Source organism: Nelumbo nucifera, chromosome 3 (assembly GCF_055504915.1).
Source record: "Nelumbo nucifera cultivar China Antique chromosome 3, China Antique-T2T, whole genome shotgun sequence".
Lineage (NCBI taxonomy): Eukaryota > Viridiplantae > Streptophyta > Magnoliopsida > Proteales > Nelumbonaceae > Nelumbo > Nelumbo nucifera.
The window spans coordinates 82,246,438-82,390,616 of record NC_142651.1 but is presented as its reverse complement, the minus strand read 5'-3'; positions in this window follow the sequence as shown (position 1 = coordinate 82,390,616).

Genomic DNA, 144,179 nt, shown 5'->3' with positions numbered 1-144,179 from the left:
ACTCTCTCATGGTACCTTGGCGTCCACGAATATAATGGGTGAGCACTCACTGGGTAGAAAGGTTTACTTGAAAACGGCTCTGAACCTTGTCTGACAGAGGCCAAAGGGAAAACTCATATGATGAGTGGATATGATCCTTCACAGAAAAGTGGTGGGGTTTTGCAGCTGAAATAGTTGGCTCCATGCACCCTATGTGGTTTCCCACATTTCCAGAAACAAGTCGTTGTATCCGTCATTGAGATAGGAGGGAAATCTCAAAGATGAACAAATGGGAATGGAACATAGATTAAAAGCCATATCTATGTAATGAACATGAATCAAATTAGATTGTGGACTAATGTTTGTTGTTTTATCAGAAAATGTTAAACAGACAATTTGCAAAGCTTCTTGACGACAACAAGCTTAAGGGCCTAAACTATGCCGATTGGTACCGTAACCTCATGCCGGTCTTAACATTTGAAAAATTGGATAAGGTAGTTAAAAATCCTTCCTCGGAGCATCCGAGTGATAGGGCTTCTGAGGCCCGAAGGAGGGAATTCCAAGATTGGGAGGATAAAAACTCTCTAGCCCGCTGCTATGTCATTGCCTCCCTAGACAATTCGATACAGAGGCAGTTCAATCAGATCGAGCTTGCCAAGGACATATAGGATAGTTTAAAGACAATGTATGAAGAGCATAATCGTTCTACTCAGCAGAAGGTCTTGAAACATTTCATGACCGCTCAAATGTCCAAGGGGCAACAGGTTCACGACCATTGTCTTCGGATGATGGGTTATATCAACGAATTTGAAGCCCTTGGATCCGAGCTAGATCTTGGCACACAAGTGGATGCCATCCTTAACTCTTTGCCTCCTACCTTTAATCCGTTCATAATGAATTACAATATGAACAAGCTGAATATCAGCGTCTAGGAACTCAACAATATGTTGTAGAGGGCCGAGGATTTGATTAAGAAGGATGAGCCTATGGCTATGCTTGCTGAAGCTAGCAAATCGGACAAGAAAAAGAGGAAGGCAAAGAAGCCTCAGAAGAAAGCTGCCAAACCCAAGAAGCAGAAGAAAGATAGGGCATCGGATGCGTGTCACTTCTACAGACAGACCGACCATTGGAAGAGGAACTGTCCTTAATACCTGTAATCCAAGAAAGGTAATTTCGAATCTTGTGTCATAGAAACCAATTTATTAGTGGCTTTTGCATCCTGGTGTATTGACTCTGGGGCTTCAACTCATGTGTGTAACTCACTGTAGGGGTTCAAGGTAAGCAGAAGGCTGAATGAAGGTGAAGTGACGCTTTACTTGGGGACTTCTACAAGTGTTGCAGCTACGGCGATTAGGAACCGTAGAGTTATTTTTTAGAGAAGGATCCATTGTACTTAAAAGATTGTCGTTTTGTGCAAAATTTAAGAAGAAGTTTGATTTTTGTCTCTAAACTGTGTGCGGATGGATATTCTATCTTTTTCAGTAATACGATTACTATTAAAAGAAACAACAGATTCATTGCATATGGGGAACTAGAGAACGGTATGGTTACGTGTACAGGCACGCTTGACCTTATACATACTGATGTATGTGGTCCCCTGAGTGTTAGGACCTATAACCAGCATGCATTTACCGATGAGACATAAGTCTGAATCCTTTGAAATGTTCAAAGAGTTCAAACAAGAGGTTGAGAAACAGTTAGGGAGAGAAATTAAGTCCCTTGGATTAGATCGAGGCGGCGAGTATCTCTCTGACGAATTCAGGGACTACTTAAAGGTCAACGGGATAGTATCACAGTTGGCTCCTCCTGCTACACCCCAACTTAACGGTGTTTCAGAGAGGAGGAATAGGACCTTATTGGATATGGTCCGGTCACTTCTCGTCCATTCAGAGTTACCTACATCCTTTTGGGGATACGCATTGGAGACTGCGATATATGTGCTGAACCGGGTTCCAACCAAATCAGTTCCGAAGACTCCCTATGAGCTTTGGACCGGAAAGAAACCAAGTGTACGACACTTGAAGATTTGGGATTGTCCGACACACATTAAAAGAACGAGTCCGGAGAAATTGGAATCCAAGACCAGTCGTTCCCTATTTGTAGGCTACCCAAAAGGCTCTGTAGGTTACCTATTCTATGACCCAAGTGAGTAGAAGGTGTTCTACAGTCGAAATGCACAATTCTAGGAGAATGATTACATCCTGAACAATCATCGTCAGGAAATTGTTCTTGATGAGGAGAGCTCGGATGTAGTGGGAGGTGTCCCACAAGTTCCAGGTAGTGACCAACCTAGAAGATCTACTCGGGTATCTAGGCCACCAGTCCATTTTGGTTATGACCAGGATAGTTACCTGGTGGAAGCCTTGACTAGTGAGGAGGATCCTGTGACTTATGCGGAAGTTATGTTGGACATAGACTCTCTTAAGTGGGTAGATGCCATGAGAGCTGAGATGGACTCAATGGAGACCAATGGAGTCTGGACTCTAGTAAATCCACCCCTTGGGTTTAAAGCAATTGGTTGCAAATGGATTTATAAAAGGAAGAAGGGCCCCGATGGCAGGGTTCAGACCAACAAAGCTCGTCTGGTGGCGAAAGGGTACACTCAGGAAGAGGGCATCTGAGTGTACGCCCAAAGATTGCGGAATAAGGGGGCGAATTTCAAAAATTTTTCTCTCCCTTCAACTGGGAATCGCATTCCGTATTTAGAAAATCATATTTTCAAGGATCATTCTTGAACCATAAACTGTACCAGATCTGAACCAAAAGGAGTAGGAGAGGATTGTACCTGATCCGGAGAAATAGTATCTCCCAACGAAGGTGTTCACGCCAAAGGAAGGATCCAAAGATTGCTCTCACTGAAGATGGCGCAGTGCAGGATGGAGCAGAATCAGCAGTGTTCTTCTCCAAGAACTCTGTCCTTTGCAAGAATCAGCAGGATGGTACGTGAGCACAGCTTCCTTTCAATCCTTTCTCAAAGAACTGATGTCAAGATCCAATCTTGACTTCTCCCACAATTGGAGATCGAACTAGCAAACAGGGCGGCAAGAACAGGGAGGTGGCAAGAGAGTATTCGCAGGGTGCAGAATTCTCTCTTCTTGATTTCAGCACTGAAAAAAATCTGATGTGTGTCTCTAAAGGCTGCCGCCCCCTCCTTCTTTTGTTAACCTTGAAAGATCAGCTCCTAATCTCATTAGGAGTTGCTTATCCAAATCATATTTGGATCAGCCTTCTCTTCAGGTGATAAGGATAAACCCTTATCACCGTAGTTAACATTCCTACATCATTCCCAATGAGTAGAATGTCATCTACATACAGAACCAAGAAGGTAACCTTATCCCCACTGTACTTACACGTGTTTCTCAAATACTTTCTGTGTCAATGGCTTAGTCAATGGGTCTGCCACATTCTCCACTGATGCTACCTCTTAACATCAACTTCCGTAGGTCCAGTGTTGTCACACAACAGTGGAATGGGTGATGTGCTGAATTCAAAATTCAGGAATGAACACCTTCATTCATAAGGTAGCCTCACTTACGGCAATGTGTTCGGCTTGGGTTGTGGACTATTAATTTGCTACTTAGGACCCCTGTTTGCTGACATTCAGGAAACAACACACGATTCTATCGTGAAAACATATCTAGATGTAGATTCTCTATCATCTGGATCCGACTGGAAATCGACATCTGTATACCCTTGGATCTGTAGTGAGCTATCGTCGAATACTAGACAAAACTCTTTTGTCCTTTGAAAGTTCTTAAGTATGTTTTTCACAGCAGTCCAATGCTCCTGCCCTGGGTTGGCCTGAAATCTGCTTACTACACTCACTGCCTGAGCTATGTCAGGACGAGTGCACAGCATGGCATACATGATGCTCCCTATGGCAGAGGCATAGGGAACGTCATTCATGCCATCAATCTCCCCAATGATCTTGGGAGACATCTTCTTGGAGAGAGAGACTCCATGCCTGAAAGGAACATTTCCTTTCTTGGAGTTTTCCATGCTGTATCTTTTGACTATTTTGTCAATGTAAGCAGATTGGGATAATCCTATTATCCACCTCGATCTATCTCTATAGAGTCGAAGACCCAGTATATAGGAGGCTTCTCCAAGATATTTCATAGAGAATTGCTGTGATAGCCATACTTTCACCGTAGTTAACATTCCTACATCATTCCCAATGAGTAGAATGTCATCTACATACAGAACCAAGATCTTGGGAATCGTATTCCCTATTTAGAAAATCATATTTTCAATGATCAATCTTGAACCATAAACTGAACCAGATCTGAACCAAAAGGAGTGGGAGAGGATTATACCTGATACGGAGAAATACTATCTCCCAATGGAGGTGTTCACGCCCAAGGAAGGATCCAAAATCAGCTCCCACTGAAGATGGCGCAGTGAAGGATGGAGCAGAATCAGCAATGTTCTTCAAAAGAACTTGACCCTTCGCAAGAATCAACTGGACGGCTTGTGAGTACAGCTCCAATCAATCTTTTCCCAAAAGATTGAAATCAAGATCCGATCTTGATTGCTCCCAAGAACTAGAGATCGAACTGAAGGAATGGCAATGGCAGGAAGGTGGCGGCAGAAGAGAATTCGCAGTATGCAGGAAATTTCTTAATCTCTCTTTCTTAAAGAGAAGAATGCTATTGATGTTATTATGTTCTTCAAGGCTGCCGCCCCCTTCCCCTTTTATAATCTTAAAGGGATCAGCTCCTAATCAGATTAGGAGTTGCTAATCCAAATCATATTTGGGTTAGAAGTCCCTTAGTGATAAGGGATAATCCTTATCTTATTTGCAAATCAGATCAGCTTTCTCCTAATCTCATTAGGAGGTTTCTAGATCTGAATCACATTCAGATCTAGACTCTCAGAGTGGATAGGGTCAAGACCCTATCCTATCTGCTAATCCATCTCAGAAGTCGCCCCATTATTAACTAAATAAATAGCCCAGTTCGAAATGGGCTTAAGGCCCATTAAGGTTATGTACTCAAAAACCTTCCAAATTGCTGCCCAGTTGGGCTTCCTTGTATGGCGTGGGACCCAAGCATTGATCTACACATCAGCCACATGGGTTCAGCCCAGCCTTTGTCACAAGGCCTGGCCGAATGCACTGCTGAAGACAGTGTACCCCCTGAAACCCATCAAATGAGCTCTATGGGCCCAACACATACACTAAGTGGTCCCTGGGCCAAGCCACCTTGTAACACCCAAGGACTGTGGGCAGATGCAAGATTAGCCCATCAGGCATTATCCTCAATGGTCTTACACTTAACCTCTCAGCCCATAATGATGATACACTGCCCGACAAGAGAGGACCTCTCCCTCGGCTGCAAGGAACAGTGTTGCACTCTCCACTCATATGGATCCCGGGAATTAAAACCTTCTTGCAAACAATTTAGAAACCATATATATACTTTTATATCTTATATAAAATATATTTTGCAAAACAAATCTCAACGGTTGAAATCGGCTGCCGGCAGTCTTGGTTTCCATCAGTGAGAGTGCATCCCCGATCATTACCTTTGTCCGACAAAGGGGCTGATCCTGTCACTATGATCACCCACTCAGATGAATTCTCGGACTGTCCCAACATACCCAGGTTTTGACCCCCGCTAAGGATCTCACTAATTGGTACATCAAAGATAGCCCAACTGACACCTAGTGCAGTATCATAATCGAGTCTAGGGGTCGGGTGTAACTTTCTAGTTTTGCCCATCAATCTCCAAGGTCCAGGGCAATACTGGAAATCTGGTCCAGTTCAAAGATTCAATTAATCCTACACTGTATGTGCCTAGGGTCTCACCCTGGCAGCTGAGACAGGCCACCCCAACCGACTTGGTGGCACCACAGTGTCAGCCTTGTCAGGATAGGTCTCCCCAGAGCGACCCACCGGCTGTGAACATTCTAAACTAACACGAGTCTCATTAAGTGTCCAGTTTAAGGGTATTACACAGAAACATACCAAGGGAACTTGAATCAAATATGTATCTTTATTCATTTACAATAAACTCATAAAGCACATCATTCTGATTGAAGCTAAGGGCATACAAAACTGTCTAACAGCTCCCACATGCACTTAGGTCCAATCAGGTACTAGCCGGAGTCCCATGCTTTCCACGTGTTTCTCAAACACTTTCTGTGATAGTGGCTTTGTCAATGGGTCTGCTACATTTTCCGCTGACGCTACCTTCTGAATCAGGACGTCCCCACTACCAACAATCTCCCGCAGTACGTGGTACTTCCTCTCGATGTGCTTCGACTTCGAGTGGGCTCGTGGCTCCTTAGCCTGAGCAATGGCTCCATTGTTGTCACACAACAATGGGATGGGTGATGTGCTGGACGGAACAACTCCTAACTCATGAACGAACTTCTTCATTCACACAGCTTCTTTGGCAGCCTCACTTGCGGCAATGTATTCGGCCTCGGTCGTGGAGTCTGTAGTGGACCCCTGTTTGTTGCTTTTCCAGCAAACAGCACACGATCCTATCATGAAAACATATCCAGATGTAGACTTTCTATCATCTGGGTCTGACTGGAAATCGGCATCTGTATACCCTTGGATCTGCAGTGAGCTACCGTCGAACACCAGACAAAACTCTTTTGTCCTTCGAAGGTACTTAAGTATGTTTTTCACAGCAGTCCAATGCTCCTGCCCTGGGTTGGCCTGAAATCTGCTTACTACACTCACTGCCTGAGCAATGTCAGGACGAGTGCACAGCATGGCATACATGATGCTCCCTACAGCAGAGGCATAGGGAACGTCTTTCATGCCATCAATCTCCTCAGAAGTCTTGGGAGACATCTTCTTGGAGAGAGTGACTCCGTGCCTGAAAGGAACATTTCCTTTCTTGGAGTTTTCCATGCTGTATCTTTTGACTATTTTGTCAATGTAAGCAGATTGGGATAATCCTATTATCCGCTTCGATCTATCTCTATAGAGTCGAAGACCCAGTATATAGGAGGCCTCTCCAAGATCTTTCATGGAGAATTGCTGCGAAAGCCATACTTTCACCGTAGTTAACATTCCTACATCATTCCCAATGAGTAGAATGTCATTTACATATAGAACCAAGAAGGTAATCTTATCCCCACTGTACTTCCTGTAGACACAGGTTCATCCGGATTCTACTCGAAGTCAAACGATTTGACCGCAGAGTTAAAACGGATGTTCCAACTTCTAGAAGCTTGCTTAAGCCCATAAATGGATCTGTTAAGTTTACATACCATGTTTTCCTGACTTGCAGCAATGAAGCCTTGCGGCTGCTGCATATAGATATATTCAGTAAGATCTCCATTCAGGAATGCAGTTTTGACATCCATCTGCCAAATCTCATAATCATGGTATGCTGCTACAGCTAGCAGGATCCTATTGGATTTAAGCATGGCCACAGGCGAAAAGGTTTCCTCATAATCGATGCCTTCTTTCTGAGTGTACCCTTTCGCCACTAGACGAGCCTTGAAGGTCTCAATCCTGCCATCGGGGCCCTTCTTCCTCTTGTAAATCCATTTGCAACCGATTGCTTTTACCCAGGAGGGTGGATCTACTAGAGTCCAGACTCCATTGGCCTCCATTGAGTCCATCTCTGCTCTCATGGCCTCCACCCACTTCTGGGAATCTATGTCCAACATAGCTTCCGCGTAAGTCACGGGATCCTCCTCACTAGTCAAGGTTTCCACCAGGTAACTATCCTGGTCATAACCATAACGGACTGGTGGCCTGGATGCCCGAGTGGATCTTCTAAGTTGGTCACTACCTGGAACTTGTGGGACATCTCCCACTGCTCCTGAGCTCTCCTCATCAAGAACAACTTCCTGACGATGGGTGTCCAGGATATAGTTGGTTTCCAAGAATTGCGCATTTCGACTGCAGAACACTTTCTACTCACTTGGGTCATAGAAAAGGTAACCTACAGAGCCTTTTGGGTAGCCTACAAATAGGCAACGACTGGTTTTAGATTCCAACTTGTCTGCACTCGTTCTTTTAACGTGTGTTGGACAACCCCAAATCTTCAAGTGTCTGACACTTGGTTTCTTTCCGGTCCAAAGTTCATATGGAGTATTCGGAACCGATTTGGTTGGAACCCGATTCAGCACGTAAATCGCAGTCTCTAATGTGTAACCCCAAAAGGATGTGGGTAACTCTGAGTGTATGAGAAGCGACCGGACCATATCTAATAAGGTCCTATTCCTCCTCTCTGAAACACCGTTAAGTTGTGGTGTAGCAGGAGGAACTAATTGTGACACTATCCCATTGTCCTTTAAGTAGTCCCTGAATTCGTCAGAGAGATATTCGCCACCTCGATCTGATCGAAGGGCTTTAATTTCTCTCCCTAACTGTTTCTCGACCTCTTGTCTAAACTCTTTGAACTTTTCAAAGGATTCAGACTTGTGTCTCATTAGGTACACGTAACCATATCGTGAAAAATCATCTGTGAAGGTGATGAAATACACGTGTTGATTTCGTGTCCTAACACTTAGGGGACCACATACATCAGTATGTATTAGGTCAAGTGTGCCTGTAGATCTTTCTGGCTTACCGTTAAATGGCGGTTTCGTCATCTTGCCTTGTAGGCAAGGCTCACAGGTGGGAAGATCTTCTACAGTTAGAAAAACCAAAGGACCATCCTTTACCAACCTTGTGATTCGGTCAACACCGATGTGGCCAAGTCGGTAATGCCACAGACACGTGGGATTAACTGTATCATGGGCTCTCTTCTTGGGGATTTCAGCCGACGTAGTTTCGGTTATGTTAGTTTCTAGAGAAGGATGTAGAACATTGAGACCGTTCTCCAGTTCCCCGTATGCGATGAATCTATTGTTTCTTTTAATAGTAATCGTATTACTAAAGAAGACAGAATAACCAACTGCACACAGTTTTGAGACAGAAATCAAATTTCTTCTTAAATTTAGTACATAAAGACAATCTTTCAGTACAATTATTCCTTCTCTAAAATATAATTCCACGGTTCCTATGGCCGCGGCTGCAACAGTTGCAGTAGTCCCCAAGTAGAGTGTGACTTCTCCTTCACTCAGCCTTCTGCTTACCTTGAACCCCTGCAGTGAGTTACACGCTTGAGTTGAAGCCCCGGAGTCAATACACTAGGACGCAGAAGCTACCAATAAATTGGTTTCTATAACACAAGTTTCGAAGTTACCTTTCTTGGATTCCAGGTAGGCAGGACAATTCCTTTTCTAGTGGCCGGTCTTCTTGCAGAAGTGACAGGCATCCAATGCTTTGTCTTTCTTCTGCTTCTTGCTTTTAGTGGCATTCTTCTTAGGCTTCTTTGCCTTCCTCTTTCTCTTAACTTTCTTGCCAGCTTCAACAAGCATGGCTACAGGCTCATCCTTTTTAATCAGTTTTTTAGCTCTTTGCAACATATTGCTGAGCTCTTGTAAGCTGACATTCAGCTTGTTCATGTTATAGTTCATGATGAACGGATTAAAGGAAGGAGGCAAAGAGTTAAGGATAGCATCTATCTGGGTTGCAAGGTCCAGCCCGGATCCAAGAGCCTCCAGTTCGTTGATGTATCCCATCATCCGAAGACAATGGTCGTGAACTTGTTGACCCTTGGACATTTGTGTGGTCATGAACTGTTTCAAGACCTTTTGTCGAGTAGAACGATTCTGCTCTTCATACATTGTCCTGAGACTGTCCAATATGTCTTTGGCAAGTTCGATCTGATCGAACTGCCTCTGTATCGGATTGTCCAAGGAGGCAATGATGTAACACCGGGCAAGGGAGTTTTTCTCCTCCCATTCTTGATAGTCTCTCATTCGGGCCTCAGAAGCCCTATCTCCCGGACGCTCCGAGGCAGGATTCTTTGCCACTTTGTCAAGTTTTTCAGAAGCAAGGACCAGCATAAGGTTCCTATACCAGTCAGCATAGTTTGGGCCTTTCAACTTGTTGTCATCAAGTAGCTTTGCAAATTATCCGTTTGCCATTTTCTGATAAAAGAGCAAACATCAGTCCACGACCTAATTTTCTGATGAAGCCCCTCCCACATCGGTCTATGACGCCCCTTTCATCTTATGAAACACTTAGACAAGCCCAACAGCAAATGGATAGCCCATTTTCTAGTGCGTTTCCTCATTACTGAAGGACCCATCCTCGTGCTAATGATGGAAGGCCTTTAGAGAGTTCATCATATGAATCTCCCTATCACATGCACTCATATTATCTGGAGGGAACAGATAATTATGCCCTAGTTCTATCTTTAGGTCAAACCAAAGTGGCTCCCACTGACTTTCATAAAGCCAGATTTTGGTGGGCCTAAATCAGCTAGGGTTCCGCACGAGACCTCATGATGAGGTGTGGGGCCCACCACTGAGGGAGGTCATCCAATGACCAAAAGGGACACCATGGCAATGATGTGCATTCAGCCATGGTGTGCGAAAGAGCCACTGTCGATTGAGCATGGGCCAAGTACTTATGGCCCATGTACGTAGCACATCACACATCCATACATCACATGCAGGGATAAATTGATCCAATCAATTAATTATCTGTAAAGCCCATTCGAAGCCCATTTTAAATCCATAATATTAACCATTAATATTATCTAGGTATGTGGGCCGAATGGTTCAACCCATATAGTTTTATGTGTTAAGTGGGCTTTTAGCAGTTTTAACTATTTAAAACTGGGCCTTTACAGGTTGGGCCGAATTAACCATTTAATTAAATATCAATCCTTAGGCCCATTAGTGGGAAATTAGGGCTGACTTTCAGCCTTGATTAAACCCTAGATTTGGTCCAAACAGTTTGAACCAATCTTGGTTCGAATGGGTCTAGGGTTTGATCTTTAATTCAAGAAAATAATCTGAAATTAATTACTGATAAAAGAAAAACAACAATCAGTAAATCAAGGCTGTTCGCACAATCCATCCTGCAAAACAGAGGTTAGATCACAGAATGCAGTTTCACAAACTGCAAATCGCAGATAGCGATTCTCCCATCTACAAAATCTTCTTCTCTGCAAAATCTCCCTTTCTGCGCCGCCATCTTCGATCCAAAATTAAAATAAATAGAAATCCTATTTCTATTAATAATTACATCAGATCGAATACCTATACATTGAGTCTAGAAAAATAAAAAAAATTATTTACAGACCAAATGTAATAAATCAAGAAACTGCAAATCTTGCAGGTTCCCTGCGCAAACCAAGATTTCGATCTCCTCTTGTACGAACAACCCATAAATCAAGAAAATCATAAAGAACAATTCTAAATAATAATCAGATTTATATAAAATTAATTTCAGATTATTTGCCCATTAATTTTGGGAACAAATTTCCCAAAACCCATATCTGCGCAAATTGGGTAGAACAACTTCTGCCCAATTGCGCAGGTTCAGATCTGAAACAAACTGGTTCAAGATATGAACCATGGCTCTGACACCACTGAAGGGATGAGAGATCCATCCTATGGACGCCCAAAGATTGCGGAATAAGGGGCGAATTTCAAAAATTTTATCTCTCCCTTCAACTAGGAATCGTATTCCCTATTTAGAAAATCATATTTTCAAGGATCAATCTTGAACCATAAACTGAACCAGATCTGAACCAAAAGGAGTGGGAGAGGATTATACCTGATACGGAGAAATACTATCTCCCAATGGAGGTGTTCACGCCCAAGGAAGGATCCAAAATCAGCTCCCACTGAAGATGGCGGAGTGAAGGATGGAGCAGAATCAGCAATGCTCTTCAAAAGAACTTGACCCTTCGCAAGAATCAACTGGACAGCTTGTGAGTACAGCTCCAATCAATCTTTTCCCAAAAGATTGAAATCAAGATCCAATCTTGACTGCTCCCAAGAACTGGAGATCGAACTGAAGGAATGGCAATGGCAGGAAGGTGGTGGCAGAAGAGAATTCGCAGTATGCAGGAAATCTCTTAATCACTCTTTCTTAAAGAGAAGAATGCTATTGATGTTATTGTGTTCTTCAAGGCTGCCGCCCCCTTCCCCTTTTATAATCTTAAAGGGATCAGCTCCTAATCAGATTAGGAGTTGCTAATCCAAATCATATTTGGGTTAGAAGTCCCTTAGTGATAAGGGATAATCCTTATCTTATCTGCAGATCAGATCAGCTGTTTCCTAATCTAATTAGGAGGTTTCCAGATCTAAATCTTATTTAGATCTTGGACTCTCTGAGTGGAAAGGGTCAAAGCCCAATCCTTTTAGCTGACCCACTTCAGAATTCGCCCCCTTTAAATGACTGATCAAATCAGCCCAGTTCGAAATGGGCTTAAGGCCCATTAAGGTTATGTACTCAAAAACCTTCCAAATTGCTGCCCAGTTGGGCTTCCTTGTATGGCGTGGGACCCAAGCATTGATCTACACATCAGCCACATGGGTTCAGCCCAGCCTTTGTTACAAGGCCGGGCCGAATGCACTGCTGAAGACAGTGTACCCCCTGAAACCCATCAAATGAGCTCTATGGGCCCAACACTTACACTAAGTGGTCCCTGGGCCAAGCAACCTTGTAACACCCAGGGACTGTGGGCAGATGCAAGATTAGCCCATCAGGCATTATCCTCAATGGTCTTACACTTAACCTCTCAGCTCATAGTGATCATACACTGCCCGACAAGAGAGGACCTCTCCCGAGGCTGCAAGGAACAGTGTTGCACTCTCCACTCATATGGATCCCGGGAATTAAAACCTTCTTGCAAACATTTTAGAAACCATATATATGCTTTTATATCTTATATAAAATATATTTCGCAAAACAAATCTCAACGGTTGAAATCGGCTGCCGGCAGTCTTGGTTTCCATCAGTGAGAGTGCATCCCCGATCATTACCTTTGTCCGACAAAGGGGCTGATCCTGTCACTATGATCACCCACTTAGATGAATTCTCGGACTGTCCCAACATACCCAGGTTTTGACCCCCGCTAAGGATCTCACTGATTGGTACATCAAAGATAGCCCAATCCGACACCTAGTGCAGTATCATAATCGAGTCTAGGGGTCGGGTGTAACTTTCCAGTTTTGCCCATCAATCTCCAAGGTCCAGGGCAATACTGGAAATCTGGTCCAGTTCAAAGATTCAATTAATCCTACACTGTATGTTCCTAGGGTCTCACCCTGGCAGCTGAGACAGGCCACCCCAACCGACTTGGTGGCACCACAGTGTCAGCCTTGTCAGGATAGGTCTCCCCAGACCGACCCACCGGCTGTGAACATTCTAAACTAACACGAGTCTCATTAAGTGTCCAGTTTAAGGGTATTACACAGAAACATACCAAGGGAACATGAATCAAATATGTATCTTTATTCATTTACAATAAACTCATAAAGCACATCATTCTGAATGAAGCTAAGGGCATACAAAACTGTCTAACAAGCAGAGCTCAGGAGCAGTGGGAGATGTCCCACTAGTTCCAGGTAGTGACCAACTTAGAAGATCCACTCGGGCATCCAGGCCACCAGTCCGTTATGGTTATGACCAGGATAGTTACCTGGTGGAAACCTTGACTAGTGAGGAGGATCCCGTGACTTACGCGGAAGCTATGTTGGACATAGATTCCCAGAAGTGGGTGGAGGCCATGAGAGTAGAGATGGACTCAATGGAGGCCAATGGAGTCCGGACTCTAGTAGATCCACCCTCTGGGGTAAAAGCAATCGGTTGCAATTGGATTTACAAGAGGAAGAAGGGCCCCGATGGCAGGATTGAGACCTTCAAGGCTCGTCTAGTGGTGAAAGGGTACACTCAGAAAGAAGGCATCGATTATGAGGAAACCTTTTCACCTGTGGCCATGCTTAAATCCATTAGGATCCTGCTAGCTGTAGCAGCATACCATGATTATGAGATTTGGCAGATGGATGTCAAAACTGCATTCCTGAATGGAGATCTTACTGAATATATCTATATGCAGCAGCCGCAAGGCTTCATTGCTGCAGGTTAGGAAAACATGGTAAGTAAACTTAACAGATCCATTTATGGGCTTAAGCAAGCTTCTAGAAGTTGGAACATCCGTTTTAACTCTGCTGTCAAATCGTTTGACTTCGAGCAGAATCCGGATGAACCCTGTGTCTACAGGAAGTACAGTGAGGATAAGGTTACCTTCTTGGTTCTATATGTAGATGACATTCTACTCATTGGGAATGATGTAGGAATGTTAACTACGGTGAAAGTATGGCTTTCGCAGCAATTCTCCATGAAAGATCTTGGAGAAGCCTCCTATATACTGGGTCTTCGACTCTATAGAGATAGATCGAAGTGGATAATAGGATTATCCCAATCTGCTTACATTGACAAAATAGTCAAAAGATACAGCATGGAAAACTCCAAGAAAGGAAATGTTCCTTTCAGGCACGGAGTCACTCTCTCCAAGAAGATGTCTCCCAAGACTTCTGAGGAGATTGATGGCATGAAAGACGTTCCCTATGCCTCTGCTGTAGGGAGCATCATGTATGCCATGCTGTGAACTCGTCCTGACATTGCTCAGGCAGTGTGTGTAGTAAGCAGATTTCAGGCCAACCCAGGGCAGGAGCATTGGACTGCTGTGAAAAACATACTTCAGTACCTTCGAAGGACAAAAGAGTTTTGTCTGGTGTTCGACGGTAGCTCACTGCAGATCCAAGGGTATACAGATGCCGATTTCCAGTCAGACCTAGATGATAGAAAGTCTACATCTTGATATGTTTTCATGATAGGATCGTGTGCTGTTTGCTGGAAAAGCAGCAAACAGGGGTCCAGTGCAGACTCCACAACCGAGGCCGAATACATTGCCGCAAGTGAGGCTGCCAAAGAAGCTGTGTGGATGAAGAAGTTCGTTCACGAGTTAGGAGTTGTTCCGTCTAGCACATCACCCATCCTATTGTTGTGTGACAACAATGGAGCCATTGCTCAGGCTAAGGAGCCACGAGCCCACTCGAAGTCGAAGCACATCGAGAGGAAGTACCACGTACTGCGGGAGATTGTTGGTAGAGGGGACGTCCTGATTCAGAAGGTAGCGTCAGCGGAAAATGTAGCAGACCCATTGACAAAGCCACTATCACAGAAAGTGTTTGAGAAACACGTGGAAAGCATGGGACTCCGGCTAGTACCTGATTGGACCTAAGTGCAAGTGGGAGCTGTTAGACAGTTTTGTATGCCCTTAGCTTCAATCAGAATGATGTGCTTTATGAGTTTATTGTAAATGAATAAAGATACATATTTGATTCAGGTTTCCTTGGTATGTTTCTGTGTAATACCCTTAAACTGGACACTTAATGAGACTCGTGTTAGTTTAGAATGTTCGCAGCCGGTGGGTCGGTCTGGGGAGACCTATCCTAACAAGGCTGACACTGTGGTGCCACCAAGTCGGTTGGGGTGGCCTGTCTCAGCTGCCAGGGTGAGACCCTAGGCACATACAGTGTAGGATTAATTGAATCTTTGAACTGGACCAGATTTCCAGTATTGCCCTGGACCTTGGAGATTGATGGGCAAAACTGGAAAGTTACACCCAACCCCTAGACTCGATTATGATACTGCACTAGGTGTCGGATTGGGCTATCTTTGATGTACCAATCAGTGAGATCCTTAGCGGGGGTCAAAACCTGGGTATGTTGGGACAGTCCGAGAATTCATCTGAGTGGGTGATCATAGTGACAGGATCAGCCCCTTTGTCGGACAAAGGTAATGATCGGGGATGCACTCTCACTGATGGAAACCAAGACTGCCGGCAGCCGATTTCAACCGTTGAGATTTGTTTTGCAAAATATATTTTATATAAGATATAAAAGTATATATATGGTTTCTAAAATGTTTGCAAGAAGGTTTTAATTCCTGGGATCCATATGAGTGGAGAGTGCAACACTGTTCCTTGCAGCCGAGGGAGAGGTCATCTCTTGTCGGGCAGTGTATGATCATTATGGGCTGAGAGGTTAAGTGTAAGACCATTGAGGATAATGCCTGATGGGCTAATCTTGCATCTGCCCACAGTCCCTGGGTGTTATAAGGTGGCTTGGCCCAGGGACCACTTAGTGTAAGTGTTGGGCCCATAGAGCTCATTTGATGGGTTTCAGGGGGTACACTGTCTTCAGCAGTGCATTCGGCCAGGCCTTGTAACAAAGGCTGGGCTGAACCCATGTGGCAGATGTGTAGATCAATGCTTGGGTCCCACGCCATACAAGGAAGCCCAACTGGGCAGCAATTTGGAAGGTTTTTGAGTACATAACCTTAATGGGCCTTAAGCCCATTTCGAACTGGGCTGATTTGATCAGTCATTTAAAGGGGGCGAATTCTGAAGTGGGTTAGCTAAAAGGATTGGGCTTAGACCCTATCCACTCAGAGAGTCCAAGATCTAAATAAGATTTAGATCTGGAAACCTCCTAATTAGATTAGGAAACAGCTGATCTGATCTGCAGATAAGATAAGGATTATCCCTTATCACTAAGGGACTTCTAACCCAAATATGATTTGGATTAGCAACTCCTAATCTGATTAGGAGCTGATCCCTTTAAGATTATAAAAGGGGAAGGGGGCGGCATTCTTGAAGAACACAATAACATCAATAGCATTCTTCTCTTTAAGAAAGAGGGATTAAGAGATTTCCTGCATACTGCGAATTCTCTTCTGCCGCCACCTTCCTGCCATTGCCATTCCTTCAGTTCGTTCTCCAGTTCTTGGGAGCAATACTCACAAGCCGTCCAGTTGATTCATGCGAAGGGTCAAGTTCTTTTGAAGAACATTGCTGATTCTGCTCCATCCTTCACTGCGCCATCTTCAGTGGGAGCTGATTTTGGATCCTTCCTTGGGCATGAACACCTCCATTGGGAGATAGTATTTCTCCGTATCATGTATAATCCTCTCCCACTCCTTTTGGTTCAGATCTGGTTCAGTTTATGGTTCAAGATTGATCTTTAAAAATATGATTTTCTAAATAGGGAATACTATTCCCAAGATCTTGGTTCTGTATGTAGATGACATTCTACTCATTGGGAATGATGTAGGAATGTTAACTACGGTGAAAGTACGGCTATCACAACAATTCTCCATGAAATATCTTGGAGAAGCCTCCTATATACTGGGTCTTCGACTCTATAGAGATAGATCGAGGTGGATAATAGGATTATCCCAATCTGCTTACATTGACAAAATAGTCAAAAGATACAGCATGGAAAACTCCAAGAAAGGAAATGTTCCTTTCAGGCATGGAGTCTCTCTCTCCAAGAAGATGTCTCCCAAGATCATTGAGGAGATTGATGGCATGAATGACGTTCCCTATGCCTCTGCCATAGGGAGCATCATGTATGCCATGCTGTGCACTCGTCCTGACATAGCTCAGGCAGTGAGTGTAGTAAGCAGATTTCAGGCCAACCCAGGGCAGGAGCATTGGACTGCTGTGAAAAACATACTTAAGAACTTTCGAAGGACAAAAGAGTTTTGTCTAGTATTCGACGATAGCTCACTACAGATCCAAGGGTATACAGATGTCGATTTCCAGTCGGATCCAGATGATAGAGAATCTACATCTAGATATGTTTTCACGATAGAATCGTGTGTTGTTTCCTGAATGTCAGCAAACAGGGGTCCTAAGTAGCAAATTAATAGTCCACAACCCAAGCCGAACACATTGCCGTAAGTGAGGCTACCTTATGAATGAAGGTGTTCATTCCTGAATTTTGAATTCAGCACATCACCCATTCCACTGTTGTGTGACAACACTGGACCTACGGAAGTTGATGTTAAGAGGTAGCATCAGTGGAGAATGTGGCAGACCCATTGACTAAGCCATTGACACAGAAAGTGTTTGAGAAACACGTGGAACTACAGTGGGGATAAGGTTACCTTCTTGGTTCTGTATGTAGATGACATTCTACTCATTGGGAATGATGTAGGAATGTTAACTACGGTGATAAGGGTTTATCCTTATCACTTGAAGAGAAGGCTGATCCAAATATGATTTCGATAAGCAACTCCTAATGAGATTAGGAGCTAATCTTTCAAGGTTAACAAAAGAAGGAGGGGGCGGCAGCCTTTAGAGACACACATCAGATTTTTTTCAGTGCTGAAATCAAGAAGAGAGAATTCTGCACCCTGCGAATACTCTCTTGCCACCTCCCTGTTCTTGCCACCCTGTTTGCCAGTTCGATCTCCAATTGTGGGAGAAGTCAAGATTGGATCTTGACATCAGTTCTTTGAGAAAGGATTGAAAGGAAGCTGTGCTCAGGTACCATCCTGCTGATTCTTGCGAAGGACAGAGTTCTTGGAGAAGAACACTGCTGATTATGCTCCATCCTGCACTGCGCCATCTTCAGTGAGAGCAATCATTGGATCCTTCCTTTGGCGTGAACACCTTCGTTGGGAGATACTATTTCTCCGGATCAGGTACAATCCTCTCCTACTCCTTTTGGTGACTTCTTCTTCACCCAGCCTTCTGCTTACATTGAACCCCTGCAGTGAGTTACACGCATGAGTTGAAGCCCCGGAGTCAATACACCAGGACGCAGGAGCTACCAATAAATTGGTTTCCATAACACAAGTTTCAAAATTACCATTCTTGGATTCCAGGTAGGCAGTTCAGTTCCTTTTCCAGTGACCGGTCTTCTTGCAGAAGTGACAGGCATCTGATGCCTTGTCCTTCCTCTGTTTCTTGGGTTTGGCAGCCTTCTTCTGGGGCTTTCTCTTTGCCTTCCTTTTCTTGCCCGATTTAACAGTTTCAACGAGCATGGCAATGGGCTCATCCTTTTTAATCAATTCTTCAGCCCTCCACAACATATTGTTGAGTTCCTGCAAGCTGACGTTTAGCTTGTTCATGTTGTAGTTCATGATGAATGGATTAAAGGATGGAGGCAGAAAGTTGAGAATAGCATCGATCTGTGTTACCAGATCCAGCCCGGATCCAAGAGCCTCTAGTTCGTTGATATAGCCCATCATCCGAAGGCAATGGTCGTGAACCTATTGGCCCTTGGACATCTGTGCGGTCATGAACTATTTCAAGACCTTTTGGCATGTAGAATGATTCTACTCTTCGTACATTGTCTTCAGACTATCCAGTACGTCCTTAGCTAGTTTGATCTGATCGAACTGCCTCTGAATAGGAATGTCTAAAGAGGCAATGATATAGTAGCGGGCAAGGGAGTTTTTCTCCTCCCATTCTTGGTATTTTCTTTTTCGGGCCTCAAAAGCCCTATCTCCCAGACGATCCGGGGCAGGATTCTTGGCTACCTTATCCAACTTTTCAGAGGTTAAGACCAACATAAGGTTCTTGTACCAGTCAGCATAGTTTGGGCCCTTCAACTTGTTGTCATCAAGCAATTTTGCAAATGATCCGTTTGCCATTTTCTGATAAAAGAGCAAACATCAGTCCACAACCTAATTTGATTCATGTTCATTTCATAGATATAGATTTTAATCTACGTTCCATTTCTATTTATTCATCTCTGAGATTTCCCTCCTTTCTCAGTGACGGAGACTACGGGTTGTCTCTGGAAATGTGGGAAATCACATAGGGTGCATGGAGCCAACTGTTTTAGCTGCATAACCCCACCACCTTTCTGTGAAGGATCATATCCACTCATCATATATGAGTTTTCCCTTTGGCCTCTATCAGATAAGGTTCAGAGCCATTTTCAGGTAAACCTTTCTGTCTAGTGAGTGCTTACCCATCATATTCGTGAACGCCAAGGTACCGTGAGAGAGTTCCCATTTTCTGGTGAAGCCTCTCCCACATTAGTCTATGATGCCCCTATCTTCTTATGAAACACTCAGACAAGCCCAACAGCAAATGGATAGCCCATATTCTGGTGCGTTTCCTCATTACTGAAGGACCCATCCTCATGCTAATGATGGAAAGCCTTTAGAGAGTTCATCATATGAATCTCCCTATCACATGCACTTATATTAGCTGGAGGGAATAGTTAATTACGCCCTAGTTCTTATTTTAGGTCAAACCAAAGTGGCTCCCACTGACTTTCATGAAGCCAGATTTTGGTGGGCCTAAATCGGCTAGGGTTCTGCACGTAACCTCTTGATGAGGTGTGGGGCCCACCACTGAGGGAGGTCATCCAATGACCAAAAGGGACACCATGGCAATGATGTGCATTCAGCCATGATGTGCGCAAGAGCCACTATCGATTGAGCATGGGCCAAGTACTTGTGACCCATGTACGTTGCACATCACACATCCATACATCACATGCAGGGATAAATTGATCCAATCAATTAACCATCTGTAAAGCCCATTTGAAGCCCATTTTGAATCCATAATATTAACCATTAATATTATCTAGGTATATGGGCCGAATGGTTCAACCCATATAGCTTTAAATGTTAAGTGGGCTTTTAGCAGTTTTAACCTTTTAAAACTGGGCCTTTACAGGTTGGGCCAAATTAACCATTTAATTAAACACCAATCCTTAGGCCCATTAGTGGGAAAATTAGGGCTGACTTTCAGCCTTGATTAAACCCTAGATTTGGTCCAAACAGTTTGAACCAATCTTGGTTCGAATGGGTCTAGGGTTTGATCTTTAATTAAATCTTTAATTCAAGAAAATAATCTGAAATTAAATACTGATAAAAGAAAAACAAGAATCAGTCAATCAGGGATGTTTGCACAATCCATCCTGCAAAACAGAGGTCAGATCACAGAATGCAGTTTCACAAACTACAAATCGCAGATAGCGATTCTCCCATCTACGAAATCTCCTTCTCTACGAAAACTCCTTTTCTGCGCCGCCATCTTCGATCCAAAATAAAATAAATAGAAATCCTATTTCTATTAATAATTACATCAAATCGAATACCTATAAATTGAGTCTAGAAAAATAAAAAAAAATATTATTTATAGAACAAAAATAATTCAGAACTGCAAAATCACAGGTTCCCTGTGCAAACCAAGAATTCGTTCTCCTCTTGTACGAACAACCCACAAATCAAGAAAATAACAAAGAATAATTCTAAATCATAACCAGATTTATGTAAAATTAATTTCAGATTATTCGCCCTTTAATTTTGGGAACAAATTTCCCAAAACCCATATCTACGCAAATCGGGTAGAACACCTTCTGCCCATTTGTGCAGGTTCAGATCGGAAACAAACTGGTTCAAGATTTGAACCTGGCTCTGATACCACTGAAGGGATGAGAGATCCATCCCATGGACGCCCAAAGATTGGGGAATAAGGGGGCCAATTTCAAAAATTTTTCTCTCCCTTCAACTGGGAATCGCATTCCGTATTTAGAAAATCATATTTTCAAGGATCATTCTTGAACCATAAACTATACCAGATCTGAACCAAATGGAGTAGGAGAGGATTGTACCTGATCCGGAGAAATAGTATCTCCTAACGATGGTGTTCACGCCCAACGAAGGATCCAAAGACTGCTCCCACTGAAGATGGCGTAGTGCAAGATGGAGCAGAATCAGTAGTGTTCTTCTCCAAAAACTCTGTCCTTCGCAAGAATTAGCAGGATCGTACGTGAGCACAACTTCCTTTCAATTCTTTCTCAAAGAACTGATCTCAAGATCCAATCTTGACTTCTCCCACAATTGGAGATCGAACTGGCAAACAGGGCGGCAAGAATAGGGAGGTGGCAAGAGAGTATTCGCAGGGTGCAAAATTCTCTCTTCTTGATTTCAGCACTGAAGAAAATCTGATGTGTGTCTCTAAAGGCTGCCGCCCCCTCCTTCTTTTGTTAACCTAGAAAGATTAGCGCCTAATCTCATTAGGAGCTGCTTATCTAAATCATATTTGGATCAGCCTTCTCTTCAGGTGATAAGGATAAACCCTTATCTTATCTGCAGATTAGATTAGCTTTCTCCTAATCTCCTTAGGAGGTTTCTAGACCTGAATCACATTCAGATCTGGACTCTCTGAGTGGATAGGGTCAAGACCCTATCCTATCTGCTAATCCATGTCAGAATTCGCCCCATTATTAACTAAATAAATAGCCCAGTTCGAAATGGGCTTTAGGCCCATTAAGCTTATGTACTCACTTAACCTTCCTAACTACTGCCCAGTTGGGCTTCCTTGTATGGCGTGGGACCCAAGCATTGATCTACACATTAGCCACATGGGTTCGGCCTAGCCTTTATTACAAGGCTTGGCCGAATACATTGTTATGGACAGTGCACCCCCTAAAACCCATCAAATGGGCTCTATGGGCCCAACACTTACCCTAAGTGGTCCTTGGGCCAAGCCACCTTGTAATACCCAGGGACTGTGGGCAGATGCAAGATTAGCCCATCAGGTATTATCCTCAATGGTCTTACACTTAACCTCTCAGCCCATAAAGATCATACACTGCCCGACAAGAGAGGACCTCTCCCTCGGCTGCAAGGAACAGTGTTGCACTCTCTACTTATATGGATCTCGAGAATTAAAACCTTCTTGCAAACATTTGAGAAACCATAATATATATACTTTTAAATCTCATATAAAATATACTTTGCAAAACAAATCTCAACGGTTGAAATCGGCTGCCAGCAGTCTGGGTTTCCATCAGTGAGAGTGCATCCCCGATCATTACTTTTGTCCGACAAAGGGGATGATCCTGTCACTATGATCACCCACTCAGATGAATTCTCAGACTGTCCCAACATTCCCTGGTTTTGACCCCCGCTAAGGATCTCACTGATAGGTACATCAAAGACAGCCCAATCCGACACCTAGTGCAGTATCGTAATCGAGTCTAGGGGTCGGGTGTAACTTTCCAGTTTTGCCCATCAATCTCCAAGGTCCAGGGCAATACTGGAAATCTGGTCCAGTTCATAGATTCAATTAATCCCATATTGTATGTGCCTAGGGTCTCACCCTGGCAGCTAAGACAGGCCACCCCAACTGACTTGGTGGCACCACAGTGTCAGCCTTGTCTGGATAGTTCTCCCCAGACCGACCCACTGGCTGTGAACATTCTAAACTAACACGAGTCTCATCAAGTGTCCAGTTTAAGGGTATTACATAGAAACATACCAAGGGAACATGAATCAAATATACACTTTTATTCATTTATAATAAACTCATAAAGTACATCATTCTGATTGAAGCAAAGGGCATACAAAACTGTCTAACAGCATCGATTATGTGGAATCCTTTTCGCATGTGGCCATGCTTAAATCCATTATGATCCTGCTAGCTGTGGCAGTATACCATGACTATGAGATTGGACAAATAGATGTCAAAACTGCAATCCAGAATGGAGATCTTACTGAAGATATCTATATGCAGCAGCCGCAAGGCTTCATAGCTGCGGGTTAGGAACACATAGTGTGTTAATTAAATAGATCCATATATGGACTTAAGCAAGCTTCTAGGAGTTGGAACATCCGGTTTGACTCTACAGTAAAAAAGTTTGACTTTGAGCAGAACCCGGATGAGCCCTGTGTTTACAGGAAGTCTAGTGGGGATAGGGTTAAATTTCTGGTTCTGTATGTAGACGACATTCTACTCATTGGGAATGATGTAAGAATGTTGACTATGGTAAAAGTATGGCTTTCACAGCAATTCTCCATGAAAGATCTTGGAGAAGCCTCCTATATATTGGGTCTTCAACTCTATAGAGATAGATTGAAGCGGATAATAGGATTATCCCAATCTGCTTATATTGACAAAATTGTCAAGAGATACAACATGGAGAACTCTAAGAAATGAAATGTTCCTTTCAGGCACGGAGTCACTCTCTCCAAGAAGATGTCTCCCAAGACCTCTGAGGAGATTGAGGGCATGAAGGATGTTCCCTATGCCACAGTCGTAGGGAGCATCATGTATGCCATGCTGTGCACTCGTCCTGACATTGCTTAGGCAGTGAGTGTGGTAAGCAAATTTCAGGAAACCCAGGTTAGGAGCACTGGACTGCTGTGAAAAACATACTTAAGTATCTTCGAAGGACAAAAGAGTTTTGTCTGGTATTCGATGGTAGCTTACTACAGATCCAGGGGTATACTGATGCCGATTTCCAATCGGATCTAGATGATTGAAAGTCTACATCTGGGTATTTTTTCACGATAGGATCGAGTGTTGTTTGCTGGAAAAGAAGCAAACAGGGGTTCACGGCCGACTCCACAACCGAAGCCGAATACATTGCCGCAAGTGAAGCTGCCAAGGAAGCCGTGTGGATGAAGAAGTTCATTCACGAATTAGGAGTAGTTCCATCTAGCACATCACCGATCCCGTTGTTGTGTGACAAAAATGGAGCGATTGCTCAGGCTTTGAAGCCACGAGCCCACTCGAGTCGAAGCACATCGAGAGGAAGTACCACGTACTGCGAGAGATTGTTGGTAGAGGGGACATCCTGATTCAGAAGGTAGCATTAGCGGAGAATGTAGCAGACCCATTGACTAAGCCATTGACACAGAAAGTGTTTGAGAAACACGTGGAAAGTATGAGACTCCGACTTGTACCATATTGGACCTAAGTGCAAGTGGGAGCTGTTGGATAGTTGTATGCCCTTAGCTTCAAGCAGAATGATGTACATTATGAATTTATTGTAAATGAATAAAGTACATATTTGATTCTTGTTCCTGTGGTGTGTTTCTATGTAATACCCTTAAACTGGACATTTATGAGACTCGTGTTAGTTTAGAATGTTGACAGCCGTTGGATATGTCTGAGGAGATTTATCCTACCAAGGCTAACACTGGTGTGGTAGCAAATGTTGGGGTGGCCTGTCTCAGCCACCAGGGTGAGACCCAAGGCACATGTAGTGTAGGACTAATTGAATCTTTGAAACAGACCAGATTTCTAGTATTGCCCTGGACCTTGGAGATTGATGGGCAAAACTGGAGAGTTACACCAGACCCATAGACTCGATTATGATACTACACTATGTGTCAGATTGGGCTGTTTTTGATATGCCAATCAGTGAGATCTTTAGCGGGGGTCAAAACCTAGGTATGTTGGGACAGTCTGAGAATTCATCTGAGTTGGTGATCATAGTGACAGGATCAGCCCCTTTGTCGGACAAAGGTAATGATCGGGGATGCACTCTCTCTGTTGGAAACCAAGACTGCTGGCAGCCGATTTCAATCGTTGAGATTTGTTTTGCAAAATATATTTTATATGAGATATAAAAGTATATATATTACGGTTTCTAATTTATTTGCAAATAGTTTTAATTCCCGGGATCCATGTGAGTAGAGAGTGCAGCACTGTTCCTTGCAGCCGAGGGAGAGGTCCTCTCTTGTCGGGCAGTGTTTGATCATTATGGGCTGAGAGGTTAAGTGTAAGACCATTGAGGGTAATACCTGATGGGCTAATCTTGCATCTGCCCACAGTCCCTATGTATTACAAGGTGGCTTGGCCCAGGGACCACTTAGGGTAAGTGTTGGGCCCATAGAGCCCATGTGATGGGTTTCAGGGAGTGCACTGCCCATAACAGTGTATTTGGCCAGGCCTTGTAATAAAGACTTCGCTGAACCCATGTGGCTGATGAGTAGATCAATGTTTGGGTCCCACGCCATACAAGGAAGCCCAACTGGGCAACAGTTTGGAAGGCTAAGTAAGCACATAACCTTATTGGGCCTAAAGCCCATTTTGAACTGGGCTGATTTGATCAGTTAAATAAGGAGCAAATTTTGAGATTAGATTAGCATATAGGATTGGGTCTGAACCCTATCCACACAGAGAGATAAGATCTGAATGTGATTCAGATCTGGAAACCTCCTAATAGGATTAGGAGGGAGCTGATCTAATCTGCAGATAAGAAAAGGATTTACCCTTATCACTAATAGGGAATTCTGATCCAAATATGATTTGGATCAGCAACTCCTAATGGGATTAGGTGCTGATCCCTTTAAGCTTATAGAAGGAGGAAGGGGCAGCAGCCTTAAAGAGATACATATTCGCATCCTCTTCAGAGCTGAAAAACACAAAAGAAAGAATTCTACACCTCTGCGAAAATTCTTTATTGCCGCCTCCTTCCTACCACTACCACATCTGCCAGTTCGTTCTCCTCTTGTCAGTAGGAGTGATCAAGATAGGATCTTGATTTCAGTCCATTGTGAAAGGGCTGGTTGGAAGTAGTGCTCACATGCCATCCAACTAATTCTTGCAAAGGATCTAGTTCTTGTGAAGAACGTTGCTGATTCTACTCCACCCTGCACTGCACCATCTTCAGTGGGAGTAGTTTTTGCTTCCTTCCTTGGGCATGAACACCTCCATTGGGAGATACTATATCTCTGTACTAGGTATATCCCTTTCCTATTGCTTTTGTTCTGATATGGTTCGGTTCTTGGATCAAGATTGATCCTTGAAAAATATGATTTTTCAAAAATAGGTAATACGATTCCCAGTAGGATAGAGAGAAATTTTTTGAAATTCGTGTTAGACAGTTGTATGCCCTTAGCTTCAATCAGAATTATGTACATTATGAATTTATTGTAAATGAATAAAGTACTCATTTGATTAATGTTCTTGTGGTGTGCTTCTATGTATTACCCTTAAACTGGACACTTAATGAGACTTGTGTTAGTTTAGAATGTTCACAGCCATTGGGTAAGTCTGGGGAGATTTATCCTACCAAGGTTGACACTGATGTGCGGCCAACTGTTGGAGGGGTTTGTCTCAGCTACCAGGGTGAGACCCGAAGCACATGCAATGTAGGATTAATAGAACCTCTGAACCGGACCAAATTTCTAGTATTGCCCTAGACCTTGGAGATAGATGGGCAAAACTGGAAAGTTACACCTGACCCCTAGACTCGATTATGATACTGCATTAGGTGTTGGATTGGGCTGTCTTTGATGTACCAATCAGTGAAATCCTTAGTGGGGGTCAAAACCTGGGTATGTTGGGATAGTCTGAGAATTCATCTGAGTGGGTGATCATAGTAACAGGATCAGCCCCTTTGTCGGACAAAGGTAACGATCGGGGATGCACTCTTTCTGAGGGAAACCAAGACTGCCGGCAGCCGATTTCAATTGTTGAGATTTTGTTTTGCAAAATATATTTATATATAAAGATATATATATATGTTATGGTCTCAAAATGATATGCAAAAGGTTTTAATTCCCAGGATTCATGTAAGCGGAGATGCAACACTGTTCCTTGCAATCGAGGGAGAGGTCCTCCCTTGTCGGGCAGTGTTTGATCATTATGGGCTAAGAGATTAAGTGTAAGACCATTATGGATAATACCTGATGGGCTAATCTTGCATCTGCCCACAGTCCCTAGGTGTTACAAGGTGGCTTGGCCCAGGGACCACTTAGGGTAAGTGTTGGGCCCATAGAGCCCATAAGATGGGTTTCAGGGGGTGCACTGTCCATAACAGTGTATTCGGCCAGACCTTGTAACAAAGGCTGGGCTGAACCCATGTGGCTGATGTGTAGATCAATGTTTGGGTCCCACGCCATACAAGGAAGCCCAACTGGGCAGCCGTTTGGAAGGCTAAGTGAGTACATAACCTTTAATGGGCCTTAAGCAGATTTTGAACTGGGCTGATTCGATCAGTCAATTAAAAGAGGCAAATTCTAATATGGATCAGCTGATAGGATTGGGCCTAGACCCTATCCACTTAGAGAGTCCAAGATCTAAATGAGATTTAGATCTGGAAGCCTCCTAATTAGATTAGGAGATGGCTGATCTGATCTGCAGGTGATAAGGGTTATCCCTTATCACTTAAAGGGACTTCTAATCCAAATATGATTTTGATTAGCAACTCCTAATGGGATTAGGAGCTGATCCCTTTAAGATTATGAAAGAAAGAAAGGGGTGAGACAGTTAGTGCTTGATGTTCAATTCTCCTCAGAGCTGAAAATCACAAGAAGAGAGATTTCTGCACCCTGCGAATTCTCTCTTGCCGCCTCCTTCCTGCTGCCGCCATCACCTTCAATTCGATCTCCAGTTCTTGGGAGAAATCAAGATCTGGTCTTGATTCCAATCTTTTGGGAAAAGATTGGTTGGAGCTGTACTCGCTAGCCATCCAATTGATTCTTGCAAAGGGTCAAGTTCTTTTGGAAGAACATTGTTGATTCTGCTCCATCCTGTAGTGCGCCATCTTTAGTGGGAGCAGATTTTGGATCCTTCCTTGGGTGTGAACACCTTAATTGGGAGATATTGTTTCTCCGTATCAGGTACATTCTCCCTCCTACTCCTTTTGGTTCAGATCTGATTTGGTCATGGTTCAGGATTAATCCTTGAAAATTTGTTTTCTAAAATAGGGAATTCGATTCCCTACAAAGATAGGAGAAAATTTTTGAAATTCGCCCAATCCATTCCGCAACACTTGGGCGTCTATGTGATGGATATCCCATCCCTTCAACAGTATCAGAGCCAGGTTCAAATCTTGAATCAATTTAATTCAGATCTGAACCTACGCAAATGGGCAGAAGGTGTTCTACCCGATTTGCGCAGATATGGGTTTTGGGAAATTTGTTCCCAAAATTAATGAGCGAATAATCTGAAATTAATTTTATATAAATCGGATTATTGTTTAGAATAGTTCTTTATGATTTTCCTGATTTATGGGCTGTTCGTACAAGAGGAGATCGAATTCTTGGTTTGCATAGGGAACCTGCAAGATTTGCAGTTTCTTGATTTATTCAGTACATTTGGTCTGTAAATAATTTTTTTTTTTTTTTTTTTAGACTCAATGTATTAGATATTCGATCTGATGTAAATATAATAAAAATTAGGTTTTCTATTTATTTTTGGATCGAAGATGGCGGCGCAAGGAAAGGAGATTTCGCAGATGGGACATTCACTACCTGCGATTTGTAGTTTATGAAACTGCATTCTGTGATCTAACCTCTGTTTTGCAGGATGGATTGTACGAATAACCCTAGATTGACTGATTCTTGTTTTCTTTTATCAGTTCTTTAATTTCAGATTATTTTCTTGAATTAAAGATTTAATTAAAAATCAAACCCTAGACCCATTCGAACCAAGATTGGTTCAAATTGTTTGGACCGAATCTAGGGTTCAATTAAGGCTGTATATCAGCCCTAATTTTTGTTCAAATGTGCCTAAGGATTGATAATTAATTGGATATTTAATTCGGCCCAACCTGTAAGGCCCAGTTTTAAATTGTTAAAACTGCCAAAAGCCCACTTCAAAAGAACAAGGTATATGGGCCGAACTGGGTAACCCTAATTCAGCCCATATACCTAGATGATATTAATTGTTAATATTATGGATTAAAATGAGCTTCAAATGGGCTTTTACAGATAATTAATTGATTGGATCAATTCCTCCCAACATGTCAAGTATGGATGTGTGATGTGCTACGTTCATGGGCCATAAGTGTTTGGCCCATGCAGATTCAATAGTGGCTCTTGTGCACACCATGGCTGAATGCACATCATTGCCATGGTGTCCCTCTTGGTCATTGGATGACCTCCCTCAATGGTCGGCCCCACACCTCCTGAAGAGGTTACGTGCGGAACCCTAGCCGATTTAGGCCCACCAAAATCTGGCTTAATGAAAGTCAGTGGGAGCCACTTTGGTTTGACCTAAAATAAACTAGGGCGTAATTCTTGTTCCCTCCAGTAAATATGATTGCACGTGATAGGGAGATTCATGTGATGAACTCTCTAAAAGCCTTCCATCATTAGCATGAGGATGGGTCCTTCAGTAATGAGGAAACACACCAGAAAATGGGCTATCCATTTGCTGTTGGGCTTGTCTAAGTGTTTCATAAGATGATAGGGGCGTCATAGACCGATGTGGGAGGGGCTTCACTAGAAAATGGGAACTCTCTCACGGTACCTTGGCATTCATGAATATGATGGGTGAGCACTCACTAGACAGAAAGGTTTACCTGAAAACGGCTCTGAACCTTGTCTGACAGAGGCCAAAGGGAAAACTCATTTGATGAGTGGATATGATTCTTCACAGAAAGGTGGTGGGGTTTTGCAGCTGAAACAGTTGGCTCCATGCACCCTATGTGGTTTCCCACATTTCTAGAGACAAGTCGCTGTCTCCATCCCTGAGCAGGAGGGAAAACTCAGAGATGAACAAATGGGAATGGAACATAGATTAAAATCCATGTCTATGATTGAACATGAATCAAATAAGGTTGTGGAATGATATTTGCTGTTTTATCAAAAAATGGCAAACGGACAATTTGCAAAGCTTCTTGACGACAACAAGCTTAAGGGCCCAAAGTATGCCGACTGGTACCGTAACCTAATGCTGGTTTTAACATCTGAAAAATTTGACAAGGTAGTCAAGTCTCCTGCCCCAGAACGTCCGGGTGATAGAGCTTCTGAAGTCCGTAGGAGAGAATTCCAAGATTGGGAGGATAAAAACTCCCTAGCCCGCTGCTATGTCGTTTCTTCTTTTTACAACTCAATACAGAGGCAGTTCGATCAGATCGAACTCGCTAAGGACATATTGGACAGTCTGAAAACAATGAACGAAGAGCAGAACCGTTATGCTCGGCAAAAGGTCTTGAAAATGTTCATGACCGCTCAGATGTCCAAGGGGCAGAATGTTCACGACCATTGTCTTCGGATGATGGGATACATTAACGAGCTAGAAGCCCTTAGATCCGGGCTAGATCTTGGCACTCAAGTAGATGCCATTCTGAACTCCTTGCCCTCTTCCTTCAATGGGTTCATATTAAACTACAATATGAACAAGCTGAATGTCAGCGTCCAAGAGCTAAGCAATATGTTGCAATGGGCCGAGGACTTACTTAATAAGGATGAGCCTGTGGTGATGCTTGTTGAAGCTAACAAAATGGGCAAGAAAAAGAGGAAGGCAAAGAAGCCTCAGAAGAAGACTACCAAGCCCAAGAAGAAGAAGAAGGACAGGACAGCAGATGCATGTCACTTTTGCAAACAAACCGGCCACTGGAAGAGGAACTGTCCTCAGTACCTGGAATCCAAGAAAGGTAATTTTGAATCTTGTGTCATAGAAACTAACTTATTGGTGGCTTCTGCGTCCTGGTGTGTTGACTCCGGGGCTTCAACTCATGCGTGTAACTCACTGTAGAGGTTCAAGGTAAGCAAAAGGCTGAATGATGGAGAAGTGATGCTCTACTTGGGGACTTCTGCAAGCGTTGCAGCTACGGCAATAGGCATCGTAGAATTAAAATTTAGAGAAGGAAATATTATACTTAAAGATTGTCTTTTTGTGCAAAATCTAAGAAGAAATTTGATTTCTGTCTCAAAACTATGTGCGGATGGATATTCTGTCTTTTTCAGTAATACGATTACTATTAAAAGAAACAATAAATTCATCGCATATGGGGAACTGGAGAACGGTCTCTATGTTCTACAACTTTCTCTAGAAACTAACATAGCCGAAACTACATCGGCCAAAATCCCCAAGAAAAGAGCACGTGATACAGTTAATCCCACGTGCCTGTGGCATTACCGACTTGGCCATATCGGTTTTGACCGAACCACAAGACTAGTAAAGGATGGTCCTTTGGATTTTCTAACGGTAGAAGATCTTCCCACTTGTGAGCCTTGCCTTCAGGGTAAGATGACAAAGAGGCCATTTATCGGTAAGCCTGAAAGATGTACAGGCATGCTTAACCTTATACATACTGATGTATGTGGTCCCCTGAGTGTTAGGACCCGTAACCAACACGTGTATTTTATTAAATTCACCAATGACTATTCTTGGTATGGTTACGTGTACCTAATGAGACATAAGTCTGAATCCTTTGAAAAGTTCAAAGAGTTCGGACAAGAGGTCGAGAAATAGTTAGGGAGAGAAATTAAGTCCCTTCGATCAGATCGAGGCGGCGAATATCTCTCTGACGAATTCAGGGACTACTTGAAGGTAAACGGGATAGTATCACAGTTAGCTCCTCCTACTACACCACAACTTAACGGTGTTTCAGAGAGGAGGAATAGGACCCTATTAGATATGGTCCGGTCACTTCTCATCCATTCAGAGTTACCCACATCCTTTTAGGGATACGCATTAGAGACTGCGATATACGTGCTGAACCGGATTCCAACCAAATCGGTTCCTAAGACTCCCTATGAGGTTTGGACCGGAAAGAAACCAAGTGTACGACACTTGAAGATTTGGGGTTGTCCAGCTCACGTTAAAAGAACTAATCCGGACAAATTGGAATCCAAGACCAGCCGTTGCCTATTCATAGGCTACCCAAAGGGCTCAGTGGGCTACCTATTCAATGATCCAAGTGAGCAGAAGGTGATCTGTAGTCGGAATACGCAATTCTTGGAAAATGACAACATCTTGGACAATCTTCGTACGGAAATTGTTCTTGATGATGAGAGCTCAGATGCAGTGGGAGGTGTCCCACAAGTTCTAGGTAGTGACCAACCAAGAAGATCTACCTGGGTGTCCAGGCCACCGGTCCATTTTTGTTACGATCAGGATAGTTACCAGGTCGAAACCTTGACTAGTGAAGAGGATCCCATAACTTATACGGAAGCTATGTTGGACATAGACTCCCTTCAATGGGTAGATGCCATGAAAGCTGAGATGGACTCAATGGAGACCAATGGAGTCTGGACTCTAGTGGATATGCCCTCTGGGGTAAAAGCAATTGGTTGCAAATGGAACTAGAAGAGGAAGAAGGGCCCCGATGGCAGGGTTGAGACCTACAAAACTCGTCTGTGTTAGACAGTTTTGTATGCCCTTAGCTTCAATCAGAATGATGTACATTATGTGTTTATTGTAAATGAATAAAAGTGCATATTTGATTCATGTTCCCTTGGTATGTTTCTGTGTAATACCCTTAAACTGGACACTTAATGAAACTCGTGTTAGTTTAGAATGTTCACAGCCAGTGGGTCGGTCTGGGGAGACCTATCCTGACAAGGCTAACACTGTGGTGCCACCAAGTCGGTTGGGGTGGCCTGTCTCAGCTGCCAGGGTGAAACCCTAAGCACACACAGTGTGGATTAATTGAATCTATGAACTGGACCAGATTTTCAGTATTGCCCTGGACCTTGGAGATTGATGGGCAAAACTGGAAAGTTACACCTGACCCCTATACTCGATTATGATACTGCAGTAGGTGTCGGATTAGGCTATCTTTGATGTACCAATCAGTGAGATCCTTTGCGGGGGTCAAAACCTGGGTATGTTGGTACAATCCGAGAATTCATCTAAGTGGGTGATCATAGTGACAGGATTAGCCCCTTTGTCGGACAAAGGTAAGGATCGGGGATGCACTCTCACTGATGGAAACCAAGACTGCCGGCAACCGATTTCAACCGTTGAGATTTGTTTTGCAAAGTATATTTTATATGAGATATAAATGTATATATATTGTGGTTTCTCAAATGTTTGCAAAAAGGTTTTAATTCCCGGGATCCATATAAGTGGAGAGTGCAACACTGTTCCTTGCAGCCGAGGGAGAGGTCCTCTCTTGTCGGGCAGTGTGTGATCATTATGGGTTGAGAGGTTGAGTGCAAGACCATTGAGGATAATACCTGATGGGCTAATCTTGCTTCTGCCCACAGTCCCTGGCTGTTACAAGGTGGCTTGGCCTAGGGACCACTTAGGGTAAGGGTTGGGCCCATAGAGCCCATTCGATGGGTTTCTGGGGGTGCACTGTCTTTAACAGTGTATTTGGCCAGGCCTTGTAACAAGGCTGGGCTGAACCCATGTGTCTGATGTGTAGATCAATGCTTGGGTCCCACACCATACAAGGAAGCCCAACTAGGCAGCAGTTAGGAAGGTTAAGTGAGCACATAAGCTTAATGACCCTAAAGCCCATTTCGAACTGGGCTATTCATTTAGTTAATTAAAGGGGCGAATTCTGAGACGGATTAGCAGATAGGATAGGGTCTTCACCCTATCCACTCAGAGAGTCCAGATCTGAATGTGATTCAGATTTAGAAACCTCCTAATGAGATTAGGAGAAAGCTAATCTAATCTGCAGATAAGATAAGGGTTTATCTGAAAGAATGGTAGGATCCATCTAATGGACGCCATAAAGGTTGCAGAATGGGTGGGCGAATTTCAAAAAAAATTTCCTACCTTCCCCCAACTGGGAATCATATTCCCTAAATTTAGAATACAATATTCAAGGATCCTACTTGAACCATAATCAAACCAGATCTGTACCCAAAAATAAATGGGAGGAATATACCTGATCCGAAGAAGCAGTATCTCCCAAAGTTGGTGTTCACACCCAAAGAATGCACCAAGATCCGTTCCTGCTGAAGATGACACAGCTGTGGATGGAACAGAACCAGCAGGGTGCGTCCTACACACTGGATCCTTCACAAGAATCCTCTGGAAGTACTAAACACTGAATCCTTTTCAGTCTTTCCTACAAGACTGATGTCAAGAACAGATTTCTTGACTTTCTTTTCTGCAAAGATCTAATCTTGCAATGGTAGATGGCGGCGGCAGGAGGAGATCTCCAAAAAACGAAAAGGCTGAACTGCTTTTCTCTTTTTCTGGAGAGTATGAAATCTGATCTCTATTCGCAGGAACCTTTCTTGTGATTTTCCTTGGTTCGAAAATTGTTATTTTTCTCCTCCTTTCTTCTTGATTAAGAAACCTCCTAAATCAGGAGTTATCCCAATCCATATGAGTATTTGGATAGGGGATAATCTTAATCCTTTCTGCAGATAGAGTTAGCTTACTCCTGATCTTATCAGGAGGTTACCAGATTCAAATCTAACTTGAATTTGGTCTCTAAGAGTGGATAAGGCTAAAGGCCCAATCCTTTTACTAACTTCAATCTCAAATTTGCCCCATGGATGGGTGATCATATCAGCCCACCTCGAAATGGGCTTTTTGGCCCATTAAGTGTTCAGTGTCTAATTACATTTCAATCTGCTGCCCAGTTGGGCTTCTTTGTATGGCGTGGGACCCAAGCATTGATCTACACACCAGCCACATGGGTTCGGCCCAGCCTTTAATACAAGGCCCAGCCGAATTCACTGAAAAACTCAATGAACCCCTTGAGTCCATCATATGGACCCTATGGGCCCAACACTTACATTAAGTGGTCCCTGGGCCAAGCCATCTTATAAAAACCCAGGGACTGTGGGCAGGTGCAAGATTAGCCCATCAGGCATTATCCTAAATGGTCTTAAACTTAACCTCTCAGCCCTTAATGATCAAGCACTGCCCGACAAGAGAGGACCTCTCCCTCGGCTGCAAGGAACAGTGCCGCACCTCCCTCTCACATGGATCCCAGGAATTAAAACCATTTGCAAACATTTTGAAACTGTACATAAATATAAGTATATTAATTTTGCAAAACAAAATTCCGACGATTGAAATCAACTGCCGGCAGTTTGGTTTCCATCAGAGAGAGTGCATTCCCGATCATTACCCTTTGTCCGACAAAGTGGCTGATTCTGTCACTATGACCACCCACTCAGATGAATTCTCAAACTGTCCCAACATACCCAGGTTTTGATCCCTGCTAAGGATCTCACTGATTAGTATATCAAAGACAGCCTGATCCGACACCTAGTAAAGTGTCATGATCGAGTCTAGGGGTCAGGTGTAACTTTCCCGTTTTGCCCATCTATCTCCAAGGCCCAGGGCAAGACTGGAAATCTGGTCCGGTTCAAGGATTCAAGTAATCCCATACTGCATGTGCCTCGGGTCTTACCCTAGTAGCTGAGACAGGCCATCCCAACACTTGGTGGCACACCAGCATCAGCCTTGGCAGGATAAATCTCCCCAGACTTATCCAACGGCTGTGAACATTTAAAACTAACATGAATCTCTATAAATGTCCAGTTTTAGGGTTTTGCACAGAATTAAACCAAACAACATGAATCAAGCATGCACTTTATTTATTTCCACTAAATAACAAAAGTACATCAAATCAGATTGAAGCTAAGAGCATACATAAACTGTCTAACAGCTCCCACTTGCACTTAGGTCCAATCTGGTACAAGCCGGAGTCCCATACTTTCCACGTGTTTCTCAAACACCTTCTGTGTCAGTGGCTTAGTCAATGGGTCTGCCACATTGTCCGCTGATGCTACTTTCTGAATTAGGGCGTCCCCTCTACCAACAATCTCCCGCAGTACATGGTACTTTCTCTCGATGTGCTTTGACGTCGAGTGAGCCCGAGGCTCTTTAGCCTGGGCGATCGCTCCATTGTTGTCACACAACAACGGTATGGGTGATGTGCTGGATGGAATCGCTCCTAATTCGTGTATGAACTTCTTCATCCACACGGCTTCCTTGGCAGCTTCACTTGCGGCAATGAACTCGGCCTCGGTTGTGGAGTCTGCAGTGGACCCCTGTTTGCTGCTTTTCCAGCAAACAGCACACGATCCTATCGTGAAAACATACCCAGATGTAGATTTTCTATCATCCGGATCCAACTGGAAATCGGCATCAGTATACCCTAGAACTTGCAGTGAACTACCATTGAATACTAGACAAAACTCTTTTGTCCTTCGAAGGTATTTGAGTATGTTCTTCACAGCAGTCCAATGCTCCTGCCCTGGGTTTGCCTGGAATCTGCTTACCACACTCACCGCCTGAGCTATGTCCGGGCGAGTGCACAGCATGGCATACATGATGCTCCCTACGGCTGAGGCATAGGGAACGTCTCTCATGCTCTCAATCTCCTCAGAAGTCTTGGGAGACATCTTCTTGGAGAGAGTGACTCTGTACCTGAAAGGAACGTTTCCTTTCTTGGAGTTTTCCATGCTGTATCTTTTGACAATTTTGTCAATATAAGCAGCCTGGGATAATCCAATTATCCGCTTCGATCTATCTCTATAGAGTCAAAGACCCAGTATGTATGAAGCTTCTCCAAGATCTTTCATGGAGAACTACTGTGATAGCCATACCTTGACCGAAGTCAACATTCCTACATCATTCCCAATGAGTAGGATATCGTCCACGTACAATACCAAAAAGGTGATCTTATCCCCACTGGATTTCCTGTAAACACAGGGCTCATCCGGATTCTGCTCAAAGTCAAACGTTTTGACTGCAGAATCAAAACGGATGTTCCAACTCCTAGAAGCCTGCTTAAGTCCATATATGGATCTATTAAGTTTACATACCATGTGTTCCTGACCAGCAGCAATGAAGCCTTGTGGCTGCTGCATGTAGATATCTTCACTAAGATCTCCATTCAGGAACGCTGTTTTGACATCCATTTGCCAAATCTCGTAGTCATGGTATGCTGCTACAGCTAGCAGGATCCTAATGGATTTAAGCATGGCCATGGGCGAAAAGGTTTCCTCATAGTCGATGCCTTCTTTCTGAGTATACCCTTTTGCCACCAAACGAGCTTTAAAGGTCTCAATCCTGCCATCGGGGCCCTTCTTCCTCTTGTAGATCCATTTGCAACCAATTGCTTTTACCTCGGAGGGCGGATCCACTAGAGGCCAGACTCCGTTGGTCTCCATTGAGTCCATCTCAGCTCTCATGGCCTCCACCCACTTTTGGGAGTCTATGTCTAACGTAGCTTTCGCGTAAGTCACGGGATCCTCTTCACTAGTCAAGGCTTCCACCAGGTAACTATCCTAGTCATAGCCATATCGGACTGGTGGTCTAGATACCCGGGTGGTTCTTCTAGGTTGGTCATTACCTGGATTTTGTGGGACATCTCCCACTGCTCCTGAGCTCTCCTCATCAAGAACTATTTCCTGATGATGAGTGTCCAGGATGTAATCGGATTCTAAGAATCGGGCGTTTCGACTGCAGAACACTTTCTGCTCACTTGGGTCATAGAATAGGTAACCCACCGAATCCTTTGGGTAGCCTATAAACAGGCAACGGCTGGTTTTAGATTCCAACTTGTCCGCACTTGTTCTTTTAACGTGTGCAGGACAACCCCAAATCTTTAAGTGTCTTACACTTGGCTTTCTTCCGGTCCAAAGTTCATATGGAGTTTTCGGAACTGATTTGGTTGGAACCCGATTCAGCACGTAGATAGCAGTCTCTAATGCGTATCCCCAAAAGGACATGGGTAATTGTGAGTGTATGAGAAGCGACCGGACCATGTCCAACAAGGTCCTATTCCTCCTCTCTGAAACACCGTTGAGTTGAGGTGTAGCAGGAGGAGCTAGTTGTGACACTATCCCATTGTCCTTTAAGTAGTCCCTGAATTCGTCAGAGAGATACTCGCCACCTCAATCTGATCGAAGGGCCTTAATTTCTCTCCCTAACTGTTTCTCGACTTCCTGTCTGAACTCTTTGAACTTTTCAAATGATTTAGACTTATGTCTCATTAGGTACACGTAACCATATCGTGAAAAATCATCTGTAAAGGTGATGAAGTACACGTGTTGATTCCGTGTCCTAACACTCAGGGGACCACATACATCAGTATGTATCAGGTCAAGTGTGCCTTCAGATCTTTCAGGCTTACCGTCAAATGGCCGCTTAGACATTTTACCTTGAAGGCAAGGTTCACAAGTGGGAAGATTTTCTACGGTTAGAAAATCCAAAGGACCATCCTTTACCAACCTTGTGATTCGGTCAATACCGATATGGCCAAGTCGGTAATGCTGGAGGCACGTGGGACTTACTGTATCACGATTCCTTTTCTTGGGATTTTCAACCGACGTAGTTTCAGTTAAGTTAGTTTCCAGAGAAGGATGTAGAACATAGAGACCGCTCTCTAGTTCCCCGCATGCGATGAATTTATTATTCCGTTTAACAGTAATCATATTACTAAAATAAATAGTATATCCATCAGCACACAGTTTTGAAACAGAAATTAAATTTCTTCTCAAGTTCTGTACATAAAGACAATCTTTAAGTACAAGTATTCCTTCTTTAAAAACTAATTCTACGGTTCCTATTGCCGCAGCTGCAACACTTGCAGTCATTCCCAAGAACAGTGTCACTTCACCTTCATTCAACCTTCTGCTAAATTTGAACCCCTGCAGTGAGTTACTTGCATGAGTTGAAGCCCCGGAGTCAACACACCAGGACACAGAAGTAACTAACATATTAGTTTCTATGACACAAGTTTCGATGTTACCTTTCTTAGATTCCAGGTAGGTAGGACAATTCCTCTTCCAGTGGCCAGTCTGCTTGCAGAAGTGACAGACATCAGATGCCTTGTTCTTCTTCTGCTTCTTAGGTTTGGTAGCTTTCTTCTGAGGCTTCTTTGCCTTTCTCCTTTTCTTGCCCGATTTGTTAGCTTCAGCAAGCATAACCACAGGCTCATCCTTCTTGAGTAAATCCTCGGCTCTCTGCAACATATTGCTGAGTTCCTGGACGCTGACATTCAGCTTATTCATATTGTAGTTCATGGTGAACGCATTGAAGGAAGAGGGCAAAGAATTTAGGATGGCATCCACTTGCGTGCCAAGATCTAGCCCGGATCCAAGAGCTTCAAGTTCATTAATGTATCCCATCATGCGGAGACAATGGTCATGAACTTTCTGCCCTTTGGTTATCTGCGCGGTCATGAACAATTTCAGGACCTTCTGTCGAGTAGAACGGTTCTGCTCTTCATACATTGTTCTTAGACTGTCCAATATGTCCTTGGCTAGTTCGATCTGATCGAACTGCCTCTGTATTGAGTTGTCTAATGAGGCAATGACAAAGCAGCGGGCCAGGGAGTTCTTATCCTCCCAATCTTGGTAGTCCCTCCTACGGGACTCAGAAGCCCTATCACCCGGACGTTCCGGGGCAAGATTTTTCACCACCTTGTCTAACTTTTCGGAAGTTAGGACCAGCATAAGATTTCTGTACCAGTCGGCATAGTTTGGGCCCTTAAGCTTGTTATCGTCTAGAAGCTTTGCAAATTGACCGTTTGCCATTTTCTGATAAAACAGCAAAATCATTAGTCCACAACCTTAGTTTGATTCATGTTACCTACATAGATATGGCTTTTAATCTATGTTCCATTCCCATTTGTTCATCTCTGAGATTTCCCTCCTTTCTCAGTGACGGAGACGACGAAATGTCTCTGGAAATGTGGGAAATCACATGGGGTGCGTGAAGCCAACTGTTTCAGCTGCATAACCCCACCACCTTTCTGTGACGGATCATATCCACTCATCAAATGAGTTTCCCTTTGGCCTCTGTCAGACAAGGTTCAGAGCCATTTTCAGGTAAACCTTTCTGTCCAGTGAGTGCTTACCCATCATATTCAGGTTACGCCAAGGTACCGTGAGAGAGTTCCCATTTTCTGGTGAAGCCCCTCCCACATCGGTCTATGATGCCCCTATCATCTTATGAAACACTCTAATAGATTCAACAACAAATGGATAGCCCAATTTTATGGTGCGTTTCCTCATTACTGAAGGACCCATCATTGTGCTAATGACGGAAGGCCTTTAGAGAGTCCATCATATGGATCTCCCTATCACATGCATTCATATTTGCTGGAGGGAACAAAATTACGCCCTAGTTTTAATTTAGGTCAAACCAGAGTGGCTCCCACTGACTTTCATAAAGTCAGATTTCTGGTGGGCCTTAATCGGCTAGGGGTTCCGTACGCATCCCTTTTCAGGGTTGTGGGGGCCCACCAAGCGAAGAGAGATCATCCAATGACCTTGAGGGACACCATGGCAATGATGTGCATTCAGCCATGGTGTGCGCAAGAGCCACTAACGAGTCTTCATGGGCCAAGTACTTATGGCCCATGGTCGCAGCACATCAAACATCCAAACATCACATATAAAGGAGGAATTGATCCAATCAATTAACTGCTGTAAAGCCCATCGAATAGCCCATTTAAAATCTATGTCATTAACAATTAATGTCTACTAGGTGTATGGGCTGAATCGCAGATAGCAGTTCGGCCCATACAGCTCATCTCACAATAATGGGCTTTTGCAGTTTTAACCCTTTAAAACTGGGCTTTACAGGTGGGCCGAATTAATCCCTGTTATTGAACATCAGATTTGGAACAATAAATGTGCGAAATATGGACTGAAAAACAGTCCCTATCGATCCCCAGATTCGGTCCAAACAGTTTTGGTCCAATCTAGTCCGAGAGGATCCAAAACTGATTTTCAATTCAAGAATTAATTCATGAAAGATCTGAAATTAATAATTTTGATTTCAAACAATCACAAATCAATCTATGGACTGTTCGCACCACCTGCAAAACAGAGGTTAATCACAAGGGTTGCAGTTTCACAAACTGCAAATCGCAGAAAGCGATTTCTCCAACTGCAAATCTCCAGCGCCGCCATCTTCTTCCTTCTTCTTTAATCAAGAAAAAATAAAAAAACAGAAATCTTATTTCTATTAATTACATTCTTGATCAAATCCTATACATTCAGTCTAAAATAATAAAAAAAATTATTTACAGACCGAATTAAATGAAATAAATAGAAAAGAAAAAAGGGTGCGCAGACCATCTGCGCCAAATCTGCACTGCGATCTCCAGGTTCGAACAGTCCATTAAATCAAAATAAATAAAGAACAATTCTAAATAAATTTTGGATTTAATAAAAATTAATTTCAGATCAATCGTCCTTAACAAGAAACAGTTTCTTGAAATAAAGAAAACAATCTGCGCAAATCTTGAAAGAACACCTTCTATCCATCTGCGCAAGGTCAGATCTGATTTTCTTTTGGTTCAAGATTCGAACCTATGGCTCTGATACCAATGAAAGAATGGTAGGATCCATCTAATGGACGCCATAAAGGTTGCGGAATGGGTGGGCGAATTTCAAAAAAAATTTCTTACCTTCTCCCAACTGGGAATCATATTCCCTAAATTTCGAATACAATATTCAAGGATCCTACTTGAACCATAATCAAACCAGATCTGTACCCAAAAATAAATGGGAGGAATATACCAGATCCGGAGCAGCAGTATCTCCCAAAGTTGGTGTTCACGCCCAAAGAATGCACCAAGATCCGTTCCTACTGAAGATGACACAGCTGTGGATGGAACAGAACCAGCAAGGTGCGTCCTACACACTGGATCCTTCACAAGAATCCTCTGGAAGTACTAAACACTGAATCCTTTTCAGTCTTTCCTGCAAGACGGATGTCAAGAACAGATTTCTTGACTTTCTTTTCTGCAAAGATCTAATCTTGCAATGGTAGATGGCGGCGGCAGGAGGAGATCTCCAAAAAATGAAAAGGCTGAACTGCTTTTCTCTTTTTCTGGAGAGTATGAAATCTGATCTCTACTCGCAGGAACCTTTCTTGCGATTTTCCTTGGTTCGAAAATTGTTGTTTTTCTCCTCCTTTCTTCTTGATTAAGAAACCTCCTAAATCAGGAGTTATCCCAATCCAAATCAGTAAGGCTAAAGGCCCAATCCTTTTACTAACTTCAATCTCATGTTCGCCCCATGGATGGGTGATCATATCAGCCCACCTCGAAATGGGCTTTTTGGCCCATTAAGTGTTCAGTGTCTAATTACATTCCAATTTGCTGCCTAGTTGGGCTTCTTTGTTTGGCGTGGGACCCAAGCATTGATCTACACACCAGCCACATGGGTTCGGCCCAGCCTTTAATACAAGGCCCAGCCGAATTCACTGAAAAACTCAATGAACCCCTTGAGTCCATCATATGGACCCTATGGGCCCAACACTTACATTAAGTGGTCCCTGTGCCAAGCCATCTTATAAAAACCCAGGGACTGTGGGCAGGTGCAAGATTAGCCCATCAGGCATTATCCTAAAGGGTCTTACACTTAACCTCTCGGCCCTTAATGATCAAGCACTACCCGGCAAGAGAGGACCTCTCCCTCGGCTGCAAGGAACAGTGCCGCACCTCCCTCTCACATGGATCCCGGGAATTAAAACCATTTGCAAACATTTTGAAACCGTACATAAATATAAGTATATTAATTTTGCAAAACAAAATTCCAACGATTGAAATCAACTGCCGGCAATTTGGTTTCCATCAGAGAGAGTGCATTCTCGATCATTACCCTTTGTCCGACAAAGTGGCTGATTCTGTCACTATGACCACCCACTCAGATGAATTCTCAAACTGTCCCAACATACCCAGGTTTTGATCCTCGCTAAGGATCTCACTGATTGGTATATCAAAGACAGCCTGATCCGACACCTAGTGAAGTGTCATAATCGAGTCTAGGGGTCAGGTGTAACTTTCCAGTTTTGCCCATCTATCTCCAAGGCCCAGGGCAAGACTGAAAATCTGGTCCGGTTCAAGGATTCAAGTAATCCCATACTGCATGTGCCTCGGGTCTTGCCCTGGTGGCTGAGACAGGCCATCCCAACACTTGGTGGCACACCAGCATCAGCCTTGGCAGGATAAATCTCCCCAGACTTATCCAACGGCTGTGAACATTTAAAACTAACATGAATCTCTATAAATGTCCAGTTTTAGTGTTTTGCACAGAATTAAACCAAACAACATGAATCAAACATGCACTTTATTTATTTCCACTAAATAACAAAAGTACATCAAATCAGATTGAGGCTAAGGGCATAGATAAACTGTCTAACATTATCCCTATCACCTAAAGAGATGTCTCATCCAAATATGATTTGGATAAGCTGTTCCTAATTGGCTTCGGAGCTGATCTTTCTAGGTTAACAAAAGAAGGAGGGGGCGGCGGCCTTTAGAGACACACATCAGATTTTCTTCAGTGCTGAAATCAAGATGAGAGAATTCTGCACCCTGCGAATACTCTCTTGCCGCCTCCCTGTTCTTGCCGCCCTATTTGCTAGTTCGATCTCCAGTTGTGGGAGAAGTCAAGATTGGATCTTGACATCAGTTCTTTGAGAAAGGATTGAAATGAAGCTGTGCTCACGTACCATCCTACTGATTCTTGCGAAGGATAGAGTTCTTGGAGAAGAACACTGCTGATTCTGCTCCATCCTGCACTGTGCCATCTTCAGTGGGAGCAGTTTTAGGATGCTTCCTTGGGCGTGAACACCTCTGTTGGGAGATACTACTTCTCCGTATCAGGTATAATTCTCTCATACTCCTTTTGGTTCAGATCTGATTCAGTTTAAGGTTCAAGAATGATCCTTGAAAATATGATTTTCTAAATAGGGAATGCGATTCCCAGTTGAAGGGAGAGAAAAATTTTTGAAATTTGCCCCTTATTTCGCAATCTTTAGGCGTCCATGGGATGGATCTCTCATCCCCTCAGTGGTATCAGAGCCCAGGTTCAAATCTTGAACCATCTTGTTTCAGATCTGAACCAGCGCAAATGGGCAGAAGGTGTTCTACCCGATTTGCGCAGATATGGGTTTTTGGAAATTCTGTTCCCAAAATTAATGGGCGAATAATCTGAAATTATTTTTACATAAATCTGATTATTATTTAGAATTGTTCTGTATGATTTTCTTGATTTATGGGTTGTTCGTACAAGAGGAGATCGAATTCTTGGTTGGCGTAGGGAACCTGCGATTCTGTAGTTCTTGAATTAATTTTTGGTCTGTAAATAATTTTTTTTTATTTTCTAGACTCAATGTATAGGTATTCGATCAGATGTAATCATTAATAGAAATAGGATTTCTATTTATTTTATTTTGGATCGAAGATGGCGGCACAGATAAGGAGATTTCGCAGAGAAGGAGATTTCGCAGATGGGAGAATCGCTATCTGCGATTTGCAGTTTATGAAACTGCATTCTGTGATCTAACCTCTGTTTTGCAGGATGGATTGTGCGAACAGCCCTGATTGACTGATTCTTGTTTTTCTTTTATCAGTATTTAATTTCAGATTATTTTCTTGAATTAAAGATTTAATTAAAGATCAAACCCTAGACCCATTCGAACCAAGATTGGTTCAAATAGTTTGAACCGAACCTAGGGTTTAATCAAGGCTGAAAGTCAGCCCTAATTTTCCCACTAATGGGCTTAAGGATTGGTGTTTAATTAAATGGTTAATTCGACCCAACCTATAAAGGCCCAGTTTTAAAAGGTTAAAACTGCTAAAAGCCCACTTAACATTTAAAGCTATATGGGCTGAACCATTCGGCCCATATACCTAGATAATATTAATGGTTAATATTATGGATTTAAAATGGGCTTCAAATGGGCCTTACAGATAATTAATTGATTGGATCTTTTTATCCCTGCATGTGATGTATGGATGTGTGATGTGCTACGTACATGGGCCATAAGTACTTGGCCCATGCTCAATTGACAGTGGCTCTTGCACACACCATGGCTGAATGCACATCATTGCCATGGTCTCTCTTTTGGTCATTGGATGACCTCCCTCAGTGGTGGGCCCCACACCTCATCAAGAGGTTACGTGTGGAACCCTAGCCGATTTAGGCCCACTGGCTGAAAGTCAGTGGGAGTCACTCCGGTTTGACCTAAAATAAGAACTAGGGCGTAATTAATTGTTACCTCCGGCTAATATGAGTGCATGTGATAGGGAGATTCATATGATGAACTCTCTAAAGGCCTTCCATCATTAGCATGAGGATGGGTTCTTCAGTAATGAGGAAACGCACTAGAAAATGGGCTATCCATTTGCTGTTGGGCTTGTCTGAGTGTTTCATAAGATGATAGGGGCGTCATAGACTGATGTGGGAGGGGCTTCACCAGAAAATGGGAACTCTCTCACGGTACCTTGGCGTTCACGAACATGATGGGTAAACACTCACTGGACAGAAAGGTTTACCTGAAAATGGCTCTGAACCTTGTCTGACAGAGGCCAAAGGGAAAGCTCATGTGATGAGTGGATATGATCCTTCATAGAAAGGTGGTGGGGTTATGCAGCTGAAACAGTTGGCTCAATGCACCCTATCTGATTTTCCACATTTCCAGAGACAACCCGTAGTCTCCGTCACTGAGAAAGGAGGGAAATCTCAGAGATGAATAAATGGAAATGGAACGTAGATTAAAATCCATATCTATGAACTGAACATGAATCAAATTAGGTTGTGGACTGATGTTTGCTCTTTTATCAGAAAATGGCAAACGGATCATTTGCAAAACTGCTTGATGACAACAAGTTGAAGGGCCCAAACTATGCTGACTGGTACAGGAACCTTATGCTGGTCCTAGCTTCTGAAAAGCTGGACAAAGTGGCAAAGAATCCTGCCTCGGAGAGTCTGGGTGATAGGACTTCTGAGACCCAAAGGAGAGACTGTCAAGAATGGGAGGAGAAAAACTCCCTTGCCCAGTGTTACATCATTGCCTCCTTGGACAACCCGATACAGAGGCAGTTTGATCAGATCGAATTGCCAAGGACATATTGGACAGTCTCAAGATGATGTATGAAGAGCAGAATCGTTCTACTCGACAAAAGTTCTTGAAATAGTTCATGACCACACAAATGTCCAAGGGTCAACAAGTTCACGACCATTGTCTTCGGATGATGGGATACATCAACGAACTGGAGGCTCTTGGATCCGGGCTGGACCTTGCAACCCAAATAGATGCTATCCTTAACTCTTTGCCTCCTTCCTTTAATCCGTTCATCATGAACTATAACATGAACAAGCTGAATGTCAGCTTGCAAGAGCTCAGCAATATGTTGCAAAGAGCTGAAGAACTGATTAGAAAGGATGAGCCTGTAGCCATGCTTTTTGAAGCTGGCAAGACAGGCAAGAGAAAGAGGAAGGCAAAGAAGCCTTAGAAGAAAGTGACTAAGAGCAAGAAGCAGAAGAAAGACAAAGCATCGGATGCCTGTCACTTCTGCAAGAAGATCGGCCACTAGAAAAGGAATTGCCCTGCCTACCTGGAATCCAAGAAAGGTAACTTCGAAACATGTGTTATAGAAACCAATTTGTTGGTAGCTTCTGCGTCCTAGTGTATTGACTCCGGCGCTTCAACTCATGCGTGTAACTCACTGCAGGGGTTCAAGGTAAGCAGAAGGCTGAGTGAAGGAGAAGTCATACTCTACTTGGAGACTAATGCAACTGTTGCAGTCACGGCCATAGGAACCGTGGAGTTATTTTTTAGAGAAAGAACAATTGTACTAAAAGACTGTCTTTATGTACAAAATTTAAGGAGAAATTTGATTTCTGTTTCAAAACTGTGTGCAGATGGTTATTTTGTCTTCTTTAGTAATACGATTACTATTAAAAGAAACAACAGATTCATCGCATACGGGGAACAAGAGAACGGTCTCTATGTTCTACATCCTTCTCTAGAAATTAACATAACCGAAACTACGTCGGCTGAAATCCCCAAGAAGAGAGCCCGTGATACAGTTAATCCCACGTGTCTGTGGCATTACCGACTTGGCCACATCGGTGTTGACCGAATCACAAGATTGGTAAAGGATGGTCCTTTGAATTTTCTAACTATAGAAGATCTTCCCGCTTGTGAGCCTTGCCTACAAGGCAAGATGACGAAACGACCATTTAATGGTAAGCCTGAAAGATGTACAGGCACACTTGACCTAATACATACTGATGTATGTGGTCGCCTGAGTGTTAGGAGACGAAATCAACACGTGTATTTCATCACCTTCACAGATGATTTTTCACGATATGGTTACGTGTACCTAATGAGACACAAGTCTGAATCCTTTGAAAAGTTCAAAGAGTTTAGACAAGAGGTCGATAAATAGTTAGGGAGAGAAATTAAAGCCCTTCGATCAGATCGAGGTGGGGAGTATCTCTCTGACGAATTCAGGGACTACTTAAAGGACAATGGGATAGTATCAAAATTAGCTCCTCCTACTACACCACTACTTAATGGTGTTTCAGAGAGGAGGAATAGGACCTTATTGGATATGGTCCGATCGCTTCTCATACACTCAGAGTTACCCACATCCTATTGGGGCTACGCATTGGAGACTGTGATCTATGTGCTGAATCGGGTTCCAACCAAATCAGTTCCGAATACTCCATATGAACTTTGGACCGGAAAGAAGCCAAGTGTCAAACACTTGAAGATTTGGGGTTGTTCAGCATACGTTAAAAGAACGAGTGCAGACAAGTTGGAATCCAAGACTAGTCGTTGCCTATTTGTAGGCTACCCAAAAGGCTCTGTAGGTTATCTATTCTATGACCCAAGTGAGTAGAAAGTGTTCTGCAGTCGAAATGCACAATTCTTGGAAACCGATTATATCCTGGACACCCATCGTCAAGAAGTTGTTCTTGATGAGGAGAGCTCAGGAGCAGTGGGAGATATCCCACAAGTTCCAAGTAGTGACTAACCTAGATGATCCACTCGGGTATCCAGACCACCAGTCCGTTATGGTTATGACCAGGATAGTTACCTGGTGGAAACCTTGACTAGTGGGATCCTGTGACTTATGCAAAAGCTATGTTGGACATAGATTCCCAGAAGTGGGTGGAGGCAATGAGAGCAGAGATGGACTCAATGGAGACCAATGGAGTCTGGACTCTAGTAAATCCGCCCTCCGGGGTAAAGGCAATCGGTTGCAAATGGATTTACAAGAGAAAGAAGGGCCCCGATGGTAAGGTTGTGACCTTCAAGGCTCGTCTGGTGGCGAAAGGGTACACTCAGAAAGAGGGCATCGATTATGAGGAAATCTTTTCGCCTGTGGCCAAGCTTAAATCCATTAGAATCCTGCTAGCTGTAGTCAAAACTGCATTCCTGAATGGAGATCTTACTGAAGATATCTATATGCAGCAGCCACAAGGCTTCATTGCTGCAGGACAGGAAAACATGGTATGTAAACTTAACAGATCCATTTATGGACTTAAGCAAGCTTCTAGAATTTGGAACATCCGTTTTAACTCTGCTGTCAAATCGTTTTACTTCGAGCAGAATCCGGATGAACCCTGTGTCTACAAGAAGTACAGTGGAGATAAGGTTACCTTCTTGGTTCTGTACGTAGATGACATTCTACTCATTGGGAATGATATAGGAATGTTAACTATGGTGAAAGTATGGCTGTCACAGCAATTCTCCATGAAAGATCTTGGAGAAGCCTCCTATATACTAGGTCTTCGACTCTAGAGATAGATCGAAGCGGATAATAGGATTATCACAATCTGCTTACATTGACAAAATAGTCAAGAGATACAGCATGAAAAACTCCAAGAAAGGAAATGTTCCTTTCAGGCACGGAGTCACTCTCTCCAAGAAGATGTCTCCCAAGACTTCTGAGGAGATTGATGGCATGAAAGTCGTTCCTTATGCCTCAGCTGTAGGGAGCATCATGTATGCCATGCTGTGCACTCGTCCTGACATAGCTCAGGTAGTGAGTGTAGTAAGCAGATTTCAAGCCAACCTAGGGCAGGAGCATTGGACTGCTGTGAAAAGCATACTTAAGTACCTTCGAAGGACGAAAGAGTTTTGTCTAGTATTTGACGGTAGCTCACTACAGATCCAAGGGTATACAGATGCCGATTTCTAGTCGGACCCAGATGATAGAAACTCTACATCAGGATATGTTTTCACGATAGGATCGTGTGCTGTTTGCTGGAAAAGCAGCAAACAGGGATCCACTGCAGACTCCACAACCGAGGCCGAGTAGCAAGTGAGGCTGCCAAAGAAGCCGTGTAGATGAAGAAGTTCGTTCACAAGTTGGGAGTAGTTCCATCCAGTACATCACCCATCCCATTGTTGTGTGACAACAATGGAGCCAATGCTCAGGCTAAGGAGCCACGAGCCCACTCGAAGTCGAAGCACATCGAGAGGAAGTACCACGTATTGCGGAAGATTGTTGGTAGAGGGGACGTCCAGATTCAGAAGGTAGCGTCAGTGGAAAATGTAGCAGACCCATTGACAAAGCCACTATCACAGAAAGTGTTTGAGAAACACGTGGAAAGCATGGGACTCCGGCTAGTACCTGATTGGACCTAAGTGCAAGTGGGAGCTGCTAGACATTTTTGTATGCCCTTAGCTTCAATCAGAATGATGTACTTTATGAGTTTATTGTAAATGAATAAAAGTGCATATTTGATTCATGTTCCCTTGGTATGTTTCTGTGTAATACCCTTAAACTGGACACTTAATGAGACTCGTGTTAGTTTAGAATGTTCACAGTCAGTGGGTCGGTCTGGGGAGACCTATCCTGACAAGGCTGACACTGTGGTGCCACCAAGTCGGTTGGGGTGGCCAGTCTCAGCTGCCAGGGCGAGACCCTAAGCACACACAATGTGGATTAATTGAATCTATGAACTGGACCGGATTTTCAGTATTGCCTTGGACCTTGGAGATTGATGGGCAAAACTGGAAAGTTACACCCGACGCATAGACTCGATTATGATACTGCACTAGGTGTCGGATTAGGCTGTCTTTGATGTACCAATCAGGGAGATCCTTAGCGGGGGTCAAAACCTGGGTATGTTGGGACAGTCCGAGAATTCATCTGAGTGGGTGATCATAGTGACAGGATCAGCCCCTTTGTCGGACAAATGTAATGATCGGGGATGCACTCTCACTGATGGAAACCAAGACTGCCGGCAGTCGATTTCAACCGTTGAGATTTGTTTTGCAAAGTATATTTTATATGAGATATAAAAGTATATATATATATATATTATGGTTTCTCAAATGTTTCCAAAAAGGTTTTAATTCCCGGGATCCATATAAGTGGAGAGTGCAACACTGTTCCTTACAGCCGAGGGAGAGGTCCTCTCTTGTCGGGCAGTATGTGATCAATATGGGCTGAGAGGTTGAGTGTAAGACCATTGAGGATAATACCTGATGGGCTAATCTTGCATTTGCCCACAGTCCCTGGGTGTTACGAGGTGGCTTGGCCCAGGGACCACTTAGGGTAAGTGTTGGGCCCATAGAGCCCATTCGATGGGTTTCAGGGTGTGCACTGTCTTTAACAGTGTATTCGCCCAGGCCTTGTAACAAAGGTTGGGCTGAACCCATGTGGCTGATGTGTAGATCAATGCCTGGGTCCCACGCCATACAAGGAAGCCCAACTGGGTAGCAGTTAGGAAGGTTAAGTGAGCACATAAGCTTAATGGGCCTAAAACCCATTTCGAACTAGGCTATGCATTTAGTTAATTAAAGGGGCGAATTCTGAGATGGATTAGCAGATAGGATAGGGTCTTCACCCTATCCAGTCAAAGAGTCCAGATCTGAATGTGATTCAGATTTAGAAACCTCCTAATGAGATTAGGAGAAAGCTAATCTAAACTGTAGATAAGATAAGGGTTTATCCCTATCACCTAAAGAGATGTCTCATCCAAATATGATTTGGATAAGCTGTTCCTAATTGAATTAGGAGCTGATCTTTTAGGTTAACAAAAGAAGGGGGCGGCAGCCAAGAGACAGATCCTCAGATTTTCATTAGTGCTGAAATCAAGAAGAGAGAATTCTGCACCCTGCGAATACTCTCTTGCCGCCTCCCTGTTCTTGCCGCCCTGTTTGCCAGTTCGATATCCAGTTGTGGGAGAAGTCAAGATTGGATCTTGACATCAGTTCTTTGAGAAAGGATTAAAAGGAAGCTATGCTCACGTACCATCCTGCTGATTCTTGCGAAGGACAGAGTTCTTGGAGAAGAACACTGCTGATTCTGCTCCATCCTGCACTGCGCCATCTTCAGTGGGATCAGTTTTTGGATGCTTCCTTGGGTGTGAACACCTCCGTTGGGAGATACTACTTCTCTGTATCAGGTATAATTCTCTCCTACTCCTTTTTGTTCAGATCTGATTCAGTTTAAGGTTCAAGAATGATCCTTGAAAATATGATTTTCTAAATAGGGAATGTGATTCCCAGTTGAAGGGAGAGAAAAATTTTTGAAATTCGCCCCTTATTCCGCAATCTTTGGGCGTCCATGGGATGGATCTCTCATCCCCTCAGTCTGGTGGCGAAAGGATACACTCGGAAAGAAGGCATCGATTATGAGGAAACCTTATCCCCCGTGGCCATGCTTAAATCCATTAGGATCCTGATAGCTATAGCAGCTTACTATGACTATGAGATTTGGCAGATGGATGTCAAAACTGTGTTCCTGAATGGAGATCTTACTGAAGATATCTATATGTAGCAACCGCAAGGTTTTGAAGCTGCGGGTCAAGAACACATGGTCTGTAAGTTGAATAGATCCATATATGGACTCAAGCAAGCATCTAGAAGTTGGAATATCCGATTTGACTCTACGGTCAAAAGGTTTGATTTTGAGCAAAATCCGGATGAACCCTTTGTTTACAGGAAGACCAGTGGTGACAAGGTTACGTTTCTGGTTCTGTATGTAGATGACATTCTGCTCATTGGGAATAATGTAGGAATGTTAACTACGATAAAAGTATGGCTATCACAGCAATTCTCCATGAAAGACCTTGGAGAAGCCTCCTATATACTAGGTCTTCGACTCTATAGAGATAGATCGAAGCGGATAATAGGATTATCCCAATCTGCTTATATTGACAAAATAATGAAGAGATACAGCATGGTAAACTCCAAGAAATGAAATGTTCCTTTCAGGCATGGAGTCAATCTCTCCAAGAAGATGTCTTCAAAGACCTCTGAGGAGATCGAGAGCATGAAAGACGTTCCCTATGCCTTAGCCGTAGGGAGCATCATGTATGCCATGCTGTGCACTCATCCTGACATCGCCCAAGCAATGAGTGTAGTAAGCAGATTACAGGCCAACTCAGGGCAGGAGCATTGGACTGTTGTGAAATGCATACTTAAGTACCTTCGAAGGACAAAAGATTTTTGTCTGGTATTCGATGGTAGTTCACTACAGATCCAAGGGTATACAGATGCGGATCTCCTGTTGGATCCGGATGATAGAATGTCTACATCTGGATATGTTTTCACGATAGGATCGTGTGCTGTTTGCTGGAGAAGCAGCAAACAGGGGTCCCCAACAGACTCCACAACCGAGGCCGAATACATTGCTGCAAGTGAAGCTACCAAGGAAGCCGTGTGGATGAAGAAGCTCGTTCATGAATTGGGAGTAGTTCTGTCCAGGACATCACCCATCCCATTGTTGTGTGACAACAATGGAGAGATTGCTCAGGCTAAGGAGCCACGAGCCCACTCGAAATCGAAGCACATCGAGAGGAAGTACCACGTACTCTGGAAGATTGTTGGTAGAGGGGATATCTTGATTCAGAAGGTAGCATCAGCAGAGAATGTAGCAGACCCATTGACTAAGCCACTGACACAAAAAGTGTTCGAGAAACACGTGGAAAGTATGGGACTCCGGCTTATACCAGATTGGACCTAAGTGCAAGTGGGAGCTGTTAGACAGTTGTATGCCCTTAGCTTCAATCAGAATTATGTACATTATGAATTTATTGTAAATGAATAAAGTACTCATTTGATTCATGTTCTTGTGGTTTGTTTCTGTGTAATACCCTTAAACTGGACACTTAATGAGATTTGTGTTAGGTTAGAATGTTCACAGCCATTGGGTAAGTCTGGGGAGATTTATCCTGCCAAGGTTGACACTGATGTGCGGCCAACTATTGGGGTGGCTTGTCTCAGCTACCATGGTGAGACACGAAGCACATGCAGTGTAGGATTAATAGAACCTCTGAACTGGACCAGATTTCCAGTATTGCCTTGGACCTTGGAGGTAGATGGGCAAAACTAGAAAGTTACACCTGACCCCTAGACTCGATTATGATACTGCACTAGGTGTTGGATTGGGATGTCTTTGATGTACCAATCAGTGAGATCCTTAGCGGGGGTCAAAACCTGGGTATGTTGGGACAGTCCGAGAATTCATTTGAGTGGGTGATCATAGTGACAGGATCAGCCCCTTAGGGTAAGTGTTGGGCCCATAGAGCCCGTCAGATGGGTTTCAGGGGGTGCACTGTCCATAACAGTGTATTCGGCCAGGCCTTGTAACAAAGGCTGGGCTGAACCCATGTGGCTGATGTGTAGATCAATGTTTGGGTCCCACGCCATACAAGGAAGCCCAACTGCGCAGCAGTTTGGAAGGCTAAGTGAGTACATAACCTTTAATGGGCCTTAAGCCCATTTCGAACTGGGCTGATTCGATCAGTCAATTAAAAGGGGCAAATTCTAATATGAATCAGCTGATAGGATTGGGCCTAGACCCTATCCACTTAGAGAGTTCATGATCTAAATGAAATTTAGATCTAAAAGCCTCCTAATTAGATTAAGAGATGGCTGATCTGATCTACAGGTAAGATAAGGGTTATCCCTTATCACTTAAAGGGACTTCTAATCCAAATATGATTTGGATTAGCAACTCCTAATGGGATTAGGAGCTGATCCCTTTAAGATTATGAAAGAAAGAAAGGGGTGAGACAGTTAGTGATTGATGTTCAATTCTCTTCAGAGCTGAAAATCACAAGAAGAGAGATTTCTGCACCCTGCGACTTCTCTCCTGCCGCCTCCTTCCTGCTGCCGCCATCACCTTCAGTTCGATCTCCAGTTCTTGGGAGAAATCAAGATCTGATCTTGATTCCAATCTTTTGGGAAAAGATTGGATGGAGCTGTACTCACCAGCCATCTAGTTGATTCTTGCGAAGGGTCAAGTTCTTTTGGAAGAACATTGCTAATTCTGCTCCATCCTGCACTGCGCCATCTTCAGTGGGAGCAGATTTTGGATCCTTCCTTGGGCGTTAACACCTCCATTGGGAGATATTGTTTCTCCGTATCAGGTACATTCTCCCTCCTACTCCTTTTGGTTCAGATCTGATTTGGTTCATGGTTCAAGATTAATCCTTGAAAATTTGTTTTCTAAAATAGGGAATTCGATTCCCTGCAAAGATGGGAGAAAATTTTTGAAATTCTCCCAGTTCATTCCGCAAGACTTGGGCATCCATGTTATGGATATCCCATCCCTTCAATTCGCCCATTCTATTCCGCATGGTCCCGGGCAATATGGAATTTTGATCCGGTTCAAGGTTTCAATAAAACCCACACTACATGTACCTTAGATCTCACCTTGGTAGCTGAGACAAGCCACCCCAACCAACTTGGCGGCACATCAGTGTTAGCCTTGGCAGGATAAATCTCCCCAAATCTATCCAACGACTGCGAAGATTTTAAACTAACACGAGTTTCATAAGTGTCCAGTTTAAGGGTATTACACAAACACACCACAATGACATGAATCAATTATGGACTTTATTCCTTTACAATAAATGTCAAAAGGTATATCAATTTGATTAGAGCTAAGGGCATAACTGTTTAACACAGGCCAAGACATAAGAGGTATATCCTCTGCTCTTTCTATATCCAATTACTTCTCAAATCCTTTCTATTTGTCAAGTCCCTTTTATGTATCTGAGTTTTTCCCAGCATGAATCGACTGAAATTAAAATGGGATTGAATCTTGATGGTGCACGATCTGACTGCCCCTAGCTGGAGGACAATCCAGACTCCTGGTGGATGGCGAGCTGGATCAGTCTGCAAAACAATCTTTCAGAGAACCCGGGGTGGCGAGTCCCCCGGAGCCAAAGTGGGTACCTTAGCTCAGACCGCGGATCCTCGTCCTACCGAGGAGGTTACTTTGGGTCCGGACGTGGTCCGCGGTCCCCCCAAGGTGAACTCACCTTGGTGGGAGCGAGAGGCCTTAGGTAACCTGACTTCCACCTCACATCGAGGTCGGCTGCCAGACAGCTTTGGCCCATCGACAATGACGGTGGACAGGCTCCTAACCTTAGTAGCTCAGTATAGACTTCCCAACGACTTTGTGTATAGCATCCCCTTAGGCAACATCCCTTGGGACCATGGTTACAATGAGATCGTGATCTTCGAGGAGCAGCTCGTAGCTGGTCTTCGCCTTCCACTTCACCCTCTCATAGTCGAGATTGTAAGATTTTTCAACATCAGCATAGACCAGTTACACCCGAACTCTACCCACAACATTGTAGGGACCATTTCACTTTTTCACAATTACAACCTTCCCCTTGACCTCGATGTTTTTTCTTCTATTCTTTCCATAAAGAAGAATTCATCTTGTGTTCTGCCCGAGCACAAAGTGAACATACTATCTCACACCTCGTCGTTGTTTCAAACTTTTGCATGAGCACCGTAACAAGGTCCCAACCTGGAAGAGGCACTATTTCGTGGTCCGCAACACCGAGGGCTGGCCTTTCTCGACTCATTGGATGGCAGCCATCCAGGACCCTGGCATTAGGTTGGACCTGAAGACAAGGAAGGTGCTCCAATCTTGGGCGAAGCTTGGCCTAAAGTTCGAAGACTTCGTGACCGAGGAGAAGCTCGTGCAAGCCAGTTTGAGTCCCGGTAGGTCGCTGTTTGTTGTACTTTCCCTATCAGTTTTACTTCGGTATTGCATCTGACAGCTCTTTTTTTGTCGCAGTTGTCATGGACATCCCCGCCAACGAGCTCTTCGGGAGCATGAAGTGAAGGGATGAGAGATCCATCGTATGGATGCCCAAATCTTGTGGAATAAAGGGGCGAATTTCAAAAATTTTTCTCTCCCTTTCAACTGGGAATCACATTCCCTATTTAGAAAATCATATTTTCAAGGATCAATCTTGAACCATAAACTGAACCAGGTCTGAACCAAAAGTAGTAGGAGAAGATTATACCTGATACGGAGAAGAAATATCTCCCAACGAAGGTGTTCACGCCCAAGGAAGGATCCAAGGACTGCTCCCACTGAAGATGGCGCAGTGCAGAATGGAGCAGAATCAGCAGTATTCTTCTCCAATAATTCTGTCCTTCGCAAGAAACAACAAGATGGCACGTGAGCACAGCTTCCTATCTATTCTTTCTCAAAGAATTGATGTCAAGATCGAACCTTGACTTCTCCCACAACTAGAGATCGAACTGGCAAACTGGGCGGTAAGAACAAGGAGGCGGCAAGAAAGAATTCTACAGGGTTGCTTAATTCTCTCTTCTGTGTTTTTCAGCACTCAAGAGGATGTAAAACCAACTTTGATAAAAGCTGCCACCCCTTCCTTCTCTTGTAACCCTAAAGGATCAGCTCCTAATCCAATTAGGACTTGCTGATCCAAATCTGATTTGGATCAGATATCCCTTTAGGTGATAAGGATTAACCCCTATCTTATCTGCAGATTAGATTAGCCTTCTCCTAATCTCATTAGGCCCCATTAAGCTTATGTGCACACTTAATCTTCCTAACTACTGCCCAGTTGGGCTTCCTTGTATGGCGTGGGACCCAAGCATTGATCTACACATCAGACACATGAGTTCGGCCCAACCTTTGTTACAAGACCTGGCCGAATACATTGTTATGGACAGTGCACCCCCTGAAACCCATCAAATGGGCTCTATGGGCCCAACACTTACCATAAGTGGTCCCTGGGCCAAGCCACCTTGTAAAACCCAGGGACTGTGGGCAGATGCAAGATTAGCCCATCAGGTATTATCCTCAATGGTCTTACACTTAACCTCTCAGCCCATAATGATCATACACTGCCCGACAAAAGAGGACCTCTCCCTCGGCTGCAAGGAACAGTGTTGCACTCTCCACTTATATGAATCCCGGGAATTAAAACCATTTTGCAAACCTTTTAGAAACCATAATTTATATACTTTTATATCTCATATAAAATATACTTTCCAAAACAAATCTCAACGATTGAAATCGGCTGTCGGCAGTCTTGGTTTCCATCAGTGAGAGTGCATCCCCGATCATTACCTTTGTCCGACAAAGGGGCTGATCCTATCACTATGATCACCCACTCAGATGAATTCTCAGACTGTCCCAACATACCCAGGTTTTGACCCCCACTAAGGATCTCACTGATTGGTACATCAAAGACAGCCCAATCCGACACCTAGTGCAGTATCATAATCGAGTCTATGCGTCGGGTGTAACTTTCCAATTTTGCCCATCAATCTCCAAGGTCCTGGGCAATACTAGAAATCTAGTCCAGTTTAAAGATTCAATTAATCCTACACTGTATGCACCTAGGGTCTCACCCTGGCAGCTGAGACGGGCCACCCCAACTGACTTGGTGGCACAACAGTGTCAGCCTTAAAATGATAGGTCTCCCCAGACTGACCCATAGGCTGTGAACATTATAAACTAACACAAGTCTCATTAAGTGTCCAGTTTAAGGGTATTACACAGAAACATACCAAGGGAACATGAATCAAATATGTACTTTTATTCATTTACAATAAACTCATAATGTACATCATTCTGATTGAAGCTAAGGGCATACAATGAAAGAATGGTAGGATCCATCTAATGGACGCCATAAAGGTTGCGGAATGGGTGGGCAAATTTCAAAAAAAATTTCCTACCTTCTCCCAACTGGGAATCATATTCCCTAAATTTAGAATACAATATTCAAGGATCCTACTTGAACCATAATCAAACCAGATTTGTACCCAAAAATAAATGGGAGGAATATACCTGATCCGAATAAGCAGTATCTCCCAAAGTTGGTGTTCACGCCCAAAAATGCACCAAGATCCGTTCCTGCTGAAGATGACACAGCTGTGGATGGAACAGAACCAGCAGGGTGCGTCCTACAAACTGGATCCTTCACAAGAATCCTCTGGAAGTGCTAAACACTGAATCCTTTTCAGTCTTTCCTACAAGACTGATGTCAAGAACAGATTTCTTGACTTTCTTTTCTGCAAAGATCTAATCTTGCAATGGTAGATGGCGGCGGCAGGAGGAGATCTCCAAAAAATGAAAAGGCTGAACTGCTTTTCTCTTTTTCTGGAGAGTATGAAATCTGATCTCTATTCGTAGGAACCTTTCTTGCAATTTTCCTTGGTTCGAAATCTGTTGTTTTTCTCCTCCTTTCTTCTTGATTAAGAAACCTCCTAAATCAGGAGTTATCCCAATCCAAATCAGTATTTGGATAGGGGATAATCTTAATCCTTTCTGCAGATAGAGTTAGCTTACTCCTGATCTTATCAGGAGGTTACAAGATTCAAATCTAACTTGAATTTGGTCTCTAAGAGTGGACAAGGCTAAAGGCCCAATCCTTTTACTAACTTCAATCTCAAATTCGCCCCATGGATGGGTGATCATATCAGCCCACCTCGAAATGGGCTTTTTGGCCCATTAAGTGTTCAGTGTCTAATTACATTCCAATCTGCTGCCCAGTTGGGCTTCTTTGTATGGCGTGGGACCCAAGCATTGATCTACACACCAGCCACATGGGTTCGGCCCAGCCTTTAATACAAGGCCCAGCCGAATTCACTGAAAAACTCAATGAACCCCTTGAGTCCATCATATGGACCCTATGGGCCCAACACTTACATTAAGTGGTCCCTGGGCCAAGCCATCTTATAAAAACCCAGGGACTGTGGGCAGGTGCAAGATTAGTCCATCAGGTATTATCCTAAATGGTCTAACACTTAACCTCTCAGCCCTTAATGATCAAGCACTGCCCGACAAGAGAGGACCTCTCCCTCGGCTGCAAGGAACAGTGCCGCACCTCCCTCTCACATGGATCCCAGAAATTAAAACCATTTGCAAACATTTTGAAACCGTACATAGATATAAGTATATTAATTTTGCAAAACAAAATTCCAACGATTGAAATCAACTGCCGACAGTTTGGTTTCCATCAGAGAGAGTGCATTCCCGATCATTACCCTTTGTCCGACAAAGTGGCTGATTCTGTCACTATGACCACCCACTCAGATGAATTCTCAAACTGCCCCAACATACCTAGGTTTTGATCCCCGCTAAGGATCTCACTGATTGGTATATCGAAGACAGCCTGATCCGACACCTAGTGAAGTGTCATAATCGAGTCTAGGGGTCAGGTGTAACTTTCCAGTTTTGCCCATCTATCTCCAAGGCCCAAGGCAAGACTGGAAATCTGGTCCGGTTCAAGGATTCAAGTAATCCCATACTGCATGTGCCTCAGGTCTTACCCTGGTGGCTGAGACAGGCCATCCCAACACTTGGTGGCACACCAGCATCAGCCTTGGCAGGATAAATCTCCCCAGACTTATCCAACGGCTGTGAACATTTAAAACTAACATGAATCTCTATAAATGTCCAGTTTTAGGGTTTTGCACAGAATTAAACCAAACAACATGAATCAAACATGCACTTTATTTATTTCCACTAAATAACAAAAGTACATCAAATCAGATTGAAGCTAAGGGCATACATAAACTGTCTAACATACAAAACTATCTAACAACTCCCACTTGCACTTAGGTCCAATCAGGTACAAGTCGGAGTCTCATGCTTTCCACGTATTTCTCAAACATTTTCTGCGATAGTGGCTTCGTCAATGGGTCTGCTACATTTTCCGCTGGCACTACCTTCTGAATAAGGACGTCCCCTCTACCAACAATCTCCCACAGTACGTGGTACTTCCTCTCGATGTGCTTCGACTTCCAGTGGGCTCGTGGCTCCTTAGCCTAAGCAATGGCTTCATTGTTGTCACACAACAACGGGATGGGTGATGTGCTGGATGGAACTACTCCCAACTTGTGAACGAACTTCTTCATCCACACGGCTTCTATGGCAGCCTTGCTTGTAGCAATGTACTCAGCCTCAGTCGTGGAGTCTGCAGTGGACCCCTGTTTGCTGCTTTTCTAGCAAATAACACACGATCCTATCGTGAAAACATATCCAGATGTAGACTTTCTATCATCTGGATCCGACTGGAAATCGACATCTTTATACCCTTGGATCTGTAGTGAGCTTCCGTCGAATACTAGACAAAACTCTTTTGTCCTTCGAAGGTACTTAAGTATGTTTTTCATAGCAGTCCAGTGCCCTTGCCCTGGGTTGGCCTGAAATCTTCTTACTACACTCACTGCCTGAGCAATGTCAAGACGAGTGCACAGCATGGCATACATGATGCTCCCTACGGCAATGGCATAGGGAACGTCTTTCATGCCATCAATCTCCTCAGAAGTCTCGGTAGACATCTTCTTGGAGAGAGTGACTCTGTGCCTGAAAGGAACATTTCTTTTCTTGGAGTTTTCCATGTTGTATCTTTTGACTATTTTGTCAATGTAAGCAGATTGGAATAATCCTATTATCCGCTTTGATCTAACTCTATATAGTCAAAGACCTAGTATATAGGAGGCTTCTCCAAGTTTTTTCATGGAGAATTGCTGTGAAAGCAATACTTTCACCGTATTTAACATTCCTACATCATTCCCTATGAGTAGAATGTCATCTACATACAGAACCAAGAAGGTAACCTTATCTCCACTGTACTCCTTGTAGACACAGGGTTCATCCGGATTCTGCTTGAAGTCAAATGATTTGACAGCAGAGTCAAAACGGATGTTCCAACTTCTAGAAGCTTGCTTAAGTCCATAAATGGATCTGTTAAGTTTACATACCATGTTTTCCTGACCTACAGCAATGAAGCTTTGTGGCTGCTGCATATAGATATATCTTCAGTAAGATCTCCGTTCAGGAATGCAGTTCTGACATCCATCTGCCAAATCTCATAATCATGGTATGCTGCTACAGCTAGCAGGATCCTAATGTTTTTAAGCATGGCCACAGGCGAAAAGGTTTCCTCATAGTCGATGCCCTCTTTCTGAGTGTACCCTTTCGCCACTAGACAAGCTTTGAAGGTCTCAACCCTACCATCGAAGCCCTTCTCCCTCTTGTAAATCCATTTGCAACCGATTTCTTTTACCCCAGAGGGCGGATCTACCAGAGTCCAGACTCCATTGGTCTCCATTGAGTCCATCTCTGCTCTCAAGGCCTCCAACCCACTTCTGGGAATCTACGTCCAACATAGCTTCCGTGTAAGTCACCGGATCCTCCTCACTAGTCAAGGTTTCCACCAGGTAACTATCCTGGTCATAACCATAACGGACTGGTGGCCTGCATACCCGAGTGGATCATCTATGTTGGTCACTACCTGGAACTTGTGGGACATCTCCCACTGCTCCTGAGCTCTCCTCATCAAGAACTATTTCCTGACGATGGGTGTCCAGGATATAATTGGTTTCCAAGAACTGTGCATTTCGGCTACAGAACACCTTCTGCTCACTTGGCATAGAATAGGTAACCCACAGAGCCTTTTGGGTAAACTACAAATAGGCAATGGCTGGTTTTGGATTCCAACTTGTCTGCACTTGTTCTTTTAACATGTGCTGGACAACCCCAAATCTTTCCGGTCCAAAGTTCATATGGAGTGTTTGGAACCGATTTGGTTGGGACCCGATTGAGCACGTAAATCGCAGTCTCTAACGCGTAACCCAAAAGGATGTGGGTAACTCTGAGTGTATGAGAAGTGACCGGACCATATCCAATAATGTCCTATTCCTCCTCTCTGAAACACTGTTAAGTTGTGGTGTAGCAGGAGGAGCAAACTGTGATACTATCCCATTGTCCTTCAAGTAGTCACTGAATTCGTCAGAGAGATACTTGCCACCTCGATCTGATCGAAGGGCTTTAATTTCTCTCCCTAACTGTTTCTCGACCTCTTGTCTGAACTCTTTGAACTTTTCAAAGGATTCAGACTTGTGTCTCATTAGGTACATGTAACCATATCGTGAAAAATCATCGGTGAAGGTGATGAAATACACGTGTTGATTCCGTGTCCTAACACTCAGGGGGCCACATACATCAGTGTGTATAAGGTCAAGTGTGCCTGTACATCTTTCAGGCTTACCGTTAAATGACCATTTCATCATCTTGCCTTGTAGGCAAGGCTCACAAGAGGGAAGATCTTCTACAGTTAGAAAATCCAAAGGATTACCCTTTACCAGCCTTGTGATTCGGTCAACACCGATGTGGCCAAGTCGGTAATGCCACAGACACGTGGGATTAACTGTATCATGGGCTCTCTTCTTGGGGATTTTAGCCGACGTAGTTTCGGTTATGTTAGTTTCTAGAGAAGGATGTAGAACATGGAGACCGTTCTCCAGTTCCCCGTATGCGATGAATATGTTATTTCTTTTAATAGTAATCATATTACTAAAGAAGACAGAATAACCATCTGCACACAGTTTTGAGACAGAAATCAAATTTCTCCTTAAATTTTGTACATAAAGACAATCTTTCAGTACAATTGTTCATTCTCTAAAAAGTAACTCCACGGTTCCTATGGCCGCGGCTGCAACAGTTATAGTAGTCCCCAAGTAGAGCATGACTTCTCCTTCACTCAGCCTTCTGCTTACCTTGAACCCCTGTAGTGAGTTACACGCATGAGTTGAAGCCCCGGAGTCAATACACCAGGACGCAGAAGCTACCAATAAGTTGGTTTCTATAACAGAAGTTTCGAGATTACCTTTCTTGGATTCCAGGTAGGCAGGACAGGTCCTTTTCCAGTGGCCGGTCTTCTTGCAAAAGTGACAGGCATCTAAAGCCTTGTCCTTCCTCTGTTTCTTGGGTTTGGCAGCCTTCTTCTGGGGCTTTCTCTTTGCCTTCATTTTCTTGCCTGATTTGCCACTTTCAACAAGCATGGCAATGGGCTCATCCTTTTTAATCAATTCTTCGGCCCTCTACAACATATTGCTGAGTTCCTGCAAGCTGACGTTCAGCTTGTTCATGTTGTAGTTCATGATGAATGCATTAAAGGATGGAGGCTAAGAGTTGAGAATAGCATCGATCTGTGTTACCAGATCCAACCCGGATCCAAGAGCCTCCAGTTCGTTGATATAGCCCACCATCCGGAGACAATGGTCGTGAACTTGTTGGCCCTTGGACATCTGCGCGGTCATGAACTGTTTCAAGACCTTCTGCCGAGTAGAACGATTATGCTCTTTGTACATTGTCTTCAGACTGTCCAATACGTCCTTAGCAAGTTCGATCTGATCGAACTGCCTCTGAATTGGATTGTCCAAAGAGGCAATGATATAGCAGCGAGCAAGGGAGTTTTTCTCCTCCCATTCTTGGTATTCTCTTCTCCGGGCCTCAGAAGCCCAATCTCCCAGACGATCCGGGGCAGGATTCTTGGCTACCTTATCCAACTTTTCAGAGGTTAAGATGAACATAAGGTTCATGTATCAGTCGGCATAGTTTGGGCCCTTCAGCTTGTTGTCGTCAAGCAACTTTGCAAATTGTCTGTTTGCCATTTTCTGATAAAAGAGCAAACATCAGTCCCCAACCTAATTTGATTCATGTTCATTACATAGATATGGATTTTAATCTACGTTCCATTTTCATTTGTTCATCTCTGAGATTTCCCTCCCTTCTTAGTGACGGAGACTGCGAGTTGTCTTTGGAAATGTGGGAAATCACATACGGTGCATGGAGCCAACTGCTTCAGCTGCATAACCCCACCACCTTTCTGTGAAGGATCATATCCACTCATCACATGAGCTTTCCCTTTGACCTCTGCCAAACAAGGTTCAGAGCCGTTTTCAGGTAAACCTTTCTGTCCAGTGAGTGCTTACCCTCATGTTCGTGAACGCCAAGGTACCATGAGAGAGTTCCCATTTTCTGGTGAAGCCCCTCCCACATCGGTCTATGACGCCCCTATCATCTTATGAAACATTGAGACAAGCCTAACAACAAATGGATAGCCCATTTTCTGGTGCGTTTCCTCATTACTGAAGGACCCATCCTCATGCTAATGATGGAAGGCCTTTAGAGAGTTCATCATATGAATCTCCCTATCACATGCACTCATATTAGCTGGAGGGAATAGTAAATTACACCCTTTGATCTAGGTCAAACCCAAGTGGCTCCCACTGACTTTCATAGCCAGATTTCGGTGAGCCTAAATTGGCTAGGGTTCCGCACGTAACCTCTCCATGAGGTGTGGGGCCCACCACTGAGGGAGGTCATCCAAGGACCAAAAGGGTCACCATGGCAATGTTGTGCATTCAGCCATGGTGTGCGCAAGAGCCACTGTCGATTGATCATGGGCCAAGCATTTATGGCTCATGTACGTAGCACATCACACATCCATACATCACATGCAAGGATAAATTGATCCAATCAATTAATTATCTGTAAAGCCCATTTGAAGCCCATTTTAAATCCATAATATTAACCATTAATATTATCTAGGTATATGGGCCGAATTAGGGTTTAATGGGTTCGGCCCATATAGCTTTATTTGTAGAGTGGGCTTTTAGCACTTTTAACCAATTAAAACTGGGCCTTTATAGGTTGGGCCGAATTAACCATTTAATTAAATATCAATCCTCAGGCCCATTAGTGGGAAAAATTAGGGCTGACTTTCAACCTTGATTGAACCCTAGATTTGGTCCAAACAATTTGAACCTATCTTGGTTCGAATGGGTCTAGGGTTTGATCTTCAATTAAATCTTTAATTCAAGAAAATAATCTGAAATTAAATACTGATAAAAGAAAAACAAGAATCATTCAAACAGGGCTGTTCGCACAATCCTTCCTGCAAAACAGAGGTTAGATCACATGTTGCAGTTTCACAAACTGCAAATCGCAGATAGCGATTCTCCCATCTGTGAAATCTCCTCCTCTGCGAGTTCTCCTTTTCTGCGCCGCCATCTTCGATCCAAAATAAAATGAATAGAAATCCTAATTTCTATTAATAATTACATCAGATCAAATACCTATACATTCAGTCTAAAAGAATAAAAAAAAATATTTTACAGACCAAATGTAATAAAGTAATCCAAAAGCTGCAAAATTGCGGTTCCCTGCACAAATCAAGAATTTGATCTCCTCTTGTACGAACAGCCCATAAATCAAGAAAATTATAAAGAACAATTCTAAATAATAATCAGATTTTTATAAAAATTAATTTCAGATTATTCGCCCATAATTTTGGGAACGAATTTCCCAAAACCCATATCTGTGCAAATTGGGTAGAACGCCTTCTGGCCATTTGCGCAGGTTCAGATTTGAAACAAATTGGTTCAAGATTTGAACCATGGCTCTGATACCACTGAAGGGATGAGAGATCCATCATATGGACGCCCAAATCTTGCGGAATAAAGGGGCAAATTTCAAAAATTTTTCTCTCCCTTTCAACTGTGAATCGCATTCCCTATTTAGAAAATCATATTTTCAAGGATCAATCTTGAACCATAAACTGAACCAGATCTGAACCAAAAGTAGTAGGAGAAGATTATACCTAATACAGAGAGGTAATATCTCCCAACGAAGGTGTTCACACCCAAGGAAGGATCCAAAGACTGCTCCCACTGAAGATGGCACAGTGCAGGATGGAGCAGAATCAGCAGTATTCTTCTCCACGAATTCTGTCCTTCGCAAGAAACAACAGGATGGCACGTGAGCACAGCTTCCTATCTATTCTTTCTCAAAGAATTGATGTCAAGATCGAATCTTGACTTCTCCCACAACCGGAGATCGAACTGGCAAACTGGGTGGCAAGAGCAAGGAGGTGGCAAGAAAGAATTCCGTAGGGTTGCTTAATTCTTTCTTCTGTGTTTTTCAGCACTCAAGAGGATGTAAAACCAACTCTGATAAAAGCTGCCACCCCTTCCTTCTCTTGTAACCCTAAAGGATCAGCTCGTATTCCAATTAGGACTTGTTGATCCAAATCTGATTTGGATAAGATATTCCATTAAGTGATAAGGATTAACCCCTATCTTATCTGCAGATTAGATTAGCCTTCTCCTAATCTCATTAGGAGGTTTCTAGATCTGAATGGATAGGGTTAAGACCCTATTCTATCTGCTAATCCATCTCAGATTTCGCCCCATATTTAACTAATTAAATAGCCCAGTTCGAAATGGGCTTTAGGCCCCATTAAGCTTATGTGCTCACTTAACCTTCCTAACTACTGCCTAGTTGGGCTTCCTTGTATGGTGTGGGAACCAAGCATTGTTCTACACATCAGCCACATGGGTTCGGCCCAGCCTTCGTTACAAGGCCTGGCCGAATACACTGTTATGGACAGTGCACCCCCTAAAACCCATCAAATGGGCTCTATGGGCCCAACACTTACCCTAAGTGGTCCCTGGGCCAAGCCACCTTGTAACACCCAGGGACTGTGGGCAGATGCAAGATTAGCCCATCAGGTATTATCCCCAATGGTCTTACACTTAACCTCTCAGCCCATAACGATCATACACTGCCCGACAAGAGATGACCTCTCCCTCAGCTGCAAGGAACAATGTGGAACTCTCCACTTATATGGATCCCGGGATTTAAAACCTTTTTGCAAACCTTTTAGAAATCATAATATATATACTTTTATATCTCATATAAAATATACTTTGCAAAACAAATCTCAACGATTGAAATCGGCTGCCGACAGTCTTGGTTTCCATCAGTGAGAGTGCATCCCCGATCATTACCTTTGTCCGACAAAGGGGCTGATCCTATCACTATGATCACCCACTAAGATGAATTTTAAGACTGTCCCAACATACCCAGGTTTTGACCCCCGCTAAGGATCTCACTGATTGGTACATCAAAGACAGCCCAATCCGACACCTAGTGCATTATCATAATCGTGTCTAGGAGTCGGGTGTAACTTTCCAGTTTTGCCATTCAATCTCCAAGGTCTAGGGCAATACTGGAAATCTGGTCCAGTTCAAAGATTCAATTAATCCTACACTGTATGCACCTAGGGTCTCACCCTGGCAACTGAGACAGGCCACCCCAACCGACTTGGTGGCACAACAGTGTCAGCCTTAGCAGGATAGGTCTCCCTAGACCGACCCACTGGCTGTGAACATTCTAAACTAACACGAGTCTCATTTAGTGTCCAGTTTAAGGGTATTACATAGAAACATACCAAGGGAACATGAATCAAATATGTACTTTTATTCATTTACAATAAACTCATAATGTACATCATTCTGATTGAAGCTAAGGGCATACAAAACTGTCTAACATGAATAGGGGGAAGAAAAAGAGAGCCCCCAAGAAGGCTCACGTTGAGCACCCACTAGCTGCCGTTCCTGAGCCAGAGCAGCCATCAACTGCCAATCAGCCTCCTGTGATAGATCTGGTAGAGGAGGACTCAGGCAAGCCCTCCCCACCCCGTGTGCCCGAGGAGGCGACGTGTTCGGATCCCGTCCCGGCAACTACCGCTTCTTCGGGCAGCAATGACGCAGTTCAGAGTATTTTGACTCCAAATTCGGCCTTCTCAAGAGCAAGGATGCAGTATTTGCTGAGGAGGTCGCTTGTTGGGTAGAATTGCCAATTGCTCAGCTCGGGGCCCGTGCGGCTACTCACTACATGGTGGTAAGTTCTCGGACTTGTCTTTTTAAACTGTCTTGTACTTGGATTTTTGTATACTGACGCTTGTTTTCTTCTCTTGGCAGGTGAATTCCACCATCCACGCCTTGGCTTATCAGTTCGAGGTGAACTTGAAGCGGCCCCTCGGAGCCGAGGAGTCTTTCCGGAAAGCCCACGCCAAACTGAACTTAGCTCGCAACGAAAATAGCCAATTGAAGAACAATGCGCGTGCTAAGAAGGAGATTTGTTGATGTCGAAGAAGGAGCTCGAGGAGCATAAGGCGGCATTGAAGAGGGAGGTGGAGAACCTCGAGGCCCATGTGAAGGAACGAATTGAGCTACTTCTTCAGGCAATGGAGGAGGCCAAGGCTAAGGATATCGAGGAATACAAGTCCCCAACGGAGTTTCGGGAGAAGCTGGTCGAGGTAGGGACAATGAGTTACTACAAAGGATTCAAACTTAGCAGGTGGTTGACCCGATGTGAATTTCCCCAACTTGACATCAGTGCCATAACCACTTCGAAGATCACAGAGGATATGATCGTTGAAGCTGCCCAAGATCCAGACTCCGAAGCAGAAAGTGACGACGACCTACTCAACGAAGATGAGGAGACCGGTGCTGGCAAGAGCCGTATGGAGATAGATCCCCCTACCAAAGCCTCTAGTACGGATGAGGAGCCCCGAAGTGACTAGATGCCTATTTTCTTGGACCCCCTTCTGTAATACTCCGAGCTCGGTCCATTGTAATTTTTTTTGTACCCAAAGTTCCATATCAATGAAATACATGTGTTTTTGCAATCTTTTTGTGCAAACTTTTTTTCAAAAGTGTAGATTACTCCCGAACTGGCGAACTAAACCAAATAGGAGTGAATTTTTTTCTAATTGTAGGTTACCCCGAATTGTCGAGCTAACGAGCTGTACTCCAAGTAGGAATAACTTATTGTCAAGCTAACAAGCTGGACTCCATGTAGGAATAACTTCATATCGTTGTACGCCGAGGTGGGCGAACACTGTAGAGTATATACCCGACCTATCTATACACGGGCTACTCACTTAGGTGTTGGTTATTCCTTAGTGCCGAGCCAACGAGCCTGAGTTCAAATGGGATTAACTTGTTGTTGTATGCCGAGGTGGGCTAGACGTCATAGGGTTTGTATCCGAGCTATCTATGCCTCACTGGCGTGAGAATTGGCTTGCTTATGCCGAAGAGGCGACTAGGACTTGTCTGCCTATGCCGAACAGGCGACTAGGACTTGTCGTAGTGTTGAGGTCTTATGTCAGCTCGACACCATGGCCCTTAGGCTTCTGAGAGTGACTCGCAGTCCTCTCTCCAATTTGGTGATCCTTTTTTACCAGTTCGGTGGTCACGAGTAGTACCTTCTCATGTTGTCGATATTCCATGCTCGAGGTACCTGCTTCCCTTCCAAAGTTTCGAGCTCATACGTGCCTTCCCCGAACACCCGTCTTACTCAGTACGGACCTTCCCAATTCGGTCCGAGCTGACCTGGGCATTATAGTACCGAGCTACTCTTTGTTGGTAAGCTGCGGTCCGGATGTATGCCAGGTCTCGTACCTCTTCTACCAGGTCTAGGTTGGTACGGAGCTCGTCATCATCCATCTCCTTGTCGTAAGCCTCCAACCATAGTGTGGGCACCTCGATTTCCTTCGGGATCACCGCTTCTATGCCGTAAGTGAAGTTGAAACGAGTTTCACCTATGGCGGTCTTAATGGTAGTTCGGTAGGCCCAAAGGACACTAGGTAGTTTGTCCACCCACAACCCCTTGGCTCGAGCTAAGCAAGCTTTTAGTCCACGAAGTATCGCTCTGTTAGTGACCTCTGTTTGCTCGTTCGCCTGGGGGTGTGCCACCAAGGTAAAATTCTGTTGGATCCCCATTTCAGAGCACCAGTTTTGCAACTTGATATCTTCGAACTGCTTCCCATTGTCGGATATCAGCACCCGAGGTAGTCCGCAGCGACATACTATGTTTTTCTAGAGGAAATTCTGTATGTTGCAGGCTGTGATCGTCACCAAAGTTTCGGCTTCCATCCACTTCGTAAAGTAGTCAACTACTATGGCCAAGAACCTCCTCTGTCTTATCGCTGGCAAGAAAGGGCCAATGATGTCTGATGAGGGTGGATTTGGCCCTCCAATGACATTGTGACACATGGCACCTCAGAATAACTAGGTGACACCCGGAACCACCCAGGCAACAACTTTCCAAGTTGATGGTGTCCAACCTAGCGGCCTGGCACAGGCGCCAACCAGGCACATGCACCGACCTGGCGACCTGCGAGACGTACTCGCCGACAAATTCAGCATGCATACCCCACGATCCTTGGATGTTGGCACTCATTCCAAAAGATGGTCAACATGCATGGCAGTTAACTCCGAGGATTTTGGACCAGTTAGACACGACCTCCCGAAGATCTCGGGGGTGGTACGTAAGCAATGACTATATAAAGGCACCAACCCCAATGACAGGGGGGCAAGGAAGCAAGTAAGCAAATTCTAGCTCTCATACTTTGTGATTTTTAGCTCGCAGTCTACTATGAGAGTACTGACTTAAGCATCGGAGCGACCTCACCAAGTTAGCCATCAATCCAGCTCGGTAATCCAGCTCGGCACCTGGGCAGCTCAGCACCTCACAGGCAGCTCGACACCTGGTCAACTCAACACCTCATAGGCAGCTTGCCACCTGGTTAGCGTGGCACCTCACAGGCAGCTCGGCACCTGGTCAGCCCGGCACCTCATAGGCAGCTCGCCACCTGGTTAGCCCGACACCTCACAGGTAGCTCGGCAGCCAAAGTTCTCCACTTTGGCCTGAGTCATCGGCAACTTGGAAGCAGACCAAATGACGAGCTACTTAGCACAAAAGATTGGCCATCACCCAAAAATTGATTCATCAATGTCGATTACCCAATACGCGAAGGGCCAAGGGCTAGTGAGGTATTTTAGATCAGTAGTAGGTCAATGGTGAATGTTGGCGTGCCTCTGACACCTGTTACACTTCTTGACGAGCTCGAGTGCATCTGCCTTCATCGTGGGTCAGTAATAGCCTTGCCGCAATACTTTCTGTGCGAGAGCTTTGCCCCCGAAGTGTCCCCACACAAGCCTTCATGGGTGTCTCAGAGCACATGCTCGGCCTCTGAGGGTCGCAAGCAGCGCAGGTAGGGGACCATGAAAGGTCTTCAGTACAGCTGTCCGTCTATAAGGATGTACATAGCTGACTGACGCTCTACCCTTCGATCCGCATTACGATCTGCAGGTAGGGTCCCGTGAAGCAGATAACTTATGAGTGGGTCGATCCATCTCGGTTCCGCTTGTGATACGGGAGCGACCTCTTCTGCCCCCCCGAGAATGCTAGGCCGAGGTATATCGTCAATGTACACGGTCCGAATGGTGTTACTGCTCGTACTGGCTAGTCAAGACAAGGCATCGGCCTCAACGTTCTTGGACCTTGGGATTTGTCTATTGAAGTAGGAGATGAAGCTGCGCCGGATCTCTCTGACTTTGGCCAAATAAGCTACCATAGTGGAGTCACGGGATTCGTACTCACCAGTAACTTGGTTGACCACTAGTTGCGAATCACTGCATATGACGAGGTGTTTTGCCTTCATTTCCCTTGCTAGTGTTAACCCGGTGACCAATGCTTCGTATTTTGCCTCGTTGTTTGATGCCGTGAATCCGAACTGGAGTACGTATTCCAGATTCACCTCGCTTGGACCATACAAAATCAGTGCTGCACCGCTTCCCTACTGGTTGGATGAGCCGTCGACGTGGAAAATCCAGGGCTCCTCATCTCAGGTCAGTCCTGCTCTGACTGGGACTGGCGCCGCACTGGTTGAAGCTCTCGTCGTGTGTTCGAGCTCGGCTAGCTCAGGGGTCGCGGTATTGGACGTGCATTCTGCTACAAAATCGGACAAGGCTTGGGCTTAGATTATTGTTCGAGGCTCATACCAGATTTCGTACTCGCTCAGTTCGATAGACCACTTCGTCAATCTAACAGACACCTCGGGTTTGAACAGAATTTGTCTCAGAGGTTTGTTGGTGAGGATGATGATAGTGTGGGCCAAGAAGTATGAGTGAAGCTTGCAAGCTACTATGGTTAGCGCATCCGCTAATTTCTCGATCTCCGGGTACCTGGTTTCTACATCCTACAAAATTTTACTAACATAGTAGATGGGTCGTTGGACCCAATCTACTTCTTTTATTAGTACCAAGCTGACCACCTCATCGCTCGCAGAGAGGTACAACTTTAATACGTCCCCTTCCTCGGGTCGAGTTAAAACTGGGGCAGTACCTAAGTATCTTTTCAGCTCATTGAAGGCGAGCTGGCATTCTTCAGTCGATTCGAAGTCCTTACTCTTTTTTATGGCTTTGAAAAAGGGTAGGCATCAATCTGCCAACTTGGACATGAAGCGGTTCAGGGTGGCTATCCGACCAGTCAGCTTTTGAACCTTTTATTTTGCGGGGTGGTCTCATATCAAGGATGGCTTTTATTTTATCTGGGTTGGCTTCGATGCCACGTCGGTTGACTATATAGCCTAGGAATTTTCCCGAGGTGACTCTGAAGATGCACTTGTTTGTATTTAACTTCATGTTATATTTTTACAAAATTTGGAAAACACTTTTTAAATCATTCAATAAAAAATTCAAAAACTGGGTCTTCACGACCATGTCATCAACATAACACTCTATTTTATTGCCTATTAACAGCTCAAAAATCTTATTTACAAGGCGCTAAAAGGTTGCCCCGACATTTTTTAATATGAAGGGCATGACCTTGTAACAGTATAGCCCGAGCTCGGTTATGAAGGCGGTCTTCTCTTGAAGAGTATGTCAGTCGAGCTGCTCGAGTCTACCAGTCTCCGCTTTACTTCGAAGTCATTGATCTATAGCTTTACTTCCAAGGCATTGTCGTGAGGATACTAGATCCCGCGTGCATCGTCTTCAGTGAAGTATATCGATCCTTCAAGCCGAGGTCATTTTGGCGGGTTTTCTTCTTCGTTTTCTAGCTCGTGCACCGAGGTCCTCCCAGCTGCCGAGGTTGAAGGGATGAGAGATCCATCATATGGATGGCCAAACCCTACAAGAAGGTTTGGCGAAATTTCAAAAATTTCTCTCTTTCCCATGTGGTGTTAGACATATTTGTATGCCCTTAGCTTCAATCCGATTTGATGTACTTATGACATTTAGTGTAAATAAATAAAGTCCATGTTTGATTCATGTTGTTTGGTATTATTTTGTGTAAGACCCTAAAACTGGACACTTATAGAGACTCGTGTTAGTTTTAAATGTTCACAGCCATTGGATAAGTCTGGGGAGATTTATCCTGCCAAGGCTGATACTGATGTGCCACCAAGTGTTGGGATGGCCTGTCTCGGCCACCAGGGTAAGACCCAAGGCACATGCAGTATGAGATTACTCGAATCCTTGAACCGGACCAGATTTCCAGTATTGCCCTGGACCTTGGAGATAGATGGGCAAAACTGGAAAGTTACACCTGACCCCTACACTCGATTATGACACTTCACTAGGTGTTGGATCGGGCTGTCTTTGATATGCCAATCAATGAGATCCTTAGATGGGGATCAAAACCTGGGTATGTTGGGACAGTCTGAGAATTCATCTGAGTGGGTGATTATAGTGACAGAATCAGCCCCTTTGTCGGACAAAGGGTAATGATCGGGAATGCACTCTCTCTGATGGAAACCAAACTGCCGGCAGTTGATTTCAATCGTTGGAATTTTGTTTTGCAAAATTAATATATATATATATATGTACGGTTTCGAAATGTTTGCAAATGGTTTTAATTCCCGAGATCCATGTGAGTGGAGAGTGCGGCACTGTTCCTTGCAGTCAAGGGAGAGGTCCTCTCTTGTCGGGCAGTGCTTGATCATTAAAGGCTGAGAGGTTAAGTATAAGACCATTTAGGATAGTACCTGATGGGCTAATCTTGCACCTGCCCACAGTCCTTGGGTTTTTATAAGATGGCTTGGCTCAGGGACCACTTAATGTAAGTGTTGGGCCCATAGGGTCCATGTAATGGGCTCAGGGGTTCACTGAGCTTTTTCAGTGAATTCGGCTGGGCCTTGTAATAAAGGCTAGGCCGAACCCATGTGGCTGGTCTGTAGATCAATGCTTGGGTCCCATGCCATACAAAGAAGCCCAACTGGGCAGCAGATTGGAAACCAGTTAAGCACTAAACACTTAATGGGCCAAAAGCCCATTTCGAGCTGGGCTGATATGATCACCCTTCCATGGGGCGGATCTGAGATTAATGTTGGCAAAAGGATAGGGCCTTTTAACCTTATCCACTCTGGGAGACCAAATTCAAATCAGATTTGAATCTGGTAACCTTCTGATAAGAATAGGAGTAAGCTAACTTAATCTTCAGATAGGATTAAGATAATCCCCTATCCAAATACTGATTTGAATTGGGATAACTCCTAATTAGAAGGTTTCTTAATCAAGAAGAAAGGAGGAGAAACCCAAGAGAAACATATGAGATTCGAACAAGGGGTTTTTTGACATAGCAAGAAAGGTTCCTTCGAAAAGAGATTAGATCTCATTCATACTCCAGAGAGAATAAAAGCAATTCAGCTATCTTCGTCCTTGGAGTTCTCCTCCAGCCGCCGCCGCCATTGCTTCTCACAAGATTCGATCTTTGAAGAAGAAAGAAGTCAAGAAATCAGTTCTTGACATCAGTCTTGTAGAAAGGACTGAAAAGGATTTGGTGTTCAGAGTTTCCAGAGGATTCTTGCGAAGGATCCAATGTGTAGGACGCACTCTGTTGGTTTCGTTCCACCCACAGTTGTGTCATCTTCAGCAGGAGAGGATCTTGGTGTCTTCTTTGGGCGTGAACACCAACTTTGGGAGATACTGCTTCTCCGGATCAGGTATATTCCTCTCTTTTGCTTTTTGGTTCAGATCTGGTTCGATTATGGTTCAAGTAGGATCCGTGAATATTGTATTCTAAATTTAGGGAATATGATTCCTAGTTGGAAGAAGGTAGGAAAATTTTTGAATTTCGCCCAGCCATTCTGCAACGTTCTTGGCGTCCATTAGATGGATCCTACCATTCTTTTAGGTGGGAATTGCATTCCCTATTTTAGAAAACTGCATTTTCGAGGATCAATCTTGAAACCAAACCAGACTAGATCTGAGATCAAAAGGGAGTGGAGGAATATACTTGATACGAAGTAGTAATAACCTCCAATGAAGGTGTTCACGCCCAAGGAAAGATCCAAAGACTGCTTCCACCGAAGATGACACGGTGCAGGATGAAGCAGAATCAGCAGGATGGTTCTTCAGCAAGAACCGAATTCTTCAGCAATAATTTGATGGAGGGCTAGTGAGCACGACTTTAGATTACCTTTTCTGCCAAAAGGTAATTTCAAGAACTCTTCTTGATCGCTCCCACATGTTGAGATCAAACTGCTATGGTAGCAAGAGCAGGAGAGATGGAGACAGTGCAGTCAAACTATGTTGTCTCTCTCTAGAATTCTACAGTCAGTCAGATGATTTCTGATGTGTCGTGAGGGTTCGCCTTGCTCTCCTATTTATAGCCTTAAAGAGAGGTTCTCCTAATCCCACTAGGAGTTTCGTAATTCAAATCTTGTATTTTGATCTGGACTCTCTTTAAGAGATAAGGACAATCCCTTATCTTATCTATAGATAAAGATCAGCCCTCTTAATCTAATTAGGAGTTTCCTGATCCAAATCTTTATTTGGATCCGGACTCTCTGAGTAGATAGGGATAATCCCTTATCCTATCTTCTGATCTAAATCCTAGAACCGCCCTCCTTTAATTAATCTAATTAAACTAGTTCAAATTGGGCTTTAGGCCCATTAAGTCTATCTACTCACTTACCCTCCAAACTGCTGCCCAGTTGGATATCCTTGTATGTCGTGGGACCCTAACATTAATCTACACATCAGCCACATGGGTTCAGCCCAGCCTCTGTTACAAGGCCTGGCCAAATTCACTGTAGGAGATAGTGAACCCCTAAGTCCATCACCATGGCCTTTTAATGGGCCCAAGATTTACACTAAATGTTCCCTGGGTCAAGCCACCTTATAAAAACCCAAGGACTGTGGGCAGATGCAAGATTAGCCCATCAGTTATTACTCTCAATGGTCTAACACTTAACCTCTCAGCCCATAATGTTCAAACACTGCCCGACAAGAGAGGACCCCTCCCTCGGCTGCAAGGTACAGTGCTACACTGTCTACTCACATGGATCCCGAGAATTAAAACCTTTCGCAAACATTTTGAAACCATAATATATATATGTATATCTCTATATAAATATATTTTGCAAAACAAATTTCAATGGTTGAAATCGACTACCGGCAGTTTAGGTTTCCAACAGAGAGAGTGCATCCTCGATCATTCACTTTGTCCGACAAAGGGGCTGATCCTGTCACTATGATCACCCACTCAGATGAATTCTTGGACTGTCCCAACATACCCAAGTTTTGACCCCCTCTAAGGATCTCACTGATTGTCATATCAAAGACAGCCCAATCCGACATCTAGTGCAGTATCATAATCGAGTCTAGGTGTTAGGTGTAACATTTTAGTTTTTCCCATCTATCTCCAAGGTCCAGGGCAATACTAGAATTCTGTTCCGGTTCAGGGTTTCAAGAAAACCTACACCACATGTACCTCAGGTCTCACCCTTACAGTTGAGACAAACCACCCCAACCAACTTGGCGGCACATCAGTGTCAACCTTGGCAGGATAAATCTCCCCAGATCTATCAAATGGCTGTGAAGATTCTAAACTAACACGAGTCTCATATGTGTCATGTTTAAGGATATTACATAGAAACACACCATAATAACATGAATCAAATATGTACTTTATTCATTTACATTAAATGTCATAATGTAAATCATTCTGATTGGAGCTAAGGGCATACACTATCTAACAGAGGTACACTTCATGATGATGGACCCGCCGGTAATCATGTTAATTACCCCGCGGATCGGTCTCTCTTCTGGCAACTATCGTGGTGGTTGCTCGTTTTCCCTGCTAGCTTTTGGGGCATTCCTCTGATCTCCCTATCGGTATGCCAACCGATTTGTCTATCTTCTTTCTTTGCGTAAGATGAAATTCTTCAGGTATCCTCGTCGAATGAGTTCCTCGATCTCATCGCGAAGGTTTCTGTAGTTCTCTATATTGTGCCCGTGATCTCGATGAAAGTGGCAGTAAACGTTAGGGTTTCTTGCTGCTGGGTCTCCTCTTAACCTGGGAAGCCATTTGACGAAGGATCTCTCCTCTTTTAGGATCTCTCCTCTTTTAGCACTCAGGGGTGTGTAGTTCGTTCTCTCCACTAGAGGGGTCCTAGAGCGCCGACCTACTCGAGGACTTGCTTTTCTTCCTCTTCTGTCTGCCACTACTCGTTCCTTCACTCTCTCTTCCTCTTCTCTGGGGGTGGGTTATCGACCTTCTGTTTGATCTCCTCCTTGGTGCCAATGAACTGATCTGTGAGCTTTCGGAACTCGGTAATGTCCTTCGTTTTGTTTGCTACAACTTGCCATTTGAACTCCTTGTGGGTAATTCCCTTCTTGGCTGCAGTGAGTCTCACTTCCGGGTCGAGGTCCGGTATCTGCATGCAATTGTCATTGAAGCATTTGATATAGCTCCTGATCGATTTTCCTTCCCTCTCAACCACATTGAGAAGGCTTTCCTAGGACTTCAGACACTTTTTGCTGGTGATGAAATGTGCGGTGTCAACAAACTACAATGAGCTTTTGATCGATCCTGCCGCTAGGTTCCGGTACCAGGTTCGAACTACCCCTTTAAAGGTAGTAGAGAAGGCTACACACATGCAAGACTCATCAGCCCCAGCCAGGTGCATCTGGGACTGGAAAGAGTCCACATGGTCGTTAGGATCGAAGGACCCGTCGTACTTGTCTAATGGGGGCATCTTGAAGTCTTTTGGCATCGGGGCCGCCAAGAGCTCGACAGACAGAGGAGATGACCCGCAAAGTAGTGGAGGAGCGGTCTTTGTAGCCACCGAGCTTGCTTCTTCCTTCCCTTTGGTTTGCTCTTCTCGTTGGCTTGGCTTTGCTGGTGGGTTGTTCTTGACCAAGGTACGGCGTGTCTTGCGACGACTCCGCTGCTTCACTGACTCAGCATTGGTGCGACTGACTTCAGTTCGATCTAGTGTTGCAGCCTTGTCGCGAGGCAGATCCTAGTTTCTCGAAGGATTCTAGGGCTGACTATCACGAAGGACGGATAGGTCCAATCTTGAGTTCGTACCTCGAACCCCAAACTGGTTAACTGCTCATGAGCCATCATTCTCTTGCTGTGAGTGTCGAGGCAGATTCAGTTGACTATCCCCGGACCTATTTCTGAGATTTCCATGTGAGGTCAATGGAGTGTGTTGACCGTCTCTCCTCCCTCGGGGTGAGACCTGACTCCAGAGAGGAATCAATGCTTGTGAGGTCTCTTCACCCCGATGGGGGGATCAGTTGATGCTCTGGTTAACTCCAAGGTGATTCGAGTTCTGACCGTGATGGGGCCCTAGGTGTCAAGGTGGAACCGGCTGCTAGTTTGGCTGCAATGGAGGGAACCGGTGTTGATATTGCTGGTAGAAGTAATAATGTTGGTACTACTGAAACTACTGGACCTACTGCTTCTAGATTTGAATGGCCTGGACGCACTGAACGAGGTTGTGGAACTAGGAACTCCCCACTCCGGGAGGATCCACAGAGGGCTCAGAGAATGTTGAGCCTACCACTAGGTGAAGCGGGGCGCTCACCTGTGCGGTGCTCAGTGGTGTAGTTAATGATGGGACTCCAGACACTGTGAGCGGAATGGTGAATTATCCGATGCACACCGTAGGAGCTTGGGGAAAGGTTGGCTGCTGGGCTTGCCCTCCGGTGGTGTTCATCTCGATGCTTTTCCCAGTGTGGCAGGAGGATGCCATTGAAGTTGAAGTTGCAAAGAGGTAGGAATGACCTTTCGATCAAATTCCCACAGACGACCCCAATTGATGGTGCGCGATCTGACTACCCCTAGCTGGAGGACGATCCAGACTCCAGGTGGATGGCAAGCTGGATCACTCTGCAAAACAATCTATCAGAGAACCTAGGGTGGCTAACCCAGCGAGGTCGCTCTGATGCTTAAGTCAGTATGCTGTAAATGCGAACTGAATGCTTGAGAGCTTGAATGCTAGAGAGTAGAGTAATCACGGGTACCTTTGCATTAAGGGTTCTGGCTTTATATACTAGAGTAGTTGTGGGTCTCACAAAAAAGCTTCGGGATCTCCGGGGTATGGAGATAAGGTTCGTTCCGCTTCCGAAGGAGCAATACATAGATAAGGCTTATCGTTTCACCTCCGACTCTAGCGGAGCCGGGATGAGTCCTCATCGTGTTCTCAGAAAAGTCAGGATCTATTAGCTCATCATGATCTTGAGTATCTTGGAATCTGTTGGAGAGACCTCTGGAGTCGGTTACGTGGCGATTCGGTCACTAGATTCGAGCTAGTACTTTGATTCTTCGGTCTCGAACTGGATTGGATGCCGAGGTGCTTCTACACCGAGGTGGGTTTTGGGCCGAGGTGGCTGAATACCCGAGCTCCAAATGTTGCGAACTATGCTTGCCAGGCAGAGCTATCATCCCTTGATCAGATCATGCCCACATGTCCCCTTCTCGCTAGGTCGGGCCAAATCACCCTTCATCAAATCTTGTTGGTTTTTTTGTTGAATTTTTTCTTCCCTTTTCAGATCATCCATTTTTATCAGCTAGCCAAGTATAGGATATTGTGCTTTCCCACATGATGGTCTTGTCTTTTGTCGTATTAGCATTAGCTTCTTTCCTTTCGTTTATAGAATAGAAGAGCATTTTCAACCTGATAATGTAGCTTCTGTATGATCACTTTGTTATGTCCTATGGAAGATCAAGCTAAAACTGATGGTGGAATTGTTAGTTTCAGCTTGTTCTCTAAAGGTTTTTTCACCCCTTTCCTTTTCTTTCTAATCTTGAGTGTTTGAAATCACTTCGGTTTGTACTTTTCTTTGTTCTCAAGAGATGGAGATGTGGGGTATTTCATTGACTGTTAAAGAATTCAGGTGGTTCTTTTCTCTTGCCTGAATTTTAATGTCTGGTTGTGCTCGTTTCTCATGAAGGGTGTCATTCTATCACCCGATTTTCTTTTGTTTCATTGATCATCTAGAATAATAAGTTGCATGCTCTCCATTTTTTACCAAAGTAAATAAATAAATAATAAAAGAAGCAATAGAAAGGAGGGGAGGAGTTCTCCTTTTATTGTAGATTACTCTCTGGTATAATTTCTTTGTTATTATTTTGCTTGATTAATTTCACATTTTCTTTTAGAACCCTATGTTGGCCCCACCTATTAGACCCGGGAAAAGGGTGCCTAACCCCTTCCCTCTCCCATCTGATTTTTACACAAATTGGTTTAGGCGGTGCCTCTGGCTATTGGAGTCACTATTAAACCAAATTGATCCCGATACCATTCTTAGAGGGCCCATTACCTCCATTTCCTAATCTGATGGGTGGTGACTCCATTGTTTTCATTGTTTATTAACTATAGAACCACTAACATGATAGTAGGCTACAATTCTTAAGTGACTAGTCTATTGTTTAGTTGTTATCTTCTTGTTAGCAGTCTTTATATTTATTATTGTGCTTCGTTGTTGACTACTAACCCCTACAAGTACTAGTATCTTGTTTGTTTATTTTTGTAGTTATAAGTTTGCTAGTTTAATAGTTCGATTGTGTATTCTATCTTGATACATTGATAAATCTAATTGAACAAGCCTTAAACATTCATTTTAAAAAACTATCAAAAGGCCTTTGTTCAGTTTGAGGGGAAGGGTGTTGAACTTGATTGTTTAATAATCTATCAATTCGGATTAAATTCCAACACAATCAAAATTTTTAGACCTCTACCCAATTCACCTCTTCTTGGGTAAGGCCATTGGTCCTAACACAACATACCTATGGTCAAGTCCTCCGAGGTAGCAATCAATCTAAAGGGTAAGATTATTCTCCCAATCGTGGCAAGTATAGAGCCCCGCTAAACCACTTTAATGATTGAGTTCTTGGTCATAAAGGTCAACTCACCTGAAAACAATGCTATCATTGACTGACCTTTTATGCACTCAATGAAGGTGGTGGTATCTTTCTATCATCTTATCATGAAATTCCTAATAGACCAAAACATCAAAGTAGCTAAGGGCAATTAGTACATTGACTATCAATTGTTATGTGGTGGATCTTAAAGAAAATATTAGAGAAGCCCTACTAGTGGAAGGGTTCAACCTTCAAGATAAACTATAGACCTACCAAGATCAATTGATGAAAGAACTTATTGCTATACTCCTAGACGATGTCAAGCCCAAGAAGACTATACAAATCAAATCCCTTCTCTTAGAAGACTTAATTTCCAAACTAGTAAGTTTCCTAAAATCCAACATCAACATATTTGATTGGCCTATTGTTGAGGTGTTAGGAATTGACCCTTTGGTCATTACTTATAGTCTAAGCATGGACCCGAGTTGTAAGTTGATTCCGTAAAAAAAGATGAACTTTGCATCTGAGCAATTGAAAGTGATCGGTATGGAGGTAGACAAATTGCTTAAAGGTAACTTCATTACTTATAGTCTAAGCCGAGGGGTAAATTACCCTAATTGGCTGGATAATGCTGCACTGATAAGTAGGCTAACAAGAAATGGTAGATTTGTATTGATTTCATAGATCTAAATAAGACCAATCCTATAAACAACTTCCGTTGCCTAGGATTGACTGCCACATTGATGCCACCTCAGAATATGAGCTCCTCAACTTCCTGAGTGCCTCCTCAATTTTATTAGTAATTGTGGAGGAATTGCTCTATCTAAGCACTGAAGTGGTGAAAAGAATAGTGTGCTTTATCCAAACCAAACTGAGATGGACAGATCCTATCTTGGAGTACCTTGCTATGGCTGTTTGCCTGAATGTAAAGTTGAAGGTTAGATGAGGGAGATTACATCCTTATAAGCTATATAGGAGATCATTTTCCTTGCCATATTTGATATGTTTAAGGTTAGATGAGGGAGATTACATCCTTATAGAGATACATGAAGGCCTTTGCGATAAACATTTGGGGGTAGGTCCTTGCCTCATAAAGCACCTAGGTAGGGTTGTTTTTAGCCTACAATGAAGAATGATACTATTTAGCTATTTCAAAAGTGTGACCAATGCTAGAGACATGCCAACATACCACATTAGCCTAGACCTTTCATATAGATGGATCCTCTAAGGGGAGTGGAGAAAGTCTCATCCTTTTAGTCCTAATAATACAACACTAGAGTACACACTTCAGTCCAGCTTCTTAGCCTCCAACATTGAAGTTGAATATAAGGCTCTATTGGTTGGTCTTCCTTTGGCCAAGGAATTAGAGGCAGATCAGGTCAAAGCTTTCAATGACTTGTAGTTGGTTGTCAATAAAGTGAATGGAGAATACCAGGCTAGATAACTAGAAATGTCTAAGTACCTTGGCAAGGTCTAAGAACTAACTACTCGTTTCCAACACTTCACTCTTTAATGGATCCTGTGCTTAAAGAATGCTTGAGCTGATGCCTTATCAAGACTAGCGAGCTAAACAAGAAAAGGCCTCGATAGGTTAGTATTTGTAAAGGAATTGCTCCATCCAAGCATTGAAGCGGTGGAAAGAATAGTGAATCAGCTCACTACCATCATCAATGTAAAGTTGAAGTTCAAAGAACTATATGTGAAGTCGCAAATCAGCTCACTACACCATCATCGGTGATAAGTTGTACAAGAGATCTTTTTCCTTGCCATACTTGAGATGTTTGAGGTCAGATGAGGGAGACTATATACTTAAGGAGATACATGAAGACCTCTATGACTAACATTTGGGGGCAGGTTCCTGTCGTATAAAGCTCTAAGGCAGGGCTATTTTTAGCCTACAATGAAAAAAGACAATATTTGGATAGTTTAGAAGTGCTTCCAATGCCAAAGACTTGCCAACATACCACATTAGCATACAACTTCACTTTCCTCCATCAGTAGTCCATGGCCTTTTCATGGTGGGGAGTGGATATCCTCGAACTGTTTCCCTTGGCCTCAAGTCAAAGAAAGTTCTTGATAGTGACAATCGACTATTTCACAAAGTCGATCAAAATTGAGCCTTTGATGTAGATTAAGGCAAAAAGCATTCAAAATGCCTTCTAGAAGACCATCATTTACTACTTCAACCTACCTCATACAATGATCACAGACATTAGTTGTTAATTCAACAACTTGAAATTTTGGAACTTCTATGCAAGCCTTAGAATGGAGCAACAATACACCTCAGTCAACTACCCATAAACCAATTAGAAAATCAAGGTAAGTAATAGGACTATACTGGCATGACTTAAAAACCATACTAGACTGAGCCATAGGCTTGTGGGAAAAAGAGCTCTCAAGTGTGCTTTGGGCCTATAAAATGACTCCTTGCTTTTGGCACTAAAGCCATCATACCAACTGAGATCGGTTAGCTAACCTTAAGGACTGACTCCTACACTAAACAAGACAATGGTAAGGAACTCAAAGCTAATTTGGACCTATCGAAAAAATCTCAAGAGTAGGCCTAGATCAAAGTTTCAACTTACCAATAGAGACCAGCTCAGTACTTATGAGCGTCAAAAAACAACTCATTTGGGCTGAATTGGAGTCGCCACCCATTAGTCAAGTGAAATGGAGGTGATGTGACCTCTGGGAATTACATCAATAAGATCATTTTTATTTATAGTGACTCCAAACCCAAGACACTAACTAACCAGTCTGGGTAAGACTTGGATGAGAGAGAGAGGGAGGGAGCGCGAGATAAACTAAAGACCCTTTTTTTATTTTCCAATCACCCAACATTAAAGGGCAATTTTGATATAAGCTTTATGTTGTGTCTGAAATTTCGCCCCACCTACCTGCAGGGTTCGACTATCCATATGATGGATCTCTCATCCATTCAGTGGTATCAGAGCCATGGTTCAAATCTTGAACCAAAATTGATCAGATTTGAAACTGTGCAAATGGGCAGAAGGCGTTCTACCCGATTTGCGCAGATAATTGATTTTCTGGGAAATTGGTTCCCAGATTAAGGGTTGTTGATCTGAAATTAAATCTTTATAAATATGAATTATATTTAGAATAGGTCTTTATATTTTTCTTGATTTATGGGTTGTTCGTACGGTGGAGATCAAAGTCTTTATTGGCGCAGAAAATCAGCGATTTTGCAGTTCTTTACTTTTGGTCTGTAATTAATTTTTTTTAATTTCTAGACTGAATGTATAGGAATTCGATCTGATGTAATATTAATAGAAAATTAGGGTTTTTCTATTTTATTTTATTCAAGATCGAAGCCGATTGCGCAAAAGGAGGAGATTTCGCAGATGGAGAAATCGCTATCTACGATTTGCAGTTTGAGAAATTGCAAACTATGATCTAACATCTGTTTTGCAGGTAGCAGATGTACGAACAGCCCTGGTTCTAATTCTTGATTGTCTTTAATCAGTGATTTAATTTTTTAGACCAATTCTTGAATTAATTCTTGAATTAAAAATCAAACCCTAGACCCATTCGTACCAGATTGGACCAAACTAGTTGGACCAAATCTGTGGTTCGATGGGGGCTGTTCTCAGCCCTAATTTCCCACTCTTGGGTCAAGAGATTGATATTTAATTGCAAGACCTAATTCAGCCAACACCTGTAAGGCCTAGTTTTAAAATGTTAAAACTGCTTAAGCCCACTAACTGCAGAAAGCTATATGGGCCGAACTGCTTAATGCTATTCAGCCCATATACCTAGATAATATTAATCAGTAATATTATGGATTAAATTGGGCTTTAAAGATGGGCTTTACAGATATTAATTGATTGCATCATTTTTATCCTTGCATGTGATGTATGGATGTGTGATGTGCAACGTTCATGGGCCATAAGCACTTGGCCCATGCAGATACGGTAGTGGCTCTTGCGCACACCATGGCTGAATGCACATCATTGACATGGTGTCCCTAACGATCATTGGATGATCTCCCTTTGTGGTGGGCCCCACACCTCTCTGAAGAAGATCCGTGCAGAACCCTAGCCATTTAGGGCCCATTGAAATCTGGCTTTATGAAAGTCAGTGGGAGCCACTTTGGTTTGACCTAAATTAAACTAAGGCGTAACTTTTGTTCCCTCCTAAAATATGAGTGCATGTGATAGGGAGATTCATATGATGAACTCTCTAAAGGCCCTCCATCATTAGCATGAAGATGGGTCCTTCAAGTAATGAGGAAACGCACCATAAAATTAGGCTATCCATTTGCTGCTAGATCTGTTGGAATGTTTCATAAGATGATAGGAGCGTCATAGACCGATGTGGGAGAGGCCTATCCTAAAATGGAAGACTCTCTCACGGTACCTTGGCGTTCACGAATATGATGGGTGAGCATTCACTGGACAGAAAGGTTTAACCTAAAATGGCAATGAACCTTGTCTGATAGAGGCCAAAGGGAAAGCTCATACGATGAGTGGATATGATCCTTCACAGAAAGGTGGTGGGGTTATGCAACTGAAATAGTTGACTCCATACACCCTATGTGATTTCCCACATTTCCAGAGACAATTCGCAGTCTCTGTCACTGAGATGGGAGGGAAATCTCGAAGATGAATAAATGGAAATGGAACATAGATTAAAAGCCATATCTATGTAGATAACATGAATCAAATTAGGTTGTTGGATGACAACAAAGGACCTAACTATGCTGACTGGTACCGTAATCTTATGCTGGTCCTCACTTCTGAAAAGTTGGACAAAGTAGCTAAGAATCCTACCCCGGAGCGTCCGGGTGATAGGGCTTCTAAGGCTCGAAGGAGGGACTACCACGAATGGGAAGAAAATAATTCCCTAGCCCGCTGCTACATCATTGCCTCCTTGGATAATCCAATACAGAGGTTGTTCGATCATATTGAATTGTCTAAGGACATATTGGATAGTCTGAGAATGATGTATGAGGAGCATAATCGTTCTACTCGTCAGAAGGTCCTGAAACAGTTCATGACCGTGCAGATGTCCAAGAACCAGTAGGTTCATGATCATTGTCTTCGGATGATGGGTTATATCAATGAACTTGAGGCTCTTGGATCCGGGCTTGACCATGTCACAAAAGTAGACGCCATCCTGAATTCTCTGTCTCCTTCCTTCAATCAGTTCATCATGAACTATAACATGAACAAGCTGAATGTCAGTATCCAGGAACTCAGCAATATATTGCAGAGGGCCGAAGAACTGATCAAGAAGGATGAGCCCATAGCCATGCTTTTTGAAGCTGGCAAGTCGGGCAAGAATAAGAGGAAGGCTAAGAGAAAGCCTCAGAAGAAAGCTACTAAGTCTAAGAAGCAGAAGAAAGACAGAGCATCGGATACTTGTCACTTCTACAAACAGGCAGGCCACTAAAAGAGGAACTGTCCTCAATACCTGGAATCCAAGAGACAAGGTAATTTTGAATCTGTGTTATAGAAACCAATTTGTTGGTAACTTCTGCTTCCTGGTGTATTGACTCCGGGGCTTCGACTCATGTGTGTAACTCATTGCAGGGGTTCAGGATAAGCAGAAGACTGAGTGACGGAGAAGTAACTCTTTACTTGGGGACTTCTACAAGTGTTGCAGCTATGGCTATAGGAACCGTAGAGTTATTTTTCAAAGAAGGATCCATTGTACTAAAAGATTGTCTTTATGTACAAAATTTGAGAAGAAATTTGATTTCTATTTCAAAATTGTGTGCGGATGGATATTCTATTCTTTTTTATAATACAATTACTATTAAAAGAAATAACAAATTCATCGCATACGATGAACTTGAGAATGGTCTCTATGTTCTCCATCCTTCTATGGAAACTAACATAGTCGAAACTACGTCGGTTAATGACCCCAAGAAAAGAATCCGTGATACAGTTAATCCCATGTACCTGTGGCATTACCGACTTGGCCATATTAACATAGATCGTATCACAAAGTTGGTAAAGGATGGTCCTTTGGATTTTCTAACTGTAGAAGATGTTCCCACTTGTCAACTTTGCTTTCAGGGTAAGATGACGAAATGGCCATTTAACGGTAATCCTGAAAGATGTATAGGCACGCTTGACCTTATACATACTGATATATGTGGTCCCCTGAGTGTTAGGACACGTAACCAGCATGTTTATTTTATAAAACTCACCGATGATTTCTCTCAGTATGGTTACGTGTACCTAATGAGACATAAGTTTGAATCCTTTGAAAAGTTCAAGGAGTTCAGACAAGAGGTCGAGAAACAGTTAGGGAGAGAAATTAAGACCCTTCAATCGGATCGAGGTGGCGAGTATCTCTCTAACGAATTCAGGGACTACTTGAAGGTCGATGGGATAGTATCACAGTTAGCTCCTCTTGCTACACCATAGCTAAATGGTGTTTCAGAGAGGAGGAATAGGACCCTATTGGATATGGTCTGGTCACTTCTCATACACTCAGAGTTACCCACATCCTTTTGGGGTTACGCATTGGAGATTGCGATATACGTGCTAAACCGGGTTCCAACAAAAATATCTCCGAAGACTCCCTATGAGCTTTGGACCGGAAAGAAACCAAGTGTAAGACACTTGAAGATTTGGGGTTGTCCAGCACACATTAAAAGAACGAGTGCGGATAAATTGGAATCCAAGACCAGTCGTTGCCTATTCGTAGGCTACTCTAAAGGCTCTGTGGGTTACCTATTCTATGACCTACGAGAACAAAAGGTGTTCTATAGCCGAAATGCCCATTTCTTGGAGGATGATTACATCCTGAACAATCATCGTCAGGAAGTTGTTCTTGATGAGGAGAGCTCAGGGGTAGTGGGAGGTGTCCCACAAGTTCCAAGTAGTGACCAACCTAGAAGATCTACCCGGGTTTCTAGGCCTCCAGTTCGTTTCGGCTATGACCAAGATAGTTACCTGGTGGAAGCTACGACAAGTGAGGAGGATCCCGTGACTTATACGGAAGCTATGTTGGACATAGATTCCTTGAAGTGGGTAGATGCCATTAGAGCTGAGATGGACTCAATGAAGACCAATGGAGTCTGAACTCTAGTAGATCCGCCCCCTGGGGTAAAAGCAATTGGTTGCAAATAAATCTATAAGAGGAAGAAGGGCCCTGATGGTAAGGTTGAGACCTACAAGGCTCGTCTGGTGGCGAAAGGGTACACTTACAAAGAGGACATCGATTATGAAGAAACCTTTTCGCCGATGGCCATGCTTAAATCCATTAGGATCCTACTAGCTGTAGCAACATACCATGAGTACAAGATTTGGCAATTGGATGTCAAAACTGCGTTCCTGAATGGAGATCTTACTGAAGATATCTATATGCAACAACCGCAAGGTTTTATAGTTGCGGGTCAGGAACACATGGTATGTAAATTAAATAGATCCATATATGGACTTAAGCAAGCTTCTAGGAGTTGGAATATCCGGTTTGACTCTATTGTCAAAAAGATTGACTTTGAGTAGAACTTGGATGAGCCCAGTGTTTACAGGAAATCCAATGGTGATAAGATTACATTTCTAGTTTTGTATGTAGATGACATTCTGCTCATTGGGAATGATGTAGGAATGTTGACTACGGTGAAAGTATGGCTTTCACAGCAATTCTCCATTAAAGATCTTGGAGAATCATCCTATATATTGGGTCTTCAACTCTATAGAGATAGATCGAAGAGGATAATAGGATTATCCCAATCTGCTTATATTGACAAAATAGTCAAGAGATACCGCATGGAGAACTCTAAGAAAGGAAATGTTCCTTTCAGGCATTGAGTCACTCTCTCCAAGGGGATGTCTCCCAAGACTCCCGAGGAGATTGAGGGCAAGGACATTCCCTATGCCTCAGCCGTAGGGAGCATCATGTATGCCCTGCTGTGCACTCGTCTAGACATTGCTCAGGCAGTGAGTGTGGTAAGCAGATTCCAGGCCAACCCAGGGCAGGAGCACTGGACTGCTGTGAAAAATATACTTAAGTACCTTCGAAGGAAAAAATAGTTTTGTCTGGTATTCGATGGTAGCTCACTACAGATCCAGGGGTATACTGATGCCGATTTCCAGTCAGATCCAGATGATAGAAAGTCTACATCTGGGTATGTTTTCACGATAGGATCGTGTGTTGTTTGCTGGAAAAGCAGCAAACAAGGGTCCATGGAGGATTCCACAACCGAAGCCGAATACATTGCCGCAAGTGAGGCTGCCAAAGAAGCCGTATGGATGAAGAAGTTCATTCATGAATTGGGAGTAGTTCCATCCAGCACATCACACATTCCGTTGTTGTGTCACAACAATGGAGCTATCGCTCAGGCTAAGGAGCCACGAGCCCACTCGAAGTCGAAGCATATCGAGAGGAAGTACCTGAAGGGATGAGAGATCCATCGTATGGATGCCCAAATCTTGCGGAATAAAGGGGCGAATTTCAAAAATTTTTCTCTCCCTTTTAACTGAGAATCGCGTTCCCTATTTTAGAAAATCATATTTTCAAAGATCAATCTTGAACCATAAACTGAACTAGATCTGAACCAAAAGTAGTAGGAGAAGATTATACCTGATACGGAGATGTAATATCTCCCAACGAAGGTGTTCACGCCCAAGGAAGGATCCAAAGACTGCTCCCACTGAAGATGGCGCAGTGCAGGATGGAGCAGAATCAACAGTATTCTGCTCCAGGAATTCTGTCCTTCGCAAGAAACAGCAGGATGGCACGTGAGCACAACTTCCTATCTATTCTTTCTCAAAGAATTGATGTCAAGATCGAAACAGGGCAGCAGGAACAGGGAGGCAGCAAGAGAGTATTCGCAGGGTGCAGAATTCTTTGTTCTTGTGATTTCAGCAATAAAGAAAATCTGATTGTCTCATTCATCTAAAGGCTGCCGCCCCCTCCTTCTGTTTGTTAACCTAAAGAATCAGCTCCTAATCCCATTAGGAGCTGCTTATCCAAATCATATTTGGATCAGGCCTCTCTTCAGGTGATAAGGATAAACCCTTATCTTATCTGTAGATTAGATTAGCTTTCTCCTAATCTCATTAGGAGGTTTCTAGATCTGAATCACATTCAGATCTGGACTCTCTGAGTGGATAGGGTCAAGACCCTATCCTATCTGCTAATCCATCTCAGAATTCGCCCCATTATTAACTAAATAAATAGCCCAGTTCGAAATGGGCTTTAGGCCCATTAAGCTCATGTACTCACTTAACCTTCCTAATTGTTGCCCAGTTGGGCTTCCTTGTATGGCATGGGACCCAAGCATTGATCTACACCTCAGCCACATGGGTTCGGCCCAGCCTTTGTTACATAGCCTGGCCGAATACACTGTTATGGATAGTGCACCCCCTGAAACCCATCAAATGGGCTCTATGGGCCCAACACTTACGCTAAGTGGTCCCTGAGCCAAGCCACTTTGTAACACCTAGGGACTGTGGGCAGATGCAAGATTAGCCCATCAGGTATTATTCTCAATGGTCTTACACTTAACCTCTCAGTCCATAATGATCATACACTGCCCAACAAGAGAGGACCTCTCCCTCGGCTGCAAGGAACAGTGTTGCACTCTCTACTTATATGGATCCCGGGAATTAAAACCTTTTTACAAACCTTTTAGAAACCATAATATATATACTTTTATATCTAATATAAAATATACTTTGCAAAACAAATCTCAATGATTGAAATCGGCTGCCGACAGTCTTGGTTTCCATCAGTGAGAGTGCATCCCTGATCATTACCTTTGTCTGACAAAGGGGCTGATCCTGTCACTATGATCACCCACACAGATGAATTCTCAGACTATCCCAACATACCTAGGTTTTGACCCCCGCTAAGAATTCCATTGATTGGTACATCAAAGACAGCCCAATCCGACACCTAGTGCAATATCACAATCGAGTCTAGGGGTCGGGTGTAACTTTCCAGTTTTGCCCATCAATCTCCAAGGTCCAGGGCAATACTGGAAATCTGGTCCAGCTTAAAGATTCAATTAATCCTACACTATATGCGCCTGGGGTCACACCCTAGCAGCTGAGACAGGCCACCCCTACCGACTTGGTGGCACAACAGTGTCAGCCTTAATAGGATAGGTCTCCCTAGACCGACCCACTGGCTGTGAATATTCTAAACTAACACGAGTCTCATTAAGTGTCCAGTTTAAGGGTATTACATAGAAACATACCAAGGGAACATGAATCAAATATGTATTTTTATTCATTTACAATAAACTCATAATGTACATCATTCTGATTGAAGCTAAGGGCATACAAAACTGTCTAACAGCTCCCACTAGCACATAGGTGCAATCAGGGACAAGCCGGAGTCCCATGCTTTCCCCGTGTTTCTCAAACACTTTCTATGATAGTGGCTTCATCAATGGGTCTGCTACATTTTCCGCTGACGCTACCTTCTGAATCAGGACGTCCCCTCTACCAACAATCTCTCGCAGTACGTGGTACTTCCTCTCGATATGCTTCGACTTCGAGTGGGCTCGTGGCTCCTTAGCCTGAGCAATGGCTCCATTGTTGTCACACAACAACGGGATGGGTGATGTGCTAGATGGAACTACTCCCAACTTGTGAACGAAGTTCTTCATCCACATGGCTTCTTTGGCAGCCTCACGTGCGGCAATGTACTTGGCCTCGGTTGTGGAGTCTGCAGTGGACCCCTGTTTGCGGGTTCCAGCAAATAGCACACGATCCTATTGTGAAAACATATCCAGATGTAAACTTTCTATCATCTGGATCCGACTGGAAATCGGCATCTGTATACCCTTGGATCTGTAGTGAGCTACCGTCGAATACTAGACAAAACTCTTTTGTCCTTCGAAGGTACTTAAGTATGTATTTCACAGCAGTCCAGTGCTCCTGCCCTAGGTTGGCCTGAAATCTGCTTACTACACTCACTGCCTGAGCAATGTCAGGACGAGTGCACAGCGTGGCATACATGATGCTCCCTATGGTAGAGGCATAAGGAACGTCTTTCATGCTATCAATGTCCTCAGAAGTCTTGGGAGACATCTTCTTGGAGAGAGTGACTCCGTGCCTGAAAGGAACATTTCCTTTCTTGGAGTTTTCCATGTTGGATCTTTTGACTATTTTGTCATTGTAAGTAGATTGGGATAATCCTCTTATCCACTTTGATCTATCTCAATATAGTCAAAGACCTAGTATATAGGAGGCCTCTCCAAGATCTTTCATGGAGAATTCCCTATGAGTACAAAGTCATCTACATAGAGAACCAAGAAGGTAACCTTATCTCCACTGTACTTCCTGTAGACACAGGGTTCATCCGGATTCTGCTTGAAGTCAAACAATTTGACAGCAGAGTCAAAATGGATGTTCCAACTTCTAGAAGCTTGCTTAAGTCCATAAATGAATCTGTTAAGTTTACATACAATGTTTTCCTCACCTGTAGCAATGAAGCCGTGCGGCTGCTGCATATAGATATCTTCAGTAAGATCTCCATTCAGTAATGCAGTTTTGACATCCATCAGCCAAATCTCATAATCATGGTATGCTGCTACAGCTAACAGGATCCTAATGGATTTAAGCATGGCCACAGGTGAAAAGGTTTCCTCATAGTCGATGCCTTCTTTCTGAGTGTACCCTTTCGGCACTAGACGAGCTTTGAAGGTCTCAACCCTACCATCGGGGCCCTTCTTCCACTTGTAAATCCATTTGCAACCGATTGCTTTTACCCCAGAGGGCGGATCTACCAGAGTCTAGACTCCATTGGTCTTCTATGAGTCCATCTCTGCTCTCATGGCCTCCACCCACTTCTAGGAATCTATGTCCAACATAGCTTTCGTGTAAGTCACGTGATCCTCCTCACTAGTCAAGGTTTCCACCAGGTAACTATCCTGGTCATAACCATAACGGACTGGTGGCCTGGATACCCGAGTGGATCTTCTAGGTTGGTCACTACCTGGAACTTGAGGGACATCTCCCACTGCTCTTGAGCTCTCCTCATCAAGAACTATTTCCTGACGATGGGTGTCTAGGATATAACCGGTTTCCAAGAACTGTGCATTTCGGCTGCAGAACACCTTCTGCTCACTTGGATCATAGAATAGGTAACCCACAGAGCCTTTTGGGTAGCCTACAAATAGGCAACGGCTGGTTTTGGATTCCAACTTGTCTGCACTTGTTCTTTTAACATGTGCTGGACAACCCCAAATCTTCAAATGTCTGCCAGTTGGTTTCTTTCCGGTCCAAAGTTCATATGGAGTGTTTGGAACCGATTTGGTTGGAACCCGATTCAGCACGTAAATCACAGTCTCTAACACGTAACCCCAAAAGGATGTGGGTAACTCTGAGTGTATGAGAAGTGACCGGACGATATCCAACAAGGTCCTATTCCTCCTCTCTGAAACACCGTTAAGTTGTGGTGTAGCAGGAGGAGCTAACTGTGATACTATCCCATTGTCCTTTAAGTAGTCCCTGAATTCGTCAGAGAGATACTCGCCACCTCGATCTGATCAAAGGGCTTTAATTTCTCTCCCTAACTGTTTCTCGACCTCTTATCTGAACTCTTTGAACTTTTCAAAGGATTCAGACTTGTGTCTCATTAGGTACACGTAACCATATCGTGAAAAATCATCGTGAAGGTGATGAAATACACGTGTTGATTCCATGTCCTAACACTCAGGGGACCACATACATCAGTATGTATAAGGTCAAGTGTGCCTGTACACCTTTCAGGCTTACCGTTAAATGGCCGTTTCGTCATCTTGCCTTGCAGGCAAGGCTCACAAGTGGGAAGATCTTCTACAGTTAGAAAATCCAAAGGACCATCCTTTACCAACCTTGTGATTCGGTCAACACCGATGTGGCCAAGTCGGTAATGCCACAGACACGTGGGATTAACTGTATCATGGGCTCTCTTCTTGGGGATTTCAGCCGACGTAGTTTCGGTTATGTTAGTTTCTAGAGAAGGATGTAGAACATAGAGACTGTTCTCCAGTTCCCCGTATGCGATGAATCTGTTATTTCTTTTAATAGTAATCGTATTACTAAAGAAGACAGAATAACCATCTGCACACAGTTTTGAGACAGAAATCAAATTTCTCCTTAAATTTTGTACATAAAGACAATCTTTCAGTACAATTGTTCCTTCTCTAAAATGTAACTCCACGATTCCTATGGCCGCGGCTGCAATAGTTGCAGTAGTCCCCAAGTAGAGCGTGACCTCTCCTTCACTCATCCTTCTGCTTACCTTGAACCCCTGTAGTGAGTTACACGCATGAGTTGCAGCCCCGAAGTCAAAACACCAGGACGCAGAAGCTACCAATAAGTTGGTTTCTATAACACAAGTTTCGAGATTACCTTTCTTGGATTTCAGGTAGGCAGGACAGTTCCTTTTCCAGTGGCTGGTCTTCTGGCAAAAATGACAGGCATCTGATGCCTTGTCCTTCCTCTGTTTCTTGGGTTTGGCAGCCTTCTTCTATGGCTTTCTCTTTTCCTTCCTTTTCTTGCCCGATTTGCCAGTTTCAACAAGCATGGCAATGGGCTCATCCTTTTTAATCAATTCCTTGGCCCTCTACAACATATTGCTGAGTTCCTGCAAGCTGACGTTCAGCTTATTCATGTTGTAGTTCATGATGAATGGATTAAAGGATGGAGGCAGAGAGTTGAGAATAGCATCGATCTGTGTTACCAGATCCAGCCCGGATCCAAGATCCTCCAGTTCGTTGATATAGCCCATCATCCGGAGACAATGCTCGTGAACTTGTTAGCCTTTGGACATCTGCGCGGTCATGAACTGTTTCAAGACCTTCTGCCGAGTAGAACGATTCTGCTCTTTGTACATTGTCTTCAGAGTGTCCAATACGTCCTTAGCAAGTTCGATCTGATCGAACTGCCTCTGAATTGGATTGTCCAAAGAGGCAATGATATAGCAGCGAGCAAGGGAGTTTTTCTCCTCCCATTCTTGGTATTCTCTTCTCCGGGCCATAGAAGCCCTATCTCTCGGACGATCCAGGGCAGGATTCTTGGCTACCTTATCCAACTTTTCAGAGGTTAAGACCAACATAAGGTTCCTGTACCAGTCGGCATAGTTTGGGCCCTTCAGCTTGTTGTTGTCAAGCAACTTTGCAAATTGTTCGTTTGTCATTTTCTGATAAAAGAGCAAACATCAGTCCACAACCTAATTTGAGATTTCCCTCCCTTCTCAGTGACGGAGAATGCGAGTTGTCTCTTGAAATGTGGGAAATCACATAGGGTGCATGGAGCCAACTATTTCAGCTGCATCACCCCACCACCTTTTTGTGAAGGATCATATCCACTCATCACATGAGCTTTCCCTTTGGCCTCTGTTAGACAAGGTTCAGAGCCGTTTTTAGGTAAACCTTTCTGTCCGGTGAGTGCTTACCCATCATGTTCGTGAACGCCAAGGTACCATGAGAGAGTTCCCATTTTCTGGTGAAGCCCCTCCCACATCGGTCTATGACGCCCCTATCATCTTATGAAACATTTAGACAAGCCCAACAGCAAATGGATAGCCCATTTTCTGGTGCGTTTCCTCATTACTGAAGGACCCATCCTCATGCTAATGATGGAAGGCCTTTAGAGAGTTCATCATATGAATCTCCCTATCACATTCACTCATATTAGCTGGAGGGAACAGTAAATTACGCCCTAGTTTGATCTAGGTCAAACCCAAGTGGCTCCCACTGACTTTCATAAAGCCAGATTTCGGTGGGCCTAAATCGGCTAGGGTTTCACACGTAACCTCTCCATGAGGTGTGGGGCCCACCACTGAGGGAGGTCATCCAATGACAAAAAGGGGCACCATGACAATGATGTGCATTCAGCCATGGTGTGCACAAGAGCCACTGTCGATTGATCATGGGCCAAGCATTTATGGCCCATGTACGTAGCACATCACACATCCATACATCACATGCAAGGATAAATTGAACCAATCAATTAATTATCTGTAAAGCCCATTTGAAGCCCATTTTAAATCCATAATATTAACCATTAATATTATCTAGGTATATGGGCCGAATTAGGGTTTAATGGGTTCGGCCCATATAGCTTTATCCGTAGAGTGGGCTTTTAGCAGTTTTAACCAATTAAAACTGGGCCTTATCAAGTTGGACCGAATTAACCATTTAATTAAATATCAATCCTCAGGCCCATTAGTGGGAAAAATTGGCGCTGACTTTCAGCCTTGATTGAACCCTAGATTCGGTCCAAACAATTTGAACCAATGGGTCTACGGTTTGATCTTCAATTAAATCTTTAATTCAAGAAAATAATCTGAAATTAAATACTGATAAAAGAAAAACAAGAATCAGTCAAACAGAGCTGTTCGCACAATCCTTCCTACCAAATAGAGGTTAGATCACATGTTGCAGTTTCACCAACTGCAAATCGCAGATAGCGATTTTCCCATCTGCGAGATGTCCTCTTCTGCGAGTTCTCCTTTTTGCGCCGCCATCTTCGATCCAAAATAAAAATGAATAGAAATCCTAATTTCTTATAATAATTACATCAGATTGAATATCTATACATTCAGACTAAAAGAATAAAAAAAATATTTTACAGACCAAATGTAATAAATTAATCCAAAAACTACAAAATCGCAGGTTCCCTGCGCAAATCGAGAATTCAATCTCCTCTTGTACAAACAACCCATAAATCAAGAAAATTATAAAGAACAATTCTAAATAATAATCAGATTTATATAAAAATTAATTTCAGATTATTCGCCCATAATTTTGGGAACAAATTTCCCAAAACCCATATCTGCGCAAATTGGGTAGAACGCCTTCTGGCCATTTGCGCAGGTTCAGATCTGAAACAAATTGGTTAAAGATTTGAACCATGGCTCTGATACCACTGAAGGGATGAGAGATCCATTGTATGGATGCCCAAATCTTGCGGAATAAAGGGGCAAATTTCAAAAATTTTTCTCTCCCTTTCAACTGAGAATCGCATTCCCTATTTAGAAAATCATATTTTCAAAGATCAATCTTGAACCATAAACTGAACTAGATCTGAACCAAAAGTAGTAGGAGAAGATTATACCTGATACGGAGAAGTAATATCTCCCAACGAAGGTGTTCACCCCCAAGGAAGGATCCAAAGACAGCTCCCACTAAAGATGGCGTAGTGCAGGATGGAGCAGAATTAGTAGTATTCTTCTCCAAGAATTCTGTCATTCGCAAGAAACAGCAGGATGGCACATGAGCACAACTTCCTATCTATTATTTCTCAAAGAATTGATTTCAAGATCGAATCTTGACTTCTCCCATAATTAAAGATCGAACTGGCAAACTGGGCGGCAAGAACAAGGAGGCAGCAAAAAAGAATTCTGCAGGGTTGCTTAAATCTTTCTTCTATGTTTTTCAGCACTCAAGAGGATGTAAAACCAACTCTGATAAAAGCTGCCGCCCCTTCCTTCTCTTGTAACCCTAAAGGATCAGCTCCTAATCCAATTAGGACTTGTTGATCCAAATCTGATTTGGATCAGATATCCCTTTAGGTCATAAGGATTAACACCTATCTTATCTGCAGATTAGATTAGCCTTCTCCTAATCTCATTAGGAGGTTTCTAGATCTGAATCACATTCAGATCTGGACACTCTGAGTGGATAGGGTTAAGACCCTATCCTATTTGCTAATCCATCTCAGAATTTGCCCCATATTTAACTATTTAAATAGCCCAGTTCGAACTGGGCTTTAGGCCCATTAAGCTTATGTTCTCACTTAACCTTCCTAACTGCTGCCCAGTTGGGCTTCCTTGTATGGTGTGGGACCCAAGCATTGATCTACACATCAGCCACATGGGTTTGGCCCAACCTTTGTTACAAGGCCTTGCCGAATACACTGTTATGGATAGTGCACCCCCTGAAACCCATCAAATGGGCTCTATGGGCCCAACACTTACCCTAAGTTGTCCCTGGGCCAAGCCACCTTGTAACACCCAGGGACTGTGGGCAGATGCAAGATTAGCCCATCAGGTATTATCCTCAATGGTCTTACACTTAACCTCTCAGCCCATAATGATCATACACTGCCTGGATCCCGGGAATTAAAACCTTATTGCAAACCTTTTAGAAACCATAATATATATACTTTTATATCTCATATAAAATATACTTTGCAAAACAAATCTCAACGATTGAAATCGGCTGCCGGCAGTCTTGGTTTCCATCAGTGAGAGTGCATCCCCGATCATTACCTTTGTCTGACAAAGGGGTTGATCCTGTCACTATGATCACCCACTCAGATGAATTCTCAAATTGTCCCAACATACCCAGGTATTGACTCCCGCTAAGGATCTCACTGATTGGTACATAAAAGACAGCCCAATCCTACACCTAGTGCAGTATCATAATCGAGTCTAGGGGTCGGGTGCAACTTTCCAGTTTTGCCCATCAATCTCCTAGGTCCAGGGCAATACTGGAAATCTGGTCCAGTTCAAAGATTCAATTAATCCTACACTATATGCACCTAGAGTCTCACCCTGGCAGGTGAGACAGGCCACCCCAACCGACTTGGTGGCACAACAGTGTCAGCCTTAACAAGATAGGTCTCCCCAGACCGACCCATTGGTTGTGAACATTCTAAACTAACACGAGTCTCATTAAGTATCCAGTTTAAGGGTATTACAATAAACTCATATGTACTTTAATTCATTTACAATAAACTCATAATGTACATCATTCTGATTGAAGCTAAGGGCATACAAAACTGTCTAATAGTACCATGTACTGCGGGAGATATGTCCCAGCTGCCAGGGTGAGACCCGAGGTACATGTAGTGTGGGTTTAATTGAAACCCTGAAGCAAACCAGATTTCCAGAAATGCCTTGGACCATGGAGATTGATGGGCAAAACTAGAATGTTACACCTAACCCCTAGACTCGATTATGATACTGCACTAGGTGTCGGATTAGGCTGTCATTGATATGCCAATCAGTGAGATCCTTAGAGGGGGTCAAAACCTTGGTATGTTGCGACAGTCCAAGAATTCATCTGAGTGGGTGATCATAGTGACAGGATCAGCCCCTTTGTCGGACAAAGGTAATGATCGGGGATGCACTCTCTCTGATGGAAACCAAAGCTGCCGGTAGCCGATTTCAATCGTTGAGATTTGTTTTGCAAAGTATATTTTATATGAGATATAAAAGTATATATATTATGGTTTCTAAAAGGTTTGCAAAAAGGTTTTAATTCCCGGGATCCATATAAGTAGAGAGTGCAACACTGTTCCTTGCAGCCGAGGGAGAGGTCCTCTCTTGTCGGGTAGTGTTTGATCATTATGGGCTGAGAGGTTAAGTGTAAGACAATTGAGGGTAATACCTGATGGGCTAATCTTGCATCTGCCCACAATCCTTGGATTTTTATAAGGTGGCTTGACACAGGGACCACTTAGTGTAAGTGTTGGGCCCATTAGGAGCCCATGGTGATGGGCTCAGGTGTTCACTGTCCATTACAGTGAATTCGGCCAGGCCTTGTAACAGAGGATAGGCTGAACCCATGTGGCTGATGTGTAGATCAATGTTTGGGTCCCATGCCACACAAGGAAGCCCAACTGGGCAGCAGTTTGGAGGCCAAATGAGCACATGGACTTAATGGGCCTAAAGCCCAATTCAAACTAGTTTAATTTGGTTAATTAAAGAGGGGCAGTTCTGGGATTTAGATCAGCAGATAGGATAGGGAGTTATCCTCATCCACTCAGAGAGTCCAGATCCAAATAGAGATTTAGATCAGGAAGCTCCTAATGAGATTAGGAGGGCTGATCTTGATCTGTAGATCATAAAGAGAGTCTAGATTCAATTAACGATTTGAATTAGGAAACTCCTAAAGAGATTAGGAGAAACTCTCTTTATGCTATAAAAGGAGGAAGGGGGCGAACCTTAGAGACACAATTCAGATAACAGAGATAAAAGAGAAGACAACTCCAGTAAGACTGAAGCCATCTTCTGTTCTTGCCTTCTCCTCCTACTGCCACCATTGCCAGTGTTAGACAGTTTTGTATGCTTCAATCAGAATGATGTACTTTATGAGTTTATTGTAAATGAATAAAAGTGCATATTTGATTCATGTTCCCTTGGTATGTTTCTATGTAATACCCTTAAACTGAACACTTAATGAGACTCGTGTTAGTTTAGAATGTTCACAGCCAGTGGGTCGGTCTGGGGAGACCTATCCTGACAAGGCTGACACTGTGGTGCCACCGAGTCGGTTGGGGTGGCCTGTCTCAGCTGCCAGGGTGAGACCCTAGGCACATACAGTGTAGGATTAATTGAATCTATGAACTGGACCATATTTCCAGTATTGCCCTGGACCTTGGAGATTGATGGGCAAAACTGGAAAGATACACCCGAACCCTAGACTCGATTATGATACTGCACTAGGTATCGGATTGGGTTATCTTTGATGTACCATTCAGTGAGATCCTTAGCGGGGGTCAAAACCTGGGAATGTTGGGGTAGTCCGAGAATTCATCTGAGTGGGTGATCATAGTGACAGGATTAGCCACTTTGTCGGACAAAGGTAATGATCGGGGATGCACTCTCACTGATGGAAACCATGACTGCCGGCAGCCGATTTCAATCGTTGAGATTTGTTTTGCAAAGTATATTTTATATAAGATATAAAAGTATATATATTATGGTTTCTAAAAGGTTTGCAAGAAGGTTTTAATTCCCGGGATCCATATAAGTAGAAAGTGCAACACTGTTCCTTGTAGCCGAGGGAGAGGTCCTCTCTTGTCGGGCAGTGTATGATCATTATGGGCTGAGAGGTTAAGTGTAAGACCATTGAGGGTAATACCTGATGAGCTAATCTTGCATCTACCCACTGTCCCTAAGTGTTACAAGGTGGCTTGGCCCAGGGACCACTTAGGGTAGGTGTTGGGCCCATAGAGCCCATTTGATGGGTTTCAGGGGGTGCACTGTCTATAATAGTGTATTCGGCCAGGCCTAGTAACAAAGGCTAAGCCGAACCCATGTGGCTGATATGTAGATCAATGCTTGGGTCCCACGCCATACAAGGAAGCCCAACTGGGTAGCAGTTAGGAAGGTTAAGTGAGTACATGAGCTTAATGGGCGTAAAGCCCATTTCAAACTGGGCTATTTATTTAGTTAATAATGGGGCGAATTCTGAGATGGATTAGCAGATAGGATAGGGTCTTAACCCTATCCACTCAGAGAGTCCAGATCTGAATGTGATTCAGATCTAGAAACCTCCTAATGTGATTAGGAGAAAGCTAATCTAATCTGCAGATAAGATAAGGGTTTATCCTTATCACCTGAAGAGAAGACTGATCCAAATATGATTTGTATAAGCAGCTCCTAATGGGATTAAGAGCTGATCCTTTAGGTTAACAAAAAGGAGGGGGCGGCAGCCTTTAGATGACTGAGACAATCAGATTTTCTTTAGTGCTGAAATCACAAGAAGAGAGAATTCTGCACCCTGCGAATACTCTCTTGCCGCCTCCCTGTTCCTGCCGCCCTGTTTGCCAGTTCGATCTCTAGTTATGGGAGAAGTCAAGATTCGATCTTGACATCAATTCTGAAGGGATGAGTGATCCATCCTATGGATGCCCAGAGATTGCGGAATAAGGGGCGAATTTCAAAAATTTTTTTCTCCCTTCAACTGGGAATCGTATTCCCTATTTAGAAAATCATATTTTCAAGGATCAATCTTGAACCATAAACTTAACCAGATCTGAACCAAAAAGGAGTGGGAAGGATTATACCTGATACGGAGAAGTAATATCTCCCAACGAAGGTGTTCACGCCCAAGGAAGGATCCAAAGACTGCTCCCACTGAAGATGGCGCAGTGCAGGTGGAGCAGAATCAGCAGTGTTCTTCTCCAAGAACTCTGTCCTTCGCAAGAATTAGCAAGATGGTACATGAGCACAACTTCCTTTCAATCCTTTCTCAAAGGACTGATGTCAAGATCCAATCTTGACTTCTCCCACAAGTGGAGATCGAACTGGCAACAGGGCGGCAAGAACAGGGAGGCGGCAAAAGAGTATTTGCAGGGAGCAGAATTCTCTCTTCTTGATTTCAGCACTAAAGAAAACCTGATGATCTGTGTCTATGTCTTTTTGGCTGCCGCCCCCTTCTTCTTTTATAATCTTAAAGGGATCAGCTCCTAATCAGATTAGGAGTTGCTAATCCAAATCACATTTGGGTTAGAAGTCCCTTTAAGTGATAAGGGATAATCCTTATCTTATCTGGAGATCAGATCAGCCATCTCCTAATCTGATTAGGAGGTTTCCAGATCTAAATCTTATTTAGATCTTGGACTCTCTAAGTGGATAGGGTCTAAGACCAATCCTATTAGCTGATCCACTTCAGATTTCGCCCCTTTATTAACTAAATAAACAGCCCAGTTCGAAATGGGCTTTAGGCCCATTAAGCTTATGTGCTCACTTAACCCTCTTAACTGCTGCCTACTTGGGCTTCCTTGTATGGCGTGGGACCCAAGCATTGATCTACACATCAGCCACATGGGTTCGGCCCAGCCTTTGTTACAAGGCCTGGCCGAATACACTGTTAAAGACAGTGCACCCCCTGAAACCCATCAAATGGGCTCTACGGGCCCAACACTTACCCTAAGAGGTCCCTGGGCCAAGCCACCTTGTAAAACCCAGGGACTGTGGGCAGATGCAAGATTAGCCCATCAGGTATTATCCTCAATGGTCTTACACTTAACCTCTCAGCCCATAATGATCATACACTGCCCGACAAGAGAGGACCTCTCCCTCGGCTGCAAGGAACAGTGTTGCACTCTGCACTCATATGGATCCCGGAAATTAAAACCTTTTGCAAACATTTTAGAAACCATATATATACTTTTATATCTTATATAAAATATATTTTGCAAAATAAATCTCAACGGTTGAAATCGGCTGCCGGCAGTCTTGGTTTCCATCAGTGAGAGTGCATCCCCGATCATTACCTTTGTCCGACAAAGGGGCTGATCCTGTCACTATGATCACCCACTCAGATGAATTCTCGGACTGTCCCAACATACCCAGGTTTTGACCCACACTAAGGATCTCACTGATTGGTACATCAAAGATAGCCCAATCCGACACCTAGTGCAGTATCATAATCGAGTCTAGGGGTCAGGTGTAACTTTCCAGTTTTGCCCATCAATCTCCAAGGTCCAGGGCAATACTGGAAATCTGGTCCAGTTCAATGATTCAATAATCCTACACTGTATGTGCCTAGGGTCTCACCCTGGCAGCTGAGACAGGCCACCCCAATCGACTTGGTGGCACCACAGTGTCAGCCTTGTCAGGATAGGTCTTCCCAGACCGACCCACTGGCTATGAACATTCTAAACTAACACGAGTCTCATTAAGTGTCCAGTTTAAGGGTTTTACACAGAAACATACCAAGGGAACAAGAATCAAATATGTATCTTTATTCATTTACAATAAAATCATAAAATACATCATTCTGATTGAAGCTAAGGGCATACAAAACTGTCAAACAGCTCCCACTTGCACTTAGGTGCAATCAGGTACTAGCCGGAGTCCCATGCTTTCCACATGTTTCTCAATCACTTTCTGTGATAGTGGCTTTGTCAATGGGTCTGCTACATTTTCCGCTGACGCTACCTTCTGAATTAGGACGTCCCCTCTACCAACAATCTCCCGCAGTACGTGGTACTTCCTCTCGATGTGCTTCGACTTCGAGTGGGCTCGTGGCTCCTTAGCCTGAGCAATGGCTCCATTGTTGTCACACAACAATGGGATGGGTCATGTGCTGGACGGAACAACTCCCAACTCGTGAACGAACTTCTTCATCCACACAGCTTCTTTGGCAGCCTCACTTGCGGCAATGTATTCGGCCTCGGTCGTGGAGTCTACAGTGGACCCCTGTTTGCTGCTTTTCCAGCAAACAGCACACGATCCTATCGTGAAAACATATCCCGATGTAGACTTTCTATCATCTGGGTCTGACTGGAAATCAGCATCTGTATACCCTTGGATCTGCAGTGAGCTACCGTCGAACACCAGACAAAACTCTTTTGTCCTTCGAAAGTACTTAAGTATGTTTTTCACAGCAGTCCAATGCTCCTGCCCTGGGTTGGCCTGAAATCTGCTTACTATACTCACTGCCTGAGCAATGTCCGGACGAGTGCACAGCATGGCATACATGATGCTCCCTACGGCAGAGGCATAGGGAACGACTTTCATGCTATTAATCTCCTCAGAAGTCTTGGGAGACATCTTCTTGGAGAGAGTGACTCCGTGCCTGAAAGGAACATTTCCTTTCTTGGAGTTTTCCATGCTGTATCTTATGACTATTTTGTCAATGTAAGCAGATTGGGATAATCCTATTATCCACTTCGATCTATCTCTATAGAGTCGAAGACCCAGTATATAGGAGGCTTCTCCAAGATCTTTCATGGAGAATTGCTGCGAAAGCCATACTTTCACCGTAGTTAACATTCCTACATCATTCCCAATGAGTAGAATGTCATCTACATACAGAACCAAGAAGGTAACCTTATCCCCACTGTACTTCCTGTAGACACAAGGTTCATCCGGATTCTGCTCGAAGTCAAACGATTTGACAGCAGAGTTAAAATGGATGTTCCAACTTCTAGAAGCTTGCTTAAGTCCATAAATGGATCTGTTAAGTTTACATACCATGTTTTCCTGACCTACAGCAATGAAGCCTTGCGGCTGCTGCAAATAGATATCTTCAGTAAGATCTCCATTCAGGAATGCAGTTTTGACATCCATCTACCAAATCTCATAATCATGGTATGCTGCTACAGCTAGCAGGATCCTAATGGATTTAAGCATGGCCGCAGGCGAAAAGGTTTCCTCATAATCGATGCCCTCTTTCTAGGTTTACCCTTTCACCACCAGACGAGCCTTGAAGGTCTCAACTTTACCATCGGGGCCCTTCTTCCTCTTGTAAATCCATTTGCAACCGATTGCCTTTACCCCGGAGGGCGGATCTACTAGAGTCCAGACTCCATTGGTCTCCATTGAGTCCATCTCTGCCCTCATGGCCTCCACCCACTTCTGGGAATCTATGTCCAACATAGCTTCCGCGTAAGTCATGGGATCCTCCTCACTAGTCATGGTTTCCACCAGGTAACTATCCTGATCATAACCATAATGGACTGGCGGCCTGGATGCCTGAGTGGATCTTCTAAGTTGGTCACTACCTGGAACTTGCGGGACATCTCCCACTGCTCCTGAGCTCTCCTCATCAAGAACAACTTCCTGACGATGGGTGTCCAGGATATAGTCGGTTTCCAAGAATTGCGCATTTCGACCGCAGAACACTTTCTGCTCACTTGGGTCATAGAAAAGGTAACCTACAGAGCCTTTTGGATAGCCTACAAATAGGCAACGGCTGGTCTTAGATTCCAACTTGTCTGCACTCGTTCTTTTAACGTGTGCTGGACAACCCCAAATCATCTAGTGTTTGACACTTGGTTTCTTTCCGGTCCAAAGTTCATATGGAGTATTCGGAACCGATTTGGTTGGAACCCGATTCAGCACGTAAATCGCAGTCTCTAATGCGTAACCCCAAAAGGATGTGGGTAACTCTGAGTGTATGAGAAGCGACCGGACCATATCTAATAAGGTCCTATTCCTCCTCTCTGAAACATCATTAAGTTGTGGTGTAGTAGGAGGAGCTAATTGTGGTACTATCCCATTGTCCTTTAAGTAGTCCCTGAATTCGTGAGAGAGATATTTGCCACCTCGATCTGATCGAAGGGCTTTAATTTCTCTCCCTAACAATTTCTCGACCTCTTGTCTAAACTCTTTGAACTTTTCAAAGGATTCAGACTTGTGTCTCATTAGGTACACGTAACCATATCGTGCAAAATCATCTGTGAAGGTGATGAAATACACGTGTTGATTTCGTGTCCTAACACTCAGGGGACCACATACATCAGTATGTATTAGGTCAAGTGTGCCTGTACATCTTTCAGGCTTACCATTAAATGGACGTTTCGTCATCTTGCCTTGTAGGCAAGGCTCACAGGTGGGAAGATCTTCTACAGCTAGAAAATCTAAAGGACCATCCTTTACCAACCTTGTGATTCGGTCAACACCGATGTGGCCAAGTCGGTAATGCCACAGACACGTGGGATTAACTGTATCACGGGCTCTTTTCTTGGGGTTTTCAACCGACGTAGTTTCGGTTATGTTAGTTTCTAGAGAAGGATGTAGAACATAGAGACCGTTCTCCAGTTCCCCATATGCGATGAATCAGTTATTTCTTTTAATAGTAATCGTATTACTAAAGAAGACAGAATAACCATCTGCACACAGTTTTGAGACAGAAATCAAATTTCTTCTTAAATTTTGTACATAAAGACAATCTTTCAGTACAATTATTCCTTCTCTAAAATATAATTCCACGGTTCCTATGACCACGGCTGCAACAGTTGCAGTAGTCCCCAAGTAGAGTGTGACTTCTCCTTCACTCTGCCTTCTGCTTACCTTGAACCCCTGCAGTGAGTTACATGCATGAGTTGAAGCCCCGGAGTCAATACACCAGGACGCAGAAGCTACCAACAAATTGGTTTCTATAACACAAGTTTCGAAATTACCTTTCTTGGATTCCAGGTAGGCAGGACAATTCCTTTTCCAGTGGCCGGTCTTCTTGCAAAAATGATAGGCATCTGATGCCTTGTCCTTCCTCTGTTTCTTGGGTTTGGCTGCCTTTTTCTGGGGCTTTCTCTTCGCCTTTCTTTTCTTGCCCGATTTGCCAGTTTCAACAAGCATGGCAATGGGCTCATCCTTTTTAATCAATTCTTCGGCCCTCTGCAACATATTGCTGAGTTCCTGCAAGCTGACGTTCAGCTTTTTCATGTTGTAGTTCATGATGAATGGATTAAAGGATGGAGGCAGAGAGTTGAGAATAGCATGGATCTGAGTTACCAGATCCAGCCCGGATCCAAGAGCCTCTAGTTCGTTGATATAGCCCATCATCCGGAGACAATGGTCGTGAACTTGTTGGCCCTTGGTCATCTGAGCGGTCATGAACTGTTTCAAGACCTTCTGCCGAGTAGAACGATTCTGGTCTTCGTACATTGTCCTAAGACTGTCCAATACGTCCATAGCAAGTTTGATCTGATCGAAATGCCTCTGAATTGGATTGTCTAAGGAGGCAATGATATAGCAGCGGGCAAGGGAGTTTTTCTCCTCCCATTCTTGGTATTCTCTTCTTCGGGCCTCAGAAGCCCTATCCCCCGGACGATCCGGGGCAGGATTCGTGGTTACCTTGTCCAATTTCTCAGAGGTTAAGACCAACATAAGGTTCCTGTACCAGTCAGCATAGTTTGGGCCTTTCAACTTATTGTCATCAAGTACCTTGGCAAATGATCCGTTTGCCATTTTCTGATAAAAAAGCAAACATCAGTCCACGACTTCGATTCATGTTCATTTCATAGATATGGATTTTAATCTACGATCCATTTCCATTTATTCATCTTTGAGATTTCCCTCCTTTCTCAGTGACGGGGACTACGGGTTGTCTCTAGAAATGTGGGAAATCACATAGGGTGCATGAAGCCAACTGTTTCAGCTGCATAACCCCACCACCTTTCTGTGAAGGATCATATCCACTCTTCATATGAGTTTTCCCTTTGGCCTCTGTCAGACAAGGTTCAGAGCCGTTTTCAGGTAAACCTTTTTGTCCAGTGAGTGCTTACCCATCATATTCGTGAACGCCAAGGTACCGTGAGAGAGTTCCCATTTTCTGGTGAAGCCCCTCCCACATCGGTCTATGACGCCCCTATCATCTTATGAAACACTTAGACAAGCCCAATAGCAAATGGATAGCCCATTTTCTGGTGCGTTTCCTCATTACTGAAGGACCCATCCTCGTGCTAATGATGGAAGGCCTTTAGAGAGTTCATCATATGAATCTCCCTATCACATGCACTCATATCATCTGGAGGGAACAGATAATTACGCCCTAGTTCTATCTTTAGGTAAAACCAAAGTGGCTCCCACTAACTTTCATAAAGCCAGATTTTGGTGGGCCTGAATCGGCTAGGGTTCCGTTCGAGACCTCATGATGAGGTGTGGGGCCCACCACTGAGGGAGGTCATCCAATGACCAAAAGGGACACCATGGCAGTGATGTGCATTCAGCCATGGTGTGCGAAAGAGCCACTGTCGATTGAGCATGGGCCAAGTACTTATGGCCCTTGTGCGTAGCACATCACACATCCACACATCTTATGTAGGGATAAATTGATCCAATCAATTAATTTTCTGTAAAGCCCATTTGAAGCCCATTTTAAATCCATAATTTTAACCATTAATATTATCTAGGTATAAGGGCCGAATGGTTCAACCCATATAGCTTTTAAGGGTTAGGTGGGCTTTTAGCAGTTTTAACTGTTTAAAACTGGGCCTTTACAAGTTGGGCCGAATTAACCATTTAATTAAATATCAATCCTTAGGCCCATTAGTGGGAAATTAGGGCTGACTTTCAGCCTTGATTAAACCCTAGATTCGGTCCAAACAGTTTGAACCAATCTTGGTTCGAATAGGTCTAGGGTTTGATCTTTTAATTAAATCTTTAATTCAGTAAAATAATCTGAAATTAATTACTGATAAAAGAAAAACAACAAACAGTAAATCAGGGCTGTTTGCACAATCCATCCTGCAAAACAAAGGTTAGATCACAGAATGCAGTTTCACAAACTGCAAATCGCAGATGGCGATTCTCCCATCTGCGAAATCTTCTTCTCTGCGAAATCTCCCTTTCTGTGCCGCCATCTTCGATCCATAATTAAAATAAATAGAAATCCTATTTCTATTAATAATTACATCAGATCGAATACCTATACATTGAGTCTAGAAAAAATAAAAAAAATTATTTACAGACCAAATGTAATAAATAAATCAAGAAACTGCAAATCTTGCAGGTTCCCTGCGCAAACCAAGATTTCGATCTCCTCTTGTACGAACAGCCCATAAATCAAGAAAATCCTAAAGAACAATTCTAAATAATAATCAGATTTATATAAAATTAATTTCAGATTATTCGCCCATTAATTATGGGAACAAAATTTCCGAAAACCCATATATGCGCAAATCGGGAAGAACACCTTCTGCCCAATTGCGCAAGTTCAGATCTGAAACAAGATGGCTCAAGATTTGAAGCGTGGCTCTGATACCACTGAAGGGATGAGAGATCCATCCTATGGACGCCCAGAGATTGTGGAATAAGGGGCGAATTTCAAAAATTTTTTTCTTCCTTCAACTAGGAATCGTATTCCCTATTTAGAAAATCATATTTTCAAGGATCAATCTTGAACCATAAACTTAACCAGATCTGAACCAAAAAGGAGTGGGAAGGATTATACCTGATACGGAGAAGTAATATCTCCCAACGAAGGTGTTCACGCCCAAGGAAGGATCCAAAGACTGCTCCCATTGAAGATGGCGCAGTGCAGGTGGAGCAGAATCAGCAGTGTTCTTCTCCAAGAACTCTGTCCTTCGCAAGAATCAGCAAGATGGTACGTGAGCACAGCTTCCTTTCAATCCTTTCTCAAAGGACTGATGTCAAGATCCAATCTTGACTTCTCCCACAAGTGGAGATCGAACTGGCAAACAGGGCGGCAAGAACAGGGAGGCGGCAAGAGAGTATTTGCAGGGAGCAGAATTCTCTCTTCTTGATTTCAGCACTAAAGAAAACCTGATGATCTGTGTGTATGTCTTTTTGGTTGCCGCCCCCTTCTTCTTTTATAATCTTAAAGGGATCAGCTCCTAATCAGATTAGGAGTTGCTAATCCAAATCACATTTGGGTTAGAAGTCCCTTTAAGTGATAAGGGATAATCCTTATCTTATCTGGAGATCAGATCAGCCATCTCCTAATCTGATTAGGAGGTTTCCAGATCTAAATCTTAATTAGATCTTGGACTCTCTAAGTGGATAGGGTCTAAGCCCAATCCTATTAGCTGATCCACTTCAGATTTCGCCCCTTTATTAACTAAATAAACAGCCCAGTTCGAAATGGGCTTTAGGCCCATTAAGCTTATGTGCTCACTTAACCCTCTTAACTGCTGCCCACTTGCGCTTCCTTGTATGGCGTGGGACCCAAGCATTGATCTACACATCAGCCACATGGGTTTGGCCCAGCCTTTGTTACTAGGCCTGGCCGAATACACTGTTAAAGACAGTGCACCCCCTGAAACCCATCAAATGGGCTCTACGGGCCCAACACTTACCCTAAGAGGTCCCTAGGCCAAGCCACCTTGTAACACCCAGGGACTGTGGGCAGATGCAAGATTAGCCCATCAGGTATTATCCTCAATGGTCTTACACTTAACCTCTCAGCCCATAATGATCATACACTACCCGACAAGAGAGGACCTCTCCCTCGGCTGCGAGGAACAGTGTTGCACTCTGCACTCATACGGATCCCGGGAATTAAAACCTTTTGCAAACATTTTAGAAACCATATATATACTTTTATATCTTATATAAAATATATTTTGCAAAACAAATCTCAACGGTTGGAATCGGCTGCCGGCAGTCTTGGTTTCCATCAGTGAGAGTGCATCCCCGATCATTACCTTTGTCCGACAAAGGGGCTGATCCTGTCACTCTGATCGCCACTCAGATGAATTCTCGGACTGTCCCAACATACCCAGGTTTTGACCCCCGCTAAGGATCTCACTGATTGGTACATCAAAGATAGCCCAATCCGATACCTAGTGTAGTATCATAATCGAGTCTAGGGGTCGGGTGTAACTTTCCAGTTTTGCCCATCAATCTCCAAGGTCCAGGGCAATACTGGAAATCTGGTCCAGTTCAAAGATTCAATTAATCCTACACTGTATGTGCCTAGGGTCTCACCCTGGCAGCTGAGACAGGCCACCCCAACCGACTTGGTGGCACCACTCCCCAGACCGACCCACTGGCTGTGAATATTCTAAACTAACACGAGTCTCATTAAGTGTCCAGTTTAAGGGTATTACACAGAAACATACCAAGGGAACATGAATCAAATATGTATATTTATTCATTTACAATAAACTCATAAAGTACATCATTCTGATTGAAGCTAAGGGCATACAAAACTGTCTAACAAATTCTTTGAGAAAGAATTGATAGGAAGCAGTGCTCACGTGCAATCCTGCTGATTCTTGCGAAGGAGAGAGTTCTTGGAGAAGAACACTGCTGATTCTGCTCCATCTTGCACTACGCCATCTTTAGTGGGAGCAGTCTTTGGATCCTTCCTTGGGCGTGAACACCTTCGTTGTAAGATACTATTTCTTTGTATCAGGTATAATCCTCTCCTACTCCTTTTGATTCAGATCTGGTTCAGTTTATGGTTCAAGAATGATCCTTGAAAATATGATTTTCTAAAATAGGGAATGCGATTCCCAATTGAAGGGAGAGAAAAATTTTTGAAATTCGCCCACTTATTCTGCAATCTTTGGGCATCCATACGATGGTTCTCTCATCCCTTCAGCCAGTTCGTTCTCCACCTGTAGGAGCGATCAAGAAGCGTTCTTGATATCAGTTTTTTGTGAAAAATTGATCTGAAGTCGTGCTCACTCACCCTCCATCGAATTCTTGCTGAAGAGTTCGGTTCTTGCGGAAGAACCACTAGTTGATTCTGCTCCACCCTACGTTGTGTCATTTTCAGTGGGAGCAGTTTTTGACGTTTTCCTTAGGCATGAACACTTTCATTGGGAGTTACTATTACTCCGTATCAGGTATATCCCTCTCCTACCTTTTGGTTTTAGATCTAGTTTGATTTAGGTTCAAGATTGATCCTTGAAAATGCAGATTTTCTAAAACAGGGAATATGATTCCCACATGGGAGAGAGCGGAATTTTTGAAATTTCGCCCCACCTACCTGCAGGGTTCGGCTATCCATATGATGGATCTCTCATCCATTCAGTGTCCAACATGGATTACGTCCCTTGTTGGCACAACCACATAAGCCTTCAATGACATGACAAGGGCTTTTATAATTTGAAATGTAGAGCCAGTTGTTAGAGTTCTGTTGGTTTTTGGACCAACCTGTAGCCTAATTTTAAATGCACAACCGATTCTGACTATAATTTTCCCTAATTTAAAACTAATCCGAAAGCAAAGTTAATTTCTTATCTAGATGGTGGGTCGATGATCCAGCTTTTCAAAAAAAAAAAACATGATGTCATAATTGAATATTAAATATTTAAAAAAAGATAGAACATCAAAAATGAAATTGTACGAAATTCTATCGAAAGCATTTGAGAACATTTCTAATGTTATATATTGATCATATTAAATAAAAAATAATTGTTAAAATAAAAGTTATTTTTATTTATAACAGAAATGGAATATAAAATTTAATAATAATAATTGTTATTTGCTACAAGCATTTAAGTTTATTTTTAATCATATTGTTACTTTTGTTAATTTTCAATTTCTATTTTAAATACGATGTATCTAAAATTCAAGTAATTAATATGAAGAAAAATTTCTCACATACAACACGTACTTAATTACTAGTAATGAGAAAATGTCAAAAGAAAAATATTCTTTCTTGTAAATGACCCAAATGGTACATTAATTATGACGCAATCCGTTGATCCAATGGGTATTCTATGGTGAATATGGTTAAGTTGTAAGTTGATGGAATGGATGGAATCAAGTGGGTTGGGTTAAAATTTAGAAATTGCCAGCCCTACTTATCATCAAATATTTGCTACTATCAAATAATTCAACCCAAAAGGAAATTGATCAGACCAAAACAGATATATCCTCCCTACTTCCCGAGTGTGTGAAAACTGGATTTTTCTCAGAAATGAGAATTACTGCATTTATGATTGATTACGGCATAAATATTCTCAGAAATGAGAATTACTGCATAAATTTCTCAGAAAACTGGTTTACTGCATAAATTTCTCAGAAATGTGTTTTCACCAATCATCCCCGCATAAATTTTATAAATACCTGATTGATTACTGCATTTATGATACTGATTGATTGGTTATAAATGTTTTAAATATTATATCTATTCGATAAAATTGAGAGATATATCTAATTCCTATATCCTAACATCTGGTGTTTCACCCTGTTCAAAAACTAAAAGATATCATATAGGATACGGTACGATAAATTGCTATATTTTGAACCGTGTTTAATTCATCTGTAATGGTGATCGAACATGTATGTTTAATTAATGTTGTCTACAACTACTTATGAATAATTTCCGTAAATATTTTACTTTTTCATGGTGGAGCTTCCTGTCGCTGACAATGCTTATTTATTCAAAGCTTTTGAACTGTCAAAAATCCCCCACGACCACTCAAGAACCCTAAGAATTCCATGATCTTAATACTTCATCAGTCTTCAGTCTGAAATTGATTTAGAATAAGAATTTAATAAAATTAATTTTATTTTTGTCAAGGTTCTGATATAAATCTTGTTATATTAATTTAAGAAAAAACATTAACAATTATAAACAATGTTTTAAAAACTGACCCAATGATCGGACCTTTTTTTTCCTCTGGGTCGCAGGTCATCACCAGTTCAACTTAAGTTTTTAATTATAATATGAAGCCAATTTTTTTTTTTTTTGGCGAAATTAGTGGGACAAGGTGGCTATGGCCCATTAGAACACATAGGTTTTGAAAAGATACCCAAAATTGAAAAAAAAAAAAAGATTACCCCAATCAAACATCAGAGTGCAAAGTTATGGCCTCTAGAAGTTTGCATACACATTTAGTGTACAACCGATGACCCAATCATCGGGTCGAATAGGTCAACGGTTCAACTGCCCATGTCGAGTAGTTTTTTACTAGGTCAATGGTTTTTTACCAATTTTCAGGTTTTACTAAAATTAGACCCAGAATCTTGGGTGGGAGACGGTTCGAATAGTTTAACCAGCCAGGTCAACGGTGGGTTGAAAACACTTGATCATAAATTGAAATTTCAGCTTATTAACTGAAAAAATCAAGTTATATGTACAATATACCACTTCAGTTTTCTTTCGAAAATCTTTTGGTAGAAATGTGTATAATTAGAAATAAAAATAATCTCCTCAAATTTCAAAAACAAATATGTTATGGAATGATCCATTCAGACCATATGATCGAACCACTACCTAAAAACTGGTGGTCAAAATTATATGATTTATATATAGACATTAGCTAGTCCCCAGTGATGAAAGGGATCATAAAATGGAATATCATGCAAATCATTTGCCTCCACACAAAATATATAAAAATAAAAATAATTATGAACAAAATAAAAAAAATAAAAAGCAGAGGAATCTTTTATGCCCATCAAAACTTTTGTTTTTGAGTCTACGCCAAAAAGAAAAAGAGATACAGTCACACACCAACTTAATTAGAACGTACAAGCTCATTTAAATCTTCCATGCGGGAAACATAAGATGACAATAAGGAAAAATTCACCCACCTCATTATCACGGGCCAACTAAGTTGCAAAGTTGCAGATGAGGAGACAGACGTAACAACAAACTAGTGCCACGTCGGTTCAGTCAAGAATGGGTTCGAGTGTTCCATTTTCATTGGTTGAAACTTGCAATGATTATCAAGATCGATAATACTTTCCGTCCTTCAATTCTTCTGTGTGACCGACGAACTAGACATCATTTGACCCCATTATTCACTTGTGGGTCCCGCACAAATGGATGATGTCATCAAAACAGTCTGAAGTGGACTGTTGATTACGTGGCAAAAGTGGGTTCTCATTTTCCTCTTCAACTTGGTTAGGTTAACGTTTTTTTTTTTTTTTTATCTGGTCATGATTCTTCAAACTTACAAGTTGTTTCAAAGTGTGAAGTAAGAAGCTTTTGTTGGGATTGTGTTATTTTATAACCGTTTGATTAATTTTAATATAATGGTTGGTATAGTTTTTCTTTAGGTTAAAAATGCTATACATATAAAAGCTTTCTTTTGCATGTTGGGTTAAGGTTTTTTTTTTGAGAGAAAGTGTGAGAGAAAAATGTAAAGTGCTTTTGGTGTAAGAGTGGTTTTTTCTCTTATTTTTGTTCCTCGGGTTGAGAGGAAAGGGAGAACAGGTGTACAAGGGTTAAGGGTTGGATTGAATTGCAAGCCACAATATATTTATAATGCTTCTCAGTTTTCTTTCATAGTGAATAATAGGTTTCATCTCTCCTATAGACGTAGGTAGTAAGGCCGAACCATGTAAATATTTGTGTTCTTTGTGGTACTTGTTTTGATTTGTTTTTGCTTGGATTTCATCATTTTTGTTGCTATTAGATTTCTTGTGGTTGATATTTCAAATATCTTGAGATTTTATATTGTAGGTGGTTGTTGTGAGCCCCCAACAGCTTTGTCATATCCCGGACACCTCCAAATACCCACATATAAAATTTCAGCCTAAAATACCTTCGTTTACCCCTCCATCGCACCAAGATTTCATTTCAATGCTCCAGATTGACCAAATTCCAAATCTGCTCGATTGGGGCCCATTTTTCTCAATGTAACCTTACAAATCACCTCAAACTACCCAAAACCCTACCCTGTGAAATTTCACCCAAAACTGCCTTTGTTTGCCCCTCAATCACACATAGATTCCATTCCGAGGCTCTAAATTTGCCGAATCAAGCCCTTTCCAGATCTGCCTGATCTGGGCCTAGTTGGGCCAATCTGACCCCACCAATCGACCCAAAATTCCCAAAAACCTCATCCTACCAACTTTCAGTCAAAACTACCCCAATTTACTTATCCATTGGAAAAGATTCTATTTTGGTCAATCTCACTGGCCTGCACATACAAAACCCTTCTTTGAGGTCAGAACCCCTCTCAACCCTCTGATCATTGACCAAAAACCCCCTATCATTGAACCAAAACCCTGGTTGACCCCCTTGGATCGGTTTGACCCAAATTCACAAAATTACAAAAACTACCCTCGAATTTCTAAAAATTTACGAAATTACCCTTACCTTAATATAAAAGAAAACCTAAATTTCCAAATTAGGAAGGATACATTTTCGAAGGATTGTTCATCGTCTACCTCTCAACGATAACGGGACAGTGGCAGTGGCAAGAATTACTCAATTTCATTTCATCTTAGAAAATTGCACACGTTTCTTTATTGTTTCCTCTCCTCCATCTTCTTCTTCTTCTCTGGTCTTCGGGGTTTCTTGGAACCATTCCCACCCGTAAGACCAAGGTATAGCAGCAGTAGCATGTTATTCCATTGTCACTATAGCTCCAGTCTTTCTCTCAGAGAAACTAGAACCGGGAGGTCGTGCTCATCTGAGAAGATCTTCTTACATGAGATTCATTTTGTTACTTCGTCTGAAGAACACTATTGGTTGAAAATTGCAACCGGTTCAGATTCCCTTTGTTCACCGATCAAGTCCAGGCTGAAGGGATGAGAGATCCATCATATGGATGGCCAAAACCTGTAGGAAGGTTGGGCAAAATTTCAAAAATTTCTCTCTTCCAATTGGGAATCGCATTCCCTATTTTAGAAAACTGTATTTTCAAGGATCGTTCTTGAATCCAAAACTGGACCAGATCTGGAACCAAAAGAGGTGAGGGATATAAATATATTTCTATATAAATATATTTTGTGTGTGTGTGTGTGTGTGCGTGTATATCTCTATATAAATATATTTTGCAAAAACAAATTTCAATGGCTGAAATAAATTGTCGATAGTTTAGGTTTCCATTAGAGAAAGTGCATTACCTGATCATTCACTTTGTCCGACAAAGGGGCTGATCCTGTCACTATGATCACCCACTCAGGTGAGTTCTCGGACTGTCCCAACATACCCAGGTTTTGACCCCTCTAAGGATCTTACTGATTGGCATATCAAAGACAGCCCAATCCGACACCTAGTGCAGTACCATAATCAAGTCTAGGGGTCAGGGGTAACATTCCAGTTTTGCCCATCTATCTCCAAGGTCCAGGGCAATACTAGAATTTTGGTCTGGTTCAGGGTTTCAAGAAAACCCACACTGCATGTACCTCTAGTCTCTCACCCTGGCAGTTGAGACAAGCCACCCCAACCAACTTGGTGACACATCAGTGTCAGCCTTGGCAGGATAAATCTCCCCAAATCTATCCAATGGCTATGAAGATTCTAAACTAACATGAGTCTCATAAGCGTCCAGTTTAAGGGTATTACACAAAAACACACCATAATGACATGAATCAATTATGTACTTTATTCATTTACAATAAATGTCACAAGATACATCAATCTGATTGGAGCTAAGGGCATAACTGTCTAACAGCTCCCACTTGCACTTAGGTCCAATCGGGTACAAGCTGGAGTCTCCTACTTTCCACATGTTTCTCAAACACTTTCTATGTGAGTGGCTTAGTCAATGGGTCTGCCACATTCTCCGCTGATGCTACTTTTTGAATCAGGACGTTCCCTCTACCAACTATCTCCCGCAGTACATGGTACTTTCTCTCTCGATGTGCTTCGACTTCGAGTGGGCTCGTGCCTCCTTAGCCTAAGCTATAGATCCATTGTTGTCACACAACAACGGAATGGGTGATGTGCTGGATGGAACTACTCCTAATTCCTAAATGAACTTCTTCATCCAGACGACTACTTTAGCAGCTTCACATACGGCAATTTAATCGGCTTCGGTCATAGAATTTGCGATGGAACCTTGTTTACTGATTTTCCAGTTAACTACATAGGCCCCCATCGTAAAAATGTACCCAGATGTAGACTTTCTATAATCTGGATCTGACTGGAAATCGGCATCAGTATACCCTTGGATCTATAGTGAGCTACCATCGAATACCAGACAAAACTCTTTTGTCCTTCAAAGGTATTCAGTATGTTTTTCACAACTGTACAGTGTTCCTATCCTGGGTTAGATTGGTGCCTACTTACCACACTTGCTGCCTGAGCAATGTCAGGACGAGTACATAGCATGGCATACATGATGCTCCCTACAGCTGAGGCATAGGGAATCTCCTTCACGCCCTCAATCTCCTTGGGAGTCTTGGAGACATACCCTTGGAGAGAGTGACTCTATGCCTGAAAGGAACATTTCCTTTCTTGGAGTTCTCCATACTGTATCTCTTGACAATTTTGTCAATGTAAGAAGGTTGGGATAATCCTATTATCCTTTTCGATCTATCTCTATAGAGTCGAAGTCCCAAGATATAGGTGGCTTCTCTAAGATCTTTCATGGATAATTACTGTGAAAGCCACACTTTCACCGTAGTTAACATTCCTACATCATTTCAAATGAGTAGAACGTAATCTACATATAGAACCAAGAACGTAACCTTATCCCCACTGTTCTTCCTGTAAACACAAGGCTCACCCAGATTTTGCTCAAAGTCAAACTTTTTGACAGTAGAGTCAAACCAGATGTTCCAACTCCTAGAAGCCTGCTTTAGTCCATATATGGATCGGTTAAGTTTGCATACCATGTGTTCCTGACCTGCAGCAATAAATCCTTGCGGTTGCTACATGTAGATATCTTCAGTAAGATCTCCAATCAGGAATGCGGTTTTGACATCCATTTGCTAAATCTCGTAGTTATGGTATGCCACTACATCTAGCAAGATCCTAATAGATTTCAGCATAGCCACCGACGAAAAGGTTTGCTCATAGTCGATTCCCTCTTTCTGAGTGTACCCTTTCGCCACAAGACGAGCTTTATAGGTCTCAATGTTACCATCTGGGCCCTTTTTCCTCTTGTAAATCCACTTGCAACCAATTGCTTTCACCCCAGAGGATGGGTCTACAAGAGTCCAGACCTTGTTGGTCTCCATCGAGTCCATCTCGGCTTTCATGGCATCTACCCACTTCAAGGAATCCATGTCCAACATAGCTTCCTCATAAGTCATGGGATCCTCCTCACTTGTCATGGCTTCCACCAAGTAACTTTCTTAGTCATAGTCATAACGAACTGAAGGCCTGGATATCCGGGTAGACCTTCTAGGTTGAGTATCTGGAGCTTGTGGGACATCTCCCACTACTCCTAGGCTCTCCTCATCAAGAATAACTTCTTGCTGAAGATTCTCCAGGATGTAATCTTCTTCTAAGAAACAGGCATTTCGAGTGCAAAACACCTTTTGTTCTTTCGGATCATAGAATAGGTAACCTACAGAGCCTTTGGGATAACCTACAAATAGGCAACGACTGGTCTTAGATTCCAATTTGTCAGCACTAGTTCTTTTAACATGTGCCAGACAACCCCAAATCTTCAAGTGTCTCACACTTGGTTTCTTACCGGTCCAAAGCTCATAAGGAGTCTTCGGAACAGATTTGGTTGGAACCCAATTCAGTACATAGATCATAGTCTCTAATGCGTATCCCCAAAAGGATGTAGGTAATTCTGAGTGGACGAGAAGTGGTCGGACCATATTCAACAGGGTACGGTTCCTCCTCTCCGACACACCATTTAATTGTGGTGTAGCGAGAGGGGCTAATTGTGATACTATCCCATTGTCCTTTAAGTAGTCCCTGAATTCATCAGAGAGATACTCACCACCTCGATCTGAACGAAGGGCTTTAATTTCTCTCCCTAATTGTTTCTCTACTTCTTGTCTGAACTCTTTGAAATTTTCAAAGGATTCAAACTTATGTCTCATTAGGTACACGTAACCATACCGAGAATAATCATCAGTAAAGGTTATAAAATAAACGTGTTGGTTACGTGTCCTAACATTCAGAGGACCACACACATCAGTATGTATAAGGTCAAGTGTGCCTATAGATCTTTCAGGGTTACCGTTAAATGGCCACTTCATCATCTTACCCTGAAGGCAAGGTTCACAGGATGGAAGATCTTCTACGGCTAGAAAATCCAAAGAACCATCCTTTATCAACCTTGTGATACGATTTATGTTAATGTGGCCAAGTTGGTAATGCCACAAGCATGTTGAACTAATTGTATCACGGATTCTTTTCTTGAGGATTATTTTTGACGTAGTTTCGGTAATGTTGGTTTGCAAAGAACAATGGAGAACATAGAGACCATTCTCAAGTTCCCTATATGCTAGGAATTTGTTATTTCGTTTAATAGTAATCACATTACTAAACAAAATAGAATATCCATCCATGCACAATTTTGAGATAGAAATCAAATTTCTTCTTAAATTAGGTACGAAAAGACAATCTTTCAATACAATTGTTCCTTCTCCGAAAACTATTTCTACAATTCCTATGGTTGTAGCTGCAATAGTTGCAGAAGTCCCCAAGTAAAGTGTCACTTCTCCATCATTCAGTCTTCTACTTATCTTGAACCCTTGCAGTGAGTTACACGCATGAGTCGAAGCCCAGAGTTAATACACCAGGAAGCAGAAGTGACCAACAGATTGATCTCTATGATGAAAGAATCGAACGTACCTTGTTTCTTAGTCTCCAGGTATTGAGCACAATTCCTCTTCCAATGGTCGGTCTGCTTGCAAAAGTGATAAGCATCCGATGACTTATCTTTCTTCTGCTTTTTAGTTTTTCTACCCTTCTTCTGAGCCTTCTTTTTAGCCTTCGGCTTTTTCTTGCCCGATTTGCCACTTCAACAGGCATGGCTATCGGCTTATCCTTCTTGATCGGTTCTTCAGCCCTCTGCAACATATTGTTGAGTTCCTGAAGGCTAACGTTTAGCTTATTCATGTTGTAATTCATGATAAACTGATTGAAGGATGGAGGCAAGGAATTGAGGACAACATCAATTTTGGTGTCATGATCTAACCTTGACGCGAGAGCCTCTAGTTCATTGATATAACCCATCATCTTTAGACAATGGTCATGAACCTGTTGGTTCTCGGTCATCTGTGCGGTCATAAACAGTTTTAAGACCTTTTGTCGAGTAGAATGGTTCTGCTCTTCATACATAGTCTTCAGTCCTTTAATCTATGCTCCATTTCCATTTTGGGCATCTCTGAGATTCCCTCCAATCTCAGTGACGGATATAGTTGTGTCTCTAGAAATGTGGGAAACTACATGGGGTGCATGGAGACAACTGTTTCATCTGCAAAATCCCACCACCTTTTGTAAAGGATTTCATCCACTCGTCTTATAAACTTTCCCTTTGGCCTCTGTTAAACAAGGTTCATAGCCATTTTAGGTTAAACCTTTCTGTCCAATAAGTGCTCACCCATCATGTTCGTGAATGTCATGGTATCATGAGAGAGTCTTCCATTTTAGGATAGGCCCCTCCCACATCGGTCTATGTTGCCCCTATCATCTCATGAAGCAATCCAGCCAACTGCATTAGCAGATGGATAGCCCAATTTTATGGTGCATCTCCACTGACTAATGCAGCCGACCTTCATACTAATGATTGAAGGCCTTCCGAGAATTCATCATATGAAATTCCCTATCACATGCACTTATATTTAATGGAGGGAACGAAAACCCCCTAGATTTGATTTAGGTCAAACCAAAGTGGCTCCCACTGGCTTTCATAAAGCCAGATTCAAAGTGGGCCCAAAATGGCTAGGGTTCCGGGGTGTTCCTCTTGGAGAGAAACTGAAGTGGGCCCCATTGAGAAAGGGAGATCATCCAATGATCTTAAGGGTACCATGGAAATGATGTGCATTCAGCCATGGTGTTCGAAAGAGCCACTATCGAATTAACATGGGCCAAGCACTTATGGCCCATGTACACAGCACATCACATCACATACATCACATGCATGGAATCCATAATTGATCAAATCAATTAAATAACTATAAAACCCATAATTAAAATTAGCAAAAACTTTCAGCCCATTTAAAGTCCATAATATTATCAAATAATATTATCTAGGTATATGGGCGGAACTGCAAAGAGCAGTTCGGCCCTTATAACATTTATGCTGAATTGGGCTAAAGTAGTTTTAACAATCCAAAACTGGGTTTTACAGATGGGGGCCGAATTTCATCTTGCAATTAACCATAAACTCCTCGACCCATATAGAAAATTTTTGGGCTGAGAGCAGGCCCCATCGAACCACAGATTCGGTCCAACCAGTTTGGTCCAATCTGGTACGAATGAGTCTAGGGTTTGATGTTTAATTCAAAATCCAACTCAAGAAACCTGATCTGAAAGTAAAGAAATTGATACATGACAATCAAGAATCAGTAAGAGGGCTGTCCATAAGGCTGCTACCCTACAAAACAAATATCAGTTCGTAGTATGCAGTTTCCAAAACTACAAATCGCAGATCGCTGAACCCGAATATGCAAAATTCTCTCCTTTGCGCTTTAAACTTTATCTTCGAATGAAATAAAATAGAAAACCTAATTTTTCTATTAATATTACATCATATTTGAATTCCTATACATTCCGTCTAAATTAAAAAAAATAAAATTAATTACAGACCAAGAATGAATGGGGAAAAACGCACATGCACAGAATTCAAGAATTCAAGAATTACAAATAGAACAGTTCTAAATTTATAATAGAATAATAAAGAATTATTTTCAGATCATTCGCCCAAAACTTAGGAGCCAATTTCCCAGAAAAATCGCTAATTGCGCAAATCGAGTAGAATAGTTTCTACCGATTTGCGTAGATCAAATCTGGTTCAATTTCGGTTCAAGAATCAAACTATGGCTTTGATACCACTGACGGGATGAGAGATTCATCATATGGATGGCCTAACCCTATAGGAAGGTTGGGAAAATTTTCAAAATTTTCTCTCTCCCACCTTGGAATCGCGTTCCCTATTTTATAAAATTGCATTTTCAATGATCGTTCTTGAATCCAAAACCGGACCAAATTTGAATCCAAAAGAGGAGGAGAGGGATATACCTGATACGAAGTAGTAGTAACTCCCAATGAAGGTGTTCACGCCCAAGGAGAATACCAAAACCCGCTTCCACCGAAGATAACACAGTGTGTAATGAAGCAAGATCAGCAGAATGGCTCTTCAACAAGAACTAGGATCCTTCAACAAGAATCGAACTAGGGCTGGTGAGTACGACTTCAGATTGTTTTTTAAGATAAAAAAAACAATATCAAGAACCCTTCTTGATCAATTCCTCAAGAGGAGATCGAACTGGGTAGGGATGGCTAGGATAGGAGAGAATTCTACAGGTTGTTGTGTTATGTAACTGAGGAATTCGCCCCCTTTATTATAGCCTTCTCAGAACCAACCTCCTAATCTAATTAGGAGAGAGTTCTTTAATCCAAATATGATATTTGGATCCGGACTCTTGAATGGATAAGACTTATCTTATCCTTCAGCTAATCCTAATCAGATTATAAATCCTATATGGCCTCCTTTTAATTAAATAACTTAAGCCTAGTTCGAATTGGGCTTTAGGCCCATTAAGCTTATGTGCTCACTTACCCCTTAACCTGCTGCCCAATTGGCTCTCTTTGTATGGTTTGTGACCCAAACATTGATCTACACATCAGCCACATGGGTTCAGCCCGACCTTTGTCACAAGGCCTGGCCGAATTCACTGTAGGAGACAATGAATCCCAGAGTCCATCACTATGGGCTCTTAATGGGCCCAACATTTACACTAAATAGTCCTTGGGTTGCATGGTGGTAAGTTCTCAGACTTGTCTTTTCAAACTATCTTGTACTTGGATTTTTGTATACTAACGCTTGTTTTCTTCTCTTCGCAGGTGAATTCCACCATCCACGCCTTGGCTTGTCAGTCCAAGGTGAACTTAAAGTGGGCCCTCAGAGTCGAGGAGTCTTCCCGGAAAACCCACGCCAAACTAAACTTAGCACACAACGAAAATAACCAGTTGAAGAACGATGCGTGGGCTAAGAAGGAGCTGCTCACGTTGTTGATGTCGGAGAAGAAGGAGCTCGAGGAGCATAAGGCAATCCATTATAGATGCTTGTTTTCTTGGACCCCCTTCTGTAATATTCCGTGCTCTGTCCATTATAAATATTTTTTTGTACCCGAAATTCCACATCAATGAAATACAAGTTTTTTTGCAATCTTTGTGTGCAAAATTTTTTTTCCAAGTGTAGATTACTCCTGAACTGACGAACTAAACCAAATAGGAGTGAATTTTTTTCTAATTGTAGGTTACCCCGAATTGTTGAGCTAACGATCTAGACTCCAAGTAGGAATAACTTATTGTCGAACTAACGAGCTGGACTCCAAGTAGGAATAACCATATCGTTGTACGCCGAGGTGGGCGGACACTGTAGGGTATATACCCGACTTGTCTGCACACGGGCTACTCGTTTAGGTGTTGGTTATTCCTTAGTGCCGAGCCAATGGGCCAGACTTCAAATGGGATTAACTTGTTGTTGTACAGTTTGTATCCGATCTGTTTATGCCTCACAGGCGTGAGAACTAGTCTGCCTATGCTGAAGAGACGACTAGGACTTATTGTAGTGTCGAGGTCTTATGTCAGCTCGGCACCATGACCCTTAGGCTTCTGGGAGTGACTCATAGTCCTCTCTCCAGTTCGGTGATCCTTTTTTACCAGTTCGGTGGTCATGAGTAGTACCTTCTCAGGTTGTCGATATTCCATGCTCGAGGTACCTACTTCCCTTCCAAAGTCTTGAGCTCATACGTGCCTTCCCCAAACACCTGTCTTACTCAATACGGACCTTCCCAATTCGGTCCGAGCTTACCAACGCCATGATCAGGTACCATAACCTTCCGAAGAACTAGGTCGCCGACGCGGAAGTGTCGTTTTCTGACTCGGGCATTACAGTACCGATCTACTCTTTGTTGGTAAGCTATGGTCTGGATGTAAGCCGGGTTTCGTACCTCTTCTACTAGGTCTAGGTTGGTATGGAGCTCGTCATCGTTCATCTCCTTGTCGTAATCCTCCAACCGTAGTGTGGGCACCTCAATTTCCGTCGGGATCACCACTTCTGTGTCGTAAGTGAGGTTGAAAGGGGTTTTACCTATGGCGGTCTTAATGGTAGTTTGGTAGGCCCAAAGGTAATTGGGTAGTTCATCCACCCAAAACCCCTTGGCTCGAGCTAAGCGAGCTTTCGGTCTATGAAGTATCGCTCTGTTAGTGACCTCTGCTTGCCCGTTCGCCTGGGGGTGTGCCACAGAGGTAAAATTCTGTTGGATCCCCATTTCGGAGCACCAGTTTTGGAACTTGATATCTTCGAACTGCTTCCCATTGTCAGATATCAGCACCCGAGGTAGTCCGAAGCGACATACTATATTTTTCCAGAAGAAATTCTGTATGTTGCGGGTTGTGATCGTCACCAAGGGTTCGACTTCCATCCGCTTCATAAAGTAGTCTACTACTACGACCAAGAACCTCCTTTGTCCTGTCACTGGCGGGAAAGGGCCAAGGATGTCGACTCCTCACTGCGCGAAGGGCCATGGGCTAGTGAGGTATTTTAGATCAGTAGCAGGTCGATAGTGAATGTTGGCGTGCCTCTGACACCTACCGCACTTCTTCACGAGCTCAAGTGCATCTGCCTTCATCGTGGGCCAGTAATAGCCTTGCCGCAACACTTTCTATGCTAGAGCTTTGCCCCCTAAGTGTCTACAGCACAAGCCTTCATGGGTGTCGTAGAGTACATGCTCGACCTCTGAGGGTCACAAGCAGCGCAGGTAGGGAAGCATGAAAGATCTTCTATGCAGTTGTCCATCTATAAGGACGTACTTAGTAGACTGACGCTCTACCCTTCGGGCAGCATTGCGATCTGCAGGTAGGGTCTGATGAAGCAGATAACTTACAAGTGGGTTGATGTGTGGCTCATTGTGACACTAGCAAGTGCACTAGCCACTCAAGTAATAGAGTAGTGAGTAGACTATCGTTCCCACGAGGACTTATGTAGCAACTACTAGTAATAAATCAGTTTACTGTTATCTGATCAGCCGAAATGTAAAACTAATGAAAATCTGAAATTCTAACTACAAAGTTATTTCTAACACATTGGACCAAACACCTTGTATGCAAGTGAGGAGACAAGCTAAAGGTGCATAGAAAAATAAATTCAGCAACTAGTTTTCTAGGCAATTCAAGTAGAATAGGATTCAGCCTTGGTTTGGTGAAATCCCAAAGCAATGAACAGCCTCTCTCGAGCGCATGTTCAATCTATGCATGAGTGATGGTCCTTATATCTCTATCAAGGATCTAATCACCATGCATGCATTCAGATCTTAGCAATTCTAGGGCTTCATTTCAGCTGGATGATCATCAACTCAGCTGAATGAACACCAACCGAATTGTGCAAGTTATCTCTAACCTTGCACTCAATTCGGCTCTTGATTGGCAGATCTGAAATCTTAGAGTCTTTCTCAAGCACTCTAGGACTTCCAAAAAGAGGAACAATTCGGCCAGACTGAATTAAAGCTACCTGAATTCTTTCTCAAGTAATTCAGGTATTACAAGTTCATGATTTGAAATCACAGATCTGATTTTATAGAATAGAAGTTCGGATCTCACTATTTCATGATCTAAATTTACAGATCTAAGAATGGAAAATAGCAATTCAGACCTTGTAAATTCATGATCTAAAATTTCAGATCTGAGATTTCCGAATAGCAGATCGGCTAACAATCTACAATTGATATTCCAAACAAGAAACTTCAAGATTGAATCTACATTACTCGAATGAACTTAGAAAACAAATTACAGAATTGAGTTTGCATAAAACATGTTTTGATTACAGCAAGAAAGGAAAATTTGATGGAGAAATTACATAAATCTTAGCTGAATTTGATTACAAATTTGTGTAGAAATCAAGTGAGGACGAAACCTTGATCTCCAACTGCTTTCTCCCCCTTCGAATTCAGCTTCTTCTTCTCTTGAAGCTGTGATTACCAATTTGTGCAGAAATCAAGTGAGGATGAAACCTTGATCTCCAATTGCTTTCTCCCCTTTCGAATTCAGCTTCTTCTTCTCTTGAAGCTGCTTGTTCCTCCTCTCTTCTCCTCTCTTGCGCCTATCTCTCTCTCTTTTTCTCTCTTAGAACAAGAGCTCAAGGAGAGTTTGAAATCAGATGTTGGACCCCTTTTCCCTTGGCTCTCTTCTCCTTTTATAGCCTTCTCCTCAGCCCCTTTCCTCCTCTAGAAAGTTCTCCCATCTAGAAAGTTCTCTCATCTAGAAAGTTCTCTCCTCTAGAAAGTTCTCTCATCTAGAAAATTCTACAATGCAGTTCCAGATGATTCGGGTTCGATTTTGACCCTGATTCAGTCCGTGTCTATTAAAACTCAAAACATGAAAGTTCTAGAACTTTTCTTTATCTTTCCAATTTATCTTGAATCATCTCAATTGGAGTCCGGATTAGAGAGTTATGCTCAAATTACTATTCAGTGCCAAAATTGTCCAGAATTACCCAATTAGCCTTGTTTTTCACTTAACGCCTCCTTTCTCTCTTCTAGAAAGTTTCCCGCCTTTACGATCCTTGGGCTACACTTTGGGCTGCTCTTGAGCTGCTCTTGATCTACAAATGGGCCTCCTCATTGCTGGGCTGAATAGGCTCCATTGGAGAGCTTCGGTTGTGCTCTCTCTTTGGGCTTTCCCAAAGAGTGCAGCATGGGCTGCATGGGCCGAATGGCCCTCCATTGAACTCTCGGCTGGGTCTTGCTCCCAGCTGGGCTGTATCACCTTCTATTTGGCCTCCTTTAGCATGATTTTATGCTCTTTTTCCCTAGATTTGTCCCCTTTGACAATTTCCTAAAAACAAGCTAAATTGGGGTAAGAATTCACACAGATCAGCATCAAAACCATGCATAAACACCAGAATTTATATGTAAATTGTGCACACATCATGGGTCGATCCAGCTCGGTTCTGCTTATGATACGGGAGCAACCTCTTCTATCCCCCAAGAATTCTAGGCCGAGGTAAATACTCAATGTACAGGGTCCGCATGGTGTTACTGCTCGTACTGGCTAGTCGAGACAAGGCGTCGGCCTCAACATTCTAGGACCTTGGGATTTGTCTGATGAAGTTGGAGATGAAGTTGCGCCGGATCTCTCTAACTTTGGCCCAATAAGCTACCATAGTGGAGTCACGGGATTCGTACTCACCAGTAACTTGGTTGACCACTGGTTGCGAGTCGTTGCATATGATGAGGTGTTTTGCCTTCATTTCTCTTGCTAGGGTTAACCCGGTAACCAATGCTTCGTATTTTGCCTCGTTGTTTGATGTCGTGAATCTGAGCCGGAGTGCGTATTCTAGCTTCACCTCGCTTGGACCGTATAGAATCAGTCCTACACCGCTTCCCTGCTGGTTGGATGAGCCGTCGTCATGGAGAATCCAGGGCTCCTCGTCCCAGGTCAGTCCTGCTCTGACCGGGACTGGTGCCGCACTGGTTGAAGCTCCCATCATGTGTTCGAGCTCAGCCAGCTCGAGGGTCGCGGTACTGAACGTGCATTATGCTACAAAATTGGCCAAGGCTTGGGCTTTGATTGCCATCCGAGGCTTATACCGGATATCATACTTGCTCAGTTCGATAGACCACTTTGTCAATCTGCCAGACACCTCAGGTTTGAGCGAAATCTACCACAGAGGTTTGTTGGTGAGGACGACAATAGTGTGGGCTTAGAAGTACGGGCGAAGCTTGCGAGCTGCTATGATTAGCGCATATGCTAATTTCTCAATCTCCAGGTACCTGGTTTCTGCATCCTGCAAAATTTTACTAACATAGTAGATGGGTCATTGCACCCAATCTACTTCTTTGATTAATATCGAGCTGACCACCTCGTTGCTCGCGGAGAGGTGCAGCTTTAATATGTCCCCTTCCTCGGGTTGAGTTAAAACTGGGGTGGTACCTAAGTATCTTTTCAGCTCGTCGAAGGCGAGCTGGCATTCTTCAGTCCATTCAAAGTCCTTACTCTTTTTTATGGCTTTGAAAAAGGGTAGGCAACGATTTGCCGACTTGGACATGAAGCGACTCAGGGCAGCTATCCGGCCAGTCAGCTTTTGAACCTCTTTTATTTTGTAGGGTGGTCTCATATCTAGGATGGCTTTTATTTTATTCGGGTTGGCTGCGATGCCACGTCGGTTAAATATATAGCATAGGAATTTTCCCGAGGTGACTCTGAAAATGCACTTGTTTGGATTTAACTTCATTTATATTTTCACAAAATTTGGAAAACGCTTTTTAAATCATTCAATAAAAAATTCAAAAACTGGGTCTTCACGACCATGTCATCAACATAACACTCTATTTTATTATCGATTAACGGCTCAAAAATCTTATTTACAAGGCGCTGAAAGGTTGTGCCGACATTTTTTAATACGAAGGGCATGACCTTGTAACAGAATAGCCCGAGCTCGGTTATGAAGGCGGTCTTCTCTTCATCAGCAGGGTCCATCCTAATCTGGTTGTAACCAGAATAGGCATCTAGGAAGCTCAACAACTCATGCCCTGAGGTCGCGTCCACTAGACGGTCGATCTTGGGTAGCGGGAAGCAGTCTTTTGGGCAGGCTCTATTCAGGTCGGTGTAATCGATGCACTTGCACCACTTTCCATTGGCATTTTTCACCAGAATTGGGTTAGCCACCCAGCTCGGGTAATGAACTTCCTTGATGAAGTCTGCCTTTAGGAGCTTCTCAACCTCTTCATCGACTACCCTCCAACGTTCCGGGGCGAGGTTGCGCTTCTTCTACTTACTGGCCTAACTAAAGGTTTGATGTTCAATTTGTGAGTTATAACTTTTGAATCAATTCCAGGCATTTCCGCCGTGGACCAAGCAAAAATATCTAAGTTTTCGAGTAAGAAACTTACTAGCTGGGAGTGGAGTGGTTTGTTGATCGAGGCACCGATCTGGAGAGTCTTGGTCGGTTCATCAACAGAGACCGGTATGTGGACCGTCTCCTCTGTTGGGGCAGCTCGCTCGTCGATATACTCTGCAGGTCGCTCGAGCTCGACATCTTCTGCTAGCTTCGCCTTCCCTTTAAGAGCAGCTACGTAGCATTTGCGTGATTTGAGTTGGTCACCTCGCACGACTCCCACCCCGTAATCAGTCGGGAATTTCATCGCCAGATAGTAAGTGGATACTACCGTACGTAGAACATGTGTGATGGGCCGACCTACTATGGCGTTGTAGGGGGAGGGAGTCATGACTACCAAGAAGGTGTGCTCAAACCACACGATGTTTGGCCATGTGCCGGTTTCTACAGGTACTGTGACTCGCCCAAGAGGTCTGACATCCTCGCCGCTGAACCCTACTAAAGGGGTGTCTGCCGGTTTCAGATCACTCTGCTGTAGCTGTAATTTATCGAACGTCTCCTTGAAGAGTATGTCAGCCGAGCTGCCTGAGTCTACTAGTCTCTGCTTTACTTTGAAGTCATTGATCTACAGCTTTACTTCCAGGGCATCGTCGTGAGGATACTGGATCCTGCATGCATCGTCTTCAGTGAAGTATATCGGTCCTTCAAGCCGAGGTGGTTTTGCTGGGTTTTCTTCTTCGTTTTCTAGCTCGCGCACTGAGGTCCTCCCGGTTGTCGAGGTACACCCCGCGATGATGGACCCACCAGTAATCATGTTAATTACCTCATGGACCAGTCTCTCTTCTGGCAACTATCGTGGCGGTTTCTCGTTTTGCCTGCTAGCTTCTGGGGCATTCCTCTAATCTCCCTGTCGGTCTGCCTGTCGATCTATCTGTCTTCTTTCTTCGCGGAAGATGAAATTCTTCAGGTATCCTCATCGGATGAGTTCCTCGATCCCATCGCGAAGGTTTTTGCAGTTCTCTGTACTGTGCATGTGATCTTGATGAAAGTGGTAGTAAACGTTCGGGTTTCTTGCTGTTGGGTCTCCTCTTAACCTGGAAGGCCATTTGACGAAAGAGGAATCCTTAATGACCATTAGGATCTCTCCTCTTTTAGCATTCAGGGGTGTGTAGTTCGTTCTCTCCACAGGAGGGGTCCTAAAGCGCCGACTTGATTTACAAGATCGCGAGGGGGACCAATTTCTAGAGTTGTTTCTACCCCTGCTTGGGGACTTGCTTTTCTTCCTCTTCTATCTGCCACTCCTCGTTCCTTCACTCTCTCTCTTCCTCTTCTCCGGGAGTGGGTTATCGACCTTCTGGTTGATCTCCTCCTCGGTGCCAATGAACTGATATGCAAGCTTTAGGAACTCAGTAATGTCCTTCGGTTTGTTTGCTACAACATGCCATTTGAACTCCTTGTGGGTAATTCCCTTCTTGGCTGCAGTGAGTCCCACTATCGGGTCGAGGTCCGGTATCTACAGACAAGTGTCATTGAAGCGTTTGATATAGCTTCTGATCGATTCTCCTTCCCTCTGAACCACATTGAGAAGGCTTTCCTGGGACTTCGAGCACTTTTTGCTAGTGATGAAATGTGCAGTGAACAAGTCAGCGAACTGCGACCAGCTTTTGATCGATCCCAACGTGAGGTTCCGGTACCAGGTTCGAGCTACCCCTTTAAAGGTAGTAGAGAAGGCTACACACATGCAAGACTCATCAACCCCAGCCAGGTGCATCTGGGACTGGAAAGAGTCCACATGGTCATTAGGATCGAAGGACCCGTTGTACTTGTCTAATGGGGGCATCTTGAAGTCTTTTGGCATCGGGGCTACCAAGAGCTCGGCAGACAGAGGAGATGACCTACAAAGTAGTGGAGGAGTGGTCTTTGTAGCCACCGAGTTCGCTTCTTCCTTCCCTTTGGTTTGCTCTTCTCGTTGGCTTGGCATTGCTGGTGGGCTGTTCTTGACCGAGGTACGACGTGTCTTGCGATCACTCCACTATTGTTTCCTCACTGGCTCGGCATTAGTGCTACTGACTTCAATTCAATCTAGTGTTGTGGTCCTATCACGAGGTAGATCTTGGTTTCTCGAGGGATTCTAGGGCTGACTATCACGGGGGACGGAGAGGTCCTGCCTTGAGTTTGCACCTCGAACCCCGAACTGTTTATCTACTCGCGAGCCATCATTCTTTTGCTGTGAGTACGGAGGCGGATTCAGTTGACTATCCCCGGACCTATTTCTGAGATTTCCTTGCGAGGCAGATGGAGTGTGTTGACCGTCTCTCCTCCCTCGGGGTGAGACCTGACTCCTGAGAGGAATCAGTGCTTGTGAGGTCTCTTCGCCCCGATGGGGGGATCGGTTGATGTTCTGGTTAACTCCAAGGTGATTCGGGTTCTAATCGTGATGGGGCCCTAGATGCCGAGGTGGAACCAGTTACTGGTTTGGCTGCAGTGGAGGGAACTGGTGTTGATATTGCTGGTAGAAGTAATAATGTTGGTACTACTGAAACTGCTGGACCTGTTGCATCGGGATTTAAATGGCCCGGATGCACTGAACGAGGTCGTGGAACTAGGAACTCCCCACTCCGGGAGGAACCACAAAGGGCTCAGAGAAAGTTGCGCCTACCACCGGGTGAAGCGGGGCACTCACCTGTGCAGTGCTCGGTGGTGCAGTTAATGATGGGACTCTAGACGCTACGAGTGGAATGGTGAATTGTCCGATGCACACCGTAGGAGCTTGGGGAAAGGTTGGCTATTGGGCTTGCCCTCTGGTGGTGTTCATCTCGATGCTTTTTCCGGTGTGGCTGGAGGATGCCATTGAAGTTGAAGTTGCAAAGAGGTAGGAATGACCTGGGGTGGCTAACCCGGCGAGGACGCTCCGATGCTTAAGTCAGTATGCTGTAAATGTGAGCTGAATGCTTGAGAGCTTGAGTGCTAGAGAGTAGAGTAATCACACGTACCTTTGCCTTGAGGGTTCTGCCTTTATATACTGGAGTAGTCATGGGTCTCACGAAAAAGCTCCGGGAGCCAAGAGTAGAGTAATCACGCATACCATTTTTATCAGCTAGCCAAGTATAGGATATTGTGCTTTCCCGCATGATGGTCTTGTCTTTTGTCGTATTAGCATTAACTTCTTTCCTTTCGTTTATAGAATAGAAGAGCATTTATCAACCTGATAATGTAGCTTTCGTATGATCACTTTGTTATGTCCTGTGGAAGATCAAGCTGAAACTGATGATGGAACTGTTAGTTTCAGCTTGTTCTCTAATGGTTTTTCCACCCCTTTCCTTTTCTTTCTAATCTTGAGTGTTTGAAATCACTTCGGTTTGTACTTTTTTTTGTTCTCTAGAGATGGAGATGTGGGGTATTTCATTGACTGTTAAAGAATTCAGGTGATTCTTTTCTCATGCCTGCATTTTCATGTCTGGTTGTGCTCGTTCCTCATGAAGGGTGTCACTCTATCACCCTATTTTCTTTTGTTTCACTGATCATCTAGAATAATAAGTTGCATGCTCTCCATTTTTTACCAAAGTAAATAAATAAGTAATAAAGGAAGCAATAGAAAGGAGGGGAGGAGTTCTCCTTTTATTGTAGATTATTCTCTGGAATAATTTCTTTGTTATTATTTTGCTTGATTAATTGCACATTTTCTTTTAGAACCCTATATTGGCCCCACCTTTTAGACCCGGGAGAAGGGTGCCTAACCCCTTCCCTCTCCCATCCAATTCTTACCTGGACTGGTTTAGGCGGTGCCTCTAGCTATTGGAGTCACTATTAAACCAAATTGATCCTAATACCATTCTTAGAGGTCCCATTACCTCCATTTCCTAATCTGATGGGTGGTGACTCCATTGTTTTCATTGTTTATTAAGTATAGAACCACTAACAAGATTGTAGGCTACAATTCTTAATTGACTAGTCTATTGTTTAGTTGTTATCTTCTTGTTAGCAGTCTTTATATTTATTATTGTGCTTCGTTGTTGACTACTAACCCCTACAAGTACTAGTATCTTGTTTGTTTATTTTTGTAGTTATAAGTTTGCTAGTTTAACAGTTCGATTGTGTATTCTATCTTGATACATTGATTAATCTAATTGAACAAGCCTTAAACTTTCATTGCAAAAAACTATCAAAAGACCTTTGTTCAGTTTGAGGGGAAGGGTATTGAACTTGATTGTTTAATAGTCTATGAATTCGGATTAAATTCCAACACAATCAAAATTTTTAGACCTCTACCCAATTCACCTCTTCTTGGGTAAAGCCATTGGTCCTAACACAACATACCTATGGTCAAGTCCTCTGAGGTAGCAATCAATCTAAAGGGTAAGATTATTCTCCCAATCATGACAAGTATAGAGCCCCGCTAAACCACTTTAATGATTGAGTTCTTGGTCATAAAGGTCAACTCACCTGAAAACAATGCTATCATTGACTGACCTTTTATGCACTCAATGAAGGTGGTGGTATCTTTCTATCATCTTATCATGAAATTACTAATAGACCACAACATCAAAGTAGCTAAGGGCAATTAGTACATTGACTATCAATTGTTATGTGGTGGATCTTAAAGAAAATATAAGAGAAGCCCTACCAATGGAAGGGCTCAAATTTCAAGATAAACTATAGACCTACCAAGATCAATTGATGAAAGACCTTATTGCTATACTCCTAGACGATGTCAAGCCCAAGAAGACTATACAAATCAAATCCCTTCTCTTAGAAGACTTAATTTCCAAACCAGTAAGTTTCCTAAAATCCAACATCAATATATTTGCTTGGCCTATTGTTGAGGTGTTAGCAATTGACCCTTTGGTCATTACTTATAGTCTAAGCGTGGATCCGAGCTGTAAGCTGATTCGGTAAAAAAAGAGGAACTTTGCATCCAAGCGATTTAAAGTGATCGGTAAGGAGGTAGACAAATTGCTTAAAGGTGACTTCATTACTTATAGTCTAAGCCGAGGGGTAAATTACCCTAATTGGCTGGCTAATGCTGCATTGATAAGAAGGCTAACAAGAAATGGTAGATTTGTATTGATTTCATAAATCTAAATAAGACCAACCCTACAAACAGCTTCCCTTGCCTAGGATTGACTGCCACATTGATGCCACCTCAGGATATGAGCTCCTCAACTTTATGAGTGCCTCCTCAATTTTATTAGTACTTGTGGAAGAATTGCTCTATCTAAGTATTGAAGTGGTGAAAATAATAGTGTGCTTGATCCAAACCAAACTGAGATGGATGGATCCTATCTTGGAGTACCTAGCTATGGCTGTTTTTCTGAATTTAAAGTTGAAGTTCAAAGAACTATATATCAATCGGCTCTCTACACCATCATCGGTGATAAGCTATATAGGAGATCATTTTCCTTGCCATATTTGATATGTTTAAGGTTAGATGAGGGAGATTAGATCCTTATAGAGATACATGAAGGCCTTTGCGATAAACATTTGGGGGCAGGTCCCTGGCTCATAAAGCACCTAGGTAGGGCTGTTTTTAGCCTACAATGAAGAATGATACTATTTAGCTATTCCAAAAGTGTGACCAATGCTAGAGACATGCCAACATACCACATTAGCCTGGACCTTTCATATAGATGGATCCTCTAAGGGGAGTGGAGAAAGTCTCATCCTTTTTAGTCCTAACAATACAACACTAGAGTACACACTTCAGTCCAGCTTCTTAGCCTCCAACATTGAAGTTGAATATAAGGCTCTATTGGCTGGTCTTTCTTTGGCCAAGGAGTTAGGGGCAGATCAGATCAAAGCTTTCAATGACTTGTAGTTGGTTGTCAATAAAGTGAATGGAGAATACCAGGCTAGATAACTACCAATGTCTAAGTACCTTGGCAAGGTCTAAGAACTAACTACTTGTTTCCAACACTTCACTCTTTAATGGATCCTGTGCTTAAAGAATGCTCGAGCTGATGCCTTATCAAGACTAGCGAGCTAAACAAGACAAGGCCTCGATAGGTTAGTATTTGTAAAAGAATTGCTCCATCCAAGCATTGAAGTGGTGGAAAGAATAGTGAATCAACTCACTACCATCATCAATGTAATGTTGAAGTTCAAAGAACTATATGTGAAGTCACGAATCAGCTCACTACACCATCATCGGTGATAAGCTATACAAGAGATCTTTTTCCTCGCCATACTTGAGATGTTTGAGGTCAGATGAGGGAGACTATATCCTTAAGGAGATACATGAAGACCTCTATGATTAACATTTGGGGGCAGGTTCCTATCGTATAAAGCTCTATGAAAGGGCTGTTTTTAGCCTACAATGAAGAAAGACACTATTTGGATAGTTTAGAAGTGTTTCCAATGCCAAAGACATGCCAACATACCACATTAGCCTACAACTTCACTTACTTCCATCAATAGTCCATGGCCTTTTCATGGTGGGGAGTGGATATCCTCGAACTGTTTCCCCTGGCCTCAAGTCAAAGAAAGTTCTTGATAGTGACAATCGACTATTTCACAAAGTCGATCAAAATTGAGCCTTTGATGTAGATTATGGCAAAAATTGAGCCTTTGATGTAGATTAATCATATTGTTACTTTTGTTAATTTTCAATTTCTATTTTAAATATGATGTATCTAAAATTTAAGTAATTAATATGAAGAAAAATTTCTCACATACAACACGTATTTAATTACTAGTAAAGAAAAAATGTCAAAAGAAAAATATTATTTCATGTAAATGACCCAAATGGTACATTAATTATGACCAAATCCGTTGATCCAATGGGTAGTTCAACCTGTATTCTACGGTGAATATGGTTAAGTTGTAAGTTGATGGAATGGATGGAATCAAGTGGGTTGGGTTAAAATTTAGAAATTGCCAGCCCTACTTATCATCATATATTTGCTATATCAAATAATTCAACCCAAAAGGAAACTGATCAGACCAAAACAGATATATCTTCCCTACTTGAGTACTTATTGCTTCGTTAGCTAATAGGTTCGACTATGAAATGAAATAAATATGATATCAGAAAAACAATTCACCGATAAATTGGAATCATAAATATGGTAGCAAATCAGGTGTCATTTATCAAAATTTATGGGTGGGCTTTGATTGGTCAAAACTCTTTTCATATCATATCTTTTCCGTATCATAAATTTTCCCTTAGGCTCAGTTTGGAAGGAGTACAAATGCACATATGTAAAATCAAAACCTTATATTTTATATTATTTTATATGTATTTACACTGTACATATTTGAATTTATACTCTTTCCAAACTAAGCATTAGCTAATTAACCAGTCTGCCACGCACTGTATTTCCTTCCCGAGTGTGTGAAAACTGGATTTTTCTCAGAAATGAGAATTAACCTATGATGACCTTGCTGATTACGGTTCAACAACACATACGGTACGATTGATTACTGCATTTATGATACTGATTGATTGGTTATAAATGTTTTAAATATTATATCTATTCGATAAAATTGAGAGATATATCTAATTCCTATATCCTAACATCTGGTGTTTCACCCTGTTCAAAAACTAAAAGATATCATATAGGATACGGTACGATAAATTGCTATATTTTGAACCTTGTTTAATGCATTTATAATGGTGATCCAACATGTATGTTTAATTAATGTTGTCCACAACTACTTTTGAATAATTTCCGTAAATATTTTACTTTTTCATGGTGGAGCTTCCTGCCGCTGACAATGCTTATTTATTCAAAGCTTTTGAACTGTCAAAAATCCCCCACGACCACTCAAGAACCCTAAGAATTCCATGGTCTTAATACTTCATCAGTCTTCAGTCTGAAATTGATTTTAGAATAAAAATTTTAATAAAATTAATTTTATTATTGTCAAAGTTCTGATATAAATGTTGTTATATTAATTCAAAAAAATATTAACAAATTATAAACAATGTTTTAAAAATTGACCCAAAGACCGGACCTTTTTTTTCCTCTGGGTCGCAGGTCATCACCAGTTCAACTTAAGTTTTTAATTTAGTGTTTAAGTTTTTTTTTTGTCTATAAAAAATATTAAAATTGCAATTTGAAGCCAAAAAAATGTTTTTTTTTTGCGAAATTAGTGTGACAAGGTGGCTATGGCTCCTTAGAACACGTAGGTTTTGAAAAGATACCCAAAATTGAAAAAAAAAAAGATTACCCCAATCAAACATCAGAGTGCAAAGTTATGGCCTCTGGAAGTTTGCATACACATTTAGTGTACAACCGATGATCCAGTCATCGGGTCGAATAGGTCAATGGTTCAACTGCCCATGTCGAGTAGTTTTTGACTAGGTCAATGGTTTTTGACCAATTTTCAGGTTTTACTAAAATTGGACCCAGAATCTTGGGTGGGAGACGGTTCAAATAGTTTAACCAGCCAGGTCAATGGTGGGTTGAAAACACTTGATTATAAATTGAAATTTCAGCTTATTAACTGAAAAAATCAAGTTATATGTACAATATACCACTTCAGTTTTCTTTCGAAAATCTTTTGGTAGAAATGTGTATAATTAGAAATAAAAATAATCTCCTCAAATTTCAAAGACAAATATGTTATCCTTCTACCCACAAGGTTGAAACAAATATGTTATCCTCAAATTTTCAAAGACAAATATTTTGTATATATAAGGTTTAAAAAACATCGTTGATTCAGATGGTCAGACCATTCAGCCAAGAAACCAGATAGGATACCAATCACATTTTAATCCTAAATTATTATTTTCTCAAAAAACGTTGAAATGGTCAGCAATTTGCTGACCTGGGCAGTTGACTGTTGACCCGTTCAACCTTGATAAGTGGATAACACTTTTTTTGTTCGAATTTTTAATTTTAATTCTTTTTTAATTTTTTAAAATGTTATGGAATGATCCATTCAGACCATATGATCGAACCACTACCTAAAAACTGGTGGTCAAACTGGTTCTGATTCTGAATTGGTTTTTAAAACATTGTTATAATGTTTTATATATAGACATTAGCTAGTCCCCATTGATGAAAGGGATCATAAAATGGAATACCATGCAAATCATTTGCCTCCACACAAAATATATAAAAATAAAAATAATTATGAACAAAATAAAAAAAATAAAAAGCAGAGGAATCTTTTATGTCCATCAAAAGTTTTGTTTTTGAGTCTACGCCAAAAAGAAAAAGAGATAGTCACACACCAACTTAATTTGAACGTAGAAGCTCATTTAAATCTTCCATGCGGGAAACATAAGATGACAGCAAGGAAAAATTCACCCACCTCATTATCATGGGCCAACTAAGTTGCAAAGTTGCAGATGAGGAGACAGACGTGACAACAAACTAGTGCTACGTCGGTTCAGTCAAGAATGGGTTCGAGTGTTCCATTTCATTGGTTGCACTTGCAATGATTATCAAGATCGATAATACTTTCCGTCCAATTCCTCTGTGTTCTAGGCACATGCACACCGACGAACTAGACATCATTTGACCCCATTATTCACTTGTGGGTCCCGGCACAAATGGATGATGTCATCAAAACAGTCTGAAGTGGACTGTTGATTACGTGGCAAAAGTGGGTTCTCATTTTCCTCTTCAACTTAGTTAGGTTAACTTTTTTTTTTTTATCTTGTCATGATTCTTCAAACTTACAAGTTGTTTCAAAGTGTGAAGTAAGAAGCTTTTGTTGGGATTGTGTTATTTTATAACCGTTGGATTAATTTTAATATAATGATTGGTATAGTTTTTTTTAGGTTAAAAATGCTTTACATATAAAAGTTTTCTTTTGCATGTAGGGTTAAGGTTTTATTTTGAGAGAAAGTATGAGAGAAAAATGCAGAGTGCTCTTGGTGTGAGAGTGGTTTTTTCTCTTATTTTTGATCCTCGGGTTGAGAGGAAAGAGAGAACGGGTGTATAAGGGTTAAGGGTTGGGTTGAATTGCAAGCCACAATACATTTATAATGCTTCTCAGTTTTCTTTCATAGTGAATAATAGGTTTCATCTCTCCTATAGACATAGATAGTAAGGCCGAACCATAGAAATATTTGTATTCCTTGTGGTACTTGTTTTTATTTGTTTTTGATTGGATTTTATCATTTTTGTTACTATTAGATTTCTCGTGATTGATATTTGAAATATCTTGTGATTTTATATTGTAGGTGGTTGTTGTGAGGCCCCAACAACTTTGTCATTTTCTAGGTAGGACTACAGATAGTATCCATTTGCCTGAATTTCATTCAATATGATCATCACATAAAAAATTGATCCACCCATAGAATCTAATTTGATTCAATTTATATAGTACATCTGTTTATTCCAATTTTAATTCGATTTGTTTATAATAGGATTAAATATGGATCCAATGCTACCAATATAATATGATTCCATTTGATTATATATATATATATATTAAAGTCATGGGTTCAAGTTTCTACAAGTATTTTTACAATTCATTTTGTTCATGATATATATTATTGAAGTCATCTTCAATATTCATTATATTAATAATGTAAAGATATATTGGTCCCTTTAAATCTGAATATAAATAATGTATATATCCAATTTGATATGATCCATTTGCAATTCCATTACAAGTGCTTGAGGATGGAAATAGAGGAAGAGAAGTGGGAGAAGGAATATTTTCCAAAAAAGAAGAGGATGTGTCATAGAACCCTGTATGAAGAGTTGATCATGAAGAAAGCCAATGCTTGAAATAATAGGAGGCTGCAAATGAATTTAATGGAATCAAACATACCTAGATCCAAATTTGATTCATTAATATTCAGAATCTAATTGAATCTTTATCCATCATATATCAAATTCAGATTAATTTAACATAAGCACCACTAATAAACTAAACTAAAAATACTCAAATCCTGGCATACCAAAAAAAGTAATATATATTTTGTAATAAACAAAAAAAATGCTTTAATTTCTATGAGACTTGAATACATTCCAATCAATTCTACAAATAGGCATGCAATATAAATTCTATGTAATTATATATAAGCGCAGACATTTTAAATATTTTATATGGAATTCAGATAACCCTTAACTGGATTGCATTTGAATTTAAATTCTTGTTACAGAGTGGCAAACAGCCGCTTATACATGCATTACATATCTGCAACTACTGGAGTCAAAACTCAAAAGGAGCCAAGTTTACTGGCTTTGTGATGGATCTATATCAAGTTTCACAGTGCACGCAGAATGGCAGATGAAGTAGAAATATAGATAAGTACGAGACAGATATACTTAGTCCTGTGAACCCTAGAGAATTAATTGAATGACAAGACTCGCTCAGGCACGGGGTTCTATATGCAAGTTGGTTTGTGAGTCAGACTCAGAGGATGATGAGCCCAGTGCGTTGGGACTTGGGAATTAATAGGCGGCACAATTCCACCTGCACTATCAACTTGGGCATGCATGGCTTAAGTCGAGTGGGTCATGGCCTCGTGGTCATGGGGTGTGTCGCCGGTCGAGCTATGGAGCAAGTACTCTACTCAGACGCGTACCTCGAATTTGGAGTTCGGATGAGCTGGAAATAAAATCATACACAGCTGAACTACCAATCACAATTGAACACACCAATGCTTACTGTGGACTCCATGTGGGACTCAGTTATACTGAACACTGGTGTGTTCAACCGTGATACATAGTTCAGCTGGGTGTGTATGTTTTTGTCTCTAGCTAATCCTCTCCCCTCAAAATTGGGCCACGGGCGACGTTGTACAATTCCGTCATCGCTCAAGCAGGTTGCCACTTGCGAGAAGCTAAAAGCCAACTTGAGAGAGTACTCTTTTCAAGGGGCCTATCATATCAGAGAAGGATGAAGCGTTCTATTTACCCAGAAAAACTGTTCAAAGAATTAAGGATGGATAAGGCCCAGCTCCATTTCAATCCTCCAGATCGTATAGTCCACTTGGAAAGGTGCACGGGGGGCTCCAAGGACAGAAACCATGGCACAGAATGAAGCAACCAGTTAATTGACTAGACATGCACCATTAATGGGAAAGAATCTGCACATTTTCAATGGCTCACCGAGGGCCCATCTAATGGCTGCATTGGGGTCATGTCCGTCTGTCTCATTGAAACTATAGCAATGTCTGATGTCTCAGTGTCTCCATTTTGAACTCCAAAAGGGTGCAGTTGAAAATAAATGGTTCTTGAATCACAAACTTTTTCTCTCAATTATTCAAATTAATGAATTAAAGTATTCATTTTATGATCTATCCTACAGCTTTTTCTAATTTTATCATGAATCAGAGTGGGGATTTGATTTGTTTGGAATATGATACAACTCCACTTGGGGGAAGAGAGCTGACTCTGAAATTGGATTCGACCCATGAGTTCCAGGTTTATAATTTGTCATAATTAAATGCAGAAATTTCCACTAGAGAGCTAGCTGGTGTTGATCACTTGCACTAGGAATAATTTTGTGGTTGGAATTGAAATTGGCATCTCTCCAGCAATTTCATCGCTTGAATTCTGTTTTCGATTAACAAACGCTTAGTTTTGCTGTGTTCTGATTCCAATATGCTCAACTCTGGGTTGCAACTTGATAGGCCTAACTGTGCACTCAAATATGATTACAAGGACATTGATTCGTTGATGGGCCCCTCTGATGAGGTCCACATTGGAATGTAGCTAACATCAATACCCACTTCCAAATTCACTGGCTCCATAGGCCTTAGTTGAAAGCTTAGATCTAAGAGTAGGAGGGTTCACTGGTCCAGTTTGGCACATCTAGCTTTTGTCATTTCTAACCCATCAGTATGGGAAACAACGACCACTGTCTACTGACTTATTTTAAGATGCCAGCTAGGTAAGTTGGTAAAGCCTATGGAGCCTGCAGTGGGACTTCGTACCACAACCTGAGCTCAAATCCAGTCTTCTAACTTCTTCGAAGTTCCTATTACCAAAAAAAAAACTTCGAACACTGACCATTTACTTCTTGGATGCCAATCTGTAAGGGTCCGTATCTCATACCTGGTTTAAAATCTGTCCTCAGCCTTCTATGATTTGACCATTGACACACCTGTCCACCATTAAGTTTATAAGTAAAAGGGTTTGTAGCCGTTAAAGGCAACTTTTTGTTCTTAATATCAATAATTTTTTTTTTTTGAAAAATATCAAATAAGGGCATTCGTCTTTGAAGGGATGAGAGATCCATCATGTATAGCCAAACCCTGCAGAAAGGTAGGGCAAAATTTCAAAAAATTTCTCTCTCTCCCATGTGAGAATCGCATTTCCTATTTTAGAAAAACTGCATTTTCAAAGATCAATCTTGAACCAAGAACCGAACCAGATCTGAACCAAAACAGTAGGAGAGGGATATACCTGATACGAAGATGCAATATCTCCCAACGAAAGTGTTCACGCCCAAAGAAAGACTCCAAAGATTGCTCCTGATGTAACCGTTTCTAGTCACGTACCAATTTTTTGTGATGTATAAATTTTTTTGGCTAAGTACCTCGTTATTTGACCCGGTGGTGACGTGCCTTGGTGATGAGCTACTTGGTGGCGAACTCCCTAGTGGAGAACTACCTGGTGGCGAGCTCCCTGGTGGAGAGCTACTTGGTGGCGAACTGCTTGGTGGCGAACTCCCTGGTGGAGAACTGCCTGGTGGCGAGCTCCCTAGTGGAGAGCTACTTGGTGGCAAATTGCTTGGTGGCGAACTCCCTGGTGGAGAACTGCCTGGTGGCGAGCTCCCTGGTGGCAAACTCCCTGGTGGCGAACTGCCTGGTGGCGAACTGCCTGGTGGCGAGCTCCTTGGTGGTGAACTACCTGGTGGTGAACTGCCTGGTGGTGAACTGCCTGGTGGCGAGCTCCCTGGTGGCGATCTGCCGGGTGGCGAGCTCCCTGGTGGCGAACTGCCTGGTGGTGAACTGCATGGTGGCGAACTGCCTGGTGGCGAGCTCCCTGGTGGCGAACTGCCTGGTGGCGAGCTCCCTGGTGGAGAGCTACTTGGTGGCGAACTCCCTGGGGGAGAATTGCCTGGTGGACTCGTCATTTGACCTGCTCCTAGGCGGCCTGCAACTCAGAGGATGGTGGAGCTCCCTGGTGCAGCGCAACCCGACTGCCCTCTACATGAGGTGATTTCCTCTCCTTTGTAGGCGGCGGGAGCTGAGGGACCTACGAGAACTGAATCAAATGACCCGGGGGTATTTTCCCGGCGGGGACTCTCCGATGCCTAAGTTAGCATTCTGATTACAGAGACCCTAGAGAGAAATGAGAGAGCTAGAGAGCAGGGGTTACCATCATTTTTCCCCTCCCCTGGTGCAGCGCAACCCGACTGCCCTCTGCATAAGGTGATTTCCTCTCCTTTGTAGGCGGCGGGAGCTGAGGGACCTACGAGAACTGAATCAGAGGACCCGGGGGTATTTTCCCGGCGGGGACTCTCCGATGCCTAAGTTAGCATTCTGATTACAGAGAGCTTGGAGAGAAATGAGAGAGTTAGAGAGCAGGGGTTACCATCCTTTTTCCCCTCCCCTCGGCTTTGGGGGTCGGAGTCTTTATATAGTAGTGTCCTCGCGGGTTAGGTGGGTGAAAAGCCTTCAAACGGTAAGACTCGTCACATCCTATCAGAACCGGGGTACGGTGGTGAACTCCTCGAGGTTGTCAGACTGGCGCTTGTGTCAGGCGGCCAGGTCAGCGCCTAGGCCAGGTTGTCAGGTCGGTGCCTGTGTCAGTCGGCGGGTCGGTGTCTGGGTCAGGTTGTCAGGTAGGAGATCTTCCTGCGATACGCCAAACTACTCTTCTGTACCGAGCTACCCTACAAGTGGCGAGCTGCCTGGGGCAGCTATGCCGAGCTCCTTGGGCTATGCCGAGCTGCTTGTGGCGAGCTTTGCCGAGCTGCCTTGCTCCTTGGTGCCGAGCTCCTTGGAGAGCTGCCTAGCTCCTTGGCGAGCTCTTTGGTGAGCTATCGAGCTCCTTGGCGAGCTCCTAGGTGAGCTACCGAGCTCGCGGGGTATGCCGATATGGTTCATCAGTGGGCGTCTTATGGGTTGCCAGGTCGGCCAGGTCGGATCATGTGCCGGGCTTATCCAGGTCGGCCAGGTCGCGCAGGCCGCGTGCAGGCCGCGTGCTA